The following is a 144,179-nucleotide window of genomic DNA, read 5'->3' as shown; positions in this document are numbered from 1 at the left end:
GCCACGTTTAGCTTGACCAGAAAGCCTTCTGTCTGTAAAAATTCGGATAGAACGATATCTGACATAACGAGAGGGGATTAGGACAACCGACATAATAGTTAGGTTGCTTCTGTTTATTTTGGGAGAGGAAATAGCTCCATGGACGTATCCACGTACCTACTTATCCAAGTATCTACGTACTTACGTATCTACCCTTCCACACAAAGTTTGCGGTCCGAAAAGAGGCGAGGCAGTAGGAATGTCGGAAAAGGGAAAAAGCGAAAGGACCTAGAGGAACCACCATAGTGAAGTTGGAGTGGACTGGAATAAGCAGGTTATGAAGTTGTACAAGGCAATGACTCCGATCGTTCACTCGATTATATGATGAACTAATAATATCATTTAAAACAGATCGGCTAATTTTATAAATATATTTGTGTTTGAAATTCGGTGAAAGATTTATTCCAAACACAAGTTTATCTTCCTAATGTAATGTATTATCCCAGTTTTTTATGTAACTGATTCAATTTTTGTTTTCCATATACGGGGGCTTGTGTCATTCTGTTCTTTATATCTGCTCAGATCTCTGTTTATTCTGTCTGTAAGTTTCACACTTTATTTTAATATTTACTCAATCCAGGCAACAACAATACCGAGGGCAATCATCCTTTAGATAACGATAACCAAATAAAGCGGGTACCGTGTAAGAAAGTACAACTTCATAATACCACATCACCACTAGCAACCGCTACAGTATCAACGAATCAAAGTTGCATCAGCCAGTGATACTAGGGCTATATGTTAAATTTTACAAGGCACACATACAATATTGTTTCAATCCTTTGTTGTTGTTTCTTAAACCTATCATAATGTTCTAAAAATCGACTATTAATTATTAAATTCATAAATGTCCAAATGGTCTCCCCCCGACTCTCTCTCTCTCTCTCTCTCTCTCTCTCTCTCTCTCTCTCTCTCTCTCTCTCTCTCTCTCTCTCTCTCTCTCTCTCTCTCTCTCTCTCTCCTTGGATTATTGTAGCTAGGTCCGGGCAAAACTCCATGACAATACGAGCGTTGTGGATTTCCGCTTGTGTCATACGACGATGTATCTGGACCTATGAATGATGGCAATTTTAGTCAAGCCGTCCACACAAAAAAGAGGGGTGGGGGGAGATTTTATGAGTCTTTAGAAATGTTAATTAGAGCAGAATAATGACTTAGATGAACTGTCAATATGTTAAAATATTTTAATTACCGCTAGTAGTGAATGGGGATCCTATAGGGTCTATGGGACTTATCATTAAAAATACCCATGGGAACATATAGGGTCTATGTAAATCTAACATGGAGAAAAATCGTGGGAACATATAGGGTCTATGGGAATTAACATGGCCAAAAATCGTGGGACAATATAGGGTCTATGGGAATTAACATGGCCAAAAACCCTGGGACAATATAGGGTCTATGTAAATTTAACATGGCCAAAAACCCTTGGGACTGTATAGGGTCTATGTAAAATTGAAACAGGGAGGGTCTCTATTTTTTTTAAAAAAAATAAAACATAAAAAAATGAAAAATAAAAAAAGGGGTAGGCAATGGAAAGGCTATCTCTTTTCGAGAAATATGGCTGGCCCTGAAAAGGGCCTTTGGGATTTCTTCTGCTTCTAATTTCTTCTTTTCCTCCACCAACTTCTTATTTTATCTCCAACACTCTTTCTCTTCTTTTTTTTCTCCTCCTCTTCTTTCTTCTCTTCCTCCTCTTCTTCTTTCTTCCTCTTCTCATTTTCTTCTTCTTTTTCAATTTTTTCGTTCCATGTTCTTATTCTTATCTTTTCCTCTTCATCCTCCTTCTCCTCCTTTATTTCCTTCATCACGCCACTAATCCTGTCCTTTGCTTTTCTTAAGTTGTTAATTTCCATCTTTACACGATGGGGACTATAGGAATAATGGTCTTCAACGAGTCTTATTAGCATCTGTTCCATTATTCCTAAGTTGTCTAAAACGTCTTGTAAGGTTTGTATTTTGTCCATTTGGTTTGACGCCATCTTCTTTTTATTCTTTGCAGAATGGTTTGAACAACTAACACTGTGGGTTCTTATAGTGAAAGCGCGAACGTGAAGGAAAACATCCCCCTAAAAAACATAAAATCTATCTTACCTAGATCATGACCCAACAACGCGCGGACGTGAAGGAAAACATCCCCCTACTTTTTTCATTTCATATAATAAAACCCTAACTATACTCTTCACATACGCTAAGAAACCCATAATCTACTATTCACACAAGCATACCTGAGCTCTTACAAACACAAACACAAACACACAAACACATACCCTCACATTTTTTTAAGAAAGAGTTAGTGTTTATTTTCATACTACTCTACCTACACACATTGGCAAATTGATCGTTATTTCTTTTCTAGAGTATTGGGTAGCCCTGAAAAGGGCTGTTGGTTTTTTTTGAACTCCTGATGCACCTGTCTAATGGTTGCACCTTCCTGGCCTGGAGCCACACACGCATCTTCTTCCCCAGTCTCCTTTCACCTTTCTTCTGGGGAGCGCAGAGGGAGGATGATTCGCTTCAACACCCCAATCCTCTGTCTCGGGAATATTGAACGACATCCTCTCTTCTCTTTCTTTTCCTCTTCTTCCCTCTCTCTTCTCTCCTCCTCTTCCTTCTTTACTCTTGCTTCTTCTACTATAGCCTCCGCTGATAGTTCGTTTACTATGCGCCTGACATATTCCAGGTGCATCTGGAGTTCTAACAGTTTCACTATTCTGCTATTCATTCTTCTGGCTGTGTTGATCAATCAACAAGGGTAGCTAGACTGCCCAGCGAGTTTCAATTTATAGTGAAAGCGCGGACGTGATGGAAAACATTCCCCTAATAACATAAAATTGATCTTACCTAGATCATGACCAAAAAAAAACAACAACGCGCGGACCTAAAAGAAACACTCACTCACTTTTTTATGCTACCCATCACTATTTTAAAATTTTTTATAAATCACTTCAATAGACTATCCACATACGCAAAGCAATCCAATCTAACCCTAAATATACACCTCCAACACCAAAAAAGACATCATTTTTAATCTACTATCCATACCAACTTACGTGAGCACTTACTAACACAAACACACAAACACATACACTTCCACTATTAATAAAGAGTTAGTGTTTATTTTCACACTACTCTACCTACACACATTGGCAAATGGATCGTTATTTCTTTTCTAGAGTATTGGGTAGCCCTGAAAAGGGCTGTTTTTTTTTTTGTTTTGCTATGGCATTCTTTTTTAGTTTCTAAGAATGCGATGTCCTCTGAGGATAGACTTTCTGGCGATAGGTCTGCTTCTTCGGAAAGAGAAGAAGAACTCTTTAGTGTCGATACGGCAATCGACAAAGCCTCTGTCAGCTTCAGGTTGCTGCTGTTGTTGTTGTTGTTGTTGCTGCTGTTGCTGCTGTCTCTGAAGTCTGTACTTCTCTGTCCATTCTTCTTTCTCCCTGTTCATTTCTTCTCTGAAGAGCTCTTCTATCAGGTCTTCAGTGATTTTTAACATTCTCACATTCTCTATTTCTTCTGGCTTCGGTATCAGACTGTGTCTGACCCTATGCAAATTCACGTAGGCTTCGTTGAGCTTAGCTAGTTTGGAGCACATCTTCGTAGGAGGATGAGTCGACAATGGATGGTTAGACTGGGAACAAACCGGTTCTTAAAGTCAAAGCGCGGACGTGAAGGAAAACATCCCCACACGGTTTTTCGAGCCGCAACGTTCATGAGAGAGATAGTAAGAAATGAAAGAGCATCAATCCAACATTCTTATAGCTAAACAAAAGACAAAAGCATTTTTTCAAAACACAACATTTTTTATTCAAAAATCACTTAACACTAAACAACTCTAACATTTTTAACAATAACCCAACACTATAACATCAAACAATTTTTTAAAATCACAAACATTTTTTAAATCACAAACATTTTTTCTCAATGCACAATCTACTTTAAACAGGGCTGACAACGTTGTGAATGAAATTGTGATTTCCACTGTTGGAAATCATTAGGCCATTGATGGACACTACGTTTCCTAGCTTGAGACAAAAGATAAGCATACTGGTCACAAAACCATCGATCTACTTTCACATCGTTTCTTGAAGAAGAACGAGGATCAAAATGAGTCACTAAATGTTCTAAGGAATAACCCAGGCTGCGATGATGCAGAAAATACACACAATATTGTCCACACACCAAGGAATCTGTGCCTTGTAATTTCACATTATTGAATCGGGTGGTTTGAGCATTTCTTCTCATAAAGTCAATGATATCGTCTTCCAAAGGGGGCAATCCGTACGAATCGAAATATTCCACACATCCTTCTTGAGGAAAGTAGACGGCTACCCAGTGGGTTCCTGGGAGATGACTTTCGTCCGTGTTGATCACGTAAGCTTGATGGTCTTTAGGTTTGCGATGAGGGAGTTCATCTTTAGCACAGACGACAGGATTCCAAGAAGCAGTGTACGAACTGTGGTTCAAAAGGTAATAAAGTTCCCAGGTATCCATTGATTTGTTTTCTTCTTCACAGGTAATAATACGTCGTCAATTCGATCCTGACTTTTTGCTTGAAAACGTCTGACGAATAAACGGTTATTCGTTCTGTTTCCTCACTCTGATTCAGGAGAGCTTCGATACGATGGATCTCTTGAGTGGTTAATGGTGGACAAGAATGTTCACGCAAGTCTTTATACCACTGGTGCAACACGTCTTTGTTTGAGATGAGACTCCAAGCTTCGTCCAGGTACTCGTCCAATTTTTCTTCTTGACTCAACATCAGGCATTTATCGTGTTGAATTTGACTGGGATGATCGTTTTGACATCCATAGCAATTTTTCTTGATCAATTCCGTCATTTTATCGACCAAGTGTTTGGCAAAACAGGAGACTAAATGGGCTTCTTGTTCTGGCCATGTTGACTTCATCATGACAACTTCTTCGTCTTTGTCTTGGGATTCTTCTTTTTCCACGGTCTCTTCACATTCCATCTTTAAAGTTTCTCCACTAGGTAAAGAGGATAACAGTCTTCCATGGCTTCTAGTAATCTAGAATGACTTCTCTCAAACTGTTGATTTCTATCGTATTATCGAATTCGGCATACAGGAAGACGTTCACTGTCTTTGACAGTTCTTTTGCAAACTGAAGTTCCACACGAATCTGGCCTGATTTTATAGGGTGGGAATGTCCCTCGTCGCTGCCTTGGTCTGGAGTGAAATCGAAAGCCCACAAAGCATAACCTCCTGCGTAATCGTCGTACGTAATGCCGTGACTGGTGTTGGTTCCTAACTGACCGGTGGCTTCGTACAGGGACAAGTACGATCTCAAGTAATTCGTCTTAGTCTCGTCGTCACTAAAGACAGGTTCGAAAGGTCTGGTACACAAGGTCTTGCCATCGCGACTGACTTCGACTTTCTTCACAAAAAAGTGTTTAAACTCAAAAGGATTTTCTTTGAAGGCTCAGTTGAAGGCTGAATTCTTGACCATACCAAGGATTAAACGCTTGGGTAACTGTCCTTGAAACAGATGATCTTCAATCATGGAATGCTGTCCAGCAGGAATGGTGAACGTTTTCACTTCCACACGTCGTATGGGATACTTGGCGGTCGTTCTGCTCAACGTTTGACTGATGTCGTTTCCCACTTTAGGTAACACTTCCACGCGTCGTACGTAGAGTTTGGCCTCCTCGATTTTGCTTTTGGGATTGACGTCATAACTATTAGCCATCAAATGGAAAGCGGCACTGCTACGATTCAGTCTCAGGCGGACATTCACCCCGTTCAGCAAATATTTCTCTTGTAACCACATGTCCAAATGCAAACGATTCATCAGTTCTAAACTCTTTCCACCTTTGATTTTGTTTCTTCGTTCTGTAAATCCCTCATTGTATGGTTTATCTTTTTTAGTTGTATCAATTTCGAAATTTTCAAACTCGTTAGCATCGTCAGCTTCCCATAGCACGCAGGCATTGAGATGAGTGTTCTTGGCGTCTATTCCGTACGTCAAGAGATTTTCCAGGTACGCTCGATAAGGGTAAGTATCCATGCTGCTACTGACTAGTTTGTTATTCAAGTACAAGTCCACTTCGCTGAACAAGGAATGCATGAAATTGTTGACGGGAGCTACTTGCTCAGTGTCTATAGCATTTCCATCCTTATCTAGAACTTTGACTTTCAAGTACAAGTAACTGCTATTCAGATCGATGTAATCTTCGGGCTGTCCCTTCATTTCAAACTCGATGGGAGCGGAATCGGCCAGTGAGGAGACGGGGTGAAATTCCACCCATTGGGATTCTTGCATCGTCATCATCGTGGGGGGCATGGCAAACAGATCCAGTTCCGTCTTGGAACAAGCGCAAGACTCTCGGTGCATCATTTTTTCTGTGTTTCAATAATCGAAAACGTCTAAGTCTCGAACGGTTCTTCTTTTCTTGGCCTTTCTAGCTTGAAGTCTGATGAAAGGGTGTTTTCTTCGTCGTCGTCGTCTCTTTCTGCCTTGTCCTTGCTGAATGCTTGACTCGGTAGCGTGCAGGGCATTTATAGGTGTGTCTCGTCGGCCTAAAATGTCTTTGCCCGTTTGCAGCAAGACATTTTTGCCTGCCCTCATGAAGGCTTCTTTAGGGTTTTGTTTGTCGATGATGACATTTTGGAGAAATTCTTTGCCTTGCGTCAGTGCCGCATCTTTCAAGGCGTGCAATCCGCGTGTCACCATCGGTTTCAACACTGGGGCCACCGAACGAAAGGCCGATTTTAACATGTCTCCTAAACCGTGTCCTCGCTGTCGAGCAACCCCTCAGTACACTGGATACATGACTTACTTACGAGTCGTGAGAAAACCGTTTTCGAAAATGGAGTTTCACCGTGACTTTTCCTTTGGTGAATGGAATATTTTGTCCCAGATCTCCTTTTATTGCAATGTTGACCGTGTCCAAATACGACTTAGTGACAGGCAAATAGTGAGGATGGACAAATTCGCGGTGGACGTGGTAAGTGTTTCCACCTTCCTCGTCAGTAACCGTGGCAGAATTTACTTTGAAAGGAATGACACGCAGTAACGGTACGGAGGTGTGTCCCACCACGTTGTACTCCACCACATCGGAGTACACAAAGATCAAATTCAGTCCTTGGTTCAGTTCTACTGGGTAACGAAAATACTTCGCAAAATGCAAGTTGTTGTCAATCTCTGCTTTCTCTATCTTTTTGGTGTCCTTATCCGTGACCAAATTGAGGTCTCCACCCAAAATGTCATACAATTCAGGGCAAAATTTAATACGTATACTTTTTTCCTCACTTTCAAATCTGATGAGTAGACGGTGAGACTGTTTGTGGTACTCGATGGTGACACGTTTTTTTAGAACTTTCTCAAAGGTTGCATAGAATTTGTCAGCGATGGCCTCCACCAGATGTTGACCACTAAAATAATGGCCTGAATTAATTTTAAAGTGATAAACGTAAAGAGGAGGAGAAGGGTCACTGCTGCTGCGAAGTATTGGGTCCTTCGCAAGATGTGATCTATGTTGAGAAGTGGTCGTCATGATTTGCTGCAGTGCTGGATCCAGAATTTCGACGTCAAAAGTGTTTTGAGTTTCAGTGATGTTTTTGATTTGTGTTGCGTGAATCATTTCTACCAAAGCCACTTCCCAATGGGCTTCGTGATCTAAGGGGATGGCTTGAGGTAATTTAGCCGTGTAACAGCACAACGTGTTGTTGGGAAACACCTCCATGGAACTGTCACTGGGTAAGGTTAAGTAAAATTGGTTTTGGTGACTCATAATTCCAGAGTTCTGTGGCTGTCCGAGGGGTTATTAATGGACGTCAGATGCGTGTCTCCGCCCAAAATGGGGTTCTGGTTGTTGTTGGAGTGGTGACTGGCACTGGTACTGGACACAAGCTTCCCGTTGGAAGAGAATTTCAGGGAGGGATTGGAAAGTAGGTAACCGATGCAACTGCTCAATAAAATGGTCCACAATTGTTTGTCTCCTTGTTGCAAACTCAAATTGGCGATGGCTGCCCCGATGACACAATACACCACGAAGATTTGGCAGAAAAAGACGATTTGCGTTTTAGGCACACGTTCTCCACACCACACCCACAAGGGTTGTTTTTGTAAATCTTGCACAGAAGAACTAGGTGAAGAAGGAGTAGTCGACGTAGTTGCGTCTGCTGAGTGAAAGGGCATGATGGTCACTTCTTCTTTTTATAGTCGATGACTTGCGAAGCGTCGATCCAAGAATCGAAACTGGGTGGATATCCTTTCCAACGTACTTTGACTTCTTTGACACGTCGTTTGCCCACTTTACGGGTTCTGCGTTCGAGAATGCTTTCGATGTCGTACACGTCGTCTTCTTTTTTGGTGACACGTTGTAACTCGGGCAAATAAAACGTTCCTTTGAGTACTTCTCCGTTCATGTCTTCCAATTTATAGACGGCAGGATGACGGCCATGCACTCGTCCAGTGACGCGAAACAATTCGGTTGTCCAGTTAGGTAAGTAACCTTTGTCGAAAGTGCGTTTGATTTTACCAATGCGCACCCAATCTCCTACGGCCAACTCTCCACTTTTCTTGGGGACAGCCCTCGTCGGGGACGTACCGAACAGGCGCTCAAACACCAGCACTTCGTTGTCGGGAGTCACGTCTTGCGGGGCACGTCCGATGCTTCGATGGTAAGATTGGTTGTACGCTTGCACCAGGTGCGGTAAGATGTCGATGTACTTCAGAGTGTGGTGATGCGTAAAATATTTCCACATGCGTTCTTTCAAAGTGCGTTGAAAACGTTCCACGATGCTGGCTTTGGTTTCGGGATTCTCGGTGGTAAAAAAATGAATGTCACGTTTCTTTAATTCTTTTTGGAAAGCTTGGTTCAGAAATTCGGTGCCTTTGTCCGTTTGACATCGAAGAGGGTGACGACCGCTTTGTTTCAACACACGTTGCAGGGCTCGCACTAACTCGCTGCTCGATTTGGAAGTCAAGGGCACGACCCAGGCAAATTTGGAAAAGACGTCGATGACACAAAACAAATATTTGTAACCACGATTGTAGCTGGCCAAATGAGAGACATCGGCTAAATCGGCTTGCCATTGATGATCGATGCCTTCCACTCGGGTGCGACTTCTGGCAAACTTGCGTCGAATGGGTTTGTGTAAAGTGTAGGTAGCTTGTTCTTGTAACCATCGTTGCACTTGAGGTAAACGGAGACTTTTCAGTCGCGTTTTGGCAGCACGATACAATTTTTGAACTCCTGCGTAACCTGCAGGATGCGAGGGATCGTAGTAAATGCTGGCTAAGACTTTTTCCATTTTTTTTTGATGGTTGGTGTGTTAATAAGTCACCCAATCTTCGGTGATGCTACTTTGGGTGGGTCGAAAGGGTGGTTTGGAAACAGATTTACGTGTCCGATGGGCTACGGGAGTAGAAGTCGAAGCTAGTGGTGGTGGTGGAGGTGGCAATGGAATGGCTTTGGTTTTCTTTTCTTTTTTCGCTTCTGGTTTCCCTTCTTTCTTTTTCACTTCTGTCGAAGGAGGCGTGGACATCATCTTTTTAACCCAAGCTTTCATTTCTTCTCGTTGGGGTGTTGGGGACGGGGTCAATAAGGATGCTGTAATCTTACTCGAAATTGGAACTGCTGACGGTGTTTGAAACACTTCGCGCGTTTCTTCTTCCACAGGTCTTTGTGGGGTAGCATCTCTGGTGACCCCAGGGGATGGTAGTGGTGGTGGTAATGATGATGATGATGGTGCTGGACTTTTCATCAAGGTCTTAAAATCTTTCAGAGTGGGTAGAGCTGTTTCGTCTAAAGCTTTCTGGTGAAAGAGTTGCAGTCGTTGCAAGAGTTGACCGTACTTTTGCGATTTTTCTGTTTCGGACAAATCTTGGCGATCCATCAAGGACTGCAATTCGTGTTGTAACTGGGACATCTCGCTCAAATTGGGATTGGGAGGTAAATGCGGGGTGCGTTGTTCTTGCCACCGATGGTATTCCATCCATCGTTTGTAAGGCACTAAAGCTAGTTTTCGTCCTTCCATGGGGTTGTCAGGGGTCGATTCTGAGATCTTGGGACTTTCGAAGGCCTTTTTATCTTGCTCCCACCAGTCCTCCCAACATGGTTCCCAAGACTCCTTTCAGTATGGACCTAACAAGAGAGGCAAAATGCCTCCACGTTGCACTAACATCTTTTTTTGACGAATGGGAATTTTCTTTCGAACCATTTGGCGAAGAACGTGACGATGTTTGCTTAAGCATTGTTTCTGGTGTTTGGACAAAGGGATCGTGCCTTTCAAAACGTTCAAACAACATTCGCACACGGTATCGATGACCTCTTTGGAGGCCGTTTGAATGAGTTTTTTTCGTAGGGGTGGAGAAGCTTTAGACAGGACAGATAACAGGTCCCCGTGTTTGGCTAAACGTGGTGGCAGTCCTTTCCTTTTCTTTCCTTGGGGTTTTCTGGAGGGTGACAGCTTTGAGTCTTTAGGAGCACCTAAAAACACTGATACCCTACTCGGTCACAGGCCTTTTTTATACTGGAACGCGTCGCAATTGATTGTCTTTACGGCGTATCAGTTTGAGGACAGGCATGACACGTCGTGCAGGGGTACGTAACGGACTAAATCGAGCCAGTTCTTGCTTGGACAAATCCAGTAAACTTTGTAACATGCCCGATCTTTCATGGACTTTGATTTTGGGAGAAGGTACTTTGTGAGCAGCAGCCACTGCCACTAAATTGGAGGGTCCTGCCACTGGGGAAGTTCTTTTGGGGGTCATCAACGGAGAAGTTCTTGGTGTGATCAACGTCTCCAAGTACTCTTCAGTTCCTGGTGACATCAACGGAGAAGTGGATAAACGTGAGGCTGCCGGAGACGCAGTCACCGCTGTGGCAGGTCGTGGTTTGCGAGTGTAAGGTTGCGTCCTGGCCGAAGTGCCTCTCTTGCGACTAGTTTTCTTCTCTGGACTTTTCTTTTTTTTTGGGCTTCTTTTCTTTTTCCGGGGTGGTGTCTGGTAAGAGGAGGGTCACGCCACTGGAGAAGTTCTTCTCTTTGGGGTCTTTTTCTTTTTCTTCTTGGGGCTTCGTTGGACTTTTGTCTTGGGGATAACTTTGGGGGCATTAGGATCCCATCTTAAGAGTGAGCGAATGATGACCCCTCCTAGAGTACCGCTCCCTCCAGGTTTCAAAATGATTTGTTTTTTGGTTTGAGTGTCGATGCGGGGATCGGCCAGTTGGACCAAAGCGACTTTGTTTCGATCGAAAAAGCGTTGGGTTTGATGAGGAATCTGAATGATTCCTTGGAGTATTTGACGTGCCGTCACCGTGAACCATCGTAAGAATTCTTTGAGATTAGCTTCTAAGACACGAGCTCGTGTTTGTGGATCTGTTTCTCGACTGATGCCATACAAGGCACGAATCAATTTGACGGGAAGATGCGACTGAAGGGACGTCATGTTCACACTGTGTGAGACAGACGAAAAAGGGTCTGAGGTTTTTATAGATTTTTTATGGGGAGTGAAATGAAGTCGAGGACGGAGACGTGTACAGGACAGGCCCTCCGTCTTGGCACCAGTGGTGAAACAAGTGGGTACGAGATCGCAAATCCTCGGGGGTCGTAGGTTTCAAATCGACGAGTAAATAGGCGTGTGGCGTTTGAGTGGCATCGTCGTACGCTTGAGTTAGCGAAGGCGTTCCTAACTGTTTAGCTAAGACTTGCACTTGCGATTTATCTCGAGGGCTTTTAAACAAGACCACGTAATGCGCATTGAGACTGATGGTGCGATGGGCTTTACTTTGTTGAAACAAATTTTGGGTGATGTAAACGACACTGGCATTACGGTGATGCCCTTTGCGCGTGAACCACAGTTTAATTTCTTCTTCGTCTTCTCCTAACATGTCGTCGAAAATGACCAAATGGGTTAGACGGGAGTCAGAGACGATGCCGTCGTCTTCTTTAGGAATGCCTTCCACAAACACGATGGAATCGCCTTGACTTTCTTGCAAGAGGCTGTACGCCGATTGCCACTCTTTGTAACACCACACGATCCGTTGAGGGGGTCGATCGAACAAATGATGTTTATGTTCGATCAAACGTTTGACGAATTCGGTTTTGCCTGAACCGCTAGGTCCAGCAATGAGCATGTTAAAGGGATGGCGAAGATACAAAGCCTCCCAACTGGCACGATCTAAGTGTTCGTCGATGACTTTGACAGTAGAGGAAGAGGGAGCAGAGACAGTAGAGGTAGCCATGGTGTGAGAAATGTCACTTGTGACACGAAAACAAACAAGACAAGAGTTTATATACTTTTTCAGAACACGTTTATTGAATGTTTTTTTTCAAACATGAATACGAAAGACAAAAATACATAAAAGCCAAAGGCTTAAGTACAAGAATAAGAGGCACATGATAACTATGAACGTGGAATAAACACAAGTGTCTGTACAACAATCACATGTTTTGGGCAATGTTCTAACCAGTTCTATAGTAGGGGGTAAGGTCACACAAGTGTCCTCCCGAAAGGGTCTTTCAGGTCTGTCCACGACAGTCCTGTCCTGGGTGACGGTTTCTTCTGGCACCGTCACTAACACGGGTTGAAAAGTAACTTTTTTCCTTGAACAACTCTCGTGCATACTGGGCCACTTCTTGGGTCCAAGCCTCAAAACCCCATTCTTTCCAGGCACGGACATCTGTCCAATGGGGATGTAAGTCACAAGCTACACACACATCGTCATACACGTCTTGAGTAGCTAAAAGTTGACGAATCTTTTTTTCCTGTTGAGGTCGAGAAGTATCCAGATGAAACCGCAAGGCTTTGAGCAAAAGGAGTTTTTCGTGACCATTTAAGGCCATTGAGGTGGTAAGTACTGATCGTAAAGAGTCCACAAAGAATCGGCTGGTAAACGAAATCCCAGAAAACAAGTCACTAAGACACACACCACTTGTCGTCCCAAATTGAATGGATACAGTTCTTGTAATAATTGATGGTAATGATCCACGGTTTGAATATGGTCATTGAGTTCCTTCCACGGAATCTGTTGGATGACATGTGACATAAACCGTGGCATGGCAGCCTGTTTTTATATTCTCTTTTTTTCGGATGCAATAGACGTACTTTCTAGCCAGAGATCTTCGTTCTCCAGTAGGGAATCTAAATCTTGCATACTGTAACCGAAACGTCAGAGTTCGTTTAGAAGTTTCCTCTTCCGCTAAGTAGATTCCACGTAACAAACGTTGGTAATCCTTTACCTTGTCTTCCTCAATGCGTTGCACTAGGTGAATCTCGAAGTAACCATAATCATGAACATGTCGATCATTAGCGACCTCAAAGTTTTGAACAATGTCTGACCATTGAAAGAATTTCTGACGAATCAGTTCTCTTATACCATTCAGGTACCAGTGGTTAAAGATCTGGTGATGTAACGGATGCAATCGTTCTTTACGTTTCACTTGTATTTTGACCAGCTCTCGGTAAATCCTTTCTCTCAACTCCACAGGCAAAGCACGAATGTTCTCTTGTAAAGTATCCATAATTATATACACTGTTTTTTGGAATCGTTGGGTGGTGACCAATAGCCTCGTTTACCTTTGTGCCTAATGTAATATCCACTCATAATCAACCTTCTTGTACTTTGGAACAGAGCATAATTTAAAAACGGACGAATCACTTTGAGTTTGCGTTTCACTTGTATTTTGATCAGTTCTCGGTAAATGCGTTCTCTCAACTCCACAGGCAAAGCACGAATGTTCTCTAGCAAAGTATCCATGAATAGGTCATACTAAATCCTCTTTGGTCTGACACAAGAAATGTACTGTTTGCACAAACATGGTTTTACTTCAGTGTCGAATTTAAATCGTTGAGTCACTAATCTACACATTACAATTCGTTCAGAAGTTTCCTCTTTCACCAAGTTGACATTGTGTTCAAGATGTTGGTAATTCGTTAACTCTTCCTCTGGAATTCGATGCAGTACGTGTACAATGATGTAGGTAGAATCGTCCATACCAAACCAATCCTTTTTAAAACTAGAGGATCGTTCATCAATGTCTGTCCGATGGAACACTTTCAATTGAATCAATCCTTGTATAGCCTTCAGGAACCAGTGGTTCAAACACCGGTGACGTAACGGATGCAATTGTTCTTTACGTTTCACTTGTATTTTGACCAGCTCTCGAAAAATGCGTTCTCTCAACTCCACAGGCAAAGCACGAATGTTCTCTTGTAAAGTATCCATGAACAGATTATTATGGTAAGAAGTTACTTCAATGTCTCGGTCCCACTAAAGGTAAGTAATGACAATTCGGTGACCATCGAGCATGTTCAACGTAGGCCGAATCTTGCGGTTCCCAGTGGTGAAGTGACACACCGCAACTGAAGCACTTGACTTTATCTCCTTCGCCCAAGTAGAAAAATCCGGCTCTGGCTAATTCTTCGGGGGTCGGTCCTCCCAGATACTTTGGCCATTTTCCTTTGAACGATTGAAGACGATTTTCAAAGTCGCAGTATTCCGACAAACGCACAGGAAACGAATATTCGTCTTTCACAGGTTCGTTTCGATGAGGGGTGGGTGACAGGAACAGGAGTTTGTTCAAGGCTGGATGACATCCGTAAGGGGGTAGACGTGAAGGTGAACATTCCCCTTTAAAACGAAACCCAGTAAAATGTCCAAGAGGACGAGCGGCATCACTTTCGCATCCCTCAGGTTTGACACGCACAGCATCACTTTCCATGATAGGGGTAGGGACACCAAAGTTCCCATGATGCTTTACGGCATCGCTCAGGTCACAACGTACAGCATCGTACCCATCGCAAGGCTCACAATCGCATTCCACTTCCGAAGCCTCACACTTGAATTGTGCCCTTCTAAACAACTTGTTCTGTGTTTCTCTGAAAGTATTCATCTTGTTCGCTCGGTCTTGGTAGTCACAATGAACTATCGATCTTGCCTAGGGTTCCTTTTTTATATACAGACCAATACCGACGTGACCGTACGGTAAGGTGAAATGATTGGGAAGTCGCACTCGCTTCTGGTATACAATTTGACAGACTTTTTCCAAGGGTCGACTGACGATGTGGTGAGTGGGTAAACGTACAATTTTGTTCGGTTGATAGGTGGTCACTTTAAAGTTTCCATCATCTCCCGATTGCAAGGCTTCTTTCAATACCCCAAAGTTGACCACACGACTGGTACGATAATTCAGAGTCAGTCCTTTCACTTTGCACGTCGTGTGCACTTCTCCTTGTTTGTCCCGGTATTCGTAGCCGTAATTTTTGGGACCGCCACTGACGAAACTTAGAATCTTGTCGTCGGGATGCTCGTCTGTCCAGGCTCCTAAACGGTCTCCTTCGATGTTAGGGTGATGTTGAATCGGGTGATGGATGTAAATGCAACTGTCCGTGTCAAAGTACAGGACACGTTCCCCTAACAGTTCTAAAGCTTCGTACAATTTTAAGCGAGCATGAGCTGTCACGTAAGCCGCAATGATGACATTTCCAAAAGGGTCGTCTTGTACAAAGTCCAGATCTTCTTCGTAATTGACCAAGATCAAATTCTCTCGAACGACGTCCACGTGTTTCATGTATTTGGTTTTATCGTGAATCATCTGGAAGTAGCGGGAAGGTTCTGTCAAATATTCCGTCTTGGTTAAACACGGTCGTTGTGCCATTTTACCCCACAAGCAATTTAACATCACTTTGGCAAACGATCGCCTGCCTTCGTTTTTCTCGATGTGTCTAAAGAGATGCCTTCTTGTTCATAGTATTTCTCTTTGAATGTCTTTTCGTCTTCGGAAGTGTGACACCAGGAAGGATAGCCGCTGGCTTCTTGCTTCAGTTTCAAAAAGGCATCCACGTAGTCTGCGAAAATGCCTTTCTGCGTGGGGTCACCCTTGTGGTATTGTTGTGTCTTGGGAAAGTGGCAAATTTCGTACACTTCTAACAGTTGGTATCCCATGTCCAGAGCTTTGAACAATTCTACGCTGACCCAGGTTCCCGTCAAGGCCCGTTCTTCCTGGCTGTGATGGCAAGGTTGGTCTTGGTTGCACGTTTCGGCACAAGAACGGCACAAGGGAAACATCAGTTTGCCTTGACAATGGTGAGGTAAGACGGGATGGTATAGGTTCGTGGGAGGCAAAACTTTACACTTGATCAAGCCTTCGTATTGTCGAATGTTTTTCAGGTCGATCTGTTCCGTTAACAATTGCGGGTGCCCTACAGGAAAGCGACAATATTTGCACACGTAGGGATACAGCGAACACACGTCCAAGTATTTGATTTCTTCTCCTTTCTCTTCGTCGGCTTGGTACAGCAAACAGGTGGCATTGGTCCTTCCTCCGTACAAACTATCCCTCGGGTTCAGCGGGTCCATGAACTGGTAACTTTCCACGAGGCGTTTAAACTCAGGATCGGTTTTCAAACGGTGATCGTACTCGTGTTCCCACATTTCCACCACTTGGTATCCTTGCTGTTCTAACTTTAGGCGTCGCTGACAAGTGTCCTGGTACAAGTCTTCCATGGTTCGTTGCAAAAACTGATTTTTAGTGCCACGGTCAGGGTAACAGACGGGACAACCGTGAAATAAGCAACCGTTAAACTCGTACACGATCTTGGGGTTTTCTAAGTAATGTAACCAACGTAGGGCTTTGACCGAGTATTGACGCTTGACAAAGTGGGTCGTTTGAGGACTGATGACAGCCACGGTGTTTTCAGGCATGAATCGTTGTCGATACACTAAGGAACACGCTTTGGCAATGGTGCAAGCTTCTTTCAAAGGATCGACCCCTCCGTGTTCCATGAACAGTTCTCGAAATTTTCCACAGCAACGTCGTAAAATGTCCACGTCGGAACGACAATACTTTAACATTTCTTCCTGAAAGTCGAAGGGGTCAGAGGCGTGAGCCTGGTACCAAGCGTAGAAAGCTTCTCGTTGTTCGGTACGCATGTTGTCGGGGTCGTAATAGTGAGCCTCGGGCAAATGGGGTAGAACGGCGTGTTGATTGGCTTCCGTATTGAAAAAGTGTGGAAAGTACCCTTTAGCCATTTCTGTCATTCCAAACGTTTTAGGCATTCGACTCAAAGGCATGGCCAAATAGCTCATCGAATCTTTAAACTGCACTTGTCCCACTTGCATGAAAATGATTTTGGCTCCGTTCAAAGTGACTTTAGGACGTTCGGTGCCTTGTTCCGTATAGTACCTCAAAAGAAACTGTCCATCGTATCCGGAGAAATTGTGAGCCATCACCGTGGCATGACGATGACAATCTCCGTAAAGTTCGATGTCCTCTTGGCTCCACGTCTTGTCGATGGGGTCTAAGACCCATTGGGCAAAATCGGCTAACGTGTTCGGTCCCCGAAAGATTTTTTCTCGCCCTCCAGGAATCTTGCTGCAGTGAGGGCAATGACTGAAGATAGGTTCTTGAATGCACTTCTCGCACGCTCGATGAGCCACGCAGAAATTAGGAATGTGAATGCCGGTCTCTTGCATGCATTCGAAATCGAAAAAGATGAAATTGCCTTTCTTCTTGTGACCGTCCTCTTTCTCTGGTGGGGGTTGGTATTTTTGCACGTAACATTGGTGTTCCAAGTCCACGATGTGGTGACAAATGTGACATTTTTTCTTTCCTCGACATACGTGTGCCTTGGTACTATTGGTACGTATGACTTGTTCACACGTAGGGCACAATCTCAGGAGTTGACAAGCACATTTCTTCTGTGAACCTTGCGTTTTCAGATGTTGTTGGTAACAGGTAGGGCTGACAAACGTGCGCAGACAAGTTGAACAAGGCACTGGTCCTTCGCTCAGACAGGATGAAGAGGCCAAACATCCTGAGCATTTCGATCCACAATGCTTGTGTTGCTCTCGATTATTACAACCATGGTCACATTTCTCACAGTAATAACCGTATCCCAGGAATCCGGTGATACTGGTAATCGTATCGAAATGGTCATCGTGATGATAAACATGAATGTATTTTCCGTCCTTAAAGTCTTGCCCTCGAAACAACAGAAACCCGCGCACTTCTTGAGGGTGCACTTTCAAAGTGTATCGTGGAGCTAGGGCATCTTGCAATTTTTGCATCTCAGGAATGCCACAGGGTGTGTCTTTGGACATGCCAGCTTGTCGTAACAGGAGTTCTGCTTCACTTCGTTGTTTGGCTCGGTCCGATTGTCGAATGTTCTCCCAGTCTCTTTTCCATTCTGCCGTGTCGTTCTTGTTGGCATAGGTTCGTCCCACCACGATGGCACGGGCTAAACACATCTGGTCATGAGGATTGTGAATTTGGACAAGGCTACGCTTAATGCTGCGAAGGTCGTTCACCAATAACATCTTTTTGCGTCCGGTCCCTTGAGGAGGAGAGACGTGGGTCATGTCCAATGTGGCTTTTCCATCGGTGATGTCAAACTGGTCATTAGATTGTTGCACGTGTTGAATCTTGTCCATGACTTTGGAAGCGGTCAATTCTGCAGGGGTGCTAAACTCGATCCAAACAGGGGATTTCAAACCGTCGTGTTGTATGGAAAGTCTCAAGCGGTCGTCTTCTTTGGGTTGACATTGTCGCTTGAGTGCAGTGAGCAGAGAATCCCACACTCCGGTGATGAACCCTTCTGCTTTCTCTAACGGTACTTCGGACTTGAAATCTTTAAACTTCACCGTGTATTTGTAAGCCGTGGTTCTAAATTTTCTAGAGGAGCGCTTTTCCGTCTCTCGAATGGAATAGTATTTTTCAGGGTTGACTAAGGGTGGTGAACTTGGTTTAGAGGTTTCAAATTCTGGTTCACTCATGTCCTCTTCAAAATCACTGGTATGAATTTGTGCCAAGATTTCAGCCCTGGTTCGAGGCGATAGATCACGTTTCTGCCTCTTACTTTCTTCTTTCTTCTCGAATGAATGAGATCGTTTCATCTTGAAAGCAAAAAGTCAAATGACTCAAGTTCAAACACCATGAGCTACTTTATAGTCATAGCAGACCAGCGTATATAAAAGGGTGTGTGTCTTATCCTTTCACTATTCATTTCACTCTCAAGCCGAGCACAACGATGGAAGAGACTAACCAGATGGAACGTTTCGTCAGAGCTTTGCGAGGGGTCATTAGAAAATTCTCTTCAGACCAGCCGACGGACTACTCTCCTTCCTTTCGAGATAAAAGTCAAGATACTTGCTATATCTGTCAGAAGAAAGGGCATTGGTCTTCAGAGTGTCCAGACCGTCAAAAAAGAACAAAAACAGGGACTAAAAAAGACAAAAGTCAAGATGCCTGTTATTATTGTAAAGAAAAAGGACATTGGTCTCCAGATTGCCCCAAAAAGAAACAAGAGGAGTCAGAAGAAAAGAAGGATTCTTCAGAAGAAGAGAGGGATTCTTCGGAAGAAGAGAGGGATTCTTCAGAGGAAGAAGAGGAAGAAAAAAGACAATTCTATTTACAAGAGGCAAAGAAACAGGAGAAGAAGAAAAGAAGAAGGGAAGAAAATGAGGAAAAGACGGTGAAGAAATTCAAAAAACAGAGAGACTAAACAAGGAGAAAGAAGAAGTCAATGAACTTTTCATTAAAGTGTTGTGTTGTGAATTGTGAATTGAATTGTAAAAAATGGATAAAAGAATAAATTAATGATATAAGGTAAGTGTCTTTGAGTTATGATTTTAAAATAAGAACGTACACTCACGCACTCATACACAGACATGTACTATAAGGGTAAAATGGGTGGGGTTTATTTTCGAGTTATTGGCAAATTGAAATTGTATTTCTTTTCGAGAAATGTGGGTGGCCCTGAAAAGGGCCTTTTTTCTTCATGGTGAAGGGGTGAGTTTAAGCAATCAACTTTAACTGCCTTATGCCTTTGCCACGGCCAAGGCCTACTTCTGGACTGCGTAATGTTGATGATGATAATGATTGGGTTGAAATCACTAAGGGTGGTACGGTAGGCTTAGTCACAGGGTTGGCGTGTTTAGCTCGGGAAGGTCGTATTCTCTTCGGTCGTGATAAAGAAGTCTGATACATTTGTTTCAGACTTCTTAACTCCGCTAAAATGTCCAACAGTACCGTGACCGTTTGATTTTCACCCTCTTGTTTCTTTGCTGCTACTTCTTCTTGCTGTTGTTGCTGTTGTTTTTTTCTTACCTCTTCTTCTTGTTGCTGTTGCTGTAGGAGAAAAGCCTGTTCCGCTTCCTTTTGTCGTTGTATAAATTTCTCCAATTCTTCTTTCTGTCTCTGTCTAAAATTCTCCACTTGCGGTAATGAAGAAGGTAACGAAGGTTCCGGAACAAATTCTTGCGAGGAAAGAAAATCCACAAAATCCCAGTTCACCTCTTCTGAAAGTAAGTCCGGGTTCCCTTGGGCGGTCTCCCCTGCTGGTGCACCCCATTGGATCGTTTTCTGAGTTTCCGTCATGTTGAATCACTGTCGCATAGATTGACTGCACACAAGCGCTAGCGAATCTATATAGACTACGTGACGTCACAGACTGCTCTCTTCGGATTGGATGCGGGCTGACTGAATTCTGTAACGCGTGTTCGGATTGGTGAATGAACTCAATCCGTTTCAATCCTACCTCCGCCTATAAATAAGCGAAGTTCAGTGCATTAATTCACCTGTTCTCGTCGCTTCATGATGTGGACTACAGTTGAGTCATCCACCCTTGTGTCTTCCATGATGTTTCGGACAGACTTGCTCATGTATGTCCGATCGAAGTGGACCGTTGTCCACAGGACAAACACCAGCCTGTGGATACGTAGGATCTACGTCGAAAGACAAGGATGCCTGAAAAGAGCGCTGATGTACGGACCAACAGTAAGACGCAGCCTAAGGACAAGAAGAAGACCAATGCGGTGCCATTTATGTTTATGAATACATTAACATAAACCCAAAGGCCCTTTTCAGGGCCAGCCATATTTCTCGAAAAGAGATAGCCTTTCTATTGCCTACCCCTTTTTTTATTTTTTATTTTTTTATTTTTTATTTTTTTGTTTAAAAAATAGAGACCCTCCCTGTTTCAATTTCACATAGACCCTATACAGTCCCAAGGGTTTTTGGCCATGTTAAATTTACATAGACCCTATATTGTCCCAGGGTTTTTGGCCATGTTAATTCCCACAGACCCTATATTGTCCCACGATTTTTGGCCATGTTAATTCCCATAGACCCTATATGTTCCCACGATTTTTCTCCATGTTAAATTTACATAGACCCTATATGTTCCCAAGGGTATTTTTAATGGTAAGTCCCATAGACCCTATAGGATCCCCATTCACTACTACCGCTTGTTGGTTCGTCATTTCATTTAGATTATATTCCACACCAATTTCCATACGCCAGTACGTGAATGCCTGACAGTACAGGTTCAGTGTACAAGTAGCTAACCGTGTTTGCAGTGCACTTCTTTCTTTATTAAAAACCATGTTTAAATCATGAGTGCATCTTATATTGATTTAATAAATGTGAATAAAAATTGAAACTGAAAAAGAAAACAATCAACTTATCAATTTGCATATGTGATTGTGAACAAGAAAAATCGTAGAACTACATTTTGTAGCGGACACACTCGCAGGGATGTGAGGAGTTCATTCACTCGGTCAATACACATTTGCACGGAGCATATCGTAATTCCATTCAAAGTACAAATATGTGTATTTGTATGTGATATAAATAAAATATATGTATAGTAAGTACGCTGTATCAATGATATACCACTCGTTGTATAAATATTTTATTTAAAGGAAACTTGGACAAGCCTCGTGATATATATATATATATATATATATATATATATATATATATATATATATATATATATATATATATATATATATATATATATATATATATATATATATGTGCGTGTGTGTGTGTGTGTGTGTGTAATGTTTTTCAAATATTTTGAGCGGAATAGACTTTTTACGTCAGTGGAGTAAACATCTTAGATACACAAAACACTAAACACAAAAAGATAGATTCATACATTTTAGAATAACTTGATTTTGATTTGGTTAAAGAGACTAAACGTGATGTTGGTGTTAGCAATATGAAGTAGAATATATAATTTCTGAGTAAGAGATTAGTATTACGGATCATTTCTGTAGAATATGTGAAACAGCTTCTTGCTTAGGAAGCACACGAGTACCAGAGACTTTTTGGCGAATATAGAGAAATTTTAATAGAGACTTTTGGCTAAAGTTCTAAAGTTTCTAAAACATGAGGGGCAATCATATCGATACTTTGTGTCGTATATTTTAATAAAATAACATTAGTTATTGTAATAATGTGTAACACAAGATGATTTGATCCTAATGTATTTATACTTTGCTGATTTAAAGTTTGGTTAAATGGAGAATGTCTATAGTTTTCTAAATTTTTATTTCGTTTCAAATTTTCAAATCTATTTCTTGACAGTTTGGTATTGTTTGTTTTCTCATTGAGTCCAAAACAATAAAACTTACTTCTAAGACCAGAACATTCATGGATAGGCATACCATGCATTTCATCTTTGAAAATATTTTTTATTCGTTTGAGGGAAAACATTTTCTTTCTTGCAATCATTTACAACAAAAGCTGTTATCCCTTATGTCATTGTAAAAGTGAAATCTGTCCATAGATATATTCATAACAAATCAATAATAACTCATTCGTATCAGTTTTGCAGCCATTATGTTGTAATATTTACATGCTAATTACTTAGATAGCCCATACACTAAAACTTACATGAATGGGTTCCTTTAATCTGATTTTCTCATTCATATAACTGACGTACATCAAGTTTATATCTCTGCGAGTTGTCGATGATCATGATATATCATTTTTATATCTGAGAAACGTTCTTTTCACCAACACATATTTCGACCATAGCATATTTTCCATCTATTACCAAACACATAATTATTAATGCATTTAACGAAAATCATTTTCAAAATCATTTTATCTGATCCATTTTAATTGAAGAATTTAATCATGTATTTGGTCTAATAACACGAATTTGTGCAGCTTTGTATTTCTCACATCTACACAAATATACAACCTTATATTACAATAAACACTGGACTATTTTTCTTTATTCTCTGACATGCACAATACATCATGTACTAATGGTTTTGTACCACTTCCATAACATTGCAATGTCTTCCCTAGTGGGAATAATTCACATCCTTGTGGAATCAAGTTTTAGTTGTTAATGGATAGTCCTTGAAATGGCCGTGTAGCTGTGTTGGTACCCCTAAAACGCCTGAAAATTGTCTAGCAGCTTTCCAAAATATTTGAATTTCCTTGAATATTTTGACTGGTGTTTTGGTTGTCCATCTAAAATGCTTAATAGGCATGAAAAACAATCCAAATTTGTTAATATTTCTAATTCTACTGAAATTATTTTCAAACTCGTATCATGAGCAAGTCTCGGTGCAGTGTAACAAAGTTTTGTTTCTAGGTCATACTTATTGATGGAGTCATCAAAACATTAAAGTATTTTGTGACCTGGTAGTCGTGTAACTCGTCAATCAACGTGAACTTGGCTCGGTACAGTACCTCTTTTGCATTCCTGTAATCCTCCTCTCTTTTCTCACATTCTCTCAGAGTGGAATACATTTTCACAATTTGTAGTAATTAAGTTCTTAACAATGTAGGTAATTATGTTATGTTCTTACGTTTGATCCATTATGTATAACATTTGATAGATTGCATTTTGAAAATAATTGTATTTCCAACAGTTTTAATTGATGTGGAAATTCACTGTGCCATGCACACAATTTTACGTTTAAGTCATCAATTTAGTATGGACTCGTTAAATGTTCTTTACCAAACTTAATCTACAGCAAATGAAAAAGGATCAATTCTCTTTATTGTCTTTAGTGATTTTGCAGAAGAAAATACATATTTCATTCATTGTTTTAATTCATCTTAATTGTACGTGCATATTGGAATATCACATTTACGTAGCATAAAAGATATGGCATCACCGTTCATAACTAATGTTATGTATAGCCATACTGTGTTTCAATTTTAATTTTTTATAGATTGTAATGGTCATTTAGTAAACAACATATTAAATAGCTAATTTTGTCCATTGTGGGTTAGTAATTTGGGATGAGGTCATATCGTTTAGTAAACATGTTTACGTGGGACTTACGTGGTGGATCTGAATTCTGATTGATTGGTTGCTCGAATTTCTTTATGGGATTGGACCTTGTTTACGAGCTACAATGATCTGGAAATGAATTTTGACCCTTTTCCTGGTTCTGAAACTGTGTCTACTTTTATGTAAGGGTTGTTACGTTATAATTAGTCATTTCTATATTAAATATTTGTAGTGGTAACGGTAATTTGGTTGTGTTCAATTATTATTTGCGAGGATTTATTTATTACAATTATTCATAGGAATTACAGGTCCCTCATCAACTTTAGGACTAAGCAACTATTTTGGAAATTACGGTGAATTCAATTCAATATGTTTTGGATCATACCATAGTGATGCATGAAGATTGTTAATATTTCAATATTATTTAAGGCAACTGGCACATCAGCACGATAGATTGGATTTCATTATTGTGATGTTACTTTGTATCTGTCCACATCAGCTGTGATGTTACTATGTATTTGTCGACATCAACTGAGATGTAACTATGTATCCGTCGACATCAGCTGTGATGTTACTATGTGTCCGTCGACATCAACTTTGATGATACTATGTATCTGTCAGCATCAGCTGTGATGTAGCTATGTATCCGTCGACATCAACTGTTATGTGAATATGTATCCGTCGACATCAACTGTGATGTTACTATGTATCTGTCGACATCAACTGTGATGTAACTATGTATCCGTCGACATCAACTGTTATGTTACTATGTATCTGTCGACATCAACTGAGATGTAACTATGTAGCCGTCGACATCAACTGTGATGTTACTATGTATCCGTTGACATCAACTGTTATGTTAATATGTATCTGTCGACATCAACTGTGATGTTACTATGCATCCGTCGACATCAGCTCTGATGTTACTATGTATTCGTCGACAAAAACTACGATGTTACCATGTATTTGTTGACATCAACTGAGATGTTACTATGTATCTGTCGACATCATCTGAGACATTACTATGAATCCGTCGACATCAACTGTGATTCGGATAAAATTTGAATTTGGGCGGCGACAAGTTCTTAACAATGCTGATAGAGAAAGCCTGAATCAGAATTCACTTGTTATGCTTTACAATAAAAAAAAACAACAAGGTATGTATATGAGAACTGTACTAAATGGTAAGGCTGTCTAATAGATCATTTGTTTCCATCATACCGACTCAATCATTTACTTGGAATAATAGCATGTGGCTCGTTTACTTTGTGTGTAGATTATGCGATAATGTACATACAGCGATTAAATTACATAAAATCTCTATGTAACGTAATATGGAAATTACATAAAATCTGTATTTAACGTAATACGGAAATTACATAAAATCTATGTTACGTAATCTGGAAATTACTTAAAATTTGTATGTAACGTAATATGATAAACTAACGAATCTTTTTCTCATAATCTACTTGTAGTGTTATTAACAAATTGGTATTGTTTTCCGATTTTCTTGTCGATCATTAGCACATCACCGTTGCAGCTTTCCTTCTCTACAAGTTCGATGAAGGCATCGGTAATATCTTCTACACTACAAATAGACAGAAAACAAAATCATAGTGTTGCAAAAACTTGTGTTTACTGGACATTAACATTTATAAGCATAAATTTAGTGCCTACGAGTGTGTTACAGCCCAAAATATGCTCGATTTCATATTGGAAATATATTAATAAGTTTGAGAATCTAAATTTCATAGCGGGGTTATTCCTTTATAACCACAGTTTCCAATGTGAAGTAAAAAAAAGCGACTGTATGAATATTCGGCCGATACTGTTGGATTTGCGGTTTACTTGGAATTCATCATAGCGATTAGAAAGCAACAACTTAAAATTTAAGATTTAAAGATGAAAAAATAAACTAAAACGCAGTAACATTACTACATCAAAAAATATGTAACTAATCCCAAAGAAAGGTAACTACAATTTTCTGTTCAACGACATCCCTTTGCAACTAACACCAGAAGGTCAAGATCCAGAAAATTTGTTTGATCTCAGAAGTAAAGCAAACAGCTCAATCGGCACGTAACGTGACGGTAGACCTATATTTAGTGTGTGCGCATTCCAAGGGGAAAATATTTTTATCCCTTGGATAATTTCCAATCTGCATGAAGATTCTTACATGTATGCATTTAACGTTTCGTAGATTATGTGGCATGGAAGACGGATCCATATTTTTATGGATGATGTGGAGTAATCTATGATATTGTCTTGCCTCATTTTATTTACAGCTCTTGATCACTTGGGATGCATATACACGTGACATAATTTGCATGAAAAATGTTATTCAGAGGTCATCCTCATTTCTACTTTCATCATGACGTTCTTATGCACACGTTACAGCTGGACATTTGCTAAGCATTCTGAATTTATGCGTTGTTCAGTCTTAGGCAGTTTTCTAATTTTTCGAAAATGGAGGCATTTAATTTTGACGTAATGCAAGATTTGCGTTGACTTACATAACCTTATATGTAGCTTTTTTGCACAATTTATGTTTGTAAATATTTCAATCAAATTATAAAGCTGAGAATATAGGACCACATTGCTCCTTCCTAAAATGCTAAATTGTCGTTTCGGATTATATAACCACACGAGCCATTTATAAGTATGGTCATGGAAATCTGCATATCTATAATATCAACAAGCTATAATAGTCCGTATAGTTACAATTTCAAGAAACTGTCTTATAAATCGATAAACGTATTGAAAACAAAGCTTGCCTTTAGTACCAGGATTCCTACTTAGAAGACATTAACCAATATGAAAGGATTTATTAGGCTTGGTGCTTTAAGGCACAGCAAAACAAGTTATTGCCCGGGACAACTGGAGAAAATTGCCCTGCCCAGGAAAACGTAACGACAGTCGACCTGGTTTATTCCAGTGGTAGGGTTCATTTCCGCAGTCTTTCGCTCGTTCGTAAACAAGACCCTCGGAGGCTCGTGCCTCTTAAGAAATGCCCAAGAATGCAATAGACCTATCTATACCACCAATAGACCTATCTATACCACAGAGCCCGCAGAGAGTGAATCAGATATAGAAGGAATTCTGAGGTAAATAAACACGCCTGTACATGAGCACCCAAAGTGTCCGTAAAAATGCTAAATCATTGTTTGTTTGAAAAATTCAGTCATGCGTTCGGGTGTTTCTTCAAAAGCAAACTAAAAATACTTAAGTTAACCACAACTCATTTATTATTATATGTCATTTAGTTTCATGTTGCTTAACGTTCCTGTGTAATTCACAACGATTCCTTAAAAAACAAACAATCTATCGATGCACTCGTGATATTGTGGCGCTGCAATTGTTGTAAATAGTATTTTATCATCCAGTTTATGCTTGCATTGACGTCATAGGATGAAAACTAACGTCACTGCTATTTATATCGAATCTCCTAATACATATTCACATCATACCTGGTAATGACACTTGTAGTTCTTAACACAGCTTATAATTGCTTAGTTATGGAGTCCTAATGTCCTCTTGGTAAAGCCTAACTGAGAGAGACCTATATGTCAAGAACAATCTAATAATATCAGCCTTAGATTTAATGTCATGAAGCATTCTTACAAGTTTAAATTAACTGTCCACTATATATTCCCTAAAACAATCACGCATGCGCTGTTCGGTGGCTGGGTAAAACAATTTGTTGTTTCATTTTTCTACATTTTTGCCCTCTTAGTAACATGGGCAGACAATTATCCTCTTGGAAGGACAACTCTCCATTTGGGAATGGAAAAATTCTTATGTAATACTTTTCAACCAATTTCACCAAAGATGCTTATATACTTATGTGAGTCAATGGTGCCCTCAGCTTCCCAATAACGTTGCAGGTATCGCACTCACCTACATCACTACGCCCCTCCCTACATTACCAAGTTATTCTTGAATGGCAACTGTGCTCAGTGCACAAATCACTCTGATGACAATTTCTAATGGACTTTCTCTATCTTTGTCCATCTTAGGTCTTTGTCCATTTTTCACTATTCGATAGTATTCATGTATTTCTATGCTGGATGACGTTTGACTTGTTTTATATATTTTATCCCTAGCCTGCATATATGACTCAAAGTTACGGTTATGTTTCATTTTCCTTATATTAATACATTCCTACATTACTTTCATCTTTTTCGGAATATTTCTAGGTTGTCTAAACTACCTAGATTTTAAATCAGTCCTTTCAATATTATCGTTGATGTGGTGGAATACATTTCGTCATTTCGCTGGAAACGTTACAATACCGAACACACAAACCAGGTTCAGAAAACGTTACAATACCGAACAACCAAATCAGGTCTCTGGAAACGTTACAATACCGAACAACCATCGGGGCTCTGGAAACGTTACAATACCGAACAACCATCGGGGCTCTGGAAACGTCACAATACCGAACAACCAAATCAGGTCTCTGAAAACGTTACAATACCGAAAGTAGAAAGGTGGGGCACTATACGTACAATGGAAATTAGCATTACGGAGACCCCTGGGTGAATATACGTACAATGGAAATTTAACATGGCGAAAAATCGTGGGTTAATATACGTACAAGGGGAATTAACATGGGAAAAAATTGTGGGCCGATATACGTACAAGGGGAATTTAACATGGGAATAGAGTTTTGGGGTTGTTTAGGGACAAAGGGGAATTGAATATGGGATTTTTTTTTTTTAAATTTTTTTTAAAAAAGGGGTAGGCAATGGAAAGGCTATCTCTTTTCGAGAAATATGGCTGGCCCTGAAAAGGACCTTTGGGTTTATGTTAATATTAATATTAACATAGATGGCATCTGTCACATCTTCTTCTTCTTCTTAAACTCCTTCTAACTGCCGGTCCATACACAAGTACCCTCTTGAGACATCCTTGTCTTTCTATGTAAACTCTCCTCATCCATTGACTACTATCTGTCCTATCAACAACAGTCCACTTGGACCTGACATACATGAGCATGTCCGTCCTAAACATCATGGAAGACACAAGGGTGGATGACTCAACTGTGGTCCACATCTTGAAGCGACGAGAATAGGTGAATCAATGCAGTGAACTGCGCTTATTTATAGGTACAGGAAGGATTGAAACGGATTGAATTCATTCACCAATCCGAACACGCGTTACAAAATTCAGTCAGCTCGCATCCAATCCGAAGAGAGCAGTCTGTGACGTCACGTGGTCTATATAGATTCGCTAGCGCTTGTGTGCAGTCAATCTATGCGACAGTGATTCAACATGACGGAAACTCAGAAAACGATCCATTGGGGTGCACCAGCAGGGGAGACTGCCCAAGGGAACCCGGACTTACTTTCAGAAGAGGTACATTGGGATTTTGTGGATTTTCTTACCTCGCAAGAATTTGTTCCGGAACCTTCGTTACCTTCTTCATTACCGCAAGTGGAGAATTTTAGACAGAGACAGAAAGAAGAATTGGAGAAATTTATGCAACGACAAAAGGAAGCGGAACAAGCTTTTCTCCTACAGCAACAGCAACAGCAACAAGAAGAGGTAAGAAAAAAACAACAGCAACAACAGCAAGAAGAAGTAGCAGCAAAGAAACAAGAGGGTGAAAATCAAACGGCTACGGTACTGTTGGACATTTTAGCGGAGTTAAGAAGTCTGAAACAAATGTATCAGACTTCTTTATCACGACCGAAGAGAATACGACCTTCCCGAGCTAAACACGCCAACCCTGTGACTAAGCCTGTCCTACCACCCTTAGTGATTTCAACCCAATCATCAGAAGTAGGCCTTGGCCGTGGCAAAGGCTTAAGGCAGTTAAAGTTGATTGGTTAAACTCACTCCTACACCATAAAGAAAAAAGGCCCTTTTCAGGGCCACCCACATTTCTCGAAAAGAAATACAATTTCAATTTGCCAATAACTCAAAAATAAACCCCACCCATTTTACCCTTATAGTACGTGTCTGTGTATGAGTGCGTGAGTGTAGCTTCTTATTTTAAAATCAAAACTCAAAGACACTTACCTTATATCATTCATGTATTCTTTTATCCATTTTTTACAATCCAATTCACAATTCACCACAGAACACTTTAAAAAGTTCGTACACTTATTCTTTCTCATTATTTAGTCTCTCTGTTTTTTGAATTTCTTCACCGATTTTTCCTCATTTTCTTCCCTTCTTCTTTTCTTCTCCTGTTTCTTTGCCTCTTTTAAATAGAATTGTCTTCTTTCTTCCTCTTCTTCCTCTGAAGAATCCCTCTCTTCTTCCGAAGAATCCCTCTGTTCTTCTGAATAATCCTTATTTTCTTCTGACTCCTCTTGTTTCTTTTTTGGGCAATCTGGATACCAATGTCCTTTTTCTTAACAATAATAACAGGTATCTTGACTTTTGTCTTTTTTAGCCCCTGTTTTTGTTCTTTTTTGACGGTCTGGACACTCTGAAGACCAATGCCCTTTCTTCTGACAGATATAGCAAGTATTTTGACTTTTATCTCGAAAGGAAGGAGAGTAGTCCGTCGGCTGGTCTGAAGAGAATTTTCTAATGACCCCTCGCAAAGCTCTGACGAAACGTTCCATCTGGGTAGTCTCTTCCATCGTTGTGCTCGGCTTGAGAGTGAAATGAATAGTCAAAGGACAAGACACACACCGTTTTTATATACGCTATTTTGCCAAGACTATAAATTAGTCTATGGTGTTTAAACTTGAGTCATTTGACGTTTTGCACTCAAGATGAAACGATCCCATTCATTCGAGAAGAAAGAAGAAGAAGAAGAAAGTAAGAGGCAGAAACGTGATCTATCGCCTCGTACCAGGGCTGAAATCTTGGCACAAATTCATGCCAGTGATTTTGAAGAGGACATGAGTGAACCAGAATTTGAAACCTCTAAACCAAGTTCGTCACCCTTAGTCAACCCTGAAAAATACTATTCCATTCGAGAGACGGAAAAGCGCTCCTCTAGAAAATTTAGAACCACGGCTTACACCTACACGGTGAAGTTTAAAGATTTCAAGGCCGACGCACCCTTGGAGAAAGCAGAAGGGTTCATCACCGAGATGTGGGATTCTTTGCTCACCGCACTCAAGCGACAATGTCAACCCAAAGAAGACGATCGCTTGACACTATCCATAGATCACGACGGTTTGAAATCCCCTGTTTGGATCGAGTTTAGCAGACCCGCAGAACTAACCCCTTCCAAAATCATGGACAAGATTCAACACGTACAACAATCTAATGACCAGTTTGACATCACCGATAGTAAAGACACACTGAAAATGGCCCACGTCTCTCTTCCTCAAGGGACAGGACGCAGAAAGATGTTATTGGTGAACGAGCGTCGCAGCATTAAGCGTAGTCTTGTCCAAATTCACAATCCTCATGACCAGATGTGTTTAGCCCGTGCCATCGTGGTGGGACGAACCTATGCCAACAAGAACGACACGACAGAATGTAAAAGAACCTGGAACACTATTCAACGATCCGATCGAGCCAAACAACGAAACGAAGCAGAACTCCTGTTGCAACAAGCTGGCCTGTCCAAAGACACACCCTGTGGCATTCCTGAGATGCAAAAACTGCAAGATGACCTAGCTCCACGCTACACCTTGAAAGTGCACCCTCAAGAAATGCGCGGGTCTCTGTTGTTTCGAGGCCAGGATTTTAAGGATGGAAAATACATTCACCTTTATTATCACGATGACCATTTCGATACCATTACCAGTATCACCGGATTCCTGGGATACAGTTATTATTGTGAGAAATGTGATTATGGTTATAACAATCGAGAGCAACACAAGCATTGTGGATTGAAATGCCCAGGATGTTTGGCCTCTCCACCCTGTCTTAGCGAAGAACCAGTGCCTTGTTCAACTTGTCTGCGCACGTTTGTCAGCCCTGCCTGTTACCAGCAACATTTGAAAACACAAGGTTCACAGAAGAAATGTGCTTGTCAACTCCTGAGATTGTGCCCTACGTGTGGACAAGGCATACTTACCAACAATGCCAAGGCACACGTATGTCGAGGAAAGAAAAAATGTCACATTTGTCACCACATCGTGGACTTGGAACACGAATGTTACGTGCAAAAATACCAACCCCCACCAGAGAAAGAGGACGGTCACAAGAAGAAAGGCAATTTCATCTTTTTCGATTTCGAATGCATGCAAGAGACTGGAATTCACATCCCTAATTTCTGCGTGGCTCATCGAGCGTGCGAGAAGTGCATTCAAGAACCTATCTTCAGTCATTGCCCTCACTGCAGCAAGATTCCTGGAGGACGTGAAAAAATCTTTCGGGGACCAAACACGTTAGCCGATTTTGCCCAATGGGTCTTAGACCCCATCGACAAGACGTGGAGCCAAGAGGACATCGAACGTTACGGAGATTGTCATCGTCATGCCACGGTGATGGCTAACAATTTCTCCGGATACGATGGACAGTTTCTTTTGAGGTACTATGCGGAACAAGGCAGCGAGCGTCCTAAAGTCACTTTGAACGGAGCCAAAATCATTTTCATGCAAGTGGGACAAGTACAGTTTAAAGATTCGATGAGTTACTTGGCCATGCCTTTGAGTCGAATGCCTAAAACGTTTGGAATGACAGAAATGGCTAAAGGGTACTTTCCACACTTTTTCAATACGGAAGCCAATCAACATGCCGTTCTACCCCATTTACCTGAGGCTCACTATTACGACCCCGACAACATGCGTACCGAACAACGAGAAGCTTTCTACGCTTGGTACCAGGCTCATGCCTCTGACCCCTTCGACTTTCAGGAAGAAATGTTAAAGTATTGTCGTTCCGACGTGGACATTTTACGACGTTGCTGTGGAAAATTTCGAGAACTGTTCATGGAACACGGAGGGGTCGATCCTTTGAAAGAAGCTTGCACCATTGCCAAAGCGTGTTCCTTAGTGTACCGCCAACGATTCATGCCTGAAAACACCGTGGCTGTCATCAGTCTTCAAACGACCCACTATGTCAAGCGTAAATACTCTGTCAAAGCCCTACGTTGGTTACATTACTTGTGCGACAAGGAAGACAAATGGATTCAGCATGCCCGCAACGGAGGAGGCGAAAAGACCATCGGAACGTATTCGGTAGATGGCTGGGACTTAGAAAACCCCAAGATCGTGTACGAGTTTAACGGTTGCTTATTTCACGGATGTCCCGTCTGTTACCCTGACCGTGACACTAAAAATCAGTTTTTGCAACGAACCATGGAAGACTTGTACCAGGACACTTGTCAGCGACGCCTAAAGTTAGAACAGCAAGGATACCAAGTGGTGGAAATGTGGGAACACGAGTACGATCACCGTATGAAAACCGATCCCGAGTTTAAACGCCTCGTGGAAAGTTACCAGTTCATGGACCCGCTGAACCCGAGGGATAGTTTGTACGGAGGAAGGACCAATGCCACCTGTTTGCTGTACCAAGCCGACGAAGAGAAAGGAGAAGAAATCAAATACTTGGACGTGTGTTCGCTGTATCCCTACGTGTGCAAATATTGTCGCTTTCCTGTAGGGCACCCGCAATTGTTCACGGAACACATCGACCTGAAAAACATTCGACAATACGAAGGCTTGATCAAGTGTAAAGTTTTGCCTCCCACGAACCTATACCATCCCGTCTTACCTCACCATTGTCAAGGCAAACTGATGTTTCCCTTGTGCCGTACTTGTGCCGAAACGTGCAACCAAGACCAACCTTGCCATCACAGCCAGGAAGAACGTGCCTTGACGAGAACCTGGGTCAGCGTGGAATTGTTCAAAGTTCTGGACATGGGATACCAACTGTTAGAAGTGTACGAAATTTGCCACTTTCCCAAGACACAACAGTACCACAAGGGTGACCCTACTCAGAAAGGCATTTTCGCCGACTACGTGGATGCCTTTTTGAAACTGAAACAAGAAGCCAGCGGCTATCCTTCCTGGTGTCACACTCCCGAAGACCAAATACAATTCAAAGAGAAATACTACGCACAAGAAGGCATACCTTTAGACCACATCGAAAAAAACGAAGGCAGGCGATCGTTTGCCAAAGTGATGTTAAATTGCTTGTGGGGTAAAATGGCACAACGACCGTGTTTACCCAAGACGGAATATTTTACAGAACCTTCACGCTACTTCCAGATGATTCACGACAAAACCAAATACATGAAACACGTGGACGTCGTTCGAGAGGATTTGATCTTGGTCAATTACGAAGAAGATCTGGACTTTGTGCAAGACGACCCTTTTGGAAATGTCATCATTGCGGCTTACGTGACAGCTCATGCTCGCTTAAAATTGTACGAAGCTTTAGAACTGTTAGAAGAACGCGTCCTGTACTTTGACACGGACAGTTGCATTTACATCCATCACCCGATTCAACATCACCCTGACATCGAAGGAGACCGTTTAGGAGCCTGGACAGACGAGCATCCCGACGACAAGATTCTAAGTTTCGTCAGTGGTGGTCCCAAAAATTACGGCTACGAATACCGGGACAAACAAGGAGATGTGCACACGACGTGCAAAGTGAAAGGTCTGACTCTGAATCATCGTACCAGTCGAGTGGTCAACTTTGGGGTATTGAAAGAAGCCTTGCAATCGGGAGAGGATGGAAACTTTAAAGTGACCACCTATCAACCGAACAAGATTGTACGTTTACCCACTCACCACATCGTCAGTCGACCCTTGGAAAAAGTCTATCAAATTGTATACCAGAAGCGAGTGCGACTTCCCAATCACTTCACCTTACCGTACGGTCACGTCGGTATTGGTCTGTATATAAAAAGGAACCCTAGGCAAGATCGATAGTTCATTGTTCATTGAAGTAACTTACCATGTCGTTGACGAAGAAGAAACCAGATTGGTTAGGAGTCAAATGTTGGACATCACCGAGACCAGGGTTTTGAGGCTTGGACACAAGAGGTGGCCCAGTATGCACGAGAGTTATTCAAGGAAAAAAGTTACTTTTCAACCTGTGTTAGTGACGGTGCCAGAAGAACCCGTCACCCAGGACAGGACTGTCGTGGACAGGCCTGAAAGACCCTTTCGGGAGGACACTTGTGTGACCTTACCCCTACTATAGAACTGGTTAGAACTTTACCCAAAACATGTTGTACAGATACTTGTGTTTATTCCACGTTCATTGTTATCATGTGCCTTTTATTCTTGTACTTAAGCCTTTGGCTTTTATGCATTTTTGTCTTTCGTATTCATGTTTGAAACATTCAATAAACGTGTTCTGAAAAAGTATATAAACTCTTGTCTTACTTGTTTTTCGTGTCACAAGTGACTCCCGAGGATTTGCGATTTCGTACCCACTTGTTTCACCACTGGTACCAAGACGGAGGGCCTGTCCTGTACACGTCTCCGTCCTCGACTTCATTTCACTCCCCATAAAAAAAATCTATAAAAACCTCAGACCCTTTTTCGTCTGTCTCACTCTCAGTGCGAACATGACGTCCCTTCAGTCGCATCTTCCCGTCAAATTGATTCGTGCCTTGTATGGCATCAGTCGAGAAAAAGATCCACAAACACGAGCTCGTGTCTTAGAAGCTAGTCTCAAAGAAGTCTTACGATGGTTCACGGTGACGGCACGTCAATTACTCCAAGGAATCATTCAGATTCCTCATCAAACCAAACGCTTTTTCGATCGAAACAAAGTCGCTTTGGTCCAACTGGCCGATCCCCGCATCGACACTCAAACCAAAAAACAAATCATTTTGAAACCTGGAGGGAGCGGTAGTCTAGGAGGGGTCATCATTCGCTCACTCTTAAGATGGGATCCTAATGCCCCCAAAGTTATACCCAAGACAAAAGTCCAACGAAGCCCCAAGAAGAAAAAGACCAGGTCCCCAAGGAGAACTTCTCCAGTGGCAGGACCCTCCTCTGACCAGACACCAGCACCACCCCGTAAAAAGAAAAGAAGCCCCCAGAAAAAGAAAAGTCCACAGAAAACTAGTCGCAAGAGAGGCACTTCAGCCAGGACGCAACCTTACACTCGCAAACCACGACCTGCCACGGCGGTGACTGCGTCTCCGGCAGCTTCACGTTTGTCCACTTGTCCGTTAATGACACCCAGAACTGAAGAGTACTTGGAGACGTTGATCACACCAAGAACCTCTCCGTTGATGACACCCAAAAGAACTTCCCCAGTGGCAGGACCTTCCAATTTAGTGGCAGTGGCTGCTGCTCACAAAGTACCTTCTCCCAAAATCAAAGTTCAAGAAAGATCGGGCATGTTACAAAGTTTACTGGATTTGTCCAAGCAAGAACTGGCTCGATTTAGTCCGTTACGTACCCCTGCACGACGTGTCATGCCTGTCCTCAAACTAATACGACGTAAAGACAATCAGTGGCGACGCGTTCCAGTATAAAAAAGGCCTGTGACCAAGTCGGGTATCAGTGTTTTTTGGTGCTCCTGAAGACTCAAAGATGTCACCCTCCAGAAAACCCCAAGGAAAGAAAAGGAAAGGACTGCCACCACGTTTAGCCAAACATGGGGACATGTTATCTGTCCTGTCCAAAGCTTCTCCACCCCTACGAAAAAAACTCATTCAAACAGCCTCCAAAGAGGTCATCGATACCGTGTGCGAATGTTGTTTGAACGTTTTGAAAGGCACGATCCCTTTGTCCAAACACCAGAAACAATGCTTAGGCAAACATCGTCACGTTCTTCGCCAAATGGTTCAAAAGAAAATTCCCATTCGTCAAAAAAAGAAGATGTTAGTGCAACGTGGAGGTATTTTACCTCTCTTGTTAGGCCCCATACTGAAAGGAGTCTTGGGAACCATGTTGGGAGGACTGGTGGGAGCAAAATAAAAAGGCCTCGGAAGTTCCAAGATCTCAGAATCGACCTCTGACAACCCCATGGTAGGACGAAAACTAGATTTAGTGCCTTACAAACGATGGATGGAATACCATCGGTGGCAAGAACAACACACCCCGCATTTACCTCCCAATCCCCATTTGAGCGAGATGTCCCAGTTACAACACGAATTGCAGTCCTTGATGGATCGCCAAGATTTGTCCGAAACAGAAAAATCGCAAAAGTACGGTCAACTCTTGCAACGACTGCAACTCTTTCACCAGAAAGCTTTAGACGAAACAGCTCTACCCACTCTGAAAGATTTTAAGACCTTGATGAAAAGTCCAGCACCATCACCAGTACCAGTACCAGTACCAGTACCACCAGTACCCGTGACCAAGACAGAAAAAGGAGAAGAAGAGGAAGGGTTTCAAACTCCACCAGAAAAAGTACGCAAGTTAACAACACCACCTACCTCCAGAATTGGATGGATTAAAAAGATGATGGCCACCCCTTCTTCCTCACAAGAGAAAAAGAAAGTGAAGATAGAAGTGAAGACAGAAGTGAAGACAGAAGTGAAACAAGAACCGATATCCCCCGCTCAGACATCCTTCTCCTCTTCGACACCTATTGCTGGCCGCACACGCAAAGCATTGCAATCCAAGAAAATACACCAAGAGAAAAAGAGTAGCATCCTCCAAGAGTGGGTGTCTTATTAACACACCAACCAACACAAAAAATGGAAAAAGTCCTAGCCAGCATTTACTACGATCACTCCCATCCTGCAGGTTACGCAGGAGTTCAAAAATTGTATCGTGCTGCCAAAACGCGACTGAAAAGTCTCCGTTTACCTCAAGTGCAACGATGGTTACAAGAACAAGCTACCTACAATTTACACAAACCCATTCGACGCAAGTTTGCCAGAAGTCGCACCCGAGTGGAAGGCATCGATCATCAATGGCAAGCCGATTTAGCCGATGTCTCTCATTTGGCCAGCTACAATCCTGGCTACAAATATTTGTTTTGTGTCATCGACGTCTTTTCCAAATTTGCCTGGGTCGTGCCCTTGACTTCCAAATCCAGCAGCGAGTTAGTGCGAGCCCTGCAACGGGTGTTGAAACAAAGCGGTCGTCACCCTCTTCGATGGCAAACGAACAAAGGCACCGAATTTCTGAACCAAGCTTTCCAAAAAGAATTAAAGAAACGTGACATTCATTTTTTTTACCACCGAGAATCCCGAAACCAAAGCCAGCATCGTGGAACGTTTTCAACGCACTTTGAAAGAACGCATGTGGAAATATTTTACGCATCACCACACTCTGAAGTACATCGACATCTTACCGCACCTGGTGCAAGCGTACAACCAATCTTACCATCGAAGCATCGGACGTGCCCCGCAAGACGTGACTCCCGACAACGAAGTGTTGGTGTTTGAGCGCCTGTTTGGTACGTCCCCGACGAGGGCTGTCCCCAAGAAAAGTGGAGAGTTGGCCGTAGGAGATTGGATGCGCATTGGCAAAACCAAACGCACTTTCGACAAAGGTTACTTATCTAACTGGACGACCGAATTGTTTCGCGTCACTGGACGAGTGCATGGCCGTCATCCTGCCGTCTATAAATTGGAAGACATGAACGGAGAAGTGCTCAAAGGAACGTTTTATTTGCCCGAGTTACAACGTGTCACCAAAAAGAAGACGACGTGTACGACATCGAAAGCATTCTCGAACGCAGAACCCGTAAAGTGGGCAAAAGACGTGTCAAAGAAGTCAAAGTACGTTGGAAAGGATATCCACCCAGTTTTGATTCTTGGATCGACGCTTCGCAAATCATCGACTATAAAAAGAAGTGACCATCATGCCCTTTCACACAGCAGACGCAGCTACGTCGACCACTCCTCCTTCACCTAGTTCTTCTGTGCAAGATTTACAAAAGCAACCCTTGTGGGTGTGGTGTGGAGAACGTGTGCCTAAAACGCAAATCGTCTTTTTCTGCCAAATCTTCGTGGTGTATTGTGTCATCGGGGCAGCCATTGCCAATATGAGTTTGCAACAAGGAGACAAACAATTGTGGACCATTTTATTGAGCAGTTGCATCGGTTACCTGCTTCCTAATCCCTCCCTGAAATTCACCTCGAACGGGAACCCTGGGAACCTTGTGTCCAGTGCCAGTGCCAGTCACCACTTCAATCACAACCAGAACCCCATTTTAGACGGAGACACGCCTCTGACGTCCAGTAACCCCTCGGACAGCCACAGAACTCTGGAATTATGAGTCACCAAAACCAATTTTACTTAACCTTACCCAGTGACAGTTCCATGGAGGTGTTTCCCAACAACACGTTGTGCTGTTACACGGCCAAATTACCTCAAGCCATCCAGTTAGATCACGAAGCCCATTGGGAAGTGGCTTTAGTAGAAATGATTCACCCGACCCAAGTGCTCAATGTCCTTCCCAATCAAAATTTTTTTGATGTGGAAGTTCATGACGAGCAAATGCAACAGTGGATGGATAGCAATGTCAAATATGACAAGAAAACCCGTACACAAAAGTACACCACCTATCACTTGTTCATTCCCCCAGGCTATTATTTTAGTGGTCAACATTTGGTCAGCACCATAACCTCCAGGTTTAATGTCGTGTTTCTGAAAGCTTTGGAGCATGTCAACAAAAATGTCACCATGGAGTACCACAAAGCAGCTCGTCGCTTCTTGATGAAATTTGAACGGAGTAAAATCCTGTCCATTTTATTTTGTCCTGAATTGTTTGACATGTTGGGCGGAGACATGGACATAAGAAAGACCATGATCAAGAAAACCGAATTACCCATCGTTTACGACAACGAGTCTTTTAACAAGTTATTTCGTGCCCCGGAAGAACTGAACCAAGGACTGAATTTGATGTTCGTGTATTCCGATGTGGTGGAGTACAACGTGGTGGGACACACCTCCGTACCGTTACTGCGTGTCATTCCTTTCAAAGTGGATTCTGCCACGAACACTGACGAGGAAGGTGGAAACACTTACCACGTCCACCGCGAATTTGTCCATCCTCACTATTTGCCTGTCAGTAAGTCGTTTTTGGACACGGTCAACATTGCTATAAAAGGAGATCTGGGACAAAATATTCCATTCACCAAAGGAAAAGTCACGGTGAAACTCCATTTTCGAAAACGGTTCTCTCACGACTCTTAAGTCATGTATCCAGTGTACCGAGGGGTTGCTCGACAGCGAGGACACGGCTTAGGAGACATGTTAAAATCGGCCTTTTGTTCGGTGGCCCCGGTGTTGAAACCGATGGTGACACGCGGATTGCACGCCTTGAAAGATGCGGCACTGACGCAAGGCAAAGAATTTCTCCAAAATGTCATCATCGACAAACAAAACCCTAAAGAAGCTTTCATGAGGGCAGGCAAAAATGTCTTGCTGCAAACGGGCAAAGACATTTTAGGCCAACGAGAAACACCTATAAATGCCCTGCACGCTACCGAGTCAGGCATTCAGCAAGGACAAGGCAGAAAGAGACGACGAAGAAAACACCCTTTCACCAGACTTCAAGCGAGAAAGGCCAAGAAAAGAAGAACCGTTCGAGACTTAGACGTTTTCGATTACTGAGAAAAGAGACAAAAAAATGATGCACCGAGAATCTTGCGCTTGTTCCAAGACGGAACTGGCTCTGTTTGCCATGCCGCCCACCATGATGACGATGCAAGAATCCCAGTGGGTGGAATTTCACCCCGTCTCCTCACTGACCGATTCCGCTCCCATCGAGTTTGAAATCAAAGGACAGCCCGAAGATTACATCGATCTGAATAGCAGTTACTTGTACCTGAAAGTCAAAATTCTAGATAAGACTGGAGGTGCTATAGACGATGAAGCAGTAGCTCCCGTCAACAATTTCATGCATTCCTTGTTCAGTGGAGTGGACTTGTATTTGAATAACAAACTGGCCAGTAGCAGCATGGATACTTACCCTTATCGTGCCTACCTGGAAAATCTCTTGACGTACGGAATAGATGCCAAGAACACTCATCTCAATGCCTGTGTGGTATGGGAAGCTGACGAACCTACCAAGTTTGAAATATTGGAAACTGATGAAAAGAAAGACAACAATGATGGATTTGTAGAACGAAGAAAGAGAATCACGGGAGCCGACACAAGTTTAGAACTGATGGATCGTTTGCATTTGGACATGTGGTTGCAAGAAAAGTATTTGCTGAACGGGGTGGATGTCCGCCTGAGACTGAATCGTAGCAGTGCCGCTTTCCATTTGATGGCTGATAGTGACGGTTACAAAACCAAAATCCTAGAAGCCAGACTCTACGTACGCCGTGTGGAAGTGTTACCTAAAGTGAGAAACGACATCAGTCAGACGTTGAGCAGAACGACCGCCAAGTATCCCATACGACGCGTGGAAGTGAAAACCTTCACCATTCCCAAGGGACAGCGATGCATGATCGAAGATCATCTGTTCCAAGGACAGTTACCCAAACGTTTGATCGTTGGTATCGTCGAGAATACAGCCTTCAACGGAGCTGCCGAAAAAAATCCTTTCTACTTTCAACACTTTGGCGTGTCCAAAATCGAAGTCAGTCGCGATGGCAAGACCTTGTGTACCAGACCTTTCGAACCTGACTTTAAAAAGAAGAATTACTTGAGATCGTACTTGTCCTTGTACGAAGCCACCGGACAGGTAGGAACCAATACCAGTCACGGTATTACGTACGAGGATTATGCAGGAGGCTACGCTTTGTGGGCTTTCGATTTCACTCCAGACCAAGGCAGCGACGAGGGACATTTCCACCCCTTAAAATCCGGCCAGATTCGTGTGGAAATTCAGTTTAAAGACCGAGACCCTGATGAAACGGTGAACGTCATCCTGTATGCAGAATTCGATAATACCATAGAAATCAACAGTTTGAGAGAAGTCATCCTAGATTACTAGAAACCATGGAAGACTGTTATCCCTCTTTACCTAGTGGAGAAACTTTTAGTGTTGCATTGTTGTTAAAAAATGTTAGAGTTGTTGTTTAGTGTTAAGTGATTTTTGAATAAAAAATGTTGTGTTTTGAAAAAAATGCCTTTGTCTTTTGTTTAGCTATAAGAATGTTGGATTGATGCTCTTTCATTTCTTACTATCCCTCTCATGACACTCACTAAACGTTGCGACTCAAAAACCGTGTGGGGGATGTTTTCCTTCACGTCCGCGCTTTGACTTTAAGAACCGGGTTGTTTCCAGTCTAACCATCCATTGTCGACTGATCCTCCTAAGAAGATGTGCTCCAAACTAGTTAAACTCAACGAAGCTTACTTGAATTTGCATAGGGTCAGACACAGTCTGATACCGAAGCCAGAAGAAATAGAGAATGTGAGAATGTTAAAAATCACTGAAGACCTGATAGAAGAGCTCTTCAGAGAAGAAATGAACAGGGAAAAAGAAGAATGGACGGAGAAGTACAGACTTCAGAGACAGCAACAACAACAACAACAAGAGCAGCAGCAGCAACCTGAAGCTGACAGAGGCTTTGTCGATTGTCGTATCGACACCAAAGAGTTCTTCTTCTCTTTCCGAAGAAGCAGACCTATCGCCAGAAAGTCTATCCTCAGAGGACATCGCATTCTTAGAAACTAAAAAGAATGCCATAGCAAAACACAAAAAAAACAGCCCTTTTCAGGGCTACCCAATACTCTAGAAAAGAAATAACAATCGATTTGCCAATGTGTGTAGGTAGAGTAGTGTGAAAATAAACACTAACTCTTTTGTAAAAAAATGTGAGGGTATGTGTTTGTGTGTTTGTGTTTGTAAGTGTTTAAGTAAGTTGGTATGGATAGTAGATTAAAATGATGTCTTTTTTTTTTTTGGTGTTTGAGGTGTAAATTTGGGGTTAGATTGGATTGCTTTGCGTACGTGGATAGTCTATTGAAGTGATTTATAAAAAATTTTAAAATAGTAATGGGTAGCATAAAAAAGTGAGTGTTTCTTTTAGGTCCGCGCGTTGTTTTTTTGTTTGGTTATGATCTAGGTAAGATCAATTTTATGTTTTTAGGGGGATGTTTTCCATCACGTCCGCGCTTTCACTATAAATTGAAACTCGTTCGGCAGTCCAGCTACCCTTGTTGATTGATCAACACAAGAATGAATAGCAGAATAAGCAAACTTCTTGAACTCCAGATACATCTGGAATATGTCAGGCGCCTGTTAAATGAAGTGGCTGCAGAGGCTATAGTAGAAGAGGAAAGAATGAAGAACGAAGAGGAGGAGAGAAGACAGAGGGAAGAGGAGGAAAAGAAACTAGAAGAGAGGATGTCGTACAATATTCCCGAAACAGAGGATTGGGGTGTTGAAGCGAATCATCCTCCCTCTGCGCTCCCCAGAAGAAAGGTGAAAGGAGACTGGGGAAGAAGATGCGTGTGTGGCGCCAGGCCAGGAAGGTGCAACCATTAGATAGGTGCATCTGGAGTTCAAAAAAAAAACAGCCCTTTTAAGGGCTACCCAATACTCTAGAAAAGAAATAACTATCGATTTGCCAATGTGTGTGTGTGTGTGTGTGTGTGTGTGTGTGTGTAGGTAGAGTAGTGTGATTATAAACACTAACTCTTTTTTCATAGTGCGAGGGTATGTGTTTGTGTGTTTGTGTTTGTAACTGCTCACTTACGATTGTGTGGATAGTAGATTATGGATTTTGTTTATTGTTTCTTAGCGTATGTGGAGAGTATAGTTTGGGTTTTGTAACCGCTCACGTACGATTGTGTGGATAGTAGATTATGGATTTTGTTTATTGTTTCTTAGCGTATGTGGAGAGTATAGTTTGGGTTTTGTAAGCGCTCACGTAGGATTGTGTGGATAGTAGATTATGGATTTTGTTTATTGTTTCTTAGCGTATGTGGAGAGTATAGTTTGGGTTTTGTAAGCGCTCACGTAGGATTGTGTGGATAGTAGATTATGGATTTTGTTTATTGTTTCTTAGCGTATGTGGAGAGTATAGTTTGGGTTTTGTAAGCGCTCACGTACGATTGTGTGGATAGTAGATTATGGATTTTGTTAATTGTTTCTTAGCGTATGTGGAGAGTATAGTTAGGGTTTTATTATATGAAATGAAAAAGTAGGGGGATGTTTTCCTTCACGTCCGCGCTTTTCGTATAAGAACCCACAGCATTCGTCGTTCAAACCATTCTGCAAAGAATAAAAAAAGAAGATGGCTTCTAACTAAATGGACAAAATGGAAAAATTGCAAAACGTCCTCGACAATTTAGGAATGATAGAGCAAATGTTGGTTAACCTAAACGAGGATCACTATTCTTATAGTCCCCATCGAGTGAAGATGGAGATAAACAATTTACGAAAAATGAAGGTAATCATCAGTGATCTGTTGAAAGAAATAAAGGAGGAGAAGGAGGATGAAGAGGAAAGGATAAGGATGAGAGCATGAAATGAAAAAATTGAAAAAGAAGAAGAAAATGAAAAGAGGAAGAAAGAAGAGGAGGAAGAGAAGAAGAAAGAAGAGCAGGAGAAAAAAAGAAAGAAAAGAAGAGAAAGAGTGTTGGAGATAAAATAAGAACTTGGTGGAGAAAAAGAAGAAACTAGAAGCAGAAGAAGAAGAAGAAGAAGAAGAAGAAGAAGAAGAAGAAGAAAACCCAAAGGCCCTTTTCAGGGCCAGCCATATTTCTGGAAAAGAGATAGCCTTTCCATTGCCTACCCCTTTTTTAAAAAAAATTTAAAAAAAAAAAATCCCATATTCAATTCCCCTTTATCCCTAAACAACCCCAAAACTCTATTCCCATGTTAAATTCCCCTTGTACGTATATCGGCCCACAATTTTTTCCCATGTTAATTCCCCTTGTACGTATATTAACCCACGATTTTTCGCCATGTTAAATTTCCATTGTACGTATATTCACCCAGGGGTCTCCGTAATGCTAATTTCCATTGTACGTATAGTGCCCCACCTTACTACTACCGAACAACCATCGGGGCTCTGGAAACGTCACAATACCGAACAACCAAATAAGGCCATTGGAAATGTTACAATAACGAACAACCAAACCAGGTCTTAGCACATAAATGGTTGGATTAAAAGTTCTATTTTCAGGAGGATTTTAATGGGGTTGACTATACGTTTGACCTGAAGGTAGAGTAACAAAGTGTTAACAAATCAAGTTTCGTTAATCTTTTGCAACCTCAAATTAAAACTACTGTCTGCAAGTATGTATGTATGTATGTATGTATGTATGTATGTATGTATGTATGTATGTATGTATGTATGTAGGTAGGTAGGTAGGTAGGTAGGTACGTACACACACACAGAGATATATATATATATATATATATATATATATATATATATATATATATATATATATATATATATATATATATATATATATATATATATATATATATATATATATATCGACAGTATGATTCGAAAGAGATAAAACAGCTTTGCATGTTGTATGTACGGTGGTCAATATTCAAATTTGATCAAATCGTATGTCCACTAGCACTCACTATGCTCTTTGTGCTAAATAATTACCTAACTTTTGTTTGTAAAGATTAGGTGTGCTATAAAGTTTTGAAAAGTAAACAGACAAAATGACCTTGAGATAATCAAATTTATTAATTAGTCTAAGTCCATGTTAATTGACTGGCCGATCGTTAAGAGTCCTAATAATTTTAAATCTAAATGTGTACAGCAGTCAAAGGAGCAAGAGGTAACACAGGGTCAATATGTAAACAACGACTTGAACTGAGTCAATCTGTAAACAACGAATTAAACTGAGTCAATCTTTAAACACCGACTTGAAATGAAATAACAACTGCAACACTGGGTCAATCTGAGAAAAAACCCGACTTAAACTGGTCCAACCACTAAATAAGGACTTGAACTGGGATAACCACTAAATAAGGACTTGAACTGGGACAACCACTTTTACAATGGATCAATCAATAAACGACGACTTGAAACTGCTGCACCAGTAAATAACGACTTGAACTGGAATAACAACTGCAAAACTGGATGAATCAGTAAACGACGATTGAACTAACTCCATCAGTAAACAACGACTTGAACTGAATCAATCAGTAAACAACGACTTGAACTGGCTCAACCAGTAAATAATAACTTTAACTGAAATAACCATTGCAAACCTGGATCAATCGGTAATCAACGACTTAAACAGGGTCAATCGGTAATCAACGACTTAAACAGGGTCAATCGGTAATCAACAACGTGAGCTAGAACAACTACAGAATCAAACATCTGAGCGATACAGTATAATTAACTGATCCAGTTGATAGAGTTTAAACAAATATGCCTTGATACTCGAAAACATAGGACGTAAGATAATTTCAAAACTATGAAAACATCTTGAGAACAAGTAAACTCTAAAATAACAGCTATTGAACATAATGGCATTGAAATAGCTAACAAACTACAAGAATTACAATGGAGTTCAGATGCACAAGACGTGTTGAAATAGATTCAATGCCTTACCTAAAGCTACAAAAGCCCTGCATAAAGCGAGATAAAGCTCAGAAGAAATACTGAATATTCAACGGCACTTGCAACCCATTAAACAGGAGACAGTCAAAGGCAGATGCTTAGGTAACGACAAAAAAAAAACTAAACAAATCTCTGTTGGACTATGACACTTTGCAATCTCAGTTGGAATGGTTGCAAGAGAATTTCAATGAAAACATCCACTAGACCGACGGAGCTTTAAAAAGAGTCATCAAAGACATTAGTAACAGTATTGCACATTTAAACAACAAGATAGCTGCCTGCAATAATAGCCTTTCAGAGATGCAGAAGAAAACTGATTCAGCAGGGATGACAAAATATATTAATAAGGAAGATAAGAACGAAATGAATATGAATGACTTTAGCATTGGAACTATCAAAACAACTTTACGAATAACCTGTCATTTATTTAAAAGACAAAGAATTATAAAAGATGTTACTTTTCGAAAGTTTTACGGCTAATTTATGTTGGGGTCGAACAAATGTAAAACCTAAACAACATAATACATTAAAAGAAACTAGATAATAAAATCGGTATGGAATAAGATAATTTGGAACAAAAGGACAAAAGAATGAAATGCATGACGAAGGAATTAAATCATTTATGACAAAACATCTATAACAGAAGCATATGCATTCAAAATTGAAGGCGATATAAAGACTCGTGTATTACGTTGTAAAATGTATGCAATTAAAACCGAAATAAATGGTTAGAAATCGTGTTGTATTTGGGTGACATAATGGACTAGTTAAAGCAGGGAATAGAGAAATAAAAATGAGTTGGAAGACAAAACCAAACTAAAACTATAAATGATTTTTAAATTTAATATTGTTCAAAGTGAAGAAGATCCAGATGGCATTAACTAGTCGCGAAAACCGAAAAGTCGTTGTTAGAAGAACACATAGGATATAACTATGGTGGTGATTATGAATAAGTAGGAGGTTATCCGTATAATTTTATCCTCAATATATATCGTAAACATTAGCTACCGATTACAGATTTCATGATGTTCCATCGTATTGAATTTTGAGCAGCAGAGGGGGCGAATCGGACATTTTGTCCAATCGTCATTTGGCTTAATTAATACCTTCTGCACTCAGCGGATCCAGCGTCGTCAGCGCCTGGTAAAAAAAAAACGACGTCGTCGTCGGGGGGATTGTCCGGAACGTCATTTAGTTTAATATTCCTTCTGCACTCAGCGATCCCAGTGTCGTCAGCGTCGGGTAAAAAAGCGCGACGGCCGCGTCGATGTCATCGCCCCCTCTGCTGCTAAGAGGTTATTTACAATGAAGATCTTTATGATCTTACAATTTAACCAAATATTTGGTCGAGTCCGATACGATATCGTGTCCGAGGATCATGTAAATTTATCGTTACAAATCCATGTGGGGTCGACTGAGCATGACTAAAAAAGTTTCGAAAAAACATTGAAGTCCATGTCACCGCCGCACCATGTCTGCCAAATATTTCGTAGCGTGTGTGTATCGACGCCGTTGAATACAGCAAGAATATTACAGTTGTCTCTGATTACTTTTGGAATCTGAGTGTATCGTTGAGTGACATATATCACGTCAGTGTTTTTATGCCTGCCTCTGGAAAATATCTTAGCTGGGTTTTTTTGATTGTCTAACATAACATCATCGTACACGACTAGATTGTTAACGTCGCCATCAATATCATCAATACCTGGTGCATCATTGATATCTGTAATAAACTCAATAACATTTTTTTCAGCGATCGCTGATGCATTCTCGTTGAAATCTTTCAACACCTCGTAGCATCGTTGATCATCTACGCTAGGGGCGATTAAATACAACTTATCCCACTTCATCCATCTCATTATTAAATTAAGTAACAATTGCGTCTTGCCGGATCCAGATGGTCCGATGATAATCATCCGGATCGAGTTTGGTAACGCTGCAACATGCTTAACTGGTTCTCTTGTTTTAGTCGCCGAAAAATCAATTATATTCATATCTTTATACATAAATTATGGATCTATATTGTGTGAAGTGTAGAGTGCGTACTGGCACAAATGATATGACAACCGTTACAACAAGAAATAACAGATCGGCGCTTACTGGTAAGTGTGTACAATGCGGTACAAAGAAATTTAGATTTATTTTTATTAGACCCGGGGATGTTTTAAAAAAAAAGCGAGGAGGTGATATTGCAGCCAAGTTATCAAAACTCCCCGGAACACCGTGGGCAAAGTATCCAGGAGAAAAGCACCTCCCAGGATTTAGCTACTGTGGCCCCGGAACACGATTAGATATCAGACTCGATGATCAAAATCAGCCCAAACCCGGTGAGTATCCAATAAACGCTATCGATAAGGCGTGTCATGCTCATGATGTTGCTTACTACAAAAGTAGCGATCTGCAACAGCGTCATATCGCGGATGTAAAATTAATTCACGCGTTAAATGCTATTCCTGAAAAATCATTCAAAGAAAAATTGGCCTCATGGTTGGTAAAATCGGCTATGAAAGGTAAATTAATGATGGGCGCTGGTAATTAATAACAACATGGAATCCATTTATTATTCTCCGAGAGGATACTGGAGGGGGAAGGCCGCAATTGGTAAGCTTGCAAGCGCTGCAAAAGTAACGAGGGCCACTGCGGCTAATTGGTTATCCAAACAGGCCATATGGCAAATCTATCTACCACCGCCTAAACAAATCAACTTCTCGCGCTTTGATGTCGGCGTACCTAACGAAGTTCATCAGGCTGATATACTATTTCTGCCGCATGACAACGGTTACAAATACGCGCTAACCGTAGTTGATGTTGAGAGTCGATACAAACAAGCGGAGCCGTTAAAAACAAAGTCAGCAACTGAAGTAGCCGATGCGTTTGAGCGGATTTATCGAAGATGTCCTCTGCGCTGGCCAAATCTATTACAAGTTGATCCTGGTAGTGAATTTCGCGGCGCTGTTCTATCAACGCTGAAACATCATAGCATCGCGATACGACGAGGTCATACTGCGCTACATCGTGATCAGGAAATTGTTGAACGATTCAATCGGACTGTTGCTGAACGGTTATTTGGGTATCAATACGCGAAGGAATTCATCCAAGAAAAACGATCTCGTGAATGGGTCAAAAGGTTGCCAGGCTAATTGCCGCGTTAAATAACGAGATTACCCGAGCAATCAACATGAAGCCCAGCGACGCGATTAAAAAAAGTATATACCCGGAGGATCAAAAATAAATAGCGTTTCCAAGCCGATTCTCGGCGATGTCACTGTTAGATATCTATATGAACCAGGAGAGCTTGAAGGCGGTAAAAAAAGAGCTACTGATCCTATTTGGAGTGTTACCACACATAACATATCAACGATAACACGATCAACTGGTAGACCACCGATCTATAGACTGGATTCAACTGCCCCACAGCGGGGGTTTACACGCGAGCAACTACAAGTGATACCTGACGATACTCAATTACCCCCGCGTGGTCTTAACTAGCGCCGTTGCGTCTATTACACTCAAGACAGGTCAACCTCACATTGGTTTTGACATGACCGAGACTGTTATCGATCCTGTCCACGGTAAATTGGCGAGCGTCTTTATCCGAATAACGCCAACGCATTATACAATTACAACTCGCGCAGTGATTATTCTGTTGTTGTAGCGAGATTATTAATTCGGCATCAATATCAAAACGCCGCTGTTTTTTTAATCCTGTTGGCGGTAACTCGAGAGTTTTCTATCAATGACGCTTGCATCGATGATGTCGTTGGTGACTTTGTCGCCGGCTTCGTCGGTGGCTTCGTCAATAACAATTCTTCGAAGCTGATTTATCCTCCGTACTCGGGACACTGCAAGATAGACTAGATTTGACCATTCGATGCGATTATCAACCATCCAAACAATTGTGTCCGTGATGGTTAGTCCCTGCGAGGAATGTATTGTTGTTGCGTATCCTAGCGTCCACGGGGATTTATCAGCACGTAGCGCGTCCTCGACGACGCTGATATCAACGAGCACGATATCATTCAGCACGAGAATTTGTTTTTTTGTCCCTGATGCTGTCGGGTCCGGGATTTCAACTTCAATGTTCTGCCGCCGTGTGTCCGAGGGTCTATAACACAGCGGCACTGGGCGCATTGGAAACTTTTCCTTATGCAACGTAAACAACTTTTGCTGAAGTGTGTCTCTGACTATCTTTCTACTCGCTACAATCAAATCGTTTGGTCTCCATGTTTCCCAAAATTTATTTAACGGCGTTTCCGGAATTACCTCGCGGATTATTTCACACTGAATTCTATCCGGCTGTAATCTGATTAATTTTTTAACCTCGCGCAGTTGTTCATCAAGTGCTCGGTAATCAGTATCGGTTTCTTCATAATAGTCCACAAAACCCTTTAACCAATCATGTGGGCCCTCGCCGACAAATGGTGGTGTTTGACCATGGTCGCCACACATGATCACCGCTGTATTCGCGCGCAGCAACCACTCAAGAAACATTTGTAAAACATCTAACGAAACAGTACATATCTCATCCCAGATGATAACCTCAGGAATAAATTTTTCCCCCATTCGATCAGGAGTCCACTCACCGCCGCTGTATCGAAAAAAGCTGTGATAAGTAACGGCGTCAACATTTCGTTGTTTTATCTCTCGCGCTAGTCTATGGGTCGGTGTAAGCACGATCATACTTGCCCGCGTTCGAAATAATTCAATTGCCCGAGTCGTCTTTCCTGACCAGCCACAGCCGCTTAAATAAACTGTTTTGTGCCTACAAATTGGATCAGAACACGGTGGTGCATTAGACCATTCTGACAATTTATCACCGCGTAAGTAGTTGTTCTCAACGGTGACATCTGCTGACGGGGAATAATCGCGTCGTATTTCATTTTTAATTCTCCATGCACCCCAACTCTCGTCCGGACTAGTAAACTCGGCTATGTTTTCCTTATACTTCGCGTCTATATAAAATGAATTAACGGCTACTCTAACCGCGGTGTCGGGAAATCTATTTATCATCGAGAATAAATTGATAGCGGCGTAACCCAGCATAGACGCCCTCAAATGCGGGTATGCTGGGCTGTCTCCATCGCTGTAAGTAACAACTGTACCCAACCTTGTTCCATTGGACAAGAAAGCTGTTTTGCAGTTCACGTATCTATTTTTCGCCACTGCGTCCTTGATTACGAAATCATATTCTGCGTCATCTATAATCAGCCGTGAGCAATATCGTCTGTAGTCGCAGTTTTTTCCGCCTTGTGTGAACTTACCAATTATTCTTCTACCGAGATCTTTTGCCTCGCGGTTTCGTTGGTTGAATATCCTCCTGGACCATTCGATGATATATTCCTCGTCGGCATCAATCTGTTTTCTGGACTCGTCAATTATGCTATCTAGACGCTCCGGTACTGGTAACCAGACTTCAGTCTGCGCCCGGTATGATATAATTGCGTCACTGACAATCAACGAAACTAGCATTTTACAATCAATCATATACCGTAGCAGCGCTATTGGCAACCACTTCTTTTCAGACATGTGTCTACCGATCCAAATATAGCAACAGCGATGGAGTCCTGCCGCGAATTCAAATGATACTATGCGAGCGAATCCGGTTAAATCAAAATCAGGCAGTGGTCCATTAATAGCAATACGAGTCATTTCATGTCTGGGGTGTCCAAATCGTCTAAAGTACTTAGCGGCGGATCCATACCCGAGAAAACTCGCTGGATAACAGGCAACCATATCAACGGAAATCATAGCGTCGCGGTTGTATTCAGTGTTCCATAGTCCACCGTGATAATACTCCAAACAACTGGATTGTACATCCGGTAGAAATTCCATGCGCGTTGGTCTCCACGCATTTTTCCTTGCTGCAACATGAGCTGCAACCGATGGAATCGTAAAACAATTTGTTAGCAGTTGTTCATCATGCTCTTCAAATTCCATGGCGGTTTTTTTCATCTTGTTGTGAAACGCTTCAGTGCGATATAATTCACCGTTTGGTCTTACAAACTGATCAAAGGTATCCGCATCGTTTTCAGCGCTGCGAAGTAACCACACTGATACAGGGTCGTCTTTACACAAACAAGCAATAGCATCAAATAGTTTCCTCTCCGCGAGAAAACCGTCCTTGGAGAATTGTTCTCCCAAAAATTCCCCCGGAATATACTTTACTGTTCTATCCCGTGGAAATATTGTGACCGCGGACGTCCATGCGTGTTCGTTATGATCAATAACTTTGATTGGGGCTCCCTTTGATTTATACTTTGATTCGTATAATACTTCACCGGTTATCGTTGTAACGGTTATTGGAAATCTCAACGACGTTTCTAATCTCGCTATGTCGCTAATGGTTGCTCCTCGCTCGCGCACTGTCTCCTCCCACTGGTTGATTTTGCTACGTCGTAAATCAGTCAATTTGTTTCCTCGACATGCATTTGTAAAATGCTCTATTATTCGTTCTGCTACACAATTTATCCCCGTTGACTGTTTCATTGGCGCTAGTTTTCCGATATCAGGTTTCTTATTTAACGGGTATATTCCATAAACAACTGCTGTTTCAGGATACGCTCGTTCACAGTATGGTCTGTCAACTCCGGTTAACAGCCCGGGCTTGGAGTCGCGGCTAACAATGACTGTTTTCTTGTCGCTGAGAACTGGTTCAAATTTATCACGTATGATCCAATTACCTGATTCCACCCGGACAATAAATTTTACTCTGAAGAAATACTTGCTGGAGCCAAGTTGTGATATTATCGTTGCTGCGCGGTTGTCGTTCATGGTAGCATCAACAACACCATCAATTCGAAATGTTGACCAACTATGAGATGCACCATCACGCTTGAATTCATTGATACAATCACGGATTTTATTTAACAGGGTACTATCGTTTATTGACGCTTTTGGTGCGTCCTTGAGGGCTCTATCGAGATTGAACTTAATATTTTTCCAGGGCTTAATTGCTGCTAATCTCTCAAACTCCTCCTCCATATAATTAAAACAAGTATTTAAATAAAAGAATATAGTATAATGAATCACTGCAAATGGTTGATGATTGGGTCGACAACCCCGTGCAATAAATCATGTAGAGGTGAATTCTGCGGGTATCATTTACAAAGCGTTCGTAATGGTTCTCTTGGTCCCCTCCCGTGCTTGGTTTGCCATATTGGGGTGCGTGGTAAATCACAATTATGTATCAATTGTGGCGGCAAACGATACAGGGAACTAAAACGCTATTATGACAAGCGAATTAAAAACGCCGTCATTGACCCCACCGCTGACTCCGTCAAGGACAAAATCATCAAAACTCCTCAAGACTACGTTGAAAGATTTATAATTAAACCAAATAATGAATTAGACAAGTAGTATTATTATACAAATGGACCAAGAATTTCAGCCGCATCCTGTGCTCGTTAATTACGAGGCAGCTCGCGACGGCGTTGTTAGAAACCGCAGACTGAAGAAGCCGGTTGGTACCGTAAATAATCAGGGGTATTTGATGTTTACTGCGGGAGGAAAAAGCTATTATGTTCATAGGATGGTATTTGAAGCATTTAACGGATTAATCGATAATGGGCTTGTGATTGATCATATTATTAATAATAAGACTGATAATTCTCTTATAAACTTGCAAGCTATCTCGCAAAGTCAGAATACCAAAAAAGGCGGAACTGGTAAATACTCAAAGAAAGCAAAACCGGTAAAGTCATTTGATACAACAACTCACGAAGAAAAAACTTTTCAGTCGATAAATGAAGCCAGTAGATACTTTGACATTTGTGGAGCCTCGATACGATTTGTTGCAGAAGGAATACAGAATTCAGCGATCTCAAAAAAGACCGGACACAAAATTCGATTTTCATATGTAACAGAATCCTCCGATTATATCAGCGAGTGACGAAGTCACCATGACGAAGTCGCCATGACAGTGCGAACGCTACAATAAATCGTCTGTTCCGGAAGAAATACCGGAAGAAAACGAATTATCCTACGGTTTCATCGAATGTTAACACACCTCGGGATTGATACGCAGAGTTCATTTTGTAAAACATTTTTTTTATATTAGAAACAAGATGTTTATAAGAATATGAATATCGAAGACATCAATAATATATTAACCGAGATTTCAAAATTAAAAAATCAAGGAATTGAATTATCTGATGGTCTCAACTGCGAAAGAATATTATCCGATTATGAAATTATTAACGAACAATCGAAACGGGGGCGTTTTACCCTGGCCCGCGAGTACGCTTTTATAAAACGATTACAACATACGATTAATGAGAACCTGTACCGCAATGACGTAAATGCATTCATTGGACTATTCACTGCCGTTGAAACAGTACGAAAAAAACTTGGACGTGTTTATGAACGACGCCGGGAGATTTCTAGTAAAATTAAAAACATTAGAAGGATTATAGACGAAAACTCCGTGGAGCCCCCAGCGTAACGGAAGTGGCGCATCGTTGTTATACATTCCCCCCCCCCCCCGATAGGTCGTGGTAACGATAAGACGATTGCGTCTGACGCGACAGATTCCTGCCACAGGGAAATTAGAAATTGCGGAGCAATTTGCAATAATGGTAGGTGAATCACTTACTACTCGGCTAGCCAGAGAGCGGCTAGCAGCGCTTAAGAGGTTCATACCGTTACGAGACAGGGTCCGAAAACAACTTCAAACGCGGCAACAACTACAAACTGATTTTGCTGTTGGAAGCGAACAACTCTTTGCCCCGGTAAAAAGCGCAACTGTGCCCGTCCTCGGTGCGCTTGAAAAGATAGCGGCTCAGACCGAGCAAACAAAAAAGTCTCTGGAAACACTTCCTGCGAAAATAGCATTCGCTACAACACGGAGGCCGCCACCACTCGCTATAACGGACCCACAAGAACCTTATGTTACAATGGCCGATGAAGAAGAACTAGGCACCACCGCAAGAGAACCAGAAGAAGAAATACAGGAAGAAATACCGGAAGAAATACCGGAAGAAAAAAAGAAAAGGGAGAATATACCCCGTAACGTATTTACAAAGTCCGCAATAGATAAAATTAGAGCCTTCGACAGCGATGAAGAATTAGTTAATTTTACTGTTGCAAACCTTAATAAGAACCTTCGAGAGACGTATGTCAATAGCGGTTACGAGGAAAGTGTAAATTCGACGGAAAAATGGGCAAAAATGGTGTATTTAGCAAGTAAATACAAAGATACAAAACCACGTGGTGATACCAATTACGACGCATTCCTCGAGAAAGTAAAAAGTAAGAAACCAAAAAGAGGAAAAGGATACTCTGTTTGTAAAGAATCCTACGGCGTTACCTGTCCTGGTAATGTTCTCAGTGATATATCACGGCTGGAAGTACTAATCGGAGGAAAACGAGCCGGAAATAACTCTCGTGAAATCATTAATGAGGCCGCTGATATTTGCAGGCGTTTATTTGCAGGCGGTATCATGGACATTAATATATATCGAGCGCTCATAGACGAACTCGTGGACGGTTTTGATGACCACGGTCATTACAGCGATTGACCAATCACTGGTGATCAATCACTGGTGATCAATCACTAATTGGAAAACACTGGTGTTTTTATAATAAAGATGATTATACACTACAACCATGATAAACCAGTCAGCGTCTACGTGGTAAACTCACGATTGCCTGTATACCGCGCGTGGTACGGAGACGGTCTCGGTAGCACCATTGCGGGGTTATTTACAAGAATGGCCCCAAAAGTGGCGCCGTTAGCTAAACAATTATCTATGAAGGCCATTGATGTTATTCGTGATAAGGGAATCAGCGCTATTGGAGATGTTGCCGGAAAGGCGTTTTCTGCAGCAAAGGACAAACTAATGTCGTTGGTGAGAAGAAAAAAACAAACGCCGCTGGCGGCTCCGCCGCTGCGTTCTACAACAGTGATGCCTGCAAATGTCAGGAGGGTAATAAATAACGCGGTGGAAAAAAAACTAGGGTCGTTGATGGCGAAGCCATCCACCGAGTCATTGGCGGCAACCCCGCCATTGATGGCCTCGCCGCTGGCGACTCCGACGACGGAGCCATCCACCGATGCAACAACCAACGCGCTCATGAACGCGATAGCGGGAAGTGGTCTTAAACAAAATTCAAAGAATTTACGACGAAAACGACGCTGATGAATTGCAATTGAAAACATCAGCATGATAAATAATAAAATGTTTGCGCGAACCGCTGATCCCGCGTTTGATATGGATGCCCCAGTGCGCAGGGATGATTCTGTCCGTGATTATCAATATTATTCTTATCATGCAATACAACCGAATCTACGATCGCGAATTGAACTTCAAGTCCAAGATACCAGTAGATATTTTTTGCCGTGTGAGGCGTTTATCGAAATCGAAGGGGAACTTGTAACAAATGCTGCCGATAATGCACCATACGACAACAACCCGACTATCCGAGTTGGTTTCGTCAACAACGGCGTAATGGCGTTATTTGAGAGCGCAAAATATCTCATTGACGGGCGAGAAATTGAATCAATAGAACGTGATGTTGATGTTGCAACAACAATAATCGGGCTAGCGAGATACTCAGATGATTATACAAGGTCGGCTGGTCCGTCTATGATGTTTGCAAAGGATATTACTGATAACGCTGAACACAATCAGTTTTCTAGGGTAAAGGCAGCAAATGCCGCCGCGGCTAATCCGGCACCGGTCGGGTATGTAAGACCAGCTGGGGACTTTGATGTCATAAATGTTATTACTAATTACAATCTAGGGTTTGCAACACGAGTAGGGATGTTGCAAGGACAACGCCGACAGTTTTCATGCGCGATTCCACTGCATCATATATTCGGATTCTGTAGAAACGTCAGAAAAGTCATCTATGGGGCTAAGCATACAGTAGTACTCGTGTGAAAGGGTAATGATAATGATGCAATCTGGCATGATGCTGGTGTTGCCGACGGTAAGGTCAATATAAAGAATATAGTATTGTGGATGCCAGTAATGACCCCATCAATCACCGCAGAACAGCGATTACTTTCATTCATGGAGACAGGTGGTAAATCACTGTTGAGTTGGCTTACAGTAACCACTGATGCTAAAGAGGATAATATAGATGGTGTTTTTACATGGCACCTGGCATCCAAACAGGGTGTTTCAGCCCCGCGTCATATATTTGTAGCGCTACAGAATAAGGCGCGATTAGGTTCCCAAGAACGCAGCCATATGATATTTGATCAAATCGGTGTTAATGAGGTCTCGTTGAGAATAAACGGACAGCAGGAACCATCCGAGGATATGCAACTCAATTACGGGGGTAACCAGATTGCACGCGTGTATCATCGATTGCTGTCGTATATGGGCCGCGATCAAAACGTCGATACCGGTTTACAAATATCGCAACTTGATTTCAAAAACCTGTATCCGATTTATTACTTTTCGCTGGAACATCTCGATTTAATGAGACAATCCGTCGTTGATATACACTTCCGAGCTCGTGTGCAACGTCCTGGTGGTGTTGCCGAATATAGAGCGGTTGCTGTCATTCTCAGCGATAAATCAATGCTGCTAGAAGGCGTTGGTGGACGAATGAGAATCATTGATGCACCAGTGGAAAACATGTAATTGAAAACATAAACGCGTTTACAATAAAAATGTCGTATAGTGTTGTCGGCGTTACACTAACTGATGGTCAAGTCAAGAAATTACGATCAAAGTCGGCTAAACAATGCGGGACCACAATAACGCTGAAGCCGTCACAGATGGCAGGCGGTAATCATAAGATATCGTTAACGGCGCGTCAAATAAAACATTTCAATGATGCGATGAAGAATAAAAAGGGTATTCAAGTAAATTTCTCAGCCGCAGCAATCAAAAACATGGAAAAGATCGGTGGGATATTTCCGCTGTTAGCCGCGATTCCGGCGTTGATTGCCGCGGCGGCCCCAGCGGTGGCGAAGGCGGCGGCGTTGGGGGCCGTTGGTACCGCGGCGGGAATGGCATTGAAGAAGGCAACCGGAAAAGGCTATAAAAAAAAGAAACGAGGACGACCCGTAGCCGGAAAGGGTCTAAGACTACCAGGAACCCCGTATTCATGGTACTCGGGGAAGGGTCTAAGACTACCGGGAACCGTTTATTAACGCAAGAGTCATTGACTCCTATGTCTAATTTTGATTTAATAGATGCCGCAGACGCGTTAGCGATAAAAAACTTCAGAGGTGTTTTTATGAGGGATCAATTACCGGCGGCACCAAGGAATATTGAAACCGGTATAATTAACCTCGATAAATCCTCCGGAGCAGGAACTCATTGGGTTGCATACGCAATTGATCCGCGTGCGATCGTCTATTTTGATTCATACGGGTTAGCCCCTCCGAACGAGTTCATGCGGTATATCCGGGCGTGTTCAGCCCCGGTTTTTTATTCCACGCTGCCAACACAGCAATTAAGTGACCCACCGATATGTGGCCGTGAGGTATTGAACGTACTCGTGGCGATTTCATCATCGCGGAAACCACCTCATGTGGTTGTAAACGAATACACTAGTGGGAAATTTAGAGACAATTACATTAGATAATAATGATTGATATCTGGGGACGACCGGTTTCGGCGCTGAAAGAATCCACGGAAACGCCCGCCACCGATGACATAAAAAAACTAATCGAGGATGAAATCGCTGATACGTTAAATTTAACCAGTGTTGACCCGGACGAAATAGTTGTATTTCAAGATCGCCAGGGTAAATTAAAATCCAGTAATGTGTCGCTGGATGACGTTTTAATACGACAGCGTAATGCCGCCGAGAACACTATCGCGTTGTATACCAGCGACGGACGACTCAAACCGGGTGAATCCATCCTGACGATAACGAATAGGGTAACATTAATCCAAGACGGTTTTATAAGGTTAGATAGATTGGTGACCGAACTTGACGCGCAGGTGAATAAATTCGCCGAGGTGGAAAAGTCTGTCACAGGTATGCAACTCACTACCGCTAGTTTTTTTGGGACCCCAACGGTAACCGAACCAAATCTTGCAGGGATAAAAAATACTATTTCGGAGTTTACAACGCTGTCGGACCAATTTTACACGTTACGAAAAAATGTTAACAGGATCGATGACAACTTTGATAAATTCTTTGGTAAAAAAAATACCAAGCTGGATGAAATTACAACAACTATAAGCGACATCACTGCGTATGGACAGGAAATAAGAACAATCAAAACTGATGTTGCAGCGAACAAAGGGAATATAGACGCGCATACAGGGGAAATAAGAACGATCAAAGCTGATGTTGCAGCGAACAAAGGGAATATAGACGCGCATACAGGGGAAATAAGAACAATCAAAACTGATGTTGCAGCGAACAAAGGGAATATAGACGCGCATGGACGGATAATAGAAACAATCTTCGTTAGTGTTTCATCGATCACAAATAATGTAGACGCGCATAGACGGAGAATAGAAACAATCGGCGTTAGTGTTGCATCGATCATAAATAATGTAGACGCGCATACAGGGGAAATAAGAACGATCAAAACTGATGTTGCAGCGAACAAAGGGAATATAGACGCGCATACACAGGATATAAGAATAATCAAAACTGATGTTGCAACGAACAGAAGGGATGCAAACGTGCATGAACGGGAAATAAATACACTCATTTCTAAGGTTGCAGCGCACAGGAATAATATAGACGAGCATGAAGTGGAAATAAGAACGATCAAAACTGATGCTGCAGCGATTAAAGACAAACTACCGGGAATGACAAGAATAAAAGTCCCTCATGAGAACGCCATCAACACAGTATACACAATTCGGCATGGGTCATTCACTTGGACATCTTCTGCACAGAATACAATAAATATTACCGCAACTATTAAAGGCATTTATCGATTGACACTGGTTTCAATGATGCAGTTTAATATATCATCGTCGAGTTCATCCGGGTTTAACAATACAATATCAACAATTATAGACAAGGACGCAACTGAACCGTTTACAATTAGAGCCGTTGATAGAAATTTAGTCAGGGCAAACATCACATGGTATGTGGAATTTGTAGTGGATCTAAGTAATTAAAAACACTAGCTCTTTTAAAATAAAATGACCACCAAGGTAAATGAATCAGAGGTATCACCAACGTCACATCAATATCGATTCGATACCGTAAAAGAATTCTCCGCGAATTTGAAAACGCTTTCCGAACAATACCGTATAAAAAAAAAAAAATACCGTCGAAAAATAACCGCCATCGACGCGGCCGTGTACTCGGTGTCCGGTATAGTAGCTGGTACCGGTGTTATTTTATCCACGGTGACCATGATGGCCCCGATCGCTGTTCCAATCGCTATCTCCGCGGCGACAACAATTGCTGGAGTCGCCAACGCAATCACTAGAAAGATATCATCGTGTTCTCAGAAAAAACTCAACGAGTATACAGTAAAACATCAAATAGTATCCGACGCGTACTCGAAATTATCCGGGTTGATCTCGTTGGCGATAGATAATTCGTTTATATCCGATGTTGAATTCTCCACGATGGTCCAGTTGTATGACTCCGCGATGTCAAAAATCGAGGGTTTCCAACTGGAAGCTGAAAACCACGTCGCTGAAACCACTTCAATGAGCTTAAAACACTCTCCCGAAAACAAGCAGGTTGTTAATATTCGGTGTTGAAATTGAACACTAAAAACAGCGAATAATAATAATGTCGCTGAACCCCGAAGGGTTTCAATTGCTTCAACGGATCGCGGAGAACACCACTCCGGTACAAACAAGTATGATATCGATAACGTCAACGAAGCCCGAATTCAATGTGAACTTCCCATCATCGGTTCCAGTGAAGGAAATAGCGCTGGCAAAATTGCGAGTATATCACAGTTGGCCCAATATCCGAGCGGACGCATTTAACGGACAACAACCTAATAACTCGCTGGTTTTTGCATGGACAAATAAAACCGATGGGGGCCCAGACTGGAAGGAGGTTACAATACCAACTGGGTCATACCAAGTAGAACAAATCAATAAAGAATTTCAACGCAGGATAAAATCGATCACAGGAAAAGAATCAAAAATCGCTATTACGGTTCATGAACCTACGTTATCGTCGACGATTGAAATAAGCACGCCGAGGTATATGGTTGATATTTATAACAGTTCAATAAGAACCATACTAGGTTGGCCCAAGAATCCACCTCATGAAATCCCCGCGGACTTGCACACGAGTGCGCAATCGTATCACGAGATTAATCCCGGGTATCGAGATGATTTGTCTATTATAAAAAACACGTTATTACCCAGCAGGTTTATATTTCAAAACAGGAATACCATGCAATGGTATTTTCCGTATAAGGAAACTCCTGAATCGTCCGCCGTGGTCACAGTTAATTTAAATAATATCATTGGTGCTTTTACCGAAATTAATTATATTTGCCGATCACAACTAGAACAGCTACGGAAAACAAAAGCACGAAAACACGTTGAGGTGTTAAATCAACTCATATCAGACATGGAATATATTAATGAGCGAATCGTTAAAACAATATCCGCTAACAGCGATGGTAATAAACAAAAATTCCTAACCGAGTATAATATCACAGAAGCCGATTTACCCGATTTCAAGTTTCCAGGATACAACGCGCCAGAACTAAGAAAATTTCTTAATGATTCTCTCGGACCATCAACTATCCTCAGACACGATAACGGAGAGGGTGGTAGGCATATTGCCCCGTACAACGTAAATATCGCATCGGTGATAGCAATCAATCTAGTGTGTGATGTTATCGAAGGGAGTTACCAGGTGGATACCAAGCAATCAAATCAGGCTCAACAGGGGTATATCCTTTATTCGTTTTCACCAACAGCCCCTCCGGGATTTCTAATCGTTGAGAGTCCGATTAATCCGGTCTATATGCGATGCCATAATCGGTTTTTAACAAGAATTAATTTCAGACTTACCGATCAGTCAAATAACCTAATTGATCTACAAGAGGAGGAGTTAGTGATCACTCTGTTTGTAAGATCATTGTAAATAACCTCTTAGCAGCAGAGGGGGCGATGACATCGACGCGGCCGTCGCGCTTTTTTACCCGACGCTGACGACACTGGGATCGCTGAGTGCAGAAGGAATATTAAACTAAATGACGTTCCGGACAATCCCCCCGACGACGACGTCGTTTTTTTTTTACCAGACGCTGACGACGCTGGATCCGCTGAGTGCAGAAGGTATTAATTAAGCCAAATGACGATTGGACAAAATGTCCGATTCGCCCCCTCTGCTGCTTTTTGAAGTAAATAATGAACGTTCTGATTACAAAATCGACATTTAAACACAAAACAATATTTACAGTTTAAATGAACTACGTACATGATTATTATTTTGATTTAAATTGAAAATGTCTTTTTTGGTAGATTAGAAACTATTACCTGGAAAATGTATTTACCATTTACATTAAAATAGCTAAGTTACTAGTATTTACCGAAAGCAATCATCTACTGAATGATTGGATCGAAACAGTACAAATGGCGAAGATAAGATATAATAATTAGGACAGGAATTGGAAAAGCGGATAACAGACATCCGACTATACGAAAGAAAGAGTGAGAAAAGAGAGTGAAGTTACTTTGTTTATGATTTTTTTTTAATAGAGACTGATTTTATTTCACACTTACATCAAGCTTGGAATGAGTAGGTACAATCTGAGTATGTATTACATGGAATTGTGCTGACTGGCATTGTTTACGTTACGATTACTTCCGTTTCATTAATTGAATTGGGTTGTGCCGATATTGTTTACGATACGATTACTTCCGTTTCATTAATTGCATTGGATTGTGCCGATACTGTTTACGATGCGATTACTTCCGTCTCATTAATTGCATTGTATTGTGCCGATACTGTTTACGGTAAGATTACTTCCGTTTCATTAATTGCATTGGATTGTGCCGATACTGTTTACGGTACTATTACTTCCGTTTCATTAATATCAATGGATTGTGCCGATACTGTTTGCGATACGATTACTTCCGTCTCATTAATTGCATTTGATTGTGCAGATACTGTTTACGGTACGATTACTTCCGTTTAATTAATTGCATTGGATTGTGCCGATACTGTTTACGGTACGATTATTTTCGTTTCGGTGGCGCTATACAGTTTCGCATTTTGCATAGGGTTAGGAATTTAAAGAAAAAGAATGTCCCCGGCTTTCCTCACTGGTTATACTGGCTATTTAAAAAAGACCTTGTATATCTTAGGTATATTGCAAAGAACCTTTAATTCCCTTTATTTTGGTGTATGATTGATGGGTGTACTATGGGTTATAGAGTATACAGCTTGGCCTTACTTCAAATGTGCACCTTTCAAAAAAGTGCTAGCTCTACTTGGTCATTTTCACTTCCTGAACTTCAGAGGTCAATTGTATAAAAAAGAGCCGATAACTTTTTTTACATTTTATATATTTGGTAATTCATTCATTGCACTTTCAGAAGCTGGTATTGTCTAGTCTGGCAAAATTCATTTTCCCTATTTTAATAGCTGCTATGTATAGTGTACTTTAGACTAATTCAGACTGATTTTTTAACACAAGGGAGCAGTCATTTTAGTTAGCAGTGTGCTTAAATCATGTAAAATTTCCAAAAGTACAATATCCAAAAGAAATATCATCCACATTACATTAATGTAGCATAGAGGTATGCAAACATTCTCTCCACTGTGCATGTTTTAAATGCGAACTATTTCACCTTACATACGTCACTCTCTCAAAAGTACATATTATCTGGTGAGCGCCACCATAAAGAAGATGTAGGTATTATTTTTTTATGATTTAATTATGTTTATATGGCTGAAACATTTAAGTCGCAAGTATCAAAACAATCCTTATGAATAATTCTCCTGCCTTTTTCCCCACAGAACAGTATTTATGAGTGTCAGAGTCTCTAACAAGTCCAGCCTACCCCACCCCCCATGATAAAAGTGAGCTATTTTAAGAATGCACATTACATTTTGTAAACATAGCAACCAATGTTATGCTGAATGACAGGAACATGAAACTAGCCAGAATTATTTCTGAGATATCAACAATGAATTTTACAATTAGAAAAGGGATGTAACTCATCAGCTTCATAAAGGTCAAAGGTCAAAGTGTAAAATATTTGCCTATTGTTTAATATGGAAGAGGCGAATTCACTTTCTCTTCATTTATTTTTTTATTTCATTGCAAATAAATGAAAAGAAACATTTTCACCATATATTTCTGTCACTTATTGCAACAGTTTTAAATTTAAGTTGACTCTATTCCTATATTCTAAGTCTTCTAATTTCCCCATAATTAAGGTCACTACTCACACAAACATACCTCATGGCAAATTATGTAAGCAAGAGAAAAATGATCATGATTAGCTTATTTTCATGCTTAAATGCAATATGAATGTACCATTTTATTCAGAACATCATACATAATTATATGAAAATAAAAAAAAATAATTGCAAACATTTTTTTATTTTCTTTAAGGTGGCGCTATACAGTTTCGCATTTTGCATAGGGTTAGGAATTTAAAGAAAAAGAATGTCCCCGGCTTTCCTCACTGGTTATACTGGCTATTTAAAAAAGACCTTGTATATCTTAGGTATATTGCAAAGAACCTTTAATTCCCTTTATTTTGGTGTATGATTGATGGGTGTACTATGGGTTATAGAGTATACAGCTTGGCCTTACTTCAAATGTGCACCTTTCAAAAAAGTGCTAGCTCTACTTGGTCATTTTCACTTCCTGAACTTCAGAAGTCAATTGTATAAAAAAGAGCCGATAACTTTTTTTACATTTTATATATTTGGTAATTCATTCATTGCACTTTCAGAAGCTGGTATTGTCTAGTCTGGCAAAATTCATTTTCCCTATTTTAATAGCTGCTATGTATAGTGTACTTTAGACTAATTCAGACTGATTTTTAAACACGGGAGCAGTCATTTTAGTTAGCAGTGTGCTTAAATCATGTAAAATTTCCAAAAATACAATATCCAAAAGAAATATCATCCACATTACATTAATGTAGCATAGAGGTATGCAAACATTCTCTCCACTGTGCATGTTTTAAATGCGAACTACTTCACCTTACATACGTCACTCTCTCAAAAGTACATATTATCTGGTGAGCGCCACCTTCATTAATTGCATTGGATTGTGCCGATACTGTTTACGTTACGATTACTTCCGTTTCATTATTTGCATTGGACTGTGCCGATACTGTTTACGTTACGATTACTTCCGTTTCATTAATTGCATATGATTGTGCCGATATTGTTTACGTTACGATTACTTCCGTTTCATTAATTGAATAGGATTGTGCCGCTACTCCGCTACTGTTTACGATATGATTACTTCCGTTTAATTAATTGCATTGGATTGTGCCGATATCGTTTACTGTACGATTACTTCCGTTTCATTAATTGAATTGGATTGTGCCGATACTGTTTACGGTACGATTACTTCCGTTTCATTAACTGCATTGGATTGTGCCGATATCGTTTAGGGTACGATTACATCCGTTTCATTAATTGCATTGGATTGTGCCGATACTGTCTACGATACGATTACTTCCGTTTCATTAATTGTATTGCATTGTGCCGATACTATTTACAGTACGATTACTTCCGTTTCATTAATTCATTGAATTGTGCCGATACTGTTTACGGTACGATTACTTCCGTTTCATTAACTGCATTGGATTGTGCCGATATCGTTTAGGGTACGATTACATCCGTTTCATTAATTGCATTGGATTGTGCCGATACTGTCTACGATACGATTACTTCCGTTTCATTAATTGTATTGCATTGTGCCGATACTATTTACGGTACGATTACTTCCGTTTCATTAATTGCATTGGATTGTGCCGATACTGTTTACGGTACGATTACTTCCGTTTCATTAATTGCACTGGATTGTGCCGATATCGTTTACGCTACGATTACTTCCGTTTCATTAATTGCATTGGGTTGTGCCGATACCGTTTGCGGTACGATTATTTCCGTTTCATTAATTGCTTTGCATTGCGCTGATTGTTACTGTTACAGTTGACAATATGATTACTTCCGATTCATGAACTACTTAGGATAGTGTCAATATTGTTTAAGATACGATTACTTTAGATTCAGTTCAGTCCTTTAAAAACAAGAACATGAACATAATTCCTTTTATTTAAAGCATCACCACCTAGGAAATAATTATCGATTTTGCAGTTAATACGACTTTAACAAATGTTACATATGATTTGCAATGAATGAACTTAACTCGTGATATTGTGTAAGAAAGAGAGGCAGAAAAGATTACGATTAATGTATAGAAAAGAGATAGAAAGATTATGATTACTGTGTAAGAAAGAACAGGAAAGATTATGACTGATGTGTAAGAAATACAGATAGAAACGATTATGAAAACTGTGTAAGAAAGAACGATAGAAATGATTATGATTACTGTAAAAGAAGGAAGAGATAGAAAAGATTATGATTACTATGTTAGAAAGAGAGAAATGATTATGATTGCTGTTTAAGAAAAAGAGATAGAAATGATTATGACTGCTGTACAAGAGAGATGGAAATGATATGATTAATGTGTACGAGAAAAAAAAGATTATGATTACTGTGTACGAGAGATATATTAAAGATTATGATTACTGTGTAAGAAAGAGAGATATAAAATATTATGATTACTGCGTGGGAAAGATACATATAAAATATAATGACTACTGTGTAGGAAAGAGAGATATAAAGATTATGATTGATGTGTAAGAAATATAAAAGAATGATTGCTGCGTACGTAAGAGATATATAAAAAGGTACGATTACTGTCTAATAAAGAGTGATAGAAATGATTATGATTTTTGCGAAAGGATTGTCCAACATGTTTTATTGTTAGAGGTACAAAGTAGGGCAACAAACCAGTTCATCGACGAACCAAACACCCCACGTGGAACCCAATCATTTATATGTCAGTAAATTCACACATAACCAAACACCCGAATTTGTATATGTTAGTATACACACTGAACGAAACACCCCATGTGGAACCCAATAATGTATAAGTCAGTAAATTCACACTGATACCATTTTATTGAACAGGATTTACTCATAAGGATACTCTGCGTAGTAGCTGTCATTTATTAGCTAGCATTTAGTAAACTATTAGCATAAACATTAACAGAAAAGAAACTGCAGATACTAACATAATATATATTTCATTTGTTGCATACTGTTTAGTAAATATTCAGAATTTACAGATAAAGTCGCATGCCTGTATAAAATACGTTAGCTCCAATGAATTATACTTATAAGTAAAAATATTTTGAGATTTCATATTGTGGTAGTTTGGTCAGTGGGACAAATGTAACATGAATATTACAGTTGAGTAAGGCGTGATGTTTGTTTTTAATAATTACAAACGCTGAAGGAAGGTGAAAGGTAAAATACATCTTAAAAAAATTACAAGAAATTAATTAATAGGTGGAGTCAATTATCCAAAACAATGTCTTGACAAATATAATAAAAGATAGTTTTCCAACACTGAAAAGGAATAATATAACACAATAATATATTAACTTCGACTACACTTCTCAAAAGCTGAAACACGATTATAACATGTGCAGTTACAAGCTGGTGCAGAATATATTGAAGCCGTTAAAAACAATAAAACAAATGGAAACAATGTACATTTCTTACAATAATCAATCCATCAAATATCCCATTCTTTTTTTAACAGTATGCTGTATTCATGATTTCTACACGTGTACACATACACATTTGAAAAACTGAAACATCAAAATTAAATTTTAATAAGGTTGAAATATATTTTAATTTTAAAGCTGCAGAATAACCATATATAACTGTGCATATTTTATCCATAAATATATATTGTTACCTGCAGACAAAGCAACTCTGTTTATAACAGTATACATTTCATGATGTTACATGCTTAACACCATAACATTGTACATTTCATGATGGTACATGCTTATTACCATAACCGTGTATATTTCTTCATGGTACACGCTTATTACCATAACAGTGTATATTTCATGATGGTACGCGGTTATTACCATAATAGTGTATGTTTCATTATGGTACACGCTTATCACTATAACAGTGTAAATTTCATCGTGGTTTATGCTTATTACTATAACCGTGTATATTTCTTCATGGTACACGCTTATTACCATAACAGTGTATGTTTCATCATGGTACACGCTTATTACCATAACAGTGTAAATTTCATCATGGTACACGCTTATTACCATAACAGTGTAAATTTCATTATGGTACACGCTTATTGCCATGACAGTGTATATTTCATGATGGTACACGCTTAATAAAATCACCTCCTGTTGACGTAAAGTGTTTTTCAAAACAAAATGACACCTGCAGATTTTACATGGAAATTCTTTTAGATCACACACTACTTTATCATTTTACTTAGGGGCCCCGAGGGACCGAGTGGTCTAGAGCTCTCATCGTTACGGAACACTGCCATCTCACCTTTGTCTGCGTGGGTTCGAGTTTAGGGCTCGACCAATGTGGGTATGTGAGAAAGCTTGCCGGTAGCTTCTCGTGGGTAGGTGGTTCTTTCCGGGGTATTCCCGGGTTCTTCCTTCACCATTTATTCTGGAGGCCATGTGTAGCCTATCTTGTTCTGAAAATGGCGTTAAACCCTACAACAATAACAACAACATCACTTTACAAACCTACATTTCTTTTTCTTCAATCGATACAGGGTATAGCGTGCATACGAAAACACACGTTTCTTGCATAGTCACACCAAATCAGTCTCCCTGGTAAATATTTAGAACTTTCTTTTTCATTTAAGGAGCAGCACATATGTATTCTTTCTTATAATAACGTGTGCTGTAGAACTAGATGTTGTCCGTTATATCACAGTAGATGTTGTTAGTTCATACGTGAATACAAACGACTGTGTATCTTGGGTGGGAATTATTATTCATATGCCTTTCACAATTACTCTTGCACTCGTATGGGTAAATGTTTCTGCACAGACTTTCGTTCTATGTTTAGAAAATGTTTCGATTTCAGTAAAATTTTCATTCTGTACAAGTTGTTTTCCCATGTCCAGGAAACTAAGACCCATACTGTCCTCTTTACAACAATTTGTTTTAAATATTGATTATGATTACGTCATCTTTTCAAAATAAAATGTATTTCTCGCCATTATTTGGCAGTATGATCACTGCTTGATCCGTGCTTTTTTTTACAATATTCATGATCACTCGATTGGAATCGAAGCCTAATAAATTGCGAATAAAGAGCAATATATATTTTGGATGCCTGTAATTTAAATTACATTCATTATGTTAATGAATTTTGTGCTTGCCAGTTACATTACCGTGATCGCTCACTTTGTTTATTTTAACTTCATTTTCACAAACATGATTTATGTGTATGCAATGACAATGTGTTTATCGGCTTCATAATACTTTCGAAATTATAAAAAATAAAACCAAGATGCAAAACGTTTAACTGATCATAGGAGCGTTTGAATTTCACAGAAATTTGTCTTCGTACAATTTATACGCAGTTTGAATGATTATGATACTTCTAGCAAAAGTAATTTTTACTGAAGTGTTTGTTTATCTAGTTTACACCAATCATCAAAAGTACATTATTCCACAATAGTTATATTCGACTCAACACAATTTAAAGTTTCACGTAAGTTTATTTATTCCCTCCTTTCAAGTTAACTTTTCTCAACCATTCCATATTTGGATATGCATCACTGTTAAAATGAATTTGTATCCAGTTATCCTTTTTGCATTATTGGAAATCAACAGTGACATCTGCAATGCTTATGTAAAGTTAACAGATTTGCATGGGAACAATTTTCTCGGATTGTTTATGCATGTGTTTGTGTGTTGACGAGTCGATCGTTCTTTCAATTCACTGTATTCTTTTCTTTGGCTTGCTGTGATAGATGAGTGATATTAGCACAAGCCACCGACTTTCGCGATCAAAATACAAATACCAAGAAATTTCTCCCCTGCGATTTATTTTAAAAATTTACTTATTTTGAAATGACTTCATTTGTGACGTTTTTGTCAGTTTTATAAGAAATGATTGGCATCCTATTTTAATTTAGCATAAACAAAACAATGTTGATATCTGAAAGTAATGATTATTTATTTTTGAGTTTATATTGAGGATAAAAGCATGGTGAAAGACAGATTTTAAAAACAATACAAAGAAAATATAAATATTAATTAGCCAATATTTTTCAACCAAGAGAAAATTCTTAAGAGTTTATAAAGACCGAAGAATGACAGAAAACTTGTAACTATCTTAACACTAAAATCAGATGCTCTTTTAGTCCACCATGTGGATCGAGAGAAACCACAAACACTGTCAAGTATGTTTTTATTGTTGTTGTAGAGTTTAACGCCATTTTTGAGCACACGATAGGCTATACATGGCGGCCAGTATTAATGGTGGAGGAAGAACCCGGGAAATCCCGGAAAGAACCACCGACCCACGAGAAGCTACTGGCAAGCTGTCTCACATACCCACATTAGCCGAATCCGAGACTCGAACCCAGGCAGACAGAGGTGAAATGGCAGTGATCCGTAACGGAGAGAGCTTTAGACCACTCGGCCACTCGATGCTCCCTGTCAAGTATGAAAGTGGTACTAATTTCACATTTGACAGACATATAATTCTAGAATCTTTCTCAGCTGATTTTAAAATGCAACGTGATGGCATAATAACTTTTCATTGACTCGACAAAATTGGAATCGAATTTTCCGAACGCATAGTTAGATTCTGAAATGGCTTCTGCAACTTCAATTAATGAACTGCATCCGAAAAATTCATAATTAGAAAGAGTCAAAGCAAGAGAGAGAGAGAGAGAGAGAGAGACAAGGAACGTTATGTAGTCAAGTATGTATACTCTGAGAAACATAATTTACTATCATATGAATAATACTATATTGTGCATAAGCAACCAACGTCCTTTGGGCTAATATATCTGAAGGGGCGCCTTATGGGGACAATAACCAACTGGGTCAGTGGTTAGCTTGCCCCAATAACGACCGAAACGATTAAGGTTCGAATCCTACTAGTGGATCGGCCCGGCAGGCTACGTCTGAAATCCGATTATGTAGGTGCAAAATATAAAATATCGAAACTTGATCATGCTTGTAAAGTAAATAAAATTTTATCTCCTTTATTTCTATTTTGGTCAAAAGAATTTTGTTGTATTGATATCAAGTTTTCGTACCAATCACTAATCCAGCCAAAGCAAAGGGCTTAATTTAATTTCTTAAGCAAGGTAACTGCTGAAAACAAAGCTAAGCTATACAACTAGTATCTACGGGACGAATTACCTCCCCCTGCAAGCAGTGATTCATAGAGAAACGCAAATATACAAATGGTTCCTATTAACTGTCTAAAATATTGGTCTGAGAAATTATTCGACACGAAATCCAAAACGAATGTTTAAATAAAGTCACCTATATCTGCCATATTTACTACAGGAAACGAGGAGACGAGTAGCTAAGTGATCTCCCATCAAACTGCGCCTTTACAATCATAAATCATTATTTTTCTCTGACTATTGAAAAACTGTAGATATGTAGATAAATCAGTTCTATCCGAAATCTGACATCCCATTTGTCATGAATAAATTATGTGGCCCAAATGTACAAGGAAACTGACACAGACAGCTGAAATAGTATAGGTTAAAACAAATATAAAGTTTGTAAAAAAAAAATAATTAAAATACAAGGAAGCAAATTATATTATAAATTATTAAAGTTCACATTATGAATAAATAAACAGTAATTTGCAAATGGGTTCCATATGCCTTAATTTGCATGGTTTAGAGAGATAGATCGGGGAGGGTTGGATCAGAAGAATAATTATTATAAGATATTCAAACATTTCTAAATTTATCTTTGCTGCTTCATGAAACTGAGTAATTGTCAGCTCTTTCATTAAAAAAATTAATTAAAAAACTGAATTGCAGTGGAATACGTCGCATGATAGTTATGAACTTCCAATTTCATGCACATTCACCCAAATTTTCACTTTTCTCCAAACCAAAAATGCGAACATCCATTATAGTGTTCTTCCTAAACTATGTATTTGAAAACGGTTCTATTAACAAGAGTAATTAATTCCATGTAGAGATGCTGTTAATGGCGATTCATAAAGTTTGAAGTATCTAGAGCCAAGCGAATTGTTCAGAGTATGTTTTGTTTACCACCTGATTATTCCCTTTGTTTTCTTAAGACTTGATCGAAATATTTCCCTTTATAATATCATGTCATGAAGTTGACGGTATATGGGGTTTGGGGTGTATGCGGTGCCAAGCGTGGGTAGCACCACTGATATCAGAGCATGTCCAGCTCCTCGAGGTAGTTCACCGGTTTTTATCCCCACCTGACACTCAGCTCTCTCCTGTGGCTACAAGCAGCTGTATGCATGCGACAGAGGCCACAATCCCATAATCCGTTTCTACAACCAGGCTAAAACAGGTGAGACTATCCGATGGGTCTCAAACTTTCGGTGATTTAGGGACTTTCCTACACTAGCATGCGAAAACCGCTTCTGGTGAACTTGGCAGATGAGATCACCAGAAAGATCAAAGACGTTAAAGGCAGTTCTGCAACTTTTGTGGAGAGCGAATGGCATGACAAGGCACAGAAGACGTTATGGCCGTCCACATCAGCCAAAGAGATTTCCAGCCGTGGCGTTTCACCATACCATTTAACGCGGGCTTCTTCGGCCGAGAGAGTAGGACTACCCCGTCCAACGACTTTTCCATTTAAAAATCTTTCACGCACAGGTTTTCTGTGTAATCTTTCTCACTTCCACAAGCCATAATGCAATGAGGGCGTGATGAAGCGATAGGTGGAGATGACTACTGTCATATGTATCGCTATCCTACACTCAGGCGACCCTAATAGTTGTTCGTCTTCGTAGTCAGGGCAGCAGAAGCGTTCGGCAGCATCTTGGGCAATTGGGCAGTCTGTTTAGGACAGCATTGCCCACCCTCACACAAAGGAAGGGAGATAGAAAAGATGCCAAAAACACTGCCTGCCATACAGCATCTGTACAGCTTACCACTTTTGGCAGATCATCCCAAAGGCGGTCGAAACATTACAAAGAATAAAATGACTCATTCTCAGAGAATGGAACGTCCGAACCCTTTTGAATAGGGACACCACCGCAAAACCTGAAAGAAGTACAGCCCTTATTTCAAAAGAAATAGCTCGCTATCTCATTGACTTTGCTGATATAAATGAAACAAGACTCGCAGAGAAGGGTATGCTGAATGAAGTTGGAGAAGGATACACTTTCTACTGGAAGGGAAACGTTGGAAACGAAGCAATGATGCACGGAGTTAGGTTTGTTATCAGAACTAGCATGATGAAGGACATCCAAACTCTTCCAGCTGGCATTAAGGAGCGGCTCATGCAATTCGCTTCCTCTGAACAAGTCACGTAATTTAACCATCATTAGTGCCTATGTTGCAGCCGTCTCAATCCCGGAAAAAGCAAAGGTATAGTTCTTAGAGGACTTAGAGCCAGCTTATTAAGTTATCAACCACTAGTGACAAACTGATTATTATCGACGACTTCAATGCCAGAGTTTGGAAAGTCAACAGCGACTGGAAGGGTGTTCTTGCTCACAGAGTGGGAGGTTTAGCAGTATTATTATGCTCCTCATGAGTAAATATACGGAACACATGATGTTCCTGACCAGCACTGTCATCCGGCAAGAAGACAAGGACAAAAGAACCTGGATGCATCCAGGGTCCAAACAAGTGGCATCTAATATACTACGTCATTGTCAGACAGAGGGGCCTGCAGGACGTCAGAATCACGCGCGTTGTGCGAGGTGCTGAATGCTGGACCGACCACACACTAGTCAGATCATTTCTTTACGTAAACACTTCTCTCACTCAGCGCAGGCATCCAAACATCATTAGAGCACCGTTTAATCCAGCAGGACTGAAAGATGTGTACCATCGACACCGATTCAAAGAAGAACTGGACAAGAATCTCAATTCGTATCAATGCGCCATGGGCGGATCACGATTTGATACACCAGTAGTATTGGTATATCAAATTGCTTTATACCAACACTTTCAATGCCATGTTATTTTTAATATATATATATATATATATATATATATATATATATATATATATATATATATATATATATATATATATATGGGTGCTTGGGTGTGTGTGTTAGGAAAACGCGTTTCTATACAATAATGTACAATAAGGTACATCTGATTATATTGACTGAACTGTTTCAGAATATTTTCCTCAACGTTTAACCTGAAATGTGTATGTAGTAATCATTATTCTAGTTGTAAATTTAAGGCACCGTTTCCTTCCAATAAACTTAGCTGAAGACAGTGTTTTCACCAGATAATCATCCATTGAAGGCACTGTTTGCAAAAACGATTCCTAGGTTCATGGCACTGTTTTCACCTCCATTTCCTCTCTTTGTTTTCAGGAATAGAACAATACTCACGTCATACATGCTACGGACGATATATTTGTCAAACTAAAGGTGAAAAATAAGGTCAGTGTCATGTACGTCTTTGCTGAATATTAAACTCTATCTTTAAAATTTCCCCCGACGATTATAATGATAGGATTTTTCCGGCATGCTGTTTTGACGTCATTATTTCTTGAATAAATAAAGCATTTATCGTCTCACATGAGATGTAATAGTTTGTTCCATTCTCAAAATTGAAACAAATGTGCTGACTGATGTCACAGATTCAATCCGGCACAATAACAGCGGGATTGAATAACTCAGAGTTACAATGTTAGATTCAAAATGGTCCCTGTCCATTATACCATTAAAATTACAACAACCATTCAAAGTTAATAAATAAGCGTTATAAATCAATGTTCCGTTGATGCTTTCATGCCCTAAAGAGACAATGGTGGATATACTATGAAAACCTCCGGGATGTGATGAGTTCATTCACTCGGTCAATACACAGCTGCCTGTAGTAAATCTTAAAGGAGACCAGAAACCAATGGAAATATAGCATAATAATATAAGTACTGTAGCAGAAAACCTTATTCTGAAGTATCATCTGCGGCCGTAATGCCAATATTAAAATATTGGCCTATCTTCTTGGAGCTGAATTTCCGTGACCTCGTATGCAAAATTTCCGCTCCTATTCGGTTACTTTCGGGATGTGACGTCATAGTAGCGACTCCAGCAGCCCAAGTGGGAGTTGCCAGAGTAAAAGACAATACCGTTTTGCGTTGCTTACTGGTGTAATAGAACATTAAGAAAAGCCTGTGGACAACATTTTGTCGAAACAAAAATTATTTGCCAGAGGAAACTTTGATCGCCCGGGTGAAATGAGTAAATGTATTTTCAAGATGTTGACATACATGCCTTAACACGGCACAATCTAAATCAAATCACTACTGTCCAAGGTGAAATTTAGATTTGATTTTAATCAAATGGAGGCTTTGCCAAAAGTAAGATTCTAAACCTGTCGTGTTTCGGGAAAACACAATTTTCAGTAATCTTATAAAAATTACAATTTAAAAAAAAAATCATTGTATACATGTAGTATGTATAAACGGTAATCTGTAATGATTGGAACTCATATAAAACTATTCCTTGGGCAGTTTAAATAGCAGCGATTTAAAGAAAAGAGGTCAAAGTTTCACATTAAATGGCTGACAATAGAAACTGGGGTGGGGTGGAGACTATTGACCCCCCCCCCCCCAACCCTTGCCCCAATGTGCGAGCGCCCATGGGACGTACCTTTTCTCCATGTGATACGCCTTATTATTCCCCCCAGGACAAGCCCATTTTGCATATTCTGGTCAGCTCTGGCTAAATTGCAAAATAGCTGAAGTTTTGATTTAAGTACGCAAACAATAAAGCCGGTGTGACTAATGAACATACTCCTTATCCTTGCATTGATCTTGTGAAAAGGACTGCCCTTCGGACATACTTCAAAGAAACCATGGTCGACAGTGTGTGTATGTGTAAGCACCAGCAATTGCTTGCCAAATAAACGATGCCTATTTTGTTGTTACTTACGATGCCATGGACTTCAGGTTTAAGTCTTAATGCATGTAACACTGTTTGCTGAACAAAATATTTATTCAGAATTAGTTCTTTAGGGCCACATATACTGCATGGTATATTTTGTTTTATTCCTTGTAATTTAATCATGGTAATTAAACTTTACATATACGGTAGAGGAATGTCAGGTGTTAACTGGCCGAGTTTCTTTGTCGGAAATGGAGATGCGATTTTGTTTGCAGAGAAAATTTCACAGTGATCATTCACTTAAGCTAATTGTTGACTATTTTATTCTTTTAATTTTTGTATAGTACTGTTGTAGTTGTTTAAAAACATCTGAAATTTACTTGAATACTGTTTAATTTTCACGTTCTATTTACTGAAGAAGAAAAAAAAAGAAAGAAAAAATGTTGTGTGATATTAATTATTTCGTCCAGTGCCGGATTTAGACGTGTGTGCGTGTGATTTGAATTTTTTAACGTAGCTTTAACAATTTTTCAGTTATATCACTACGATGTCTGCAGTGTGGCAGTTTAGACTGTGGATTGCATACGTTATGTCTATTTATAAATGTTTTGGGGTTGGGTTTTTTCTTCTGACAAATGAAAATTGACAGACATAATGTAATAATCGGGACTTCGCTGCGAAAAATTTAGAGATATTACGAGATCGGGATGTAGATGAGGAAATACCCCCAAAATCGGGAGGTTTTTCTTCCGGCTTGAGAGTTGACAGGTATGAACTGTTCGGGCTTGTGGAATTTCAGTCAGGGCTTGAGTTTATTTAAGTCACCAGCCCGGGGCCTGTGCCTAAAACATTTATTTTAGCACTGACCAGTACAGTACATAAACTATTATATCAGACTGCAGATTCAACGTTTGAATGTGCAACCCAAATGTGGTCTCCTGTCTGCCTCGCTCGCCAACGTTTATGTTTGTATTCGAGGATTGGCTAGTATTGCGTCACGGTACCACGTGATCTGTCGTCTCATCAAAACTCTGAAAAACTCGGCAATTTACGGAATCGTGGTATCTTCCATGCAATAAAATCACTACCCTCTTACGATATTTAATTTACAAACATGACAGTCGAATTAAAATCTGTAAAGATTTATCATATGTAAAAGGAAAATTTTGATTTCTAGTCTCCTTTAACTCAAACGGCAAACATTTATATGTGATATAAATAAAATATATGTATAGCATGTACGATGTATCAATGATATGCCACGAGATTTATAAAGTTTTCATTAATAGGAAACGAGGCTGTCTCATTGTTGAGGAAACGTTTGGATTTATATTAGGGCCTACAACCCATACAGGTCATGAACTTGCGGTCCCTCTAACAGCTATCGAACAGACCCCCAACAGTCACTACGGGAGGGACTCGATGTAACACCTTCTACACCTTCGGCTGATGAAATCAAGAAAGCCACCGGGCAGAAGATCTCGGACAGGGCTCATGGAAAGGATAGAATCCCAGTGGATGTTTACAAAGCAGTAGGCCCGAGTGCATTTGAAGTCTCCCGTGATATGTTTTAAAGCATATGAGAACAAAAAGCGCTGACGGAAGACTTTCGTGAGGAATTTATCTTTTCGATCTTTTAGAAAAAAGTGTACAGGTTTATCTCCATCCACGCTAGTGCTGGCAAGATCTTTTACCCGATTAATCTTGAACCGACTAATTTATGTGTCAGAATCTAGCCTACCTTAGACCAAGTGCGGCTTCCGTCTAGAACGCAGTACTGTGGATATGGTCTTCACTATTAGGTAGGTCCAGGAGAAATGCAATGAGAAAACCTTGGACTTGTACCCTATCTTCATCGAATTCATCTATATATTCAATGCAGTCAACTTCTCGTGTGTCCGTGGTTCTTTCCGGGGTTTTCCATGGTTCTTCCTCCACCATTTATACTGGCCGCCATCTATAGTCTATCTTGTGCTGAACATGGCGTAAAACCCTACAATAACAGCAACTGCAATGCAGTCAACAGAGAGACCAACTGGTCTCTACCAGCAAGGTTTAGCTGCTTGCACAAATTCGTCCAGAGCATACGGTTCATTCATCATATCATGAAAGTACGGGAACTCTCAAATGGCGACCCATCTGAACCCATCCGGATTTCGAATGGGGTAAAACATGATTGTCTCCTGGTTCTATTTAACTTCTTCTTTTCTTGCGTCCTTAACCACTCCGCGCAGGATCTGTAATAGGGAGTGTATATCATATATCGGCTTGACGTTTCAATCTCGACTTGCGACGACTCACTGCAAAAACGAAGACACCATTTAGCCAAGTAAGTCAGCACCAATTACGTCAATCACCGGAAACTTGTGGTCAGCTTCCAATGCCTAGGCAGTATCATCTCCAACGATGGTTCGATTGATAAAGAGATCAGCAAGGCAAGTCAGTAACTCAAAAGGCGTCGCAACAGCTTATTCTACCATTACAATGTTGCCCTACTGCTCTTCAGGTGCGAGATCTGGGCTCTATACCGCAAACACATCAACCAGATGGAGAAATCCATTAAGCGGGCTCTCCGGTCTATCTCTGGGATCCGTTGTCAAGATAAGGATATCAACCTCGAAAGCATGGACGAAGCGAAGACAACAACTATCGAAGCAGTGATGATCGACGCCAAACATCGCTGACCAGGTCATGTCATCAAAGTGGATTGCATTAGCTAACCTAAACATATCTTATATGAGCAACTGGAACATGGCCAAAGAAAGCAAGACAACACGCAATCGCTACAAAGACAACTTGAAAGCAGCATGCGTCGATGCGGCCACAAACCATCGGAGCTAGAAAAATAGCACAGGACCAAAACCCACCGGCGTGACCTCACCCGCAAAGTGTTAATTGACCTTGAAAATGAACGCTGGAAGCAGATGTAGGAGACTCGAGAGAGTCCCACCGGTCAGCATCCGTCCCTGTAACTACAACTGACTTCCAATGCCACATCCGTCATCAAAACTGGGATTCAGAGCTATCGACGTGCCCATCGATGATCGCACAGATCCCGTCCTCTTCGGATTAAAAGGACTACCGTTATATGGGATTTACTTTGTCGATCTATATCTTTGGATTCATCTTCCTTAATCATGCTAAAATTCCTATTCAGTTTCACGCATTACCATTCAACTTGCACTATGGGTGAAATAGGGATGAGTATTTGTGTGTAGCATATAAATAAATAGATGGAGGTCTGATCGTTTTGTTCTTTATTTAAGAGAGAGAAGATGTAATAATATAATCTTTCAACCAGTGACTCTTTCAGATGACCCCCAAGATCACATTACACAAAAAACTACTTGCTTTATCCACTGATCTAAATGTGATCTAAGACTGCTAGTAAAATATGCTTTACATTAAAGAGAGTATATTACTCTGCATTAAAACTATTTGATCCCACCGGCCATCTTGTGCTGAAAAATGGCGTTAAACCCTACAAAAAGCAACAACAACAACAATGATCCCACTGGCGAAAACAATATATAGTCTTTCATAATCACAAAAATTAATGTGACAACATAAAAATCCGTTTATACTTTAGATTGATATTTAAATTTGTCGTAATGCCTTTTTTTTTAGACTTTGAAATCCCTACGCACTTCAAAATGTGGCCGTCTTAAAAAAGAATTTCTGTCTTAATGGATTGAACACAAGATTAATTTCAAAAGTGTTCAAAATTTGAAATGAAACAGAGGAAATTAAACCAACGTCAAAAATTTTAAATAATTAGGCAGTAGAATCCCTTCACGATTTATATAAAAATCACTAAAATGACATGATAGAGCTGAACAAAACATAGAAGGTACTTTTTGTAAATTGCGAGACCATAAAACATGATTTACCTGCAAATCCCCAACTTCTCTACAATTGCCTTCGCCATATCCGGATATAGAATCGTCTGCCGACCACCTGCGTCCCCATGTATGGCCTGGGTTAGCATATTAGTTGCTGAGAACGCTGGACACAGGCTGGCAAACTGGATGCCCTGTCTTTGATAATGGGGATCCATCTGAGGAAGAAAGAGTTTTTCTAAATTAAACATATAGCGCGGAATTTACTGTTTATCTTTAAAGGCAAATTCGAAACGGAATTAAAAATAATTCGGCTTTATTTTCGCATCTACGGGGCAAAACAACGTGTCGAGTTCAATCACATCCATCACGTATGACGTTATAAAGAAATAGAAACACTTTTCCCAGTTTGACTGAACTCTTGTGTTTGACCTATACAGCTGTATGGCTTGCTTGTTTTGTTGGTTTTTGTTGACAAAAAGGTTTATCTTAATGAGAATTTGTGCCCGAAAAAAGCTCATTGTCGCAACAGTTTGAAGTGTGTCGTACATTTATAGTTCGGTGTATACAGTGCAGGAAAGACCTGTTATTCAGTGATAAATACATATTGCTGTTACTGGTCTTGAAAGGTTAGAAATATGAAGTGATGAAAATTTCATAGGATTCGATTTTGATAACTGTGACAGAGGGGAACGCTTATCCCTGGATGCCACGTCGTATATGGTATATGATTATATGAAATATATACAGAACAAACATCATCATAATGAAACGAATATTAGTACCAAAGACTACATCGAATGCATAACTTGAATACAATCTCTCTCTCTCTCTCTCTCTCTCTCTCTCTCTCATATAACATAGTTCTATGTACACAGTTTCTTCCTGTTAAAATTGACCGGCAAATATGAATAATCATATCAAATATATTGTTTAAATCTGTCAATGAATTAAAATCCATCTTAGATACTGTGGGATGGTACCACTACCCAAAGATATATGTGCATGTTTTTGTTTTTTTTTTAAATGTGACGCAGGACACAGGACCACTAAAGCATTACAAGTTTCACATAGCCTTCGTCATTTAGGTGAAAAAGTAACTTTCACCTACAGACCCTAAGTAACGATTCAGTAAAAGGAAACTTTAATAACATATTCTGTTGAGCACAAAATGTGGCAGTACATTCCATAGCTCATTGTAAATATTACTAAAAAGTCAGAAAAGCGGACGTTTGTTTTGAAAGAAATTTAAAAATTTGAACCGATATACATAGTTCAATCTTTCATTAAGTTTGAAGTTTATTTGCAAGTCTACTTTATATGCAGACATCCGTAGTTAATTTATCAAAATATTACAAAAGATGTTTTATTCTAGAACTGTACCTTTTTTGAATAAGACATATTTGAGTACAAATGATCATTAAGCTCGGCTTGTTCTTTGAACTGTATGTTAAGATCTTGGGTTTCATAAACTAGTGCCATCTTTATCTAATGTTACGTGTTTAGGCTCGAATAAACAGCAATACATGAAAGAGTGATAACAACAAACTTTAAAAAATATAACAAATTATTTTTTCCCTAGACAATTACTGTAAAAATGGGAAAAAAATAAGAACTTACGATTTTAAGAATCAAATTAAAAAATAATCCAAGAATAATCCACGAATAATATTTTAGAAACCCTGATAATAAAATGTTCTAATGATTTCAAGTTTGAGTCCCGATGAAGAATCCAAGATGGAAGGCGATGACGTATGCTGCAACCTGTATTGTGTTGAAGTATACAGTTCTTTGTAAAAAAAATATATAAATAAAAAAAAAAAAAAAAAAATAATTAATCTTCCAGTTTCGGAAATCCAAATAAAAATTTAGAGAAATGTCCTTGTTCAAGAATTCTGTACGAATACAATAATATTTCCAGAGAAACGAATTAAACTTTTAGAGTCCAAATAATCTGAAGAAATATTAAGATATAACTAAAAAACTCAAAACTAGTCACAACAGAAGAAAACAACTTAACATCAAGTGTTTAAAAGCCCAAACATTTGTACATCTCTGTCGAAACATCACTATTAATGCAAAGTATTTCGCAATTTTGGAAATGCCTAGTTGCGAAAAAGAGGATCACGTGATCATGTTTACACATAAGAATCACGCAGCCCCTGAATGCCCATTATAAGAACCAATCATTTTACTCCAAGAAAAAGTTGTTTACTTGACCCTCAATCGAGGCGAAGAACTAAGTCAAAAATAGAAAGTTTTTCTATCATTTGCTATCTAAGGAAAATTTCAGATCAAACTGACATTTCTGGAAAATATCAAATTGCTAGTAAACAAAATTACATTACATTGACATATAAAGAAAATAAAAAGAGTCAAAAACCCATAAACAATCAGATCAAATCAACACAAATTAAATCAAATATAAATTAAATTAAATATACCTAATATTTATAATCGCTCAAAATATTATAGTAAAATCAGTGGGGTTTTTTTTGCAAATTAGCACAAAACTGGAGCAAATTTAGTGATAGGTTCCGCCTCAGCGACCTCTTTCTTATCGTCATTATCAAGTGCTCCCAGTTCAAAACTTTAAGTAGTACAACTTTTGTATTAGTGTTTTTATTTAAGCTAATGATAGGCAAATATTTTCTCTGTCTAAATTGTAATCAGTTTTTCCTGATGAGATACATTCCTTGAAGTATGACTTGGTATTAAACCTCTTTATTTCCGCCAAGCGATGAATTGTGTGAATATGATTCATTGACATCTCTTCCTTTATGCTTGTTCCCTGCTCAGTCATTTAAAGTTCATTATTTATTTGTGCAAATTCAAATTTGTAAATTCAGTGAAATGAAATCCCGTTTATGATCCCAAACCTTAAATTTGTATCTAATTTTAAATAATGTCAAAACAAAATCACATTGTTCAACCAAACAGATCAGGTATTTTGACAGCTAGAAACTCAATTAGGGATACAAATTTGAGGAATTTAAAAAGAACTTGATCAATTAGCTTGCATACATTCATCATATTAAGAAAAAGGGAAACAAGCTATTAGTGCAGCCCAATCATGTTCCATTTGGAATTGCATTTTAAATGCAAATTTGACAAAAGGTTCGAGTGGGGTTGGGTGCTTTGAGCTAGGTTACCGCTAAACTCCGTGTAAATCCCAGAATACCATGTTTCGTGGCAACATATGCTGGTAGGAAAAATGCTGGATATATTCCTGTAACAGAAATGAAATTCATCTTCAGATTCCTGGACTTTATGTCCATACGTACAATAAACAATCTTAATAAACCACGGTATGTAGTTTAAAAGTAAAACACGTTTCTGCAGATTCTTTCGCTATCTCTCTAGGTCAGAGCTGACTCAGCCGAATAGAACGACATAGATTGGAAATTATAATGCATCCAAGAATCACTCAATCAAATGAGTCAGCAACTCAGAGAGAAGAAAATGGAATGCACTAATGGAAGGTTGAATTCAAAGTATTTCAAACATAATTTTGTCACACGTGTTGTCAGATTTCATCCTAAGTGTACTACATTTAAGGATCTAGAAGCATTATGCTTTCCCGAGGGAGAATTCTTAAAAATTGAATTTCGTCTCGGAAATACCATCCCCCCATGTACCTTAGCCTGTTAGGATTAAATTTATCTTTCCGCCGAAAATTAGCACACGCTCATGGAGATTATAATAATTCTATTCCGTCCCTATTAAATAAACCAATTACTGGAAAATTTCATTTATCACACTGAGTTCAAATGGAAAGAAATTGTCTCTGGATTGTCTCCACTTTGTCTTTTTACCGCTACTTAAACTCAGATTCATCTTGCCTCTCCATCTGTTGCACCATTATCCAAATTAAAAATCACAAATACCCCAAACAGGGAAGTTAAACAATTGCAGGTTAGTGTTTTGTTACGGTATCTAGAATATTAGTCAGTTTAATTGTTTGTGTCTCACTGACCGCGGCAAGATTTACTCAGCTATGAGTTGCAATAACATCTTTAAAAAAAAATCACATTGTTACACTTAGTAATCTTATATTCAATATTTATCAGCAGTATTTGCTTGGTAATGGTATTGGCTTGGTGATGATATTTGCGAGTTTCGTAAACTAATGAGAAAGTCACACAAAAAGAAAAAGAGTTTCGTTCAAAATCTGTTCACACCCATTGAGAGAGAATGACAGGAAGAGAGCCATCTATATATTGCAGAATGGCAACAAAAAAAAAAAAAAAAAAAAAAAAAAAATTTCCAGATGCAATACATCCAAATAGTTCGTGTTTAGCACAATAAAGATTAATTTTTAAACGGACAAAACAACATTGTGGAACTAGTATGACACTAGCCTCTGTGGAACTAGTATGACACTAGCCTCTGTGGAACTAGTATGACACTAGCCTCTGTGCTCTTATAACTTCTGTGTACTTTTCTCAAAGGCAAACACGAGAAAGAAACACAGACTAAAATGATAATAAAATCCTCCATGACTGCTTATGCTTCCACGTCATGTAGATTGCTTTTACATCTCTATATATTTCCAAAAATATGAGATATTTACAACGAATGTTACAACTTAATTTAGGTGGTTTTTCATTGCAAAGTTGCCTAATCTAGAACCATGTATATTTTAAGCGTATTCTGCAAGCAATTAAAATGTTACATGTTAAAAGAATATTTGTTCCCCCAGTGACTTTTGGCCTCTAAGTTACTTTGCATCAGTTTCTGAGCATCTTTTGGTAAGCAAGCATGTGACATTTTCTCATAAAAATGTATATTATGAGTTGTGCTTCATGGTAACAATCACTAGAAACTATTGGAAAGAGGTTTTGACCTATAGCTATAAATATAAAGCTTTAAACTTGCATGTATAGTTACACTAATAGAGGTTAACAAGTACATAGAGAGAATAGAACGAAGAATATGAAAGTCTCTCTCTTGTACCATTCGTTTTCAGCTTAAATATAATTATAGTGTTCATAAACTAAAATTTCTTTAAGAAACTTTCTGTAAAAATCATTTGATCATTTTTTGCCTGTAATTTTCTATTATTTCTTCTTTATGTTCTTGCCATAATTTTCGTTATATATCAATATGAGTGGGTTCTCTTTTTTCCATAGCAGTAAAAGCTGATCATTGAATTTGAAAATGAGTGAGTTAAATCTCAAAGAATGCAAAGTAATGGTTATGTTGTCGAAAAATAATTTATTTCTGCACAAGAGAGAAATTAGAAAATGGTAAATATCACAAAACCGACAGAACAAATCACCTGCAGCTGAAGACACGTTGACAATAGTTCCCCCTTCTCCTCCATTTTCTGGATTCATTTTTTCTAGTGCCAGGAATGTGCCTCGCATCATAGCGGTCTAAAAGAGAGAAAAGTAGCCACGCAGTTGAAACAATTATTTTTATAACTCTAGTCATTGCTTTGGTAGAATACAATTTTGTTTAGAAAAGGATTTTTTAATTAAATTATCTGGGAGAATACTTAGCTTGTTATCTTTACGTTAGGATTTTAACTCTACGCTACCGCTCGAATCCAGCCCTCGCTAAAAGGACCAAAATAGATTATTTCCAGTCCATACACCAAGTAGAAGTTAGCATTGTATGTAAAGAAATACCTCGTCCAAATTACCATTATAATTACCCCCCCCCCCACCAGTTTCCGATAGTTGGCTATGGTTACTTTCAGCTATTAAGTACTTCTCAAGCAGGACAGATATTACATGAAGTTTTGTGTATTTGCGGCAAGTGCAGTGCGATGGAGATGATGCTGACATACCTTTACGTTACTTTCATGCAATGTTACTGAAATGTCTTTATATGTGGTATGAGTGAAATAACCCGCTTCCAAAAGCAGACAGTTGATAAAAATGGTTGATCAAATGTGCTCTTGAAATGATCCTCAACTAGTTATAAGTCCACTAACTTTAGCAGTTACTAATATAGTAAAAAAATAAATTATAAACTGTTATGGGTGGAGGGATTTTTCCAATTTATATCTGAAGTTTAGGAAACGAAAAAGACCGAGCTCAGCTAGCAGTTTTGATTGGTGCACCTTTGTTCTCTCACTTAAAACAAAACTCCCAGGTAAATCTAGTTAAAGCTAGTTTGCGATGATCCCTAGATCTACCCAATTTAACTCAATTCTCTGAAAGCTAGGTTTTGAATGTCGAAGCTAGGTAAGATTCATTGCAAATTCAGGCCAACCACAGCAATAATGTCGCGGTTTAAGCAGTTGTCTTCCAAAACTTAGTTATGTTAAACTGCTTTGAAAATATATCACAAAACGACATGCCTAGTGTACATTAATCATAAAATATGAATGATTCAGGTGTCCACGTTTCACCGGCTCTTATTTTGAGCAGAGATTTTCGGGACATGTACTTGATACTAGGAAAGGCATGAGCACGTTTTCCCCCTTCAACGGAAGAAACAATCTCTGACATCAACAGCCAATATTTTCAATAAGTTTACAGACGCATTTTTGGATCGAACGAAAAATGTGATCGATTTTTATTTTATTTTGACTGACTGTTGACTGCCATAATGCCATGTTGCGTCATTAAAGCAATCAAAATATCTGCACTAAAATGAAGGGTATTTCGATTGCCATCAAAAAAAGCATGGAGTGTTTTTACTCTGTATGCAGAAGCCTGGGTGGATAATGAGACAGATATGAAAGGATCGTCAAAAGTGCTCTTAAACGATAAGTATGCTATATTACAACCCTCACGAGTTCCATTTCGGGAACCAACCAAGCAACGGGCCTACCCATATCGAGAACTTGGATAGTAAAATTTTTGAGATCATTGTCGTGGCCTTTATCTACTCCCCCACACCGTGGTTTCTGATTTTGTTGAATATCAAAAATTGATTTTATTGTGACTGGGACCCATTTGTTTCTCCTCGAAGAGCCAGTGAAAAGTTACCTAAATGCGGATTTGAAGCATCTAAAGGTGAAATGATTATTTCCTTGCATCTGACAGTAATACCCGATACTTTACTTTGCAGGTTTTCGTACTGAACAATCTAGCACCTCGTGCAATTCTCTCAACGAGCGCAAGTTTGAAATTTGTCCCGTGCAAGGTCTTCCTGACAAGTGCCGTCAGTGAAGATGTTGTCTGTTTGAGCAAAAATGACAGACACGAGTTCTGCTCTCTTTGAACACATTTGTGAAAGCTTAAATTATCAAGGGAATGTCTTCTATCGGAGTTCATTGAGCCAAGACTTGAAACCTTGAAAGATCTCAAGCAGGGGCAGAGTAATGGGACGTGAGAAAACAGTCTGGGAATGAGAACCCTGGGAGGGTAGGTGTAATCGCTAATTCCCTTCCAGTTGATCGACAGACAATCCACAAAGCAGGCTTCAGGGCTTAGTAATGAGGACACCAACTTTGGCAGTCGATGATCAGACGGCGCTACAGGGAAAAGCTTCCGAATGGAACATTCGGTGCCCAAGGAATGTCCCTTTCTCGGAAATAAATTCAACCGAACTCTGAGTTTTCACGAGATGTATACTGGATGGACAGTTTTATAAAGATATAATACCACTGATGAAAATCCCACACCAGGACACAAAGATCTGTTAATATGGAAGACCTTTGTGTTACTTGTTTACGCTCTTACAAAAAGTAACAAGAAAAGAGCGAAGACAAAAAGCTTTGTAAAATTTAACAATTAATTTATTTCCCTATAAAAACAAGGTAAAATTGAGAAAAATAACTTACAATTACGAATCAAATCCAAAATTAACCCAAGAATAAATAAAAAGTCCTATTATTAAAAAAGTCCTACATGAATCTGAGTTCGAGTCCCAATGAAATCAAAAAAGAAAACGATGACGTCAGCTGTAACCTGTGAAGTGATGCAGTGCAACAGTCTCTTTTTGAATCACAGAAAATGTTATTACAGTTTTTGAATTCTGTATAAATTTCGATGAATGTCTTTGTCCAAGAATTATTTTAGAGCACTAGTATTTCCAGGGAAAAGAATACCTTTTCTTAAAAATAATTTTAAGAAAATAAAATAATTAGCCAAAAACTGGTCACAACATAAAACACATGGATATATCAAGTGTTATGGCACTAATGAAATTTTTTCCTCTCAAAACATTAGTAATAAATCCAACTACAATGCAAAACAGATTCCCGGATGGAGGTCAAGAGTTCATCCTTCTGGCAAAACCAAACGTTTACAGCAATAAACACATGCTATTTGTCACGTTCTCCAGATATAGCCTTGAATCCACTTTATGAATCTTACTCTGAGAAAGAATTTTGAAAAGGATCTAAAAAAAGTTGTTTACTAAAACCCTTACTAGCTCTGAATCAAGGTCAGGAACTAGGCCAGCATTAGACACAAAGTTTATATTATTAGTTGTTTACTTTGAGGAATAAAAAAGTCAGTCAGAACTGTACTATGTTCCAGTAAATAAAGTTACATTACTATAGCATGGAATGGAATCAAAAAACTTTGAAAATTAACAATCAAACAATTAGATTAAATCAAATGTAAATTAAAAATCAATTATACATAACGCTTTTTAATTACGAAAGCTGACTTCCACAATATTATATGTCAGTTTGAGTACCTCCTTCTGCTGAGCAAGCTCCAGCCTCATGAGACTGCATCCTTGTAGACATTAATTTTCGGTTGGGGACACTCCAGGTGTACTCCTGCAGACAGTCAATCTAGATGCTGTCACTAACGCAGGAAAGATTTTTACTCAGGTTGTAATTTGATGCAGTGATCCAAATAACCGGAAAATGGGCGTCACTGTGCAAGTAGAATCAGCTCGATTTGGGCGTAAAAACAGCCGGTCCAGATGAAGCCATTATAGGTATTCACAGGAGTCAAAGCAACTCCCTCGCAAAAATCCTTATTCTGCTGGAGACGGATTCGGTAAGATGTAGGTTCCTGGCAACTAGTTTTGAAGGATAGGAATGTGACTAAGGTGAGCCTGAATCCACATGTCGTAATGGATGAAATGTTTTGATAAAGACATATCCGACTTTCCCAGTAGACTAGGAAACCAGCTGTGTAAAGGAGCCATCCAGATTTACAACTACAGCTGTAGACTTGTATATGAGGTTAACCGCACGTGGGATGTCAGATCAAGGGCTATCATAAATGTCTATGGTGTGACGTACAGTCCAAACATAAACGCGCGAAACTGATTAATAATTCACCAGGCACATCACCTGTGAAGTTTGAGGGACGAGGGATGAATGTCAATGTGAAGATACTTATCGATCAGTAGACGAGGGATGAATGTCAATGTGAAGATACTTATCGATCAGTAGACGAGGGATGAATGTCAATGTGAAGATACTTATCGATCAGTAGACGAGGGATGAATGTCAATGTGAAGATACTTATCGATCAGTAGATGAGGGATGAATGTCAATGTGAAGATACTTATTGATCAGTAGACGAGGGATGAATGTCAATGTGAAGATACTTATCGATCAGTAGACGAGGGATGAATGTCAATGTGAAGATACTTATCGATCAGTAGACGAGGGATGAATGTCAATGTGAAGATACTTATCGATCAGTAGACGAGGGATGAATGTCAATGTGAAGATACTTATCGATCAGTAGACGAGGGATGAATGTCAATGTGAAGATACTTATCGATCAGTAGACGAGGGATGAATGTCAATGTGAAGATACTTATCGATCAGTAGACGAGGGATGAATGTCAATGTGAAGATACTTATCGATCAGTAGACGAGGGATGAATGTCAATGTGAAGATACTTATCGATCAGTAGACGAGGGATGAATGTCAATGTGAAGATACTTATCGATCAGTAGACGAGGGATGAATGTCAATGTGAAGATACTTATCGATCAGTAGACGAGGGATGAATGTCAATGTGAAGATACTTATTGATCAGTAGACGAGGGATGAATGTCAATGTGAAGATACTTATCGATCAGTAGACGAGGGATGAATGTCAATGTGAAGATACTTATCGATCAGTAGACGAGGGATGAATGTCAATGTGAAGATACTTATCGATCAGTAGACGAGGGATGAATGTCAATGTGAAGATACTTATCGATCAGTAGACGAGGGATGACTGTCAATGTGAAGATAATTATTGATCAGTACAAGACTTCCCGCATATTCACGGACTGCCTGATCTTTTTCGAAGTCTCCATTTCAAGAATGACTTAAATGTATTTGAGGCGATAACAAGCCATTCGTCTAAGTCACTAGAAGCAGACGAAAGTAAAAGTGTGGAGATGAATCTCCACCGCATGATTAGTTACCAAGATGTGAATTTCATTGTCCAGTAAAAGTGCCTTCTCTGAATGAAGGAGATGTAGAAAGCAGAGGAGTGACGAAGACATCATTAACGCAGCGAAACTAAATAATACAAACCAAAACATTGTATGGAAATAAAATCCATCCAAGTGTATCGATTTCAAGAAATCTGGCACCCATTAGAATATTGACGGTAGGATGCCTAGGAAGGTGAGTCATTGACGCTTGCGTTTTTCATATAATATTTTTAGCGTAGAACCTGGGTTTCTTCGCCTCTTGTTTAGATGATCAGGTTTCTCGGTAATGCTGCTTTCGCTGAAACTGCTGTTACGTGCTCTTGTTGATTAGAGTTATCGTGCTTCACCGTTTAGCGAGGATCTTCCAGAAGCTGTGACAGCAATTGCCTTGGCATAAAAGAGGAGGCCGACACAATGAGTTATAGGGATCGATCATGCACAGCCTGCTTTCCCGCATCCTCAACATGACCTCTAAACAAAGGATAAATGCCCAAGCTCAGTTTTGCTACCTTACAGTGCTGTATCAGGAATGCTGACTGTCGAAGGTATTCCGCCTAAGTAAGTTGATACTACAAGTCGCTGTAAGGACGTTCGCTTTGCTATTCGAAAAGGAGACCTCGAACTTGCTCAACGCTGGCTTTCAATACTAGTATAAATGACCAGCTATGTCCAGTATGGACGATGTTACCACCAGATTCGAAACCAGTTTCGATACCGCTTTGAATACCCGATATTCGAATTTATAAAAAAGACAGGAGGTGATATTAACCGCTGTGATATATGTCAATGTTCGGTACGATAATGTACTACTGTCTTTAAAGTTTTGCTTCGTCTGGAGAAGGAACCTCGTAGTTAACATTCAGATGTGAAAGATTTAGAAACTCATAGAATCGTTTTTTTTTTTTTTTTTTTTTTTTTTTTTTTTTTTTTTTTATTACGATAAGTGATTTCCTTGATTTTAAGTGATAGTGGCGATACATTGAAGGAAGGAGTGTCTTCTTCTTCATTTACATCCACAAAGGCTTTAATATAGTATGCCGATCACCAAAAAGAATAGGAAGGTGTGAATGCTTGATGACAGAATGCTCTAAATCTCCTCTATTGTTGCTTGGAACCCAATTTATGTACATTCCAGCGTCAGCTCCATATTCTTAACTCGTATTGGTTCTCCACTTAAGCAAACCTTCTGCAGGCATATCGACAAGCAGAAAGGAATTGGAATCAATAATGGATGTATGTTGATGTATGCCAATCGAGAGAGCTATGAACTGAGGTGAAGGTGCTGAGATTAAACTGATGGATGGACAATAGGGTCCATCTGGATGAGAATATGCTATGATCAGGGTGGTACTTAAGTGGTTATTAAGGGAGACCGAATGTATGAGTACCCTTAATAACCAAGAGATGACTTCCAACCTCTACTTGAAAGTCAGAAAAGACTGCAGACTGGATGTTCGACAGGTTGGCAGGAGGGTATGATGGGAAACCCAAACAAAAACATGGAAACTATATATCATATGTTACAGGCTGATGCAGACACCATGTGAAGTTGAATGCATGGTCTTACAGATAAGAGGACTCTGCTCAGATAATCTAGTGGAACATAACGCCCAATGGGATGCACAACATACAAGATGGGCATTCCCCTACATTCGTCTCTACTGTAGAATGCGTGATGATAAATGACAGAAACAACCCAAACTCGCGTTTTAGTGATGTCGTATCTAGAACAATCCTTTTTAGCTGTGATTCTGACAGAGTAAGAAAAGCCACTGCATTTGCTTCTAGAAAAGGATCTTTTTATCATATTGCCTTTAAAATATGGTCACCGTCAGCAAAGAACGGAGGGGAAAAGTCCTGGCAGAAGGGGGTATATGTGTTGTATGCGCAAACAGCGCCAACTACTGATACTTTCTTATGATAATCACTCGAAATCTGTATCTTACCTTACTGCGATTTTGCCCGCTTATACTTGCATTTAAATTGTTTTCTAAAGACGGATGCAGTACATTTACCACAAGGATTGAAAGAACACTTCCTGCATGCCAGCGTATGTCTTGCGTTTCTTCCATAACTTTGAATCTCTTACACTTTGTAAATTTAGTCGCCATTGTCTCCTAAAACGGCCTTGAGAATGCGACCAAAACAAGAACTAGAATAAATATGCTATAATATTTATAAGCTAGCATAAAAGGTGAGAAAAGCTCAAATACAAAGAAATGAAACTAGCACACAATGAGAGGCACCTTAAACAACTTCATGAACTACACTTTGACGTAGTGCTGAAAAAAGTCATACTTGGAGGCTCAGTAAGTTAAATATATTTAAGTTGGAACAAATGTAAACCTTAAATTAACTTTGTAATCTTGTTGGAATCGATATGGTAGTTCTCATGCTCACCATGACATAGTATTTAATTATCTGATCCCATCATGTGATTGGTTCGTTTACAAGACTGACATTAAAAATGGCTGATCCCGCGACACATCACGTGTTTTCACGAAAGACAATAAAAATGATGATGCTTCTTTTTGTGTGTATACGGATATCCATCAACCGGAAACAGAATATGCAAATAAAATATCTTGGAAGAGTTCTTCCTCTTAAATACTTACATCGACAAGTTATCTACACAGGAAAGATGAAACTTTTCGTCCTTTTAGGTAGGGCTGATTTCAGGGAGCCAAACTTCTAACGTAAATATAATCAGGTAATGCATTAAACGGACAAAATTACATTTGATTTCATTAAAAGTCATCGCTGAAACTGGGATTTATTTTTTCCCGCTAAATTGCAAGAAAGATTTTGAAACTCTTCTTATCATTAGCCAATCGAAATTGGAGTTTAGAAAATAAAACTGTTGTCGGTCCCATTTTGACCAATTGGATGTATAGTTTATTTAGCCAACACAACAGCTATTTTGCAGAGCTATTTGGTAAAAATCCGGGACTAAATGAAGTTTCCGTTACATTGGAATGTGTGATTAAGGTGGTGTAACTGGAATGAGGTAGCAGAGTTTTAAACATGACTGTTGTAATATTTGCTACTTTGAACAAGGTAAACATGGACAATACTGGGACTAAAAGGGACAATACTGGGACTAAAAGGAACAATTCAGGGACTATCAGGAACAATAGGTGATAACAATATGACAAAAGTTATAAATGCAGCAGTAGATAGCGAGTCTACCTAATTTCAGGGCACAAATTAAGCCCACAGTTCAGCGGGTAGCGACACACACTCCTATCTTCTTTGTTAATAAGTTGTATCTATCCAAATATTACATAGCTTTTTCTTTGCAGTAAGCCTCATTCCTTTACCATCCGGATTCGTTGAAATTTGTGTGTATTCATCTCTCATCAAAGAGGGGTTAAGGGTGACCTAGTGTGCTCGCCTTTATCGATCACTGCCATCTCACGTCTGTCCGCGTGGGATCGAGCCTCGGGCTTTGCCAAAGTGGTTATGTGAAAAAGCTGACTGTAGCTTTCCGTAGGTCGTTGGCTGTTACCAATTGTTTCCCCGGGTTCTTCCTCCGCAAACTATTCTGGTAGCAATGTCAGACCTATCTTGCACCGAGAAATGGCATTGAACCCAAAACAAACAACAAAAAAAAAAAAACAACTCAGCAAGGAATCTGATGGTTCCCACGTGGTCATTTCCTTGGAGTAGGAAGATCTATCTATATTTAGACTTGGAACACGCTACGCCATTAATGCGCATAACTGGTGCTATTCTAAAAGCAAGCGATATGCATTCGGCGTTAATTTTTAATCAAAAACCCAGTGCACACTCTTTTGATGGTTTGTGTACGAATTTCTTCCAAGCAAATTCTTTCCTCAATACGTCATAACAGAAGCAAAACTTTCTCCAAGATCAAATCAAAGGTTACATTAACGTTTAAAGAAAACTAATGAATTGTGTAATTAGTTATTGTTCATGCTTCCCATGTTAAAGGTGCAGTAAAGATTATAATAGGGCCATATGTTTCGTTGTGTCCACAATGGACTATGCTACGCTTACTAGATTGGCTACCAACATAATCTTCAATATTATATCCCAGCCTTGCCAACCTTTTATAACTGTAAATAAGTTAACAGTATGTGCCATAATTAAGAAGAAGAAACAATAAAGATGGCGTGGCTCGAAACCAATTTTACGAAGCATCCATATAGTGACTGTGATATGAATATTAATTTTTAAAAAATTACCATATTAACATCGATACACTGCTCCCATCTTGCTTCGTCTACAATACCAGCGTTGTTCACCATGATGTTAATCTTCTTAAATTTGGACAAACATTCTCGAAACAAGTCTGAAATATTAAAGGAAAGGTGAACAAAGAAGGCAGGATGAGTAACCTACGATACCCTAAGGCTGACAGCACTAGTATCGGGTATTTAACATAAACCGATAGATTCTTCTGTTTCTAAGGTATTACTAGTACATACTGTCACCAAATATTGTTGAGGATGTTTACCAAATTATCAACAAGGTAACTCCCGATTTTGAGATGTCATTGTTGTTAATAATGGTGATGATGAAAATGATGATGATTTGATCACCAACATCCTCATCATCATCATAATGGTCAGCAAAAGTTTTAATTCCCCAAGAGAAAATGTAATGTATAGTTTGTTATTAAAGTAGACATAGCCACGACTTGCTAAAAGAATTACATTTTCTTGCATATATTGTCATATTCCTTGCTCTCGACGTAAATTATAACCGCATGATGATGAAAACCTACCTCTGAATTCTTCCTCTTTGGTGACGTCACATTTAACAAAATGAACAGACTTTTCACCGAACCTTTCTGCCAGTTCACGTTGAGACCGCTGTCCACCGCTGATATCTATGTCCGAGAAACAGACCTGCGGGTCGTAAAATGTATAATTAAGATTGTCAATTAAATTCAGAAACGTTTTTCAGGCATGAAATAAAAACCGATAAATTGCTGAAAGAAGGAGAGTACGTGACCTCTATACTACCTAATGTAAGTCAAAGACATTATCTATTGACAGTCATTCCCGAATAATCTAGTATGTGTGGTTTTAGATGCAATGCCCAATAATCTAGTATGTGTGGTTTTAGATGCAATGTCCAATAATCTAATGTGTGTGGTTTTGGATGCAATGTCCAATAATTGAATATGTGTGGTTTTGGATGCAATGTCCAATATTCCAATATGTATGGTTTTGGATGCAATGTCCAATAATCCAATATGTGTGATTTTGGATGCAATATCCAATAATCCAATATGTGTGGTTTTGAATAAAATGTCCAATAATCTAATACGCGTTGTTCTGGATGCAATGTCCAATAATCTATTACGCGTTGTTTTCAATGCAATGTCAAATAATCTAATATGTGTGGTTTTGTATATAAGGTCCTACGTTCAAGTACTCGTAGTTTCGGACTTAACGTATTTTCGATCTAACGTGTGGTTTGGATGCAATGTCCTATTATCAAATACTCGTAGTTTTTGATACAATGTCCTAAGATCTAATACGAGTGGTTCTGAATGGAATGTCCTACGATCTAATACGTGTGGTTTGGATGCAATGTCACTCAGATATTTCCACTGTGCATTTCGAATGGGTGCAGTGATCAAAATACGAATTATCACAGACAGAGATCACGGAATATAGTTGTTTACAGTTTGTAAAGTACAGGCTAGCATCTTCTCACATACCTCATTTACATTTTCACGTACATTTAACTGTAACCGTTGTAAATTCATACTTCAATTTCATATTATGTTTCTGTTTGTTTGTATGTGTGTTTTCCATATTAAAATAGAGCTGCTCATAATTTCCACGTAATATTTGCTTAGAATCTAACAGCATATAACTTGGTTGCAAACTCTAGGTTTTAAAACAAGAGTTCAACAACAACAGTTATATCTAAACACACAGAGACGAACTTTAAACTAATACTTAAAACGTTATTCCCAAGGAGAGAAACAAATACAGGTGATAATAATGGGTTTCTCATCACGTGTTGTTGTTGTTGTGGGGTTTAACGCCATTTTCCAGCACGATAGGCTATACATGGCGGCCAGTATTAATGGTGGAGGAAGAACCCGGAAAACCCCGCAAAGAACCACCGACCCACGAGAAGCTACTGGCAAGCTTTCTCACATGCCCACATTGGCTGAATCTTAGACTCGAACCGCCGCAGACAGAGGTGAGATGGCAGTGATCCGTAACGAAGAGCGCTTTAGACCACTCGGCCACATCACGTGTTGTAAAGTGAGCTATATCGTATGAAGTCGTGTAATAATCTGATACAGTTATTTACGAATCTGATAAATAAACACCTTATTTGTTGATCACTGTCGTGGTATAAGATAGTGAGGGAAAGGGTATGACTAATTTCCTATTTAAGTATGAAGTGCAAACGGCTATATGTCAGCATTAAATCAACATGAATTGGAGAAACTATCACTATGGACGTATCGCTGCTCGCTTTTGTGAGAAAAATTAAAACTGGAAATTTAGACATCCGTGAAAATGACGCCTTATAGTACACGAACATGATACAAGTTATGTTAGATGGCTTTATAGCAAGTGAATTGCACGGATTTTTTAGGATAGACTTTTGCAGAAGCCCGATACGTGTTTCTGGATTATATATATATATATATATATATATATATATATATATATATATATATATATATATATATATATATATATATATATATATATATCTGTGTGTGTGTTTGTGTGTGTGTGTGTGTGTGTGTGTGAGTGTGTTTGCGTGTGTGTTTGTGTGTAAAATTTATTAAGCTAGTGGAATACTCTCTATGTTTTGCATTTGAGGAAAGGCATATTATTCAACGAGCTTTATAAATTTAATTTGCAGTGTGTACAAGTCACAGATTATATTTATCGCAAGACAAATAATACTTTTTTCGTTTGACCAAACCTTAGTATAATGTATTGAAATTACTTTCAAATATAAGCAAACGCCTCGGTTAGTATGCCTTTGTTCTGCATGAGGTGTTATTAAACGTAGTACATTTAAGTAAGTTATTATACGAGTGTATTAAAGTTAATAATACAGTATTCGTGTGATATATGTCTAAATTACATTTAAGTAGCTAATTCATGCCAGTTTACTATCGATAAACCACTTCTATTTAGACCTTGTATTTATTAAATCTGTTTGCACTGCAATGAAAAGATCTAAAGAACAAAGGCTCATAAATTAAAAATTGATATAATATACGTTGTACGTGCAGTGAACTTCACTTTTAAAATATATCACGGATATGGAATACGTTATCTTATCAGCTAGTCACAGATTCGTCTTATATATATATATATATATATATATATATATATATATATATATATATATATATATATATATATATATATATATATATGTATATACTTATGTCACTTGTTTAGGCTCGAATAAACAGTAACACAAGAAAGAGTGAAAACAACAAGCTTTGAAAAATACAATAATTTATTTCCCTGGAAAAATTCTGTAAAAATGAAAAAAATTATGAACTTACGGTTTTATAGAACCAAGTCCAAAAATAATCCAAAATTAATCCGAGAATAAAATTTTAGTATTCTTAATGACAAAATGTTCTACTGATTTCACGTTCGAATCCCGACGAAGAATCCAAGATGGAAGACGATGACGTATGGTGCAATCTGTAGCGTTGAAGTCTACAGTTCCTTGTAGAAATAAAAATTATTACTCCGGTTTTTGATAGCTGAATATTTTTTTTAAACTGTGCTTATTCCACAATATTACATAAGTACACGTATTTTCCAGAAAAATAACGGAATTAATCGTTTTGAATCCAAGTAATTTTAATTAACTCCAAACCAAGTAATTTGAAATAACTCCAAACAGCACAACATACAACTAACAGTTTAACAGCCCAGTTTCTACTGAGATTAATTCTCCAAAACATGGGTTATATGGGCTTTCTAAAATGTAAACAAGGGTCACGTGATTATCTTCTGGAAGTTTATAGAAGCAAGTACCTTTTAAAGATCACGTTTACCCAGTGTGACCCTGACGAAAACCAATCATTTTTACTGTAACAAATAAAAAATAAAACAACATTGTTCATATCTTAAAGACAAAGTCCCATCGTGACCTTGGAAACAACCAATCATTTTAAAATAAAATAGAACTTGTTTAAGAAGGTTGCTACAAATTCGGAAACAAGGTCAGGATTTAGATCAACACCTGGTTTTTATAAACTAACAGTCAAGGTCAAACTATTTTCGAAAAAAGTATAAATTCTAGTGAATAAATTTACATTACATTATCATGCAATGAAAAATAATAAAAAAATAAAACTGACAAACAATTAAATTGAAATATATATGTATTAAATCAGATATAATGAAATCAGATATACACCACAATATATAATTACTATGTTTATGTTGTTATCTATGTATTTGTCTGCACAATACTGAAGGAGTTAATCTGTAAAATGACTCGCTTCTAAGAGCACGTTACAAAGAGGATAAATACATTACACGGTCAAATTTTACCTGTAAACCGATTGCCCGTGAAACGTGTACGCTTACATATATAAATACATATATACATGTGTTACCTTTGCCCCTCGCTTTAGTAAGGCTTCGGAAAATGCCTTGCCAAAGCCTCGTGCACCGCCAGTGATAACAGCTACTTTTCCCAGTATTTTCATTTTTCACAAACAAAAGAGATGATGTATCTGAAAATAACTGAAAGCAAATTTGCTAATCAAAACTTATCGCAGCTACAATAACAGGTATCAACTAGCTACAACCGGTTATCTCTGCACCGTCCAGATTTTATCCGGGGTAAATGGTACACGATAAGAATAAATACAGATATTACTTGCTGTTCTAGATCTTGATTGATTCGGTGCGACATTGCAATGACATTAACAAAGCGCACACTAACAACACGAAACACACACATACACCAAATGGCTGTACGAATTGTGAAATATACATTTTCTTTAATGTTGATTCAGTAGGTATGAGTAACATTTGTAAACAATAAAATTAATGCTGGCTCTTGAAGAAAATGAACTTAAATAACATTGCAACTATCATTTCGAGCTTAATATATCTGCTAGGTACCGTCTATACTCGCTTTTAAGATGACTCAAACTGCAAACAACAAAGATCCTACTTCCCGTAGTATAACGCGCATTCAGATCAGGGTCTATCGTATTTGTGCTGCTGATTACTACTATCCAACTGCACAGACCAACGTCTGCCGCGCATCATGGTACAACAAATCTGGGTCTACGCAGTTTGCAGTTGGACTCGTCTAATAAGCGATTATATACTAGTTTTTTTTATTTGATAAAGTTATAACAGGATTTTTGCAATTTCTTTAAATATTAAAAAAGAAGTATTGATCAGTTCTCCAATCAACACAAATTTTAAAGGGGTCCATGACAACTTATTCAATAAGGGCGTCCATTACAACTTATTCAAAAAGGGCTTCCGTGATAATTTATTCAACAAGTGCTTCCAGGACAAATTATTCAAAACTGAGATTATAATTCCTGGTGTGTGATCTTAATTGGATTTGACAAATCTAGCTGCTCGCTCATGGATACTTTATTTTCAGGTTCATTTTATAATATTTGGGAGTGGGTGATCCAACCATTACAAAAATGTAAGTCTATGAAACATTTGAAAGCTAATTATTTTACACTTGGACCACTAGGAATGCTGATCTTAATAAGTCAGATTCGTCGGTGGTGCATATTTCATGAGAGCGAAGGTTCCATTTCAAGCTCTCGAATATATATGTCATCTAAATATTTTTTTTAGATGTCTCTAGGAGCTGCTTTGAAGAAAAATGAGCAATGGTGAATATAGCTGTTTGGGGGTGGGTACCATCTGTGGCCAGTGCCCCACTTGGTTATTTAGAAAGTATGTTTGCCTGTGTGTATAAACTTTGATCTGGTCTCCTTTCTTGCTCCCAAACTGCACTCCTAGATATAGTCCCAATATTTATGTTAATTACTGTGGAATTCTCACCCTGGCTCGTTTTTGTAGGAAGTGAAATTAGTGATAGAGAGAGGTAAAACTCCGAGCCCCCAGTCAGCAATACCGACAATTAAATTATTAAGAACACAAGGGTGAAATCCAAAAGAATAACAATTTAATACATAATACAAATTAAACGATATTAAGTTCTCAACCAATCTGCTTCCTCTCGACCATGTGACAACCTATTTCATCACGTGATTTTAGTGTGAGATGGCTTTCCCCTGTACTTGGTTTCTACTCATCTAAGTTTACTACGCCAACTGCTTTCCTCCTTCCGGCGTTCTCCGATTCTTCCTGTCCTCCTGCCCTTTTGTCTTCCTTTCTCCTCCTCCTTTTCTTTCTCTCTTTCCTTCAACGAGGCTTGTTCCCCGCCTAATTCTATTCTCTATTTCTCCTTCCGGCGTTCTCCGCCTATTTATATCCTGTCTCTCTGAGACTCGGGACTTCACTACTCTGTCCCCAAAAGCTTCCTACGAAAAACACAAGGACGTTAGTATTTGTGTTAGCCATCTCGCTCACACTAAATCAACAATCAATCAATCATCAGATCAAGGTTATCTACATCTTTGGTCACGCATTCGTGCACATCGAAAAACACACACGTTCTTAAAAAAACAACGTTGCAATAAGAGCGGTATCCTACTTATGATACAGAAATCACTAAATTGCGTCACATCTATCTATCTATCTATCTATCTATCTATATATATATATATATATATATATATATATATATATATATATATATATATATATATATATATATATATATATATATATATATATATATATATTCTTAATCTCATTATTTTCAACAATATCACAATAATCCGACGCATTTCTGTACATTACACTCCCACAAGTGTACACAAATATTCATATTATTTAAATTTACACACTGCAGCCATTTTACAAGCTACCATTTAATTCACAATGACAAAATCTAGAATATCACATGAATAAATGCAATAGTTCACTACGAAGTAACTAAATAGTGAAATACAATACTAATTCTGACGAGCGAGCAATCTACATAATCATAGCTCATTTCTCAAGTACGCATGTAAATTAAACAATACAAGGGTAATTCTACGTCCTAACGATTCTAGTAAGTAAATATACATACTGCACTTAATTACAATTACAATGCCGTAACATTCTGCAACAATCGAGCAAATAACTCACTGACCTTTACGAAGTTTTCTGTCCTTAGAATGTACTAAGAGTTTTCCCGCCAAATCACGAGTGGCTCCCTCGGAGTGAATATATTCTGCTTTACCAGTACGACGGCTTACAAATCACTAATTCGTTATCTTTGTTGTTGTTGTTGAGTTGAATTATAGTGGTGTGCGCTAGCAATGAGCATGTACCACTGGTTTGTGATGCCACAGGCACCTTTTTGATTACTCCTGGGGGAAGGAATGGTGCCACATCCTCCAGGCATTTATGTGTTCACAGAACACTTATTGATTGGGCCGTCAGGTCGAAGTACTTTTGTGTACATATCGATCTGATTGTAAGGCCTATATTTTTGTTTGAGTGGGATTGGACCCAGCACGCACTCTGTCATTCATTTGCATTGATAAGCGACTAGTGGGATTGGACCCGATCTAGTTCGCATTTTTAATTTATGCATCGTGCACTGCACGTATTGGTTTTAATGTCTGTCCGTGGTAAAGGGTGAAAGTGGTCGGGCTCGGGCGGAGTTGTCTTGGCACAGGTTAACAGGGTTTTTCCGATACAGGATATTTTGTTCTAAATTTCCGTCTTTGGAATTTGAATAATAAAAAACTCTGTGCTGTTTTTAAGAGAGATAGAGTAGTCTATTAAGGTCGATGTTAGCTACTAGGTGACAGCATTTTGGTCGGTTGGTTTTGCAGCATTGTGCTGCTGGCCCTGGATGGAATTGGTGTTTTTTCCATCTTATTGAGTAATTATTTTGGGTCCTACTTTTCTAGTTGTAAATTTTGGTTGCAGCCTTGTGCTGCTGGCCCTGATAGTCATTGGGTTTCTTGACTACCTTATACTAGTAATTTTTGGGGTAGTATTCTATATATTTATTATTTTTGCAGCATTGTGCCGCCGGGCCTGATAGTCGTTGGGTTTTTTCGACTACCTTATATATGTAAGTTTTAGGGTCTTATTACTGGGATCCCTGATGGTCTATTCTTGCGACCACCTTATACGTTCTATTTTGGGATTATATGGTTATATCTAGTTTTGTCTTAGCTGTCACCTATGTATAGAAGATAATAGTTTGTAGCTGTTAGTTAGGGTGTTAGGAGAGTGGTATGTTAAGAGAAGTGGAGAAGGGTTGTTATTTTCACCACCTACCCCCCTGTATATTCCTTCCTGGTTTTTGGACTAGTTATCTATTTGGTGTTCTTTAATTTACGCTTATTATAGAATTGTTTGGATTCATCCTTAGTTTGTTTTTATTATTCAGGGCCATGCACGGCCGTGTTAGTCTGTGAACCCACGAGACCTATCCGGCCGTCCTAGTTCCTGATTAACTGGTCTATAGTTATACGTATATTTTAAAAATGTATTTATTGTTGTAATCTAATCAATTTTGTTTTTTGTAGCTAGTTTCAGATTAGATTCCCTCGTCGATCACGCTCGCCTCTCATAAATGGAGAGTTAGGGAGAACCGAATCCTAGTCCTTGCTATTGGTCTAAAAAGGTATATTGCTTATTTATGTATTTATGGTTTATATTTAAATTTTTGTATATATTTCAGTTTTTTTTTAAGGAAAGTTATGATGTTGTTGTATGTGGTATTTAAATTGGGGTTAGTGCTATTAAGGAACTCTGGGCATGTACTCGGCGATCCTATTTTGTTTTGTTCGGTTTTGAAATTTTCCCTTTCTTTCTTTAATTTGTTGCATATGTTAACTATGTGGTGCAGATCTTCTGGCACCCGACAGTAGAAACAATTTGGGTTATGAGGTTTCGGTCCTATGTGTTTTCCGTAGCTGTTGGCCAACTTGGTTTTTCCTGTGTAAATTCTATTTATTACTTTTTCATCTTTTCCTTTAAGTAAGGGTGGTTTTCTATTTCTAATGGTTTCTTTGTGTTATGTAGTTGTTTACCTGTCTTGCTATTGTCCCAATATTCTTGCCATTTCTGATTTATCATGACTGTTATTAGGCTGTATATTTCACTAGCACTGTATGCCAGTGGTACGTGGTTTAGCTCGCTTAGCTTTAGTTTGGCTAATTCGTCTGCTAGATTGTTTCTTTGTATGTTTATGTGGGATGGGACCCATAGGAATTCTACTTCTTGTTTATTGCTTTTCAGTTGTTTTAGTATTAAATTGGTTTGATTTAGGAAATTTTCTCTGCTTTTGGTATTGTTATTTAGGATGGTTGTAAGGACGCTTAGCGAGTCGCTTATTATTACTGTTTGGAGTGGGTTGTTTTCCTCCACCCATTCTAGTGCTTGTAGTATTGCCCAGAATTCTGCTGTGTAGATTGAACAGTGGTCCGGTAATCGGTGACCAGCTTGTATCTTTAGTTTGGGGATTACGTATGCAGCTGCTGTTTTTGCGGGTTTTGTGGTTTTTGAACCATCTGTGTATATTTGTAGATGGTTTGAATACTTAGCTGCTAAAATTTCTGATGTTATAGTGTGCAGCTGCAGTTCTTGATTTAATTTATTTCCATGTTTGGTGATAGAGAGGTATTGATGTTTGGGTCTTCGTTATACCAAGGTTCAGGATCGAAGGTATTGTTATTTTCTTTTTGCTTTATGTCTATGGGGAGTAGTTTCGTTAATTCGTGCACTATTTTTCCTGTTGGTACGTGGTGCTTTTGAGTGTTACTAAAGGAGATGTTGCATTTCTCTATTGCTAGTAATGTGAGGTGAGTGTTGTTTGTGTTTGTAATCGGGCTGCATATCTCAGTATTAGTTCCTGTCTTCTGAGATAGAGCGGAAGTTCACCTGTTAGTACTTGGAGCTCTGCTAGTGAAGTTGATGGTAATGCTCCAGTGATTGTAATTAGGGCTTTTCGTTGTATTTGCTCTAATTTTTTTAGTTGTTTCGTTGGCGCTAGGTTGTAAACTTGGCACCCATAATCAAGTTTAGATCTTATCAGTGCCCGATATATTGCTAGCAGTGTTTCCTGATTGGACCCCCAGTTCGATCCTTTAAGGCTTCGTATGAGATTGATGTCCTTATCGCATCTTTTAACTACTTCCTGTATGTGTTTTCCCCAATTTAGGTGTTCGTCGAAGTACATACCCAGAAACTTCTTAAATTTGACATATTTTATTACTTGATTGTTTATTGTGAAAGTCGGTTGTGGTCTGTTTCTTTTGTATGTGGGTGAGAAAATGATAACTTCTGTTTTATCCTGTGATAGTTTGAACCCCCATTTGTCAGACCATTTTCCTATGTTGTTTAGACTATCTTGTATAGTTTGTATGGTTTTTTGCCAGCTTTCCATATTCCGCTGTCGTCCGCGAATTGCGAAATTTCAGTTTGTGTAATTGCCAGATTTTTATCTAGGTCGTTGATCATTAAGTTGAAAAGAGTGGGACTGAGTACACTGCCTTGTGGAGTTCCGTTTTCTAGGAAGTGTATTTCAGAGTGTGTGTCTCCAACTCTAGTTATTATTTTGCGGTCCGTTAAGAAGTTTTCGATGAAGTTGAACATTTGACCAGTAATTCCATAGTGATTTAATTTGGCTATTAAGCCTTTGGTCCATACTAGGTCAAATGCCTTTTCTAAGTCTAAGAATACCGCTATTAGATTCCTATCTGCTTTCCTTTTTGAGTTAAAGGATAATTTGATCGCTGTTTCCAGTCTTATGAGTTGATCCGTGGTGGATCGTTTGTTTCTAAATCCGCATTGATTTTCGGATATTAAATTATTTTGCTCTAGGTGGCATTTCAGGCGACTAGTTATTGTTTCCATAATTTTGCATATATTGTTTGTTAAGGAGATAAGTCAGTATGAGCTGACGTGGTGGGGGTCCTTGTTTTGATTCAGGATAGGAATAACTATAGCAGTTTTCCATTTATTAGGTAGTTTTCCTGTTTTCCAGAATTTATTTAAGAATTTAATTATTGATTGTTTGATGTTATTTGGAATATTTTTATACATAATGTATCCTATTTTATCCTCTCCAGGGGAAGTTTCTTTTTTGGTACTTAGTGCTTTATCCCATTCGGCAGTTGTAATGTCTTTATTTAGGTAGGAATTTTTGTTGCCAGTGTCAGTAAATAATTTGCTATGAGTTCTTTCTACCTTGTTTCTATGTTGTTGGAATGAGTTGGTGAGGTTTGTATTACTACTCATTTCTGCAAAGTGCTGAGCTAGTGTTTCAGCTTTATCTTTGTTTGTAATTGCTCCTGGTATTTTGGTATGTTATTTGATGTTTTCCCTCTAATTGCTCTAATTTTGTCCCAGACTTGTTTGGTACTGGTTTTGATATTTATACTTTTGCAGTGTTTTTGCCAAGTAGTTTTTTTGGCTTGTTTAATTATTTTTTTTGAGTTCTTGTTCTTTGATTTTGTAATTGGTGAAATCCAGTGAGTTTCCTGTGCGTCTAAATTTATTGAGTGCTTTTTTCTTATCTATGTGTGTTTGTTGGCATAGTTCGCTCCACCACGGGACTGGTTGTTTGTTTGGGCGGCCACTTGTTTTAGGTATGCTAGATGTTGCAGCTAGATTAATAGTATTAATCAGATTGTCATAGTATGTGTTTAAATTATCATTTTCTATGTCCTTGTGGTCTATTGTGCTGAGTAAGGTTTTATACATTTTCCAATCGGCTTTTTCGTATCTCCACTTGGGTTGTGTTTGTTGTGAGTTGAACTGGGTAGTCATTTGCAGGGTGGTTATCAATGGGAAGTGGTCACTGCCTATGGTGTCAGTTTGATCCACTCTCCATTCCGCCACCTGTGCTATTGATGGGGAGCATATGGTTAGATTGATGGCGGCGAGGATACCATTTTCGGGATTTAATCGAGTTCTGGTACCGTTGTTTAGTATGGTCAGGTTGGATTCTGCTATCCAAGTTTCCACCAACCTGCCTCTTTTGTCCGTTCGATCACTTCCCCATATCTCGTTATGCGCATTGAAATCTCCGCATATGACTACTCGGTCCACCCGTTTATTGTCATTAATTTGTCGGTATGAGTCTATGTTTGAATTTTTAGTACTGCCTCCTGGATCGTATAAATTAAATATTTGGATATTCTCTATTCCTGTGTTTATTATTAGTGATTTAATTTCCGCTGACTGATTTTCGTCTACTTTGAGAGGTATGGGAACTGGTGTTACATTGGGCATGTTATTTATAATGAAGGTAGCTAGCCCCCCTACTTGCCCTTTGAGTCTATTTTGAAAGTACCCTTGGGTGTAACCCTGAATTTTTGGTAGGGCCCTTATTTTGTTGGTGATTTTTGTTTCTTGAATGCAGATTATGTCAGGTTTTATAGACACGTTTTGTAGTTTTAGTCTTAACTCATCTATATTGCCTGACAGTCCTCTTGCATTCCATTGCCATAATATTAAGTCCCTATTTGTTGTACTATACATGTTGGTGTTGTTCATTTATTGGTCTATGATGTTGTGGTGTTTTATATCCTACTTGCTCCAAAATGAGTTGTAGTATAGTTTCTAGGTGCTTGATCCTACTTTCTAGTGCGTCTAGTTTGTTATTTGTTATATTTGTTGGATTCTTTATTTGAGGGGTGTTTATGATATCTGACCTTTGTGGGGATGGTGGGTGTGGATAGATAGGTCTGCTAGGAGTTTTTTGGAGTGACAGTTTTCGAGTTTGTTGTTGTGCTGTCAGATACAGTTTGCTTCGACTTGTTTAATAAGATTCCCTGTTTAGCTAGTTGATATCGCATGTTTGTAGAGTTCATTAATTGTATAATCTGTTCTTCCCTAATAGCATAGGGGCAGTTTGGTGTGTCGGGGAGGTGGTTGCCCTTGCAGTTTGTACATAATGGGGTTTTTCTTTTGCATTGCCCTCTGTGGTTCCCCCCGCACTGTTTACATGTATGTTGGAATTTGCATTTTGAGCCATAGTGGCCCCAGCGTTGACAATTATTACATAGTCTGGTTTTACTGATATAGGTTTCAAGTTTATATCTAATACCTGTGGGGTTTAGCTTAATTATTGTTGATAGAGGTAAGTTAGATTCAGTTACTGCTATGTTTGTTTCGTATCCGTGGTGGTTCCTTAATTTGAAAGCTCTATTGATTTGGGTTCCACCTTCCTTGAATTGTTCAGTGATTTGTTCCTTATTTAAGTTTTGTAGATTTCTAGTCAACTTCAGGACAGATTTGAAAATTGTTTTTGGTGGCTCTGCCTTTTCGTGTGTTGGATTCCTTGGTTTGTTTGAAAATCTGTTATTTGAAATGAGAGTGGCTCCTGTGGTTGTTTGGTGGTGTTTCTCTACCTGGACTGGTATCGTGTTGATATCCCTTATTTCTAGATATTTGGCCATTTGCCTTTGAGTGCCACAGTGCACTATTATATATCCTGTGTCCGGTCTAATTATTTTGAGCTGCCCTGAGTGGTTTCTTTGTAGGGCTCCTATGATGCTGTTTGTTGTCATGTTAGTAGTAAATGGGGGCACCCTAGCGACAATGGGAATTAGCATTACAAGACCCCTTGGGCAACTCTAGCGACAATGGAAAATTAACATGGAGAAAAAATCGTGGGACAATCTGGCGACAAGGGAAATTAACATGGAGAAAAATCGTGGGTCACTCTAGCGACAAGGGGAATTTAACATGGAACTATAGTGTGGGTCTGTCTAGCGACAAGGGGAAATTAACATGGGGGAATAGAGTTTGGGTTTGTCTAGGGACAAGGGGAATTGAATATGGGATTTTTTTTTTTAAATTTAAAAAAGGGGTAGGCAATGGAAAGGCTATCTCTTTTCGAGAAATATGGCTGGCCCTGAAAAGGGCCTTTGGGTTTTCTTCTTCTTCTGCTTCTAATTTCTTCTTTTTCTCCACCAAGTTCTTATTTTATCTCCAACACTCTTTCTCTTCTTCTCTTTCTTTTTCTCCTGCTCTTCTTTCTTCTTCTTCTCTTCCTCCTCTTCTTTCTTCCTCTTCTCATTTTCTTCTTCTTTTTCAATCTTTTCGTTCCATTTGCTTATCCTTATTCTTTCCTCTTCATCCTCCTTCTCCTCCTTTATCTCTTTCATGACACCACTAATCTTGTCCTTTACCTTTTTTAAGTTATTAATTTCCATCTTTACACGATGGGGACTATAGGAATAATGGTCTTCAACCAGTCTTATTAACATCTGCTCCATCATTCCTAAGTTGTCTAAAACGTCTTGTAATGTTTGTATTTTGTCCATTTGGTTAGAAGCCATCTTCTTTTTTTATTCTTTGCAGAATGGTTTGAACGACGAATACTATGGGTTCTTATACTTAAAGCGCGTACGTGAAGGAAAACATCCCCCTAAAACGTAAAATTGATCTTACCTAGATCATGACCAAACAACGCGCGAACGTGAAGGAAAACATCCCCCTACTTTTTCATTTCATATAATAAAACCCAAACTATACTTTCTCATTTCATATAATAAAAACCCAAACTATACTCTCCACATACGCTAAGAAACAATAAACAAAATCCATAATCTACTATCCACACAATCTTACGTGAGCGCTTACAAAACCCAAACTATACTCTTCACATACGCTAAGAACAATAAACAAATCCATAATCTACTATTCACACAATCGTACGTGAGCGGGTACAAACACAAACACAAACACACAAACACAAACACACAAACACAAACACACAAACACGCTAAGAACAATAAACTAATCCATAATCTACTATCCACACAATCTTACGTGAGCGCTTACAGAACCCTAACTATACTCTTCACCTACGCTAAGAAACAATAAAGAAACCCATAATCTACTATTCCCACAAACATACCTGAGCTCTTACAAGCACCAACACACAAACACATACTCTCACACTATCTTAAAAAAGAGTTAGTGTTTATAATCACACTACTCTACCTACACACATTGGCAAATCGATCGTTATTTCTTTTCTAGAGTATTGGGTAGCCCTGAAAAGGGCTGGTTTTTTTTTGGAACTTCATGGACACCTGGTTAATGGTGGCACCTTCCAGGCCTAGCGCCACATACACATCTTGTCCCCCAGTTACTTTTTACCTTTTTGGGGGAGAGAGCAGAGGCAGGATATGTCGCTTCAGAATCCCAATTTTCGCTCTCAGGGATTCTGAAATTTCTTCTTCTTCTCTCCTTTTCCTCCTCCTCCTCTTCTTTGTATCTTCTCTCCTCCTCTTTGTATCTTCTTTCCTCTTCTTCTTTATATCTTCTCTCCTCCTCGTCTTTGTTTCTTCTTTCCTCCTCCTCTCTTATTATTCCCTCCTCCACAATGGCTTCCGCGGCCAGTTCATTTAATATGCGCCTGGCATATTCCAGATGCACATGAAGTTCCAACAGTTTCTCCAGTCTCGTGTTCATTTTTGGTGTTGATCAATCAACAAGGGTAGCTGGACTGCCGAACGAGTTTCAATTTATAGTGAAAGCGCGGACGTGAAGGAAAACATCCCCTAAAAACATAAAATTGATCTTACCTACATCATGACCAAAAAACAACAACGCGCGGACCTAAAAGAAACACTCACTCACTTTTTATGCTACCCATCACTATTTTTAAATTTTTTATAAATCACTTCAATAGACTATCCACATACGCAAAGCAATCCAATCTAACCCCAAATTTACACCTCAAACACCAAAACAAAAAAAAAAAGACATCATTTTAATCTACTATCCATACCAACTTACTTAACCACTTACAAACACAAACACACAAACACATACCCTCAGATCAATTAGTTGAACAACTTCCTATAGACAAACTCCAAGCAGAAATTGCAAATCACTATGACAAAGAACCATGGATAAATATCTACCCCACAGTTAACACCCTCATTACGAAATATGGCAATAAAAACGAACAGGAACTCAAACTAAACACAATCTGTACAGAAGAAATCAACTCAAAATATTGCAACTACATTAAGATTTACACTGATGGATCCAAAATTACAGAACCACCCAGAACAGCAGCAGCTTACGTAATCCCCGAACTTAACATTAAAGTAGGACGAAGACTACCTAACCTCTGCTCTATATACACAGCTGAATTCTGGGCCATACTTGAAGCACTCAAATGGATCAAAGAGAACAAAATACCCCAAGCGGTAATAATAAGTGACTCGCTAAGCGTCATAAACTCAATACTTAATAACAACACCAAATCAAGAGAAAACTATCTTAGGCAAACCAATTTATTGTTAAAAATACTGAACAATAATAACTTACAAGTAGAATTTATGTGGATACCATCCCATATTAACATACCAGGTAACGATATGGCAGATATAACAGCTAAACAAAAACTAAACGAAACCACTCACATCAACCTAGATTATAGCATATGCGAACTCAATAGCATATCTAAAACCCTCATTGATAATAAATGGCAGGAATTATGGAACACAAGCACTCAAGGCAGGAAACTAAAAACCATCATTAAAGAAGTATGTAGAAATAGGAAACCACCCAAAACAAAAGGCAGTGAACAAAAATTCATAAATAGAATACTCACGGGCAAAACCAAGCTGGCTAACAGCTTCGGACAGTACATAGGACCACAACCACATAACCCTAACTGCTACCACTGCAGGGTCCCAGAAGACATAGAGCATATTTTTAACAACTGCCATACACTTGAAAAAGAAAGGGCTAAGTTTAAAGTTAAACAGCATAAAATTGGATCCCCTACAACATACCCAGAATTCTTGATGAACACAAACCCCAATATTAATCTAACATTCAAAAATATCATAAGTTTTATACACGAATCCAATCTACTCAAAAAAATCTAAGAAAGTAAATCAAAGACCAGTTAAAAATATAACAAATCACTGTTTGGGAATTATGACGGCCGGCTCGGTCTCGTGGGTTCACAGACTGACACAGCCGTTCATAGCCCGAATAATAAAAACCAGTTAAGGACGAATATTACAAAATCACTGTTTGGGAATTATGACGGCCTGCTAGGTCTCGTAGGTTCACAAACTGACACAGCCGTTCATACCCCGAATAATAAAAACCAATTAAGGCCACAAAAAATTAAAATAGGAAAATAGGAATTAATTAAAACAGGACTCCATAATAACATACAAACAACCATAAAACAAGTTTTCATTCCAAACCAATAAGATAGGGAATCAAAATAAATAAGGAATTCATGAATTAAAAAAAAAAAGAAAACGAAAAAAAAATAAAAAAAAATACTCCTAACCGTCTCCTTGTCTCTTAAACAACATCTGGCTGAACTTTTAAATCAAGCTTCCACAGCTATTTCTACTAACATACTCAGCCAAATCCAGGCAATGTTGGCAGACGACACTGAAGAATTTGAAACTTCCACGCTGGCAGCGGCCCTGGAATTATCATCATCCAGCGGCGATGAAGCTGATGAACCTGCACCACCTAAACAGAGTGGAAAAAAGGAAGGCTCTGTCTACCGGAATATCGGACTGGGAAAGGCAATTGATGATATCAAAAAAGCGGGCCACTTCGTCAATGCCACAAGACCGGGTGTCCTAATGTGACGTCATCGCTGCCGACCAATCGTGGCTGGAGTCACATACTGCTTGGTTTGACACCTGGGGCATTTCAATCCAACTAAGAAACACGAGTGTGTGGTGTGACTATTCCCACTCATGTCTATTAGCCTTTCAGTCAGGTTGTTAAGGACTAGTTAGTCCAACACCTGAGTGGCTAAATTAAAAAGTACTCTTTGAGTACATAAAAGCCTGGGGGATGAGGCTCCTTTTCCTTCCCCCAGGAGTAATTAAAAATCACGCAGTGCGTGAATAAAAAAGTGGTACATGTTCAAAAGAACGAAAACCACTATAATCCAACTAACTAACTAACATACCCTCACACTTTTTTTAAAAAAGAGTTAGTGTTTATTTTCACACTACTCTACCTACACACATTGGCAAATCGATTGTTATTTCTTTTCTAGAGTATTGGGTAGCCCTGAAAAGGGCTGTATATTTTGTTTGCTATGGCATTCTTTTTAGTTTCTAAGAATGCGATGTCCTCTGAGGATAGACTTTCTGGCGATAGGTCTGCTTCTTCGGAAAGAGAAGAAGAACTCTTTGGTGTCGATACGACAATCGACAAAGCCTCTGTCAGCTTCAGGTTGCTGCTGCTGCTCTTGTTGTTGTTGTTGCTGCTGTCTCTGAAGTCTGTACTTCTCTGTCCATTCTTCTTTTTCCCTGTTCATTTCTTCTCTGAAGAGCTCTTCTATCAGGTCTTCAGTGATTTTTAACATTCTCACATTCTCTATTTCTTCTGGCTTCAGTATCAGACTGTGTCTGACCCTATGCAAATTCACGTAGGCTTCGTTGAGTTTAGCTAGTTTGGAGCACATCTTCGTAGGAGGATGAGTCGACAATGGATGGTTAGACTGGAAACAACCCGGTTCTTAAAGTCAAAGCGCGGACGTGAAGGAAAACATCCCCCACACGGTTTTTGAGTCGCAACGTTCAGTGAGTGTCATGAGAGGGATAGTAAGAAATGAAAGAGCATCAATCCAACATTCTTATAGCTAAACAAAAGACAAAGGCATTTTTTTCAAAACACAACATTTTTTATTCAAAAATCACTTAACACTAAACAACAACTCTAACATTTTTAACAATAATCCAACAATATAACATCAAACAATTTTTTCAAAACACAACATTTTTTATTCAAAAATCACTTAACACTAAACAACAACAACTCTAACATTTTTTAACAACAATGCAACACTAAAAGTTTCTCCACTAGGTAAAGAGGGATAACAGTCTTCCATGGTTTCTAGTAATCTAGGATGACTTCTCTCAAACTGTTGATTTCTATGGTATTATCGAATTCTGCATACAGGATGACGTTCACCGTTTCATCAGGGTCTCGGTCTTTAAACTGAATTTCCACACGAATTTGGCCGGATTTTATAGGGTGGAAATGTCCTCGTCGCTGCCTTGGTCTGGAGTGAAATCGAAAGCCCACAAAGCGTAGCCTCCTGCATAATCCTCGTACGTAATACCGTGACTGGTATTGGTTCCTAACTGTCCGGTGGCTTCGTACAAGGACAAGTACGATCTCAAGTAATTCTTCTTTTTAAAGTCAGGTTCGAAAGGTCGGGTACACAAGGTCTTGCCATCGCGACTGACTTCGATTTTGGACAGGCCAAAGTGTTGAAAGTAGAAAGGATTTTTTTCGGCAGCTCCGTTGAAGGCTGTATTCTCGACGATACCAACGATCAAACGTTTGGGTAACTGTCCTTGGAACACATGATCTTCGATCATGGATCGCTGTCCCTTGGGAATGGTGAAGGTTTTCACTTCCACGCGTCGTATGGGATACTTGGCGGTCGTTCTGCTCAACGTCTGACTGATGTCGTTTCCCACTTTAGGTAACACTTCCACACGGCGTACGTAGAGTCTGGCTTCTAGGATTTTGGTTTTGTAACCGTCACTATCAGCCATCAAATGGAAAGCGGCACTGCTACGATTCAGTCTCAGGCGGACATCCACCCCGTTCAGCAAATACTTTTCTTGCAACCACATGTCCAAATGCAAACGATCCCTCAGTTCTAAACTTGTGTCGGCTCCCGTGATTCTCTTTCTTCGTTCTAGAAATCCATCATTGTTGTCTTTCTTTTCATCAGTTTCCAATATTTCAAACTTGGTAGGTTCGTCAGCTTCCCATACCACACAGGCATTGAGATGAGTGTTCTTGGCATCTATTCCGTACGTCAAGAGATTTTCCAGGTAGGCACGATAAGGGTAAGTATCCATGCTGCTACTGACCAGTTTGTTATTCAAATACAATTCCACTCCACTGAACAAGGAATGCATGAAATTGTTGACGGGAGCTACTGCTTCATCGTCTATAGCACCTCCAGTCTTATCTAGAATTTTGACTTTCAGGTACAAGTAACTGCTATTCAGATCGATGTAATCTTCGGGCTGTCCTTTGATTTCAAACTCGATGGGAGCGGAATCGGTCAGTGAGGAGACGGGGTGAAATTCCACCCACTGGGATTCTTGCATCGTCATCATCGTGGGGGGCATGGCAAACAGATCCAGTTCCGTCTTGGAACAAGCGCAAGATTCTCGGTGCATCATTGTTTTGTCTCTTTTCTCAATAATCGAAAACGTCTAAGTCTCGAACGGTTCTTCTTTTCTTGGCCTTTCTCGCTTGAAGTCTGGTGAAAGGGTGTTTTCTTCGTCGTCTCTTTCTGCCTTGTCCTTGCTGAATGCCTGACTCGGTAGCGTGCAGGGCATTTATAGGTGTTTCTCGTTGGCCTAAAATGTCTTTGCCCGTTTGCAGCAAGACATTTTTGCCTGCCCTCATGAAGGCTTCTTTAGGGTTTTGTTTGTCGATGATGACATTTTGGAGAAATTCTTTGCCTTGCGTCAGTTCCGCATCTTTCAAGGCGTGCAATCCGCGTGTCACCATCGGTTTCAACACCGGGGCCACCGAACGAAAGGCCGATTTTAACATATCTCCTAAGCCGTGTCCTCGCTGTTGAGCAACCCCTCGGTACACTGGATACATGACTTAAGAGTCGTGAGAGAACCGTTTTCGAAAATGGAGTTTCACCGTGACTTTTCCTTTGGTGAATGGAATATTTTGTCCCAGATCTCCTTTTATAGTAATGTTGACCGTGTCCAAATACGACTTACTGACAGGCAAATAGTGAGGATGGACAAATTCGCGGTGGACGTGGTAAGTGTTTCCACCTTCCTCGTCAGTGTTCGTGGCAGAATCCACTTTGAAAGGAATGACACGCAGTAACGGTACGGAGGTGTGTCCCACCACGTTATACTCCACCACATCGGAGTACACAAACATCAAATTCAGTCCTTGGTTCAGTTCTACCGGGGCACGAAATAACTTGCTAAAAGACTCGTTGTCGTAAACGATGGGTAATTCGCTTTTCTTCATCATGCTCATTCTCAGGTTCATGTCTCCGCCCAACATGTCATACAATTCAGGACAAAATAAAATGGACAGGATTTTACTCCGTTCAAATTTCATCAAGAAGCGACGAGCTGTTTTGTGGTACTCCATGGTGACACTTTTGTTAACATGCTCCAAAGCTTTCAGAAACACGGCATTAAACCTGGAGGCTATGGTGCTGACCAAATGTTGACCACTAAAATAATAGCCTGGGGAAATGAACAAGTGATAGGTGGTGTACTTTTGTGTACGGGTTTTCTTGTCATATTTGACATTGCTATCTATCCACTGTTGCATTTGCTCGTCATGAACTTCCACATCAAAAAAATTTTGATTGGGAAGGACATTGAGGACTTGGGTCGGGTGAATCATTTCTACTAAAGCCACTTCCCAATGGGCTTCGTGATCTAACCGGATGGCCTGAGGTAATTTGGCCGTGTAACAGCACAACGTGTTGTGGGGAAACACCTCCATGGAACTGTCACTGGGTAAAGTTAAGTAAAATTGGTTTTGGTGACTCATAATTTCAGAGTTCTGTGGCTGTCCGAGGGGTTACTGGACGTCAGAGGCGTGTCTCCGTGTAAAATGGGGCTCTGGTTGTGATTGAAGTGGTGACTGGCACTGGCACTGGACACAAGGTTCCCGGGGTTCCCGTTCGAGGTGAATTTCAGGGAGGGATTAGGAAGCAGGTAACCGATGCAACTGCTCAATAAAATGGTCCACAATTGTTTGTCTCCTTGTTGCAAACTCAAATTGGCAATGGCTGCCCCGATGACACAATACACCACGAAGATTTGGCAGAAAAAGACGATTTGCGTTTTAGGCACACGTTCTCCACACCACACCCACAAGGGTTGTTCTTGTAAATCTTGCACAGAAGAACTAGGTGAGGGAGGAGTGGTCGACGTAGCTGCGTCTGCTGTGTGAAAGGGCATGATGGTCACTTCTTTTTATAGTCGATGACTTGCGAAGCGTCGATCCATGAATCAAAACTGGGTGGATATCCTTTCCAACGTACTTTGACTTCTTTGACACGTCGTTTGCCCACTTTACGGGTTCTGCGTTCGAGAATGCTCTCGATGTCGTACACGTCGTCTTCTTTTTTGGTGACACGTTGTAACTCGGGCAAATAAAACGTTCCTTTGAGCACTTCTCCGTTCATGTCTTCCAATTTATAGACGGCAGGATGACGGCCATGCACTCGTCCAGTGACGCGAAACAATTCGGTCGTCCAGTTAGGTAAGTAACCTATGTCGAAAGTGCGTTTGGTTTTGACAATGCGCACCCAATTTCCTACGGCCAACTCTCCACTTTTCTTGGGGACAGCCCTCGTCGGGGACGTACCAAACAGGCGCTCAAACACCAACACTTCGTTGTCGGGAGTCACGTCTTGCGGGGCACGTCCGATGCTTCGATGGTAAGATTGGTTGTACGCTTGCATCAGGGGCGGTAAGATGTCGATGTACTTCAGAGTGTGGTGATGCGTGAAATATTTCCACATGCGTTCTTTCAAAGTGCGTTGAAAACGTTCCACGATGCTGGCTTTGGTTTCAGGATTCTCGGTGGTAAAAAAAATGAATGTCACGTTTCTTTAATTCTTTTTGGAAAGCTTGGTTCAGAAATTCGGTGCCTTTGTCCGTTTGCCATCGAAGAGGGTGACGACCGCTTTGTTTCAACACCCGTTGCAGGGCTCGCACTAACTCGCTGCTCGATTTGGAAGTCAAGGGCACGACCCAGGCAAATTTGGAAAAGACGTCGATGACACAAAACAAATATTTGTAGCCACGATTGTAGCTGGCCAAATGAGAGACATCGGCTAAATCGGCTTGCCATTGATGATCGATGCCTTCCACTCGGGTGCGACTTCTGGAAAACTTGCGTCGAATGGGTTTGTGTAAAGTGTAGGTAGCTTGTTCTTGTAACCATCGTTGCACTTGAGGTAAACGGAGACTTTTCAGTCGCGTTTTGGCAGCACGATACAATTTTTGAACTCCTGCGTAACCTGCAGGATGGGAGTGATCGTAGTAAATGCTGGCTAGGACTTTTTCCATTTTTTGTGTTGGTTGGTGTGTTAATAAGACACCCACTCTTGGAGGATGCTACTCTTTTTCTCTTGGGGTATTTTCTTGGATTGCAATGCTTTGCGTGTGCGGCCAGCAATAGGTGTCGAAGAGGAGAAGGATGTCTGAGCGGGGGATATCGGTTCTTGTTTCACTTCTGTCTTCACTTCTGTCTTCACTTTCTTTTTGTCTTGTGAGGAAGAAGGGATGGCCATCATCTTTTTAATCCATCCAATTCTGGAGGTAGGTGGTGTTGTTAACTTGCGTACTTTTTCTGGTGGAGTTTGAAACCCTTCCTCTTCTTCTCCTTTTTCTGTCTTGGTCACGGGTACTGGTGGTACTGGTACTGGTACTGGTGATGGTGCTGGACTTTTCATCAAGGTCTTAAAATCTTTCAGAGTGGGTAGAGCTGTTTCGTCTAAAGCTTTCTGGTGAAAGAGTTGCAGTCGTTGCAAGAGTTGACCGTACTTTTGCGATTTTTCTGTTTCGGACAATTCTTGGCGATCCATCAAGGACTGCAATTCGTGTTGCAACTGGGACATCTCGCTCAAATGGGGATTGGGAGGTAAATGCGGGGTGTGTTGTTCTTGCCACCGATGGTATTCCATCCATCGTTTGTAAGGCACTAAAGCTAGTTTTCGTCCTTCCATGGGGTTGTCAGGGGTCGATTCTGAGATCTTGGAACTTCCGAGGCCTTTTTATCTTGCTCCCACCAGTCCTCCCAACATGGTTCCCAAGACTCCTTTCAGTATGGGGCCTAACAAGAGAGGTAAAATACCTCCACGTTGCACTAACATCTTCTTTTTTTGACGAATGGGAATTTTCTTTTGAACCATTTGGCGAAGAACGTGACGATGTTTGCCTAAGCATTGTTTCTGGTGTTTGGACAAAGGGATCGTTACTTTCAAAACGTTCAAACAACATTCGCACACGGTATCGATGACCTCTTTGGAGGCTGTTTGAATGAGTTTTTTTCGTAGGGGTGGAGAAGCTTTGGACAGGACAGATAACATGTCCCCATGTTTGGCTAAACGTGGTGGCAGCCCTTTCCTTTTCTTTCCTTGGGGTTTTCTGGAGGGTGACATCTTTGAGTCTTCAGGAGCACCAAAAAACACTGATACCCGACTTGGTCACAGACCTTTTTTATACTGGAACGCGTCGCCACTGATTGTCTTTACGTCGTATTAGTTTGAGGACAGGCATGACACGTCGTGCAGGGGTACGTAACGGACTAAATCGAGCCAGTTCTTGCTTGGACAAATCCAGTAAACTTTGTAACATGCCCGATCTTTCTTGAACTTTGATTTTGGGAGAAGGTACTTTGTGAGCAGCAGCCACTGCCACTAAATTGGAAGGTCCTGCCACTGGGGAAGTTCTTTTGGGGGTCATCAACGGAGAAGTTCTTGGTGTGATCAACGTCTCCAAGTACTCTTCAGTTCTAGGTGTCATTAACGGAGAAGTGGACAAACGTGAAGCTGCCGGAGACGCAGTCACCGCCGTGGCAGGTCGTGGTTTGCGAGTGTAAGGTTGCGTCCTGGCCGAAGTGCCTCTCTTGCGACTAGTTTTCTGTGGACTTTTCTTTTTCTGGGGGCTTTTCTTTTTCCGGGGTGGTGGTGGTGTCTGGTCAGAGGAGGGTCCTGCCACTGGAGAAGTTCTCCTTGGGGACCTGGTCTTTTTCTTCTTGGGGCTTCGTTGGACTTTTGTCTTGGGTATAACTTTGGGGGCATTAGGATCCCATCTTAAGAGTGAGCGAATGATGACCCCTCCTAGAGTACCGCTCCCTCCAGGTTTCAAAATGATTTGTTTTATGGTTTGAGTGTCGATGCGGGGATCGGCCAGTTGGACCAAAGCGACTTTGTTTCGATCGAAAAAGCGTTTGGTTTGATGAGGAATCTGAATGATTCCTTGGAGTAATTGACGTGCCGTCACCGTGAACCATCGTAAGACTTCTTTGAGACTAGCTTCTAAGACACGAGCTCGTGTTTGTGGATTTTTTTCTCGACTGATGCCATACAAGGCACGAATCAATTTGACGGGAAGATACGACTGAAGGGACGTCATGTTCGCACTGTGTGAGACAGACGAAAAAGGGTCTGAGGTTTTTATAGATCTTTTTATGTGGAGTGAAATGAAGTCGAGGACGGAGACGTGTACAGGACAGGCCCTCCGTCTTGGCACCAGTGGTGAAACAAGTGGGTACGAAATCGCAAATCCTCGGGAGTCGTAGGTTTCAAATCGACGAGTAAATAGGCGTGTAGCGCTTGAGTGGCATCGTCGTACGCCTGAGTCAGCCAAGGCGTTCCTAACTGTTTGGCTAAGACTTGCACTTGCGATTTATCTCGAGGGCTTTTAAACAAGACCACGTAATGCGCATTGAGACTGATGGTACGATGGGCTTTACTTTGTTGAAACAAATTTTGGGTGATGTAAACGACACTGGCATTACGGTGATGCCCTTTGCGCGTGAACCACAGTTTAATTTCTTTTTCGTCTTCTCCTAACATGTCGTCGAAAATGACCAAATGGGTTTGACGGGAGTCAGAGACGATGCCGTCGTCTTCTTTAGGAATGCCTTCCACAAACACGATGGAATCGCCTTGACTTTCTCGCAAGAGGCTGTACGCCGATTGCCACTCTTTGTAACACCACACGATCCGTTGAGGGGGCCGATCGATCAAATGATGTTTATGTTCGATCAAACGTTTGACGAATTCAGTTTTGCCAGAACCGCTAGGTCCAGCAATGAGCATGTTAAAGGGATGGCGAAGATACAAAGCCTCCCAACTGGCACGATCTAAGTGTTCGTCGATGACTTTGACAGTAGAGGAAGAGGGAGCAGAGACATTAGAGGTAGCCATGGTGTGAGGAATGTCACTTGTGACACGAAAAAACAAACAAGACAAGAGTTTATATACTTTTTCAGAACACGTTTATTGAATGTTTTTTTCAAACATGAATACGAAAGACAAAAATACATAAAAGCCAAAGACTTAAGTACAAGAATAAAAGGCACATGAACGTGGAATAAAAAACAAGTGTCTGTACAACAACCACATGTTTTGGGTAAAGTCCTAACCAGTTCTATAGTAGGGGGTAAGGTCACACAAGTGTCCTCCCGAAAGGGTCTTTCAGGCCTGTCCACGACAGTCCTGTCCTGGGTGACGGGTTCTTCTGGCACCGTCACTAACACAGGTTGAAAAGTAACTTTTTTCCTTGAATAACCCTCGTGCATACTGGGCCACCTCTTGTGTCCAAGCCTCAAAACCCTGGTCTCGGTGATGTCCAACATTTGACTCCTAACCAATCTGGTTTCTTCTTCGTCAACGACATGGTAAGTTACTTCAATGAACAATGAACTATTGGTCTTGGACGTTGTCCCTTTTTATATGCTGACCAATATCGATGTGACCGTACGGCAACGTAAAGTGATTGGGAAGTCTCACTCGCTTCTGGTACACGATTTGATAGATTTTTTCCAGGGGCCGACTGACGATGTGGTGAGTGGGTAAACGTACAATCTTGTTCGGTTGATAAGTGGTCGCTTTAAAGTTTCCATCCTCTCCCGATTGCAAGGCTTCTTTCAATACCTCAAAGTTGACCACTCGACTGGTACGATGATTCAGAGTCAGTCCTTTCACTTTGCACGTCGTGTGCACTTCTCCTTGTTTGTCCCGGTATTCGTAGCCGTAATTTTTGGGACCACCACTGACGAAACTTAGAATCTTGTCGTCGGGATGCTCGTCTGTCCAGGCTCCTAAACGGTCTCCTTCGATGTCAGGGTGCTGTTGAATCGGGTGATGGATGTAAATGCAACTGTCCGTGTCAAAGTACAGGACGCGTTCTTCTAACAGTTCTAAAGCTTCGTACAATTTTAAGCGAGCATGAGCTGTCACGTAAGCCGCAATGATGACATTTCCAAAAGGGTCGTCTTGTACAAAGTCCAGATCTTCTTCGTAATTGACCAAGATCAAATCCTCTCGAACGACGTCCACGTGTTTCATGTATTTGGTTTTGTCGTGAATCATCTGGAAGTAGCGGGAAGGTTCTGTCAAATATTCCGTCTTGGGTAAACGCGGTCGTTGTGCCATTGTACCACACAAGCAATTTAACATCACTTTGGCAAACGATCGCCTGCCTTCGTTTTTTTCGATGTGGTCTAAAGAGATGCCTTCTTGTGCGTAGTATTTCTCTTTGAATTGTATTTGTTCTTCGGGAGTGTTACACCAGGAAGGATAGCCGTTGGCTTCTTGTTTCAGTTTCAAAAAGGCATCCACGTAGTCGGCGAAAATGCCTTTCTGAGTAGGGTCACCCTTGTGGTATTGTTGTGTCTTGGGAAAGTGGCAAATTTCGTACACTTCTAACAGTTGGTATCCCATGTCCAGAGCTTTGAACAATTCCACGCTGACCCAGGTTCCCGTCAAGGCACGTTCTTCCTGGCTGTGATGGCAAGGTTGGTCCTGGTTGCACGTTTCGTCACAAGTACGGCACAAGGGAAACATCAGTTTGCCTTGACAATGGTGAGGTAAGACGGGATGGTATAGGTTCGTGGGAGGCAAAACTTTACACTTGATCAAGCCTTCGTATTGTCGAATGTTTTTCAGGTCGATGTGTTCCGTGAACAGTTGCGGGTGCCCTACAGGAAAGCGACAATATTTGCACACGTAGGGATACATCGAACACACGTCCAAGTATTTGATTTCTTCTCCTTTCTCTTCGTCGGCTTGGTACAGCAAACAGGTGGCATTGGTCCTTCCTCCGTACAAACTATCCCTTGGGTTCAGCGGGTCCATGAACTGGTAACTTTCCACGAGGCGTTTAAACTCGGGATCGGTTTTCAAACGGTGATCGTACTCGTGTTCCCACATTTCCACCACTTGGTATCCTTGCTGTTCTAACTTTAGGCGTCGCTGACAAGTGTCCTGGTACAAGTCTTCCATGGTTCGTTGCAAAAACTGATTTTTAGTGTCACGGTCAGGGTAACAGATGGGACATCCGTGAAATAAGTAGTACTAGTACACGATCTTGGGGTTTTCTAAGTCCCAGCCATCTACCGAATACGTTCCGATGGTCTTTTCGCCTCCTCCGTTGCGGGCATGCTGAATCCATTTGTCTTCCTTGTCGCACAAGTAATGTAACCAACGTAGGGCTTTGACAGAGTATTGACGCTTGACATAGTGGGTCGTTTGAGGACTGATGACAGTCACGGTGTTTTCAGGCATGAATCGTTGGCGGTACACTAAGGAACACGCTTTGGCAATGGTGCAAGCTTCTTTCAAAGGATCGACCCCTCCGTGTTCCATGAACAGTTCTCGAAATTTTCCACAGCAACGTCGTAAAATGTCCACGTCGGAACGACAATACTTTAACATTTCTTCCTTAAAGTCGAAGGGGTCAGAGGCATGAGCCTGGCACCAAGCGTAGAAAGCTTCTCGTTGTTCGGTACGCATGTTGTCGGGGTCGTAATAGTGAGCCTCAGGCAAATGGGGTAGAACGGCATGTTGATTGGCTTCCGTATTGAAAAAGTGTGGAAAGTACCCTTTAGCCATTTCTGTCATTCCAAACGTTTTAGGCATTCGACTCAAAGGCATGGCCAAGTAACTCATCGAATCTTTAAACTGTACTTGTCCCACTTGCATGAAAATGATTTTGGCTCCGTTCAAAGTGACTTTAGGACGTTCGGTGCCTTGTTCCGTATAGTATCTGACAAGAAACTGTCCATCGTATCCGGAGAAATTGTGAGCCATCACCGTGGCATGACGATGACAATCTCCGTAACGTTCGATGTCCTCTTTGCTCCATGTCTTGTCGATGGGGTCTAAGACCCATTGGGCAAAATCGGCTAACGTGTTTGGTCCTCGAAAGATTTTTTCACGTCCTCCAGGAATCTTGCTGCAGTGACGGCAATGACTGAAGATAGGTTCTTGAATGCACTTCTCGCACGCTCGATGAGCCACGCAGAAATTAGGAATGTGAATGCCGGTCTCTTGCATGCATTCGAAATCGAAAAAGATGAAATTGCCTTTCTTCTTGTGACCGTCCTCTTCCTCTGGTGGGGGTTGGTATTTTTGCACGTAACATTCGTGTTCCAAGTCCACGATGTGGTGACAAATGTGACATTTTTTCTTTCCTCGACATACGTGTGCCTTGGTACTATTGGTACGTATGCCTTGTCCACACGTAGGGCACAATCTCAGGAGTTGACAAGCACATTTCTTCTGTGAACCTTGTGTTTTCAAATGTTGCTGGTAACAGGCAGGGCTGACAGACGTGCGCAGACAAGTTGAACAAGGCACTGGTTCTTCGCTCAGACAGGGTGGAGAGGCCAAACATCCTGGGCATTTCCATCCACAAGACTTGTGTTGCTCTCGATTGTTATAACCATAATCACATTTCTCACAATAATAACTGTATCCCAGGAATCCAGTGATACTGGTAATGGTATCGAAATGTTCATCGTGATAATAGACATGAATGTATTTTCCGTCCTTAAAATCTTGGCCTCGAAACAACAGAGTTCCACGCATTTCTTGAGGGTGCACTTTCAAGGTGTAGCGTGGAGCTAGGGCATCTTGCAATTTTTGCATCTCAGGAATGCCACAGGGTGTGTCTTTGGACAGTCCGGCTTGTTGTAACAGGAGTTCTGCTTCATTTCGTTGTTTGGCTCGATCGGATCGTTGAATAGTTTTCCAGGTTCTTTTCCATTCTACCGTGTCGTTCTTGTTGGCATAGGTTCGTCCCACCACAATGGCACGGGCTAAACACATCTGGTCTTGAGGGTTGTGAATTCGGACGAGACTTGTTTTGGTGTTGCGAAGGTTGTCCACCAATAACATCTTTTTGCGTCCTGTCCCTTGAGGAAGAGAGACGTGGGCCATTTTCAGTGTGGCTTTACCATCGGTGATGTCAAACTGGTCATTAGATTGTTGTACGTGTTGAATCTTGTCCATGATTTTGGAAGGGGTTAGTTCTGCGGGTCTGCTAAACTCGATCCAAACAGGGGATTTCAAACCGTCGTGATCTATGGATAGTGTCAAGCGATCGTCTTCTTTGGCTTGACATTGTCGCTTGAGTGCGGTGAGCAAAGAATCCCACATCTCGGTGATAAACCCTTCTGCTTTCTCCAAGGGTACGTCGGCCTTGAAATCTTTAAACTTCACAGTGTAGGTGTAAGCCGTGGTTCTAAATTTTCTAGAGGAGCGCTTTTCCGTCTCTCGAATGGAATAGTACTTTTCAGGGTTGACTAAGGGTGGTGAACTTGGTTTAGAGGGTTCGGATTCTGGTTCACTCATGTCCTCTTCAAAATCATTGGCATGAATTTGTGCCAAGATTTCAGCCCTGGAACGAGGCGATAGATCACGTTTCTGCCTCTTACTTTCTTCTTCTTCTTTCTTCTCGAATGAATGGGATCGTTTCATCTTGAGTGCAAAACGTCAAATGACTCAAGTTCAAACACCATAGACTAATTTATAGTCATGGCAAACCAGCGTATATAAAAAGGGTGTGTCTTGTCCTTTCACTATTCATTTCACTCTCAAACCGAGGAGAACGATGGAAGAGACTAGCCAAATCGAACGTTTCGTCAGAGCTTTGCGAGGGGTCATTAGAAAATTCTCTTCAGACCAGCCGACAGACTACTCTCCTTCCTTTCGAGATAAGAGTCAGGATACTTGCTATATCTGTCAGAAGAAAGGGCATTGGTCTTCAGAGTGTCCAGACCGTCAAAAAAGAAAAAAAAACAGGGGCTAAAAAAGACAAAAGTCAAGATACCTGTTATTATTGTAAAGAAAAAGGACATTGGTCTCCAGATTGCCCAAAAAAGAAACAAGAGGAGTCAGAAGAAAAGAAGGATTCTTCAGAAGAAGAGAGGGATTCTTCGGAAGAAGAGAGGGATTCTTCGAAAGAAGAGAGGGATTCTTCAGAGGAAGAAAGAAGACAATTTTATTTAAATGAAGCAAAGAAACAGGAGAAGAAAAGAAGAAGGGAAGAAAATGAGGAAAAAACGGTGAAGAAATTCAAAAAACAGAGAGACTAAACAAGGAGAAAGAAGAAGTCAATGAACTTTTAATTAAAGTGTTGTGCTGTGAATTGGATTGTAAAAAATGGATCAAAGAATACATGAATGATATAAGGTAAGTGTCTTTGAGTTTTGATTTTAAAATAAGAAGCTACACTCACGCACTCATACACAGACACGTACTATAAGGGTAAAATGGGTGGGGTTTATTTTTGAGTTATTGGCAAATTGAAATTGTATTTCTTTTCGAGAAATGTGGGTGGCCCTGAAAAGGGCCGTTTTATTTTGGTGTAGGGGTGAGTTTAACCAATCAACTTTAACTGCCTTAAGCCTTTGCCACGGCCAAGGCCTACTTCTGATGATTGGGTTGAAATCACTAAGGGTGGTACGATAGGCTTAGTCACAGGGTTGGCGTGTTTAGCTCGGGAAGGTCGTATTCTCTTCGGTCGTGATAAAGAAGTCTGATACATTTGTTTCAGACTTCTTAACTCCGCTAAAATGTCCAACAGTACCGTAGCCGTTTAATTTTCACCCTCTTGTTTCTTTGCTGCTACTTCTTCTTCTTCTTGCTGTTGTTGCTGTTGTTTTTTTCTTACCTCTTCTTGTTGCTGTTGCTGTTGCTGTAGGAGAAAAGCTTGTTCCGCTTCCTTTTGTCGTTGCATAAATTTCTCCAATTCTTCTTTCTGTCTCTGTCTAAAATTCTCCACTTGCGGTAATGAAGAAGGTAACGAAGGTTCCGGAACAAATTCTTGTGAGGTAAGAAAATCCACAAAATCCCAATGTACCTCTTCTGAAAGTGAGTCCGGGTTCCCTTGGGCAGTCTCCCCTGCTGGTGCACCCCAATGGATCGTTTTCTGAGTTTCCGTCATGTTGAATCACTGTCGCATAGATTGACTGCACACAAGCGCTAACGAATCTATATAGACCACGTGACGTCACAGACTGCTCTCTTCGGATTGGATGCGAGCTGACTGAATTTTGTAACGCGTGTTCGGATTGGTGAATGAATTCAATCCGTTTCAATCCTTCCTGTACCTATAAACAAGCGCAGTTCACTGCATTGATTCACCTATTCTCGTCGCTTCAAGATGTGGACCACAGCTGAGTCATCCACCCTTGTGTCTTCCATGATGTTTAGGACGGACATGCTCATGTATGTCAGGTCCAAGTGGACTGTTGTTGATAGGACAGATCAATGGATGAGGAGAGTTTACATAGAAAGACAAGGATGTCTCAAGAGGGTACTTGTGTATGGACCGGCAGTTAGAAGGAGTTTAAGAAGAAGAAGAAGAACATGTGACAGATGCCATCTATGTTAATATTAATATTAACATAAAACCAAAGGCCCTTTTCAGGGCCAGCCATATTTCTCGAAAAGAGATAGCCTTTCCATTGCCTGCCCCTTTTTTTAAATTTAAATTTAAATTTAAATTTAAAAAAAAAATCCCATATTCAATTCCCCTTGTCCCTAGACAAACCCAAACTCTATTCCCCCATGTTAATTTCCCCTTGTCGCTAGACAGACCCACATTATAGTTCCATGTTAAATTTCCCTTGTCGCTAGAGTGACCCACGATTTTTCTCCATGTTAATTTCCCTTGTCGCCAGATTGTCCCACGATTTTTCTCCATGTTAATTTTCCATTGTCGCTAGAGTTGCCCAAGGGGTCTTGTAATGCTAATTCCCATTGTCGCTAGGGTTCCCCCATTTACTACTCATGTTGGTTAATCTGGGTTTCTACTTTTGATGTATAATGTTAGTTCTAAAGGGTGGTACTTAATTTCTGGTGTTTGTTTTTCGTGTATTGTGCAGTTAATTTGTGGGTAGGTGGTTTTTCCTAGTTTGCTGTTTTTCTATTTGTGGTATTTGATTTGCTAAAGGCTGGTTCGTATTAGTCATATTAGTCTGTTTCAAATTTTGTTTCAAGGGACCTTTTCCTTTTCCTAGATATTCCCTTTGATTGATTGTTCTAGAAACGGGGGTGGGGTTAGAATCTGTGTCGGTTTGACTATATAGTAAGTCGTCTTCCGTTAATGGTTTAGATGGTCCCGGGATTTGGCTATTGTGGTATTTGTTTACACAGCTTTTGGTCGGATTTACGGGTTTTGTATGAGTTGTGCCCGTAGGCGTTATAGTTGAGTTGCCTTTGTTTGTCTGCTTAATCCCCTGCTGTGTTTTCCCGCTATAGCTTCCTGCCCCTGCTGGTTTTGATTCAATTTGTAAGAGTCTAGTCCTTGCTTGCACCCTGTACGAATTTGGCGGTCGAAAGATTTGTTCAGCTTTAAAGAAAAAACCATCCATTAAGGCCAGAGCTTGCCGAAACAGGAAACTAGTGTTATTTTGTTGTTTTTTTTTTTTTTTTTTTGGGGGGGGAGGCACCAGACAGATGCCCCTCCACCCCTACTTAATCAAAGAGAAAGCAGTTTTATGTGTTTATGTTTCCCCCAATTATTTGTTATATCTGTTGTTTTTATTAAAAGAATTTTACAAAGCAAGTTTTATTTAGAATTTTGTCGGGGTATTCCAAATGACCCTAGTCTGTATAAAGGGTTGTTTTCCGAAATAGATTTCCATCACCTAATTTCGGTTTTGCTTCCCTTTGTTCTTTTGGTGACCTTGCTAGTGGTCTCTTACGTCCCGTGTGTGTTATATGTTGGTGCTATGTGTTGTGTTTGCTATATATTGTTTCTATGTAGGGACTTCAGCGGTGTTCAAATCTCAGCCCAGTTGTCCTATCACCTCTCTCGAAGGCTATATAATTTTGATTTTGGACCCTAGTGGTTTATATGTTTGCTATATGGTGTCGCTCTCGTATTTTTCAATTAAGACAACTGTGCTCGAGGTGGGTTCAGTATTTTATTTATTTATTGTACTTTTCCCCTCTTGAGCAGGTTGTCTTCTAGTTATTTATTTCCAAAATTTCTAAAGTTTATTTTTGTTCTAAATTTTGTATAGAAATAGAAGAGTGAGAATATAGTAGGCAAGGAAAAAGAAGTAAGACTAAATGTTAAGAGTCAGCTTTTGTGTTATGTTGTATTATTGTAATTCCCTTTATGGGCTTTTTCCATTCTCTTTCACAGACCTGCTCACTTCGCGTGGCGCCTTGTGATATAGCCCTGTGGTTCATTGATAGTACTTGCTCCATAAAGGGCCCTGTCCCTCCCCCTACTTCCCCTAAATGGGAGGTTTGCTACTTGCAGAGGGTTGTCCGTCAGTCTCTTCCAATTTGTATAATTTGTCCACATTTCATCATGTTGTCTACTATGTAATTTGTCACTGTGTACAAGGTTTTCTTGTCAAAATTACCGTCGAGATATAGTAGATTCTGCGTCTTGTATGTAGTGTTCTCTTTAATTTCATCAATTATCTTCTGTCTTAGAGTCTGTCTTGTTTCACATTGTATTATAGTATGTGTTTTAGTAAAATTGTATTTTTTGCACAGTGGGCATTTCGGCGATACTCTGATCATGTGCCGCCTCACTGCGACTTCTCCGGTCAACCATGCATTATGCATGTATTTGAAACAGAGGCTTTGCATTTTTAAGGACCCTAATTTCACCCAGTTTTCCCATGCTTTATCCCAGTTTACATATATATTTTCTAACTCTACTTTACTCTTAGTTTTCCCGGTTATATCTTCCCTAATCCAATTGTATGTCTTGTCTTTTTCTAATTCCCACTGTTCTGTTCTGTCTCTATATTTCATAAGTATTTCTCTAATTTCCCTGAACTTTTTGGGTGTTTCCAGTAGTCTGCTTAGTTTATTATTATTGTATATGTCTTTCCTATGCCTCATTAAAAAACCAAACCAATATATGTAAAGTCCTTCCCATGCCATATCTGGTATGGGTTTTAAATCTTTAAACCTATTTATTATATTTGTTTTAGTATAGTTGGACTAGTAAGTGCTAAACCCCCCTTTTCCCTTGCTTTGTAAAGTATTTCTTTTTTAATATAGTGAGTTTTAAAATCCCAGGTATAGTCAATAATTTGGTTATCTATTATTTTTAGCCTATCATTTTTAAAGTCAATTGATTTAGTTATATAGTTGATATTTGAATACATATATGTCTTTGCTACTTGTGCCCGTTCCATGAGACATAATGGCGTTAGAGCCCAGATGTTCACACTTTTGGTTATTTTGTTCTTAATAAGGTTATAATTTTCTTTATCTTCATTATTGCCAAAGTATATTCCTAATGCTTTAACCGTACCTTTTATTAGATTGGGGGTTATCCCAAAATGATCTCCCCTCCAGTTGCCTATTTTTAAAATTTCGGTCTTTCCGTGGTTGATTTGGGAACCTGATGCTTTACCGAATTTATCATATTCACTCATAAGGTACTTGAATGAATTGGTATCCCTTATAAAGTTAGTGCAATCATCTGCGTGCTGAAGCATTTTAATTTCTTCTTTTATGTTCGGGACTTGAATTCCTTTAATTTGGTTGTTCTCACGTATTTTTATACTTAGTATTTCAATCGCTATCACGTATAATAGCATCGACAGGGGGCATACTTGCCTCACCGATCTTTTTATGTCAGTTTTATCTGTGCTGGCTCCGTTAACCTGTACTGTTGAAGTAATTCCATTATACAGGATTTTAGTCCAATTTCGGAAGTTTTTCCCAAATCCAAATTTCTTTAAAACTTTCTGTATATAGTTTTGTTCTAATCTGTCGAAGGCTTTCTCCTGGTCGAGTAGTACCATAGCACCCCTCTGACCCGAAGTATTTATATAATCAATGATAGTTATGATATTTAGAATATTATTTTGTATGTCTCGTCCTTTGGTTCCGCATGTTTGATATTTATTTATTATTTTCCCCATATCTTGTTTTACCCGCTCGGCTAGTACCCTACTAAGAATTTTATAGTCTGTGTTAAGGAGGGAGATGGGCCTCCAGTTTTTGATATCTTCCCTTTCTCCCTTTCCCGTATAAATTAATGTAATCGTGCCCTCCCTCATACTTTCAGTCATTTTGTCATTTCTTAATAGTAGATTGTTATACAACCATTCTAAAATTGGCGACAACTCACTACTGAATTTCTGATAGAATTCTGCAGTGAGTCCATCTCTCCCTGGTGCTTTCCCTAGCGTTAGATTTTGTATTGCTGTCTTAATTTCATTTAGCGAAATGAAATCGTCACATAAGATTTTATGATGTGGCGTTATCGTTTCGCATTTTACTCCTTCCAAATAGTCATCAATGATTTTCCCTTCTATTGCTTGTGAGTTGTATAGATCGCTATAATAATTATGTATGTGATTAAATATTTCGTTTTTATCGGTAGTTATTTTATTCCCTATTTTAATTCTGTCTAAAATTTTCTCCCCCCCCCCCCCCCGATTTCCTCTTTTTTGAATAGTCCCTCCGCTTTTTTATATATATTTGTATATTTACCCGCCCGTATTTCTCTCCCTTTAATTTCTTCTTCCTTTATTTTGTTTAGTTTTTTTGTTAGAGTTTCTTCTGTTTCTTTCGTGATATTGTTTTTATGTTTATCTTTAAGTGTATATAAAATGGCTTCCTTTTCCTTTTTATTCCTGTATGCCCTTATTTGTGAATGTCTTATCGATATATTTTTAAAGTTTTTTTTTAGTTCTTCCCATTCCTTGATTATGTCATTGTTCCCCTTGTGTTTAAAATTAAGTATTTCTTCCTGAATTTCTTTTGTTAGGTCTTGTGAGTCCAGGATTTTACAATTTAGTTTCCATGTTCCTGTGCCCCATCTGGATGAATATTTTATTTTTATTTCTAAATATATTAATTTGTGATCTGATATTTTAAAATCCTCAATTCCTGTTTCTTTGTACATGTTTTTATTAAAAATTGTTCCATAAAATTTATCTATCCTACTGCCTTCACTTATTTTGTATTCATATGTATATTCAGTTTTTAAAATATTTAAATGTCTATAAATATCTACCAATTTATGGTTATTAACGAAGGTTTCTATTTCTGGTTTGAATCTTAAATCATTAGTTGTTAGAATTCCACTCTTTCTATCTATTACACCTCCCACCCAGTTAAAATCCCCTCCTATTATAAGTTTTTCCATGTTATATTTTTCAATATATTTATTAAGATTATTCAAAAATTCTTGTTTCTTATATTTATTTGCTGGTGCATATACGTTTATTAGTTGTAATTCTCCAATCATAATATGTAATAATCTGCCTTTAAAAAAATTCCCTTCCTCCTTCCTTTCCCATTGTATCCCCCTTTTACTTTTTATAATTACTTCCACTCCTCCTCTAATATCATTTTCTACATAGTTATTTAAAATTAAAATCCCATCCATTTGTTCTTCACATAATTTGGTTAATTCTTTAGTGAACCCATTGTGTGTTTCTTGTATAAACAAGATATCATAATTTGTTATTGTACTTAATTTAGTAATTTTTTCCTTGTTAATCCCATTTGTATTAATAGACAGAATCCGGAAGTTCTTTTCCTCCATTTTTGTTTTCCCAGGTTGACGCTGGTTGTAATTTTTAATAATATTCAAAGTATGTTCGTTTAATATTGATAATATTAATAGTTATATTAATTCTTTAAGTTATAGTAATGTATTGTGGGGGAAACTGGGTACCCCCTGAACTATTCTCAATTATTGTTTGTGACTTTTCCGTAAATTCTGCCCCATCTGTCGTGTTTTCCGTTTCCGTTTCCATGCTTTCCGTCGTGTTCTGGTATATCCATGTATCCGTATTTGTCTCTGTGTTCGTGTCCTTTGTCGAGTCCCCGGTCTCTGTCTCCTCGTTTTCATTATCCCCTCCGCTATCGCTCTCCTCCTCAATTCCTCGTTCCATTTGGTCCCTCTTTTTTTTTCACTGTTTTTTCTGGTGATGTGTCTATAAATGTTCCCTCTTCTTGTGAGGGCGGTGTGGGCGTCCTTGCCTTCCTTTTGTAAATTCTTTTGTGTGTCAGTGGTGTCGAGCAATCCAAGGGGGTCATTCCAGAGATATTTGTATCTTCTTCCTCCCCACTTGTTATTTCTTCTTCTCCCTCTTCTATTCCTTGTAGAGCACCATATTTATTGCTGAGAGTTATCCCCTCCTTAGTTGGTATTATGGCTGGTCCAGTTTTATAGGGGCTTAAAAATTTGTCCCACTGGCGGTTTGTCACTTCTATTTGCGCTGTTTCCGGTTTCTGGACATTTTCTTTATCTGTTTGTAGTCCCTCCGTATTCTCTCTTGCCTTTTCTATCATTTGTTCTATTTCTGTCGGTAATGGTGTTATTATTTTATTTGTGGCCACTTTGCTTGCATATGTGCCAGTGTTGTCCGGTCTTATGTTTCCATTTATGCAGTTTTTGGGTGCATGTCCCACTTGCTTGCACATGGGGCATATCCTGTCCATCTCACTCCCTCTATACCACGTTTTTATCCTGAAACCCATGACGTAGAAAAATGGTGGTATCTTCTTTGCCTCTTCTTTTTCCATCACTAGGATTCTAGTGCCCGATTTTATGGGTCAAAATCCCCAGATAGTAGCCATCTTGTGTGCTTTAACATTTGCCTTGAATTTTCTGGCGATTTTGTTAGTTATCTCCTTGGTTTCTATTTCCATGGGGAGTCCCATTGCGTGTACTTCTACTGCACGTTGTTCTATTTGTCTTGTGAAGGGGGGGGGGGGCATCTTCTATCGTTGCCACCATCCCCTTTACTTCTAGGGTGCCAGCTTCTATTAATTTCTTTCCACTTTCTTTCGGATATACGCAAAATCTATTGAAGCCCGCATTCTGCAGCACATATATTTTCCCAATATCAATTATGTTGTTTAGAGCTGCAAGTATCTCCCCTTGTCTTGGGATTTTCTTTGCCATTCCAAAGTCAATTATTTGACATCCTTCTGCATGTCGAGCGTATAATTGTCCTTCTTCTATATATGTGTTGAAATATACACTCAGTTTGGTGCCTTGGGGCTCACCAACAATTTTTTCACCGATTCTGGCCATTCTAATTCTAATCCTATGTTTTGAATTGTGTTCACTTTGCAGGTCTCACACCACTAATTATCCAGTGCACATGAAGTGTGTCACTGTATAGTCTAACTATACCGGTCAAGATATTGTATATGCAGTCACAAACAATAACAGCAGTTATTAACCTCACACATTTAGGTAACCACAGTATATATGTATTGCGTCACAATAGAAAATCAAATGTTAATGTATCAAGCTAATTGTTATGTAGTGTTGCTACTAATTGTTCTCCCCTACGAAACGAGGAAAATACAAAAAGATACAAGGAAAAAAATTGATAGAAACGTAGATAGAAGAGAGAAAAAAACAAAAAATAAAGAGATAGAAAATGTGAAATAGAATAAAGGTGAGTAAAATGATATGGAGAATAAATGAAATATGAAAAATGTAGCTTACGATACAATGACCTATGAAATTTCCAAGCAGTCGACTCAGTAACGATCTAACGGCATTAATATCAGGCTAGTTTAGTGGATAAAGTGCCAAAACAATATCCAAGTTTGCTTTAGAGCGCACAAAAAGCACGTCTGCTCTCCACGACGACCTGTGAAAAGGACTTAGGCGTTATTTTGCGGTCTTGAAGGTCTTGAAGTCTGTACGTTTTCTCCCCTCAGTGGTCTTGATGTGAATGATGATGATGATCATGAATTCGTTATCAGTTCAAAGGACTGTTAAGTTCTGGTTCGAATTGATGGCCCCACCCTTCCTCAGTTCTGATTGGATATCAATTCTACCCACAGTCGGTCCAGATTAACAGACGAGCCTCAGGCCATCTGTCAAACGGAGAGATTTACAATAGCATCGAGGGTCCTTTGTTCTTAGAACAAAGCTTTTAACATCCATATGCGAGCGATAACACCCAACGAAGGGTTCTTGTACAAACAAAATCGCCGTAACAGTGTAGGGTCGACATACTCATTGCGCTAACCCATTCCTTTGTTCCTGACTTACGTAATCGCGGGCAGGTAAACGTGACATTCATCATATACCATGCATAAAAACTTAGCAAGTGATCAAGCATAAGGCTTTCCGAAAACATAATTACCTTCCACTGAATTCACAATTATAAATATACGTAGTAATATGTGGAAAAATAGCATCTGAATGGAGTCCCATATTGAACAGGGTCACAAATTTACAGCCACTAACGAGAAACTAACATTAGGCCGGCATTTTGAAATTTATGTTGTAGATTTTGCTAGATAAAGAGCAAGAATATGTAGGACATTAATATCATGACTGGTTTTCTGCTTTTTATTGTCGCAGTACCGATGCAGTACCTTACAGTAAATGGTGGAGCGATAAGCTCCAATCCAATGTTTCTTCAGCATATTAACACCCCAAAACTCTGGCGAAGTTAACATTAAACGAGAAAATCAAGTTACCATCATTCACATGCCGAGAACGAAAATATGATTATTTAAAAACATGCATGTTATCCTGCATCCTGCTCACTGTCCGATGCTAAGAATGCTGTCACTTTCTGGTGTGTGCCCCAGCATAGAGAATGCTGGCACTTTCTAATGTGTGCCCCGATGTAGAGAATTCTGCCACTTTGTAGTTTGTCTCCCGATGTAGAGATTGCTGCCACTGTTAAGTGTGTGCCCCGATATATAAAATGATTCCACTTTGTAGCATGTTTCCCGATGTAGAGAATGCTGCACTTTCTAGTGTGTGCCCCTATGTAGAGAATGATGCACTTTCTACTCTGTACCCTTATGTAGAGAATTATGCCACATGTTAGCAAGTACCCCGATACAGAGAACAATGACACTTTGTTGTGTGTGCCGTGATATAAGGAATGCTGCCACTTTTTAATGTATTCCCCAATGTAGCAAATGTTGACACTTTTCAGCATGTGACCCAAGAAGAGAGTGCTGCCACTTTCCAGCATGTGACCTGATAAGAGAAGGATGCCACTTTGCAGAAAGGCTACAGACCTCTTGCCATGTGCAAAATATTCTGCAACTAATTTGTCAAGTCTTTTTTTTCGACCGTTCTTAATATTTTCTTTCTATTTATTACTGTATTCAAATTTGAACTTTTGATGCAGGCAATAGTTCAAACTATTTTTAGACTCCATACTCCAAGTTATAACAATCATAAATAGTCATAATAGAAAAAAGTAACTGAATATTTTTTTTTTTTTGTTTCATTTTCAGTATTCCGTGGATACCAGTAACATCAATCTTCCCTGATTCAGATGCCAGCTATTAGGTAGAATAAAAGATGATGAGAAAATTAATCTCTATGAGAAAGGTACCAACATGGCCATTTGCCAAGACGTCAGCTTTCCAAAACCTAGAACTTAACATAAAATCAAGTCTTTCAAAGGTCTTGGCTAGAGTGCTATCCAGGATTAGAGTACACTGCCGAGCAGGACTGAGCCCTTTGTATTTATTTTGTCTGTGAAGCTTTCCCTGGGACCTCCGTTGAGTCAAGGAGTATCAATGCTTTCGGACTAGTTAGGACATTTTCGAGAGCCAAAATGTCGACAAGGAGCACTACCGTTGATGCTCGTACCCAGGAAAAGTCATACCTGTCCTAGAGAAGCAACAAGAAAGCTTCCCATGAAACTTTGTACAAAATTAGTATGTGTGGATGTATTGTCAGAATGACTTTTAAGTGTATGAAAATGGTCAACCCGTCTTGTCTGACTTAATCTATCGCCTGTTTCAATCAATTCTTTTTTTTTATTTTATTTTTTTCATTGAAACACTACTTACCTCAAACAGAGTTGAAAAACAAATTCTTAGAATTAAGAAGTGCCATCAACACAAGTCAAGTTTTCGAGTGTGTTGGTGCTCTGTTTATTACACAGTGCTGGTATAACTACGTGTGAAATCGAATTTAAAATTTCCAAATGGTAGTGGTTATTGTTTTTTTCTTCTAGCTAAAAATACTTATTACCTGTGTTAGTATTCTGAGCATTATAGAGAATTTATTATTATTGTTCTTAAATAGCCGATGTTGTCCGAATGGCAGCAATTGGCATATAATGAATGCATGACTCATAAGCTTGCGAGTGGGACTTTAACATTACGCCGCCATTGATTGGGGATGGTATGGCCTCACGACGAATCTAGTGCTAAAAATGTCCATAGAACCAACACTGAGGATCATTCTGGACGTGAGGGAAATTTGATGTTACAAACGTCAGCAGCGTTAACATTTTGACACACTCTGAGGAAATTCATGCCACCTTGGGGTCTATAGAAAAATCAACTCTCAGGTCATCTTGGATTGGGTCATTACAGAGACAACGGGAATTTAATAATTAAAACGTCCATAGGATTAGTATTGTGTCACTGTGGGGAAAAAGTGTGTGTGTGTGCGTGTGCGTGTGTGTGTGTGTGTGTGTGGCGTAGCTTTAACAATTTTCCAGTCGCATCGCTACGATGTCTGCAGTGTGGCCGTTTATAATAATGTCTAGCACTGGGGCTTCATGCCGAAGACATGTAGCATCATTTTCACCAGTCACATTATCCTGACACCAGGCTGATCAGTCCTAATACTAACCTATCAATGCTGAGCAGTTGTTAGTACAATTTTTATAAGTCTTTGGTATGACTCGGCCGGGGTTCGAACCAGCGGCCTGCAGCATCTGAGGCGGATGTTCTAACCACGTAAGCCACCGGACACTAACATATTAATGCTAAGCGCCACGCGAGGCAGCAGATAGTACCATTTTTTAAAGTTTTTTTCTATGACTCAGCCGGGACTCAAACCCGCAACCTCCCGCTTCCATGGCAGACTATGTGGAAAAAGAGATTTAATCTTATGATGGTACTTTAGGGTCTTGCGGAATTTAACATGGTGTAGTCAATAGAGATATTCCAGGATACCCTAGCAGTGGATGGGGTCAGTAGAGATATTCCAGGATACCATAGCGGTAGGCGGGGCCAGAAGAGATATTCCAGGATACCCTAGCAGTGGATGGGGTCAGTAGAGATATTCCAGGATACCATAGCGGTAGGCGGGACCAATAGAGATATTCCAGCATACCCTAGCGGTTAGCGGGACCAGTAGAGATATTCCAGCATACCCTAGCGGGACCAGTAGAGATATTGCATGAAGCATAATGTGCATGTGCACTGAATTTTTTTTGGGTGGGGGAAAATGTTTGCGCATGCTCAGTATTTGAGTAGAAAAGTTTGCAAAGGCTCATTTGAACGTTATCTAAATTACGATTTCGCACTTCAAAAGAAAGCCACACAAATTTTAAAAAAATTACAAAAGCAAAATATTTTTTCTAAATTAACATAATAATAATAATAATAATAATAATTATTATTATTATTATTATTATTATTATTATTATTATTATTATTATTATTATAAAATTTAGAATCACAATTTCAAACAACATTATTTTCCTTACAAAACTTATGCAAATTTAAAACATATATTTTCTAAAAAATTAGGTGTTCGCCAGACCAACCACAATTAATGAATTACATATGCTACGTATCCCTTTCGAGCGACGAACTGCTATATGCTACGTTTCCTTTTCTAGCGACCAACTGCTATATGCTATGTATGCCTTTCTAGCGAACAACTGCTATATGCTATGAATCCCTGTTCTAGCGAACAACTGCTATATGCAACGTTTCCCTCTCTAGTGACCAGCTGCTATCTATCTTCGACCCGCACTATAACTGCGTTACCACTGAACACTGCCCCCTCCCCGATTGTTCCGCTCGAGGTAATTATAACAACAAGGCGTAAAGGTTCGGGCCAACTTACTAGTGGACTCACATACTCTCAACCTATTCTTACGAAACTATATGGAAACTAATTGGAAAACGTGTCTAAATATACACACAAATCAACAAAATAGGCACTAACTCAAACTTTTACACATGCCACCAATTTGTGGTCTTAAAATTTAAATATGCAGTGCGTTCATATAGGTGCCTGGGGTTTTGATTTAGTTAATTGCATAATTTACGTATCGAATTTAGTTGGGGTTAGTCGCGACATTTTTGCAAGTCGTCTGATAGCTTGAAAGTGAGAGGGCTTTACTTTGCTTCGCCTTCACTGGTGGCCGGCCTAAATTGTGAGGTATATCGAAAGCCAGTAACTCAAAAATGTGTCATCCGATTAGTTAATGGCATAACGGAATGCGTAGGAAGAGTTGAAAAGGCTAGGAAATAGACTAGTTGTTGGACAAACAATTCCGCCTCTGAAACAGCGTAAAAATAGTTTTCCTCTATATTGATAAAAGACCTATCATAACCATTACATTAGTTGAGAATAATACATTTTTTTAAAATTATCTTTAGGTTCAAGAAAAAATAATAATATCCCGACTTAAATGAAAATCCTGCTCACCTTCCCACTCCAAAGTAAATTGACGGTCCCTTAAAGATAGACCTGAGACCCCCTTATCACTAAACTCTAAATTATTAAATATCATTATTTATGTAGTATCTGAAAATTTCTACCCTATGCGATCAACGGATGGCGAGATATTTATTTTAAATGTACGTGTCATGAATATTCTCCGTAAATCAAGTACAACTTCGGCAGTTTCCGTGATCTCAGGCAGTGTGACGTCACAAGAGGAACCCGACATTGTAAGGAACCATTGTTGTACCGTTGTCAAGCGTGAAGCGTCTCTGTATTGTATTCTGACTGCGTGTATTTCTAGTTATGGGAAAGAGGTGTATCGTTGGTGGATGTAGCAATACACCAAAAGATGGTGTTTCATTGCACTTGTTTCCTTCGGACATTAAATATAAAGGACTTTGGTCCCGGTTTGTGCGGCTGACAAGAGCGGATTGGAAAGAGCCTTCAAAACATGCCACAATCTGTAGTGAGCATTTTCAACCCGATTCTTTTGGGCCCAATCAGAGCTTGATGGCTACGTTTGGAATAAAGAGAAAAGCTACTCTTCTCCATGACGCAGTACCATCCATTATGCCACGAGCAAAGCGTGCTCACAGCCCTGATGTGGATGAAAGCCACCCACCCACCACAACCAATAGTTCAGGCCAGACACCCAAGCGCCCGAGATCGGCATACAAGAAGAGGGAGAGAGAACGGGTAATATAGTATCTCTAACTTTTGCAAATTGTCTTCTTTTTATTTAATTGCTTTATGAATCTGAAGACTCACGAACACCGGAAGGGTGAAGTAGTTGTCAGCGAATGCTTTTCTAGCCTGTTGTTAAACTTAGTCCAAAACTGTACTTACACAGATTATCGTTTAATGGCTCAAGGTGCTTATTCATTTCACATAGTAAATTTATGAAACACTAGTGATACTAAAATTAAAATACTTTACATTTATGAATGTTCGTGATCAAACCTATATTTATTAGTACAGATCATGTATACACAACCTTTTTCGGCCAAGGGCCAGATTGCATTTTCTAAGACACTCGAGGGCCGCAAACACTAATTTCTTTAATATAATTACTGTTCACCGGCCAGATTTCTGTGTTGTTTTAATTTGCCCTGAGGGCCGGACAGAACACGTTCGAAGGCCGGATCCAGCCCCAGGGCTGAGGGTTGTGCACCCCTGGTATAGACATTTCCTTGCTGGAAGCGACTGTGCAGAACGAACTACGTGTTTGCGAGGTTTTAGCCAACGTTTTACCATCACATACCATGTCTGCAAGGTTTTTAGCCAAAACATTGAACTTTTGGCATGAATTCCTTGTGTCGTAAAACTTTTGGCGTATAAGCACTAATTTGACATTTATTTCAAAACAAATCCCATTATGCAAATTTAACCTATTCATCAGTTTGTTTCCTTTTTTTTTTCTTTTTTTTTTTTTTTTTCTCTACAACGCGAGCACATAGCCATCAGAAAATTAAGGACTATCAGGCAGCAACATCTGTTCCATACACAAAATTAACTGAAGTATCACATTGTACACTTTACATATAATCTGTACAGTTATATATATATATATATATATATATATATATATATATATATATATATATATATATATATATATATATATATATATATATATATATATATATATATATATATCCCAGCATGATCACTTATTTTGAATCTGATTGGTCCAAATAAACCCATGAAATTCTTGAGCAGTATTTTTTTTTACTGACTGGCTGTGACAATGAGAATTTTCCTTACTCTGCCCCGTGGAACATATTTCTATTACTATCAGCTGTTCGTCAGCCAATTTTCGAATCGGTCGCCCAAGGGGCATTGAGATGAAAAGATCACGTCTATGGAATATGGCCAATTTACCCCACAGAGACTCGGTAAAAATAAAATTGAGGGTATCGGTCAGTGGTCAGAGGGCGGAGGGGGGACCTGTACCATGGATCTCAGCCTATGACAAGTGTGATTTAAATGTTAACTTATAGGAATAAATAAACTTATGTCTGTTTAGAGAAGAACATGGACACATGCTGCTCTCTCAATTGCAGAAGTTCTACAACCACATAATTTTTCGCGTCAAAATAGCTCCAGCTAGATAATTATAGGTTACTGCATTTGTATGGGAAAATATGAGCGAGTTTTGCGATGGAATACTGCACGATCTTGGGAGTGCAGTATATCCTTCCGGCAAAATGAGTTCATATTTTCCCATGCAAAGGCAGTAACCTTTTTATTATATGCTCATTTTTTTAATTCTACCTAAGGTTTAATGATATAAACACAACACACTACAAGAAACAACGTAAATAAATGTATGCCGCATTCCAAACTAAATACACAACTGCATATTCATCATTACACAAATCAACATTATTACTGGGCACATAACTCCGCCCAGATAAATTTGAACTTAGTCGCGCTCGACATAACCTTCGAAAAAAAATGTCGTGTCTAGTTAAAATTGAAATTTGGAGTCATATTGTGAATGAATGTGCATTGCAACAACTTTTCTGATCTGGAATGAATAGATTTTGGTATTTTTCTCAATTCTAGGAAATTTCGTGATTATTGACTGGATTTGTATGTGACGATTCCACATGAAATACATGAGATTTGATAAGCTAGGGAGAAGCGTGTTGACATCTGCAAATGTGTTCCTGTTTCTGTCATTGAATGTTTGAAATCATAATGTGGGAAAAATATGAAGTCTTTCAATTGCAATTATCAAAAAGACGCTATGGAATCTAAGGCTTATTTCATTTTGAGTGCAGTAAGGAGGATGCAGTTGCACGTATCATCGAAATTACAGCAGAATTTCGAAATGTGTAATCAAGATTGAAAGCCTATGACATGGCTCATATAATTCGGATTTGCAGAATTAAATACATTTTGAGGAAATTCAGGATGTAAAACTGTAAGTATATTTTATTTTGCCATTCTTATCACCAGCTAAAGAAGAGAGTATATGACTTGTCACTTGTATGTTATTTGTAAGGACATTATCTTGCGTCTGTTATATAATGTAGCTAGCCTAAATGCGTAACATTGTATCAACGCGGAATGTGCCAAAGCAGCTGGTATGTGGCAGTCCACGAAACATCTGTTTTAGTTCATTCAGAAACAAATTTAAACAACCACATCGTAAAGAGCCTCGTACGCGAGTGTACATGATTTGTGTACAAAATCAAAAGTGCTGGCGTCTGCGTCCATTGTTTGTTTACAATAGAAAGTAGTTCCTTTATGCACGTGAATGCTATATGTGTATTGTCGCGCGAGTTCAGTATCGGGTAATATTGAACGATTCTGACAATGTAAAGTTAACGGGGAAAAAATGAGCATATAATAATGTTTCTTATTATGTAATGCGATTCCAACTTTAAATCAAAGTTGTCTATGTCTATGCCTGCAGTACTGTTCTAAATAAATAACTGGTCAAAAATACATTAAATCTGGAATTTCTTCATTCTGTAATCGTTCCTTCAGATAAAATATCCAACAACTGGTATGATTAGTAGTGGCATTGACACACTTTCGGTGGAAATATTGTAAACATTCTAATAGAATAATACGGTATGGCTCGTCTAACACGAGTGAACGATGTGAATTCTACTGTACAGGAGTTTCCATCAGTGATCCGGCGTTGAAAATGATGTAGTTTGTGTCAAATGTTCTATTGATTTGAAGGGCACTTGTTCTTTGAAATATAATTTGTACAAAAAATATATACTTTTAAATGTTACTGGTTTTTGAACTGCGCATAATTAATTCAACTAGCGTATGAGACTATTTTTGCGCGCATCAAATGAAAGGTGCATCCTCTGAGTCGGTATGAAAGAAATGATTTATTATTTCTCTCACAATTTCCATTGTTACGACTCTATGGTCATAAACTAAGCAAAAAAATGAGTTTTTTAAAACTTAACAAATAATTTAATTATCAAAGTTATAAATCTAAATGTGAGAGGAGCTTACAGTATTATAAAGTGAATCCAAAATAATCCTGATAAAGTTCTATGAAAGTCCAAAAGAATTAAAAATTCCGTATAAATTTCAGAACCGGAAATGTACTGGTCCGCCAAGAATCGTGACGTTTTCAAAATGGTGATGTCCAAAACTCCTTTAAATAATTCACAATAGTTCCAGAATAATATATTTTGTCCAAAATTGAACTATTTCTATTTCCTAGGAACAGTCGAAATAAATGCGTTTCCTCTCAAATAATATTTAAGTACAACATAAAACACGTCTGCAGACCTGATGTTACAATAGGAACATAAGAAATAAGAATGACTCCAAAGTGGGAATGAAATCTGATTCTTACGAATCTATGCTCTTAAAACTAAGTAACAGAAAAGTGTGAAAAGCATCAAGCTTTGTAAAACTCGACAAATAATTTATTTCCTAGAATACAAATGGAAAATGAAAAAAGAAGAACTTACGGTATTGTGAATAAAATCCTAAAATGATCCTAAAATTACAGACTATAGTCCTAATAATTTAAAGTCCTGAATAAAATTTTGTTTGAAGTCCAAATTGAATCCAAAACTGAAGGTGATGATGTGTCCGTGGTAGAAAGACCACTTGCATCAACAGACATTTGAATAATTGAACGACATTTGGTGCTGAAAAAACTGGTGCACTCTTAAGTATGGCCTTTAACTTATCAATGAAACTTGGATCTCCTGCTCAGTAAATTTGCCAGGGGTTCAACAATTATGGAAAAATTGGAATAAAATTTCCTATAGTATCTAGCCATACCCAAATTCCAATCATCAGTTGCTTTTTACTGATAGCACAGGGAATACAGAGATAATCATGACCTTAGCATCTATAGGTTTCACTTGTTCATGACCCACGATATGTCCTAGAAATATTGCACAAGCACAGCAAAAATCAATTTAAAAAAAAAAATAGTCAAATTTGCATCAGCGAGTCTGTCACAGAATTTTCGAATTGCCGTTAAATGATCTTTCCAGGTGTCGATACATATGATGACATCATCGATGTAAGCATCACAATTATCTAAATCAGAAGTAAGTTCATTAAACGTTGAAAGTACTAGGCGAACCTATCATCCCATACCGCATCACTTGACATTGACAATGACGAAATTTCCTTTGCT

General features: G+C 39.6%; 1 protein-coding gene across 1 annotated transcript; it reads right to left on the bottom strand.

Annotated features, from left to right (window-relative positions):
* Positions 1-25,216: 25,216 nt before the first annotated feature.
* Positions 25,217-99,341, bottom strand: LOC149802075 (15-hydroxyprostaglandin dehydrogenase [NAD(+)]-like). The gene is made up of 7 exons (XM_089956471.1): positions 99,116-99,341; positions 95,264-95,387; positions 94,722-94,828; positions 85,489-85,585; positions 83,360-83,436; positions 80,259-80,425; positions 25,217-25,644 (listed from the first exon to the last, which is right to left on the bottom strand). The coding sequence occupies exons 1-7, from the start codon at positions 99,206-99,208 to the stop codon at positions 25,515-25,517; spliced, it is 795 nt and encodes a 264-aa protein (XP_089812597.1). The 5' UTR covers positions 99,209-99,341; the 3' UTR covers positions 25,217-25,514.
* Between the last annotated feature and the right edge of the window lie 44,838 nt (positions 99,342-144,179).

The sequence above is a fragment of the Sinohyriopsis cumingii genome, chromosome 4 (assembly GCF_028554795.1).
Source record: "Sinohyriopsis cumingii isolate HCF-2022 chromosome 4, ASM2855479v2, whole genome shotgun sequence".
Taxonomy (NCBI): Eukaryota; Metazoa; Mollusca; class Bivalvia; order Unionida; family Unionidae; genus Sinohyriopsis; species Sinohyriopsis cumingii.
The sequence above is the reverse complement of the archived record's forward strand: the minus strand, read 5'-3'. Positions and strand labels throughout refer to the sequence as shown.

Excerpts from the sequence above, each read along its gene's own strand:
- LOC149802075 (XM_089956471.1), bottom strand. The coding sequence starts at position 99,208 with ATGAAAATACTGGGAAAAGTAGCTGTTATCACTGGCGGTGCACGAGGC. Across the intron at positions 95,388-99,115 it reads TACTAAAGCGAGGGGCAAAG|GTCTGTTTCTCGGACATAGA; the intron begins GTAACACATGTA and ends TACGACCCGCAG. Across the intron at positions 83,437-85,488 it reads CAACGTGTCTTCAGCTGCAG|GAATATATCCAGCATTTTTC; the intron begins GTGATTTGTTCT and ends TTTCTGTTACAG.